Raw genomic sequence first — 144179 nt, forward strand, 5'->3', positions numbered from 1 at the left:
CCAAGGAGTGGCGACCGGTTCAAAGTTTAATCCTTCGGATAGCACGCACGTTGTCGCCGAATCCAGTTCGTTGCTGGTCAGGTTGACAATGGTCTTCGAATCCGCGTTGTCGGCCTCATGCAGTTGTGCCCCTGGTAGTCATTGGAACTTGTTTTGTTGTTTCATGGTGGCCTTCTGCTTGCACAGTTCACTGGAGGCGGAGGCATTGCCATCTACCCACTCCCATGTGAAAGGCTTGCGACTACGATGTGACGCGTATGTGCTCCCTCACCAGTGCCGAGCTGGCACGTTGCAGTATGCGTTTGTTTCTTGCCGTATCGATAGGACGTTGCAGGTGTCCCCTCCACATTAAGAATTCCACGGAGTTTGTAAAGACTCTCAAGGAGTGGCGTCTCGATAACAATGATATTATGGTCAACTTCGATATTACATACCTCTTCACGAGGGTACCGCTAGAGGACTCTTTGAAACCAGTAGAGAATCAATTCGACGAAGACACAGTGGAATTATTCCGCCATGCGCTCACGACCACTTATTTCCAGTGTGGGGGCAAGTTTTACCAGCAGGTGGATGGAGTCGCTATGGGATCCCCACTGGCACCATGTATCGCCCATCTGTACATGGAATACTTCCAGGATATCGCCTTGGAAACAGCACACCTGAAACCCAAGGTCTTTCATCGGTACGTAGACGATACTTTCGCGGTCTGGCCGCACGACGAGGACACACTAATGGAATTTCTCAACCATCTTAACAACATACACGAGAACATCAAGTTCACAATGGAACTGGAAGAAGATGGGTGCCAACCCTTCCTCGATATCCTAATAAAGAAGAAAACGGACGGCACACTGGGACATTCGGTCTACCGATAGAAAACACATACAGACCTGTACCTCAACGCTAACAGCTGCCATCACCCAGCATAACGCAAAACCGTGCTCTCTACCCTTGTCCGCAGAGCTCGTGACATATGTGACAACGACAGTTTATCTACTGAGATTCAGCACCTAGAGAAAACCTTCCAGAAGAATGGCTACACCAAAATACAGATTAGACGCGCTTTCAAGATGAGCAAGAAGAAGAAGAAGAAGGACCTTCAAGAAGAAGATAACAACAAAGGTCTGGCGTTCCTCCCGTACGCAGGGTCGCCCAAGGCCAAGATTGCCAGGATACTGGAGAAGAACAAGATAAAAACCATCTTCCGTCCTCCAGCAAAGATCAGGAATATGCTGGGCTCAATAAAGAACAACGTGGGTCTAAGAACACCTGGTGTCTGCGGCATTTCGTACGAATGTGGAAGACAATATATTGGACAGACGCAGCGTTGCATCACACAACGTATCTCTCAACAAGTGAGATGCGTTCGCCTCGGCCAAAATGAAAAATCCGCTGAAGCGGAGCACAGCGTCAGTGAAGAACACACGTTTCAATTTGAAGAAACCAAGAGACTGTGTAGAGCGAAAGGTTTCTGGGACTCTGTTATTAAAGAGGCAGTGGAGATACGGGTCAGCCGGCCGCTGGTGGCCGAGCGGTTCTAGGCGCTTCAGTCTGGAACCACGCGACCGCTACGGTCGCAGGTTCGAATCCTGCCTCGGGCATGGATGTGTGTGATGTGCTTAGGTTAGTTAGGTTTAAGTAGTTCTAAGTTCTAGGGGACTGATGACCTGGATGTTAAGTCCCATAGTGCTCAGAGACATTTAGATACGGGTCAGTGATAACCTGGTCAACCGGGATAGTGACTTCCAACTCAGCACCGCGTGGAACACAAAATTATCAATAATAACGCGAGAGCGCACCGATGGAGGCAGGTTGGTGGCGGCGGATGGAATCAACAGGCCGCACCGAGACGAGACGCCAGGACTCGGCGTCCGTGGCTCCCTCCCCCCCCCCCCCCCCACCCCCCTCGTCAACCATTCACCGCCACGCCGATTCCGCTCGCGCCAGATTGGCCCGACCGGCGCCGAGGACGCAGAGAAGCCCTGACGCTGAAAAAGACGAGCCTATCCTTGGCTCGAGGTGGTGCAGTTTAGACAAAATTTGTCATTCCTGCGGTTCCTGTAAAAGAAAGAAAGATGTAATACCACTCTTGTTGATTGGTCCTAGCTGGTGTAACCTGGAATAGAGAAAGACACACTCTGGTGGGGGATTAGTAAAACTTAATCCCTCAGCAGGTCAGGCCAACGCGTGGTTGGCCTGTGATGAGGTTGTTCGCCCAGTCCACGGATGAGCCGGTTGCGGGAGCGTCCCGTCTTCTCGTAGAACTTCTGGCGATGGCGCGAAACCTGTCTCGGAACAGAGAATCCCGTGGTCCAGCGGCTATAAATATACGGACGAGACGTGAACCCGACACCTCTCACAAGCCACAGGACCACACAAAAAGTCATGACCATTACCCCTCCACTCCAAAAGGCAGAAGTAAATGTCGCAAAGACAAAACACTTCACCAATCAGCCTTCAAGTATGGCTTATAATAAGAGAGAGAGAACCCGAGACTTTGCCTGAAGATGGCACGTAATAAACTTGCTGAAACGTTGCCAGAGAACAACGCATTGACTCGGCTGTCAACCCGAGGAGAAAAAGTGAGATCCTACCTAGTAGGTTTAGCGGGCTAGTGTCCGAATCGCACTCAAAAACACAATTTCGAACTGTCCCAATCATAGTTCGTACATACTCCAGCACAAGTCAGCCCACCTTTTCTTGCTACAAACACTGATTAATTACGCAGTATTTGTAAAACAGTAACGGACCGCCTCGGCTTCGCTAGGCTAACGCCAAGTATCTACAGCTGAACGACTTATCAGGCGTAGCGGTAATAAATTATGTACACAAACCTTCGTCATGCATCAGTCTATTTATTATCAAAATCCCTACAGTAGTTTCTCACCTTTGCGTTCACGTACAGAAAAAAAATAAAAATAAAAATAAAAAACGTGGTACGTTTTTAACTAATCGTAGTTCATCCAATTTTCACGATATATTTATAAATTATATACACACATCCTCCTCGTGAATTAGTCTGTGCATTCTTCATTTATTTCGTAATTACTCTTTTTTGTTGTTATTGTGGTCCTCAGTCCTGAGACTGGTTTGATGCAGCTCTCCGTGCTACTCTATCCTGTGCAAGCTTCTTCATCTCCCAGTACCTACTGCAACCTACATCCTTCTGTATCTGCTTAACCTATCCATTTCCCTTTTTAAATTTTCTAACCTACCTGCCTTCCCGATTAAGGGATCTGACATTCGACAGTCCGATCCGTAGAACGCCAGTTTTTTTTTTTTCTCCTGATAACGACGTCCTCTTGAGTAGTCCCCGCCCGGAGATCCGAATGGGGGATTATTTTACCTCCGGGATATTTTACCCAAGAGAACGCCATCATCATTTAGCCGTACAGTAAAGCTGCATGTCCTTGGGAAAAATTACGGCTGTAGTTTCCCCTTGCTTTCAGCCGTTCGCAGTACCATCACAGCAAGGCCGTTTTGGTTAGTGTTAAAAGGCCAGATCAGTCAATCATCCAGACTGTTGCTCCTGCAACTACTGAAAAGGCTGCTGCCCCTCTTCAGGAAACAGACGTTTGTCTGGCCTCTCAACAGATACCCCTCCGTTGTGGTTGCACCTATGGTACGGTACGGCTATCGCTGAGGCACGCAAGCCTACCCACCACCGGCAAGGTCCATGGTTCATGGGGGGTGGGGGGGGGGCTACTCTATTAGTAGCGTTAATATTGTAATTATCGACTACTGACCAGCCCTGTCTTCGCATGGGTACAACTGGGTATTAGTTGGTGCATAGTTCTTAGCGTTTTTATTTTGCACGCTACTATTCCGGTTGCTAAGGGTTTATTTATAGAATGTCATATTTTACATGTAGTTCACTGTTGCTGTTTACATATTTTCTTTAGGAGATAATGAGTGGAGCTATGGATGATAGAAAATTGAGTATCAAGAGGAGAAATCAGAACATTTCCGCCATATTTGTATGCAATGGCGAATGTTGAAAAATCAGGTACCGCATGCTCTAACCCAAAATCACAAAAATCAACGGCTGGCCATATGTGCATCTCTGCTTTCTCATCAGTTAGCTCGTGAACAACAGCGACCATTCCTATCCTGCATCATTGCTGGTGACGAGAAATAGTGTCTTAATGCTTTCAGACAGTCGTTCTTCCCGCGAACCATACGCGACTGGAACAGAAAAGGCAGGTAATGACAGTGGCACGTAAAGTGCCCTCCGCCACACACCGTTGGGTGGCTTGCGGAGTATAAATGTAGATGTAGATGTAGAATGCTAACATAAGAAAAATAAAAGAATGGTTAATCCCAAACAGCAACTCCCCATACAACGACCTGCGGGCATCCGCTAAAGATAATGTCACGCATCTGGGGAAACAGCGACGGTATGGTGTAGTACAAAATGCTCCGCCGAGGTGTAACCATCACTGTCGAAATTTATGGTCGACAACTGAGACGCCTTGCAGACGCAGTCCGAGAACAATGACCAGGAAGACTACGCGAAGTGCTGTTACTCCACGATACGCCATCCCGCATTCTGCTGGTCTGACAAAAAACACTATACAGGTGTTAGATCTGGAAGTCATTCCGCACTCACCTTGTTCACCTGATTTTTACCTTTTCCAGTCTCTATCGAACAATTTTCGAGAAAAGTCCTTTGCGGATAAAAATTCACTCTTCGCCTCAAAACCACCTGATTTCTACATTTTCAGAATCCAAAAGTTACCCAGAGTCGACAGACTGTTGAAACTACTGAAGAACAATACACTACTGGCCATTGAAATTGCAACACCACGAAGATGACGTGCTACAGACACGAAATTTAACCGACAGGAAGAAGATGCTGTGATAGGCAAATGATTAGCTTTTCAGAGCATTTACACAAGGCTGACGCCGGTGGCGACATCTACAACGTGCTTACATGAGGAAAGTCTCCAACCGATTTCTCACACACAAACAGCAGTTGACCGGCGTTGCCTTGTGAAATGTTGTTGTGATGCCCCCTGTAAGGAGGAGAAATGCTAACCATCACGTTTTCGACTCTGATAAAGGTCGGATTGTAGCCTATCGCGATTGCGGTTTCTCGTTTCGCGACATTGCTGCTCGCATTGGTCGAGATCCAACGACTGTTAGCAGAATATGGAATCGATGGGTTCAGGAGGGTGATATGGAACGCCGTGCTGGATCACAATGGCCTCGTATCATTAGCAGTCGAGATGACAGGCATCTTATCCGCATGGCTGTAACGGATCGCGCAACCACGTCTCGATCCCTGAGTCAGAAGATGGTGACGTTTGCAAGACAACAACCATCTGCACGAACAGGTCGATGACGTTTGCAGCAGCATGGACTATCAGCTCGGAGACCATGGCTGCGGTTACCCTTGACGCTGCATCACAGACAGGAGCGCCTGCGATGGTGTACTCAACGACGAACCTGGGTGCACGAATGGCAAAACGTCATTTTTTCGGATGAATCCAGGTTCTGTTTACAGCATCATGATGGTCGCATCCATGTTTGGCGACAACGCGGTGAACGCACATTGGAAGCGTGTATTCGTCATCGCCATAGTGGCGTATCACCCGGCGTGATGGTATGGGGTGCCACTGGTTACACGTCTCGGTCACCTGTTGTTCGCATTGAAGGCACTTTGAACAGTCGACGTTATATTTCAGATGCGTTACGACCCGTGGCTCTACCCTTCATTCGATCCCTGCGAAACCCTATGTTTCAGCAGGACAATGCACGACCGCATGTTGCAGGTCCTGTACGGGCCTTTCTGGATAGAGAACATGTTCGACTGCTGTCCTGGCCAGCACATTCTCCAGATCTCTCACCAATTGAAAACGTCTGGTCAATGGTGGCCGAGCAACTGGCTCGCCAAAATACGCCAGACACTACTCTCGATGAACTGTGGTATCGTGTTGAATCTACCTGTACACGCCATCCAAGCTCTGTTTGTCTCAATGGCGAGGCGCATCAAAGCTGTTATTACAGCCAGAGGTGGTTGTTCTGGGTACTGATTTCTCAGGATCTATGCACCCAAATTGCGTGAAAACGTAATGACATGTCAGTTCTAGTATAATATATTTGCCCAATGAATTCCCGTTTATTATCTGCATTTCTTCTTGGTGTAGCAGTTTTAATGGCCAGTAGTGTACTTAAGTGATTACGAAATCGAGTCAAACTTACAAAGAACCTGTAAGTATGAGCCTACTCATCAGTATCACGTTGCACTCCATCTGGGCTGGATGCTTGTACAACTTCGGTTGGCGAAGATGTCATAAACTGTATCTTCTCCTGAGGCAAGGTGGCCTGCAACTGGTGTCTCTTGCGCTTCATATACTGGATACTGGCACTGGGACGGAATTATGTCCTAGTTGGTCCCACACATGTTCAATCGGGGACAGATCTGGGCATGTTTCTGGACACAAGAGTACCTCAACATCAGGCATACAGTTTAGAGAGACACGTGCCATGTACGGGCGAGCGTTATCCTGTTGAACAATCGCACCACGATACTGTTCAAATGGTTCAAATGGCTCTGAGCACTATGGGACTCAACTGCTGTGGTCATAAGTCCCCTAGAACTTAGAACTACTTAAACCTAACTAACCTAAGGATAGCACACAACACCCAGCCATCACGAGGCAGAGAAAATCCCTGACCCCGCCGGGAATCGAACCCGGGAACCCGGGCGTGGGAAGCCAGAACGCTACCACACGACCTCGAGATGCGGACACGATACTGTTACGTAAGAGATAACACACGAGGACGCAAGATGTGAGTGAAATACCGTTGTGCCGTCAGAGTTCCCTCAATCACTACCAGGAGTGATATAAAGCAACACTCAATGTTCCCCCACCATGATGCCAGGAGTAACACCGATGTGCCTCTCCAAAACATTGGAAGAATGGGACCTCTCCTCAGATCGCAGGCATACTCGTCAACGATGGTCATCTGTAGTAGAGCAGAAGAGCAATCCGTCACTGAAGACGATGCAACAGCCCATGCTTCCCTGTCACGCTACCACTCCAGACGTAGCCGTCTGTGTTATGGTATTAGCGGCAGCCTACCTGTGGGACAGTATTTCTCTAGTCGGACTGATGCTAATATCCAACCCACGGAGTGGATAAAACAGGATGTTGCAACGAGTACATTACTTGTTCACCGATGGAAGGCGCTAATGTGAAGAGGTTATGGGGTGGTCGATGCACAACAGAGCGATCGTTCTTTGTGATAGGGACGCGTCGTCGACTACAACCTTGTTGACGAGTATACCTGTCCTCACGTTCTCAAGCGGTCCAATATCGTTAACTGTCACGTCCGAATGACCTACAAATATGGATACTGATCGATTATACCAGCTGGTCAAATGTAGACCAAAAATGAGGTCACTCTCAAGCTCTATCAGGTGCTGATAACGCTGTCTCATATGGCGCGGCGTATCCGTGACCTTCACAGTGTTCACTCAACCGCTGGCGCCCTTCAAGCCCCTTATGTACCTGTCTAGACTTGGTAACAACACTAAACACGAGCATCACTAACGCACTCTGGTAACCATTCTACCTGTCGCAGAGAATGGCAAGTCTAGTCTGCAATAATATTTTTGGTATCTTTATACACTGAAGAGCCAAAGAAACTGGTACACTTACCTAATATCGTGCAGGGCCCCCGCGAGCACACAGAAGTGCCGCAACACGACGTGGCATGGACTCGACTAATGTCTGAAATAGTGCTGGAGGGAACTGACACCATGAATCCTGCAGAGCTGTCCATAAATCCCTAAGAGTACTAGAGGGTGGAAATTTCTTCTGAACAGCACGTTGCACGGCATCCCAAATATGCTCAACAATGTTCACGTCTGGGAAGTTTGGTGACCAGCGGAAGTGTTTAAACTCGAGAGTGTTCCTGGAGCTACACTGTAGCAATTCAGGACGTGTGAGATATCGCCTTGTACTGCTGGAATTGCCCAAGTCCGTCGGAATGCAAAATGGACATGAATGGATGCAGGTGATCAGACAGACGTACGTGTCACCTGTCAGAGTCGTATCTAGACGTATCACGGGTCCCATATCACTCTAACTGTTCACGCCCCACACTATTACAGAGCCTCCACCAGCTTGAGCAGTCCCCTGCTGACATGCAGGGTCCATGGGTTCATGAGGTTGTCTTTATACCCATTCACGTCATTCTGCTTGATACAATTTGAAACGAGATCGTCCGACCAGGCAACATTTTTCCAATCATCAACAGTCCGATGTCGGTGTTCACGGGCCCAGGCGAGGCGTTATGCTTTGTGTCGTGCAGTCATCAAGGTTACACGAGTGGATTTTGGCTCCGAAAGCCCATATCGATGATGTTTCGTTGATTTATTCGCATTTGTTGATGGCTCAGCATTAAAATCTGCAGCAATTGGCGGAAGGGTTGCACTTCTGTCTTCAGTCGTCGTTGGTCCCGTTCTTGCAGGATCTTGTTCCGGCCGCAGCGATGTCGGAGATTTGATGTTTTACCGGATTCCTGATATTCACGGTACACTCGTGAAATGGCCGCACGGGAAAATCCCCACCTCACCGTTACCTCGGAGATGCCGTGTCCCATGGCTCGTGCGCCGACTATAACACTACGTTCAAACTTACTTAAATCATTACAACCTACCATTGTAGCAGCAGTAACCGATCTAATAACTGCGCCAGACACTTGTTCTATATAGGCGTTGCCGACCGCAGCGCCATATTTTGCCTGTTTACACTTCTCTGTATATGAATATGGATGCGTATACCAATTCCTTTAGCGCTTTAGTGTAGAAGTTAATATTTTAGAGTGCCTAATTATTTTTACACTGAACCTGTGAACTAACAACATTCAAACGCTTCATGTGATTTCAACAAACGATATCTCATATGTCAGCACTGCGCTGTAGCTACAATCCCTGAAAATTGCATATGTGCCTGTACCTATTATTTTTTGATTTATTACGTTATTTACATCTTTTAATTGCGTAAATGTCCGTGAGAACATCGCATCCTCCACAGTAACACAGAAAATGAAAGTATCTAGGTTTTGTTTGTCCATCCTTTTGACTGGAGGTCTTGTGGACCGCGGCCATTCACTATTGTGAGAAAATGAAACGCCTACAACTGTCCTTGTGATCTTATTTAATGTGTAGCTACCAGTTCTGGTGCTTCAGTGCGCCATCTTCAGGCCTTAGTTGATGCTGAAGGGGTCATCACAATCCATATATACGCTGCTTCAGTGGACAACATAACTGTTTTACGCACACCATCTGTAAATGTGATATAAGCTATCCAACCATCAACTGCCAACTGACTGGAGAGACATTCAAAAACAGATTACAGGTGGTATGCATAAACCAGTTATGTTGGCGAGTGATGCAGCATGTATACAAGATGGTCCATTGATCGTGACCGGGCCAAATATCTCACGAAATAAGCGTCAAACGAAAAAACTACAAAGAACGAAACTTGTCTAGCTTGAAGGGGGAAACCAGATGGCGCTATGGTTGGCCCGCTAGATGGCGCTGCCATAGGTCAAACGGATATCAACTGCGTTTTTTTTAAATAGGAACCCCCATATTTTATTACGTATTCGTGCAGTACGTAAAGAAATATGAATGTTTAAGTCGGACCACTTTTTTCGCTTTGTGATAGATGGCGCTGTAATAGTCATAAACATATGGCTCACAATTTTAGACGAACAGTTGGTTCAAGAATGGTTCAAATGGCTTTGAGCACTATAGGGCTTAACATATGAGGTCAATAGTCCCCTAGAACTGAGAACTACTTAAACCTAACTAACCTAAGGACATCATACACATCCATGCCCGAGGCAGGATTCGAACCTGCGACCGTAGCGGTCGCGCGGCTCCAGGCTGAAGCGCCTAGAACCGCTCGGCCACAACGGCTGGCGAACAGTTGGTAACAGGTAGGTTTTTTAAATTGAAATACAGAACGTAGGTACGTTTCAAAATTTTATTTCGGTTGTTCCAATGTGATACATGTACCTTTGTGAACTTATCATTTCTGAGAACGCATGCTGTTACAGCGTCAGTACCTGTAAATACCACATTAATGCAATAAATGCTCAAAATGATGTCCGTCAATCTCAAGGCATTTGGCAATACGTGTAACGACGTTCCTCTCAACAGCGAATAGTTCGCCTTCCCTAATGTTCGCACATGCGTTGACAATGCGCTGACGCATGTTATCAGGCGTTGTCGGTGGATCGCGATAGCAAATATCCTCCAACGTTCCCCACAGATAGAAATCCGGGGACGTCAGATCCGGTGAACCTGTCATGAAATATGCTACTCAATACCGCTTCAACCGCATGCGAGATATGTGCCGGACATCCATCAAGTTGGAAGTACATCGCCATTCTGTCATGCAGTGAAACATCTTGTAGTAACATCGATAGAACATTACGTAGGAAATCAGCATACATTGTACCATTGAGATTGCCATCGATAAAATGGGGGCCAATTTCCCTTCCTCCCATAATGCCGCACCATACATTAACCCGCCAAGGTCGCTGATGTTCCACTTGTCGCAGGCGCCGTGGATTTTTCGTTGTCCAATAGTGCATATTATGCCGGTTTACGTTACAGCTGTTGGTGACTGACGCTTCGTCGCTAAATAGAACTCGTGCAAAAAATCTGTCATCGTCCCGTAATTTCTCTTGTGCCCAGTGGCAGAACTGAACACGACGTTCAAAGTCGTCGCCATGCAATTCCTGTTGCATAGTGGTACGCGTGCAGTCGATGTTGATGTAGAATTCTCAACACCGACGTTTTTGAGATTCCCGATTCTCGCGCAATTTGTCTGCTACTAATGTGCGGATTAGCCGCGACAGCAGCTAAAACACCTACTTGGGCATCATCATTTGTTGCAGGTCGTGGTTGACGTTTCACGTGTGGCTGAACACTTCCTGTTTCGAAATAAAATGTTCAAAGGTACCTACGTTCTGTATTTTAATTTAAAAAACGTACCTGTTTCCAACTGTTCGTCGAAAATTGTGAGCCATATGTTTGTGGCTATTACAGCGCCATCTGTCACAAAGCGAAAAAAGTGGTCCGACTAAAACATTCATATTTCTTGACGTACTACACGAATATGTAATAAAAAATGAGGATTCCTATTTTAAAAAACGCAGTTGACATCCGTTTGACCTATGGCAGCGCCATCTAGCGGGCCAACCATAGCGCCATCTGGTTTCCCCCTTCAAGCTGGGCGAGTTTCGTTCTTTGTAGATTTTTCGTTTGACGCTTATTTCGTGAGATATTTGGCCCGGTCGATATCAATGACCACCCTGTATAGGTCGTGATAACCCCTTCAGCTTCAACTAATGCCTGAAGATGGCGCATTCAAGCGCTGAAACTGGTAGCTACACATTAAATATGATCTTACGGACGGCTATAGGCGTTTCATTTGCTTACAAAAATAAATATATCTTGTTATACTTGTGTATTTACTTAATGAATATGTTACTACTCTTTCCAGATATTTATTTAAGTGTTGATTACACTGCTAATACGAAACCATGGTATGAAGTGGTCAATCGCATGTGTTAGCACACACCACTATTTCAAGTAAGCCTAAATAATTGTTTAAACGAAAATTAACGATAATCTATTGTCATTTAATGTGAGCACACTTGTGCAAGAATATTGGCTTATTTATTTAGAAACAAACCTTTATTTATATTTATTGTGCATGGTCAGAGTGTGAACGACTGTTCATAACATTGCTTTATTTAAATACTGTTGTAATGTGTTAGTTCAGTCCAGGAAGTGGTCAGGTTGATTCAGATCGTACCTGTAAAACTTAAGAACGATGTGCTATTGTTTGGAATGACCTTCAGCCAATGGAAAAGCAGGCAGTGGTGAACAACCACTGGAGTCAAATGGAATCAGACACTTTTCGAGTCAAGAACTCAAGGGAGTGATTCTGGACACTTTACATCGAGTCTTAGAAGAAGGCAGAACTGCATGAGCTATCATACGGTACTTGATGGTGTAGGTGATTGATTTTGGGTGGTGAATGGCTGCTATACTTTAAATTGTTCCGATTGCATTACATAATTAAGAATAGAAAGAGTATGAGTTTCTATTCATTATCTCGTGTGTGTTAATTTGTAAATCATTATGTTGAACCCTGAACTATTTTGAACAGGTAAATATTTCGTGTGTCGTGGTCACGGAATGGACTTAGTTTGTCGCTCGTCTTGGATGACTATTCAGTTTGATGATTTTGCTACCATTCTCGCAACGCTCTCGACATAGCAGTATTTGAGAATATTATTTTCTGTCTGTATTTTAACTGTGCATTGTAGGACCACTTTCCTTTTGGTTGAGATAAACTTCCATTAATAAATATTATTCAACATACAGGGTGAAAAGTATTTAAACCGACAAACTCTGAGAGGTTGTAGGGGACATCAAAACAAATATTTTTCCCTAATATCATTTTTTCCTATTAGGAGTATTTGAACCGGTAGAGGAAGATTTCTCTGGCGACAAATTAATTAAACCATCAAAAAAGTCCAGAGGGGACATATCTGGGGATCGAGCAGGCCATGGTACCACCTCAATCGACGCACACGTCGACTGAAATGTGCCGGCGCCCCGTCATGTTGGAACCACATGCGTTGTCTTGTAGGGAGCGGGACGCTTTTCCAGCAATTCTGCCAACGCTCTGGTGAGAAAATTGTAATAGTGCCTGCCATTTAATGGCCTAGGTAGCAGATACGGTCCAGTTAAACAGTCCCCAACAACACCGACACACACATTAACGAAGAACCGCACTTGATGAGCGCTAGTAACTGTGGCATGTGGGTTATCCTCACTCAAAACATGCGAATTGTGCATGTAGAAGACTCCATCACGCCCAAACGTTGCTTCATCGGTAAACAACACAGAGGATGGAAATGTAGGATACATTTCACAGTGTCCCAGGTACCAGTGCGAAAACTGTACTCCGAGTGGATAATCAACTGGTTCCAGGTTGTGGACACGCTGTAAGTGAAATGGACGTAACAACTGCTCTCGAAGGACTGTTCTTACATTCGTCTGATTCGTCCCAATGTTACGTGCAATTGCACGAGTGCTGATTGAAGGATCCCGCTCCACATGCTGCAAGACAGCTTCCTCAAATTGCAGCGTTCTTACCGTGCGACGGCGTCCCTGTCCAGGTAATCTTCTAAATGACCCGGTCTCACGCAGACGTTGGTACACAGCAACAAAGGTCGCATGATGCGGGATATGGCGATTAGGATATTGTTGTTGATAAACCCGCTGTGCAGCTCGTCCGTTGTGGTGCACTACGCAGTACGCACGAAGCACGCCAGTGTACTCGCTCCAGGTGTTCAAATGACTCTGAGCACTATGGGACTTAACATCTGAGGTCATCAGTCCCCTAGAACTTAGAACTACTTAAACCTAACTAACCTAAGGACATCACACACACCCATGCCCGAGGCAGGATTCGAACCGGCGATCGTAGCGGTCGGGCGGTTCCAGACTGAAGCGCCTAGAACCGCATGGCCACACCGGCCGGCCACTCCGGGTGTATCGCTGCATTAGTAAACAGAGACAATGCACTACTACACTGGTGGACAGCAGTAGCCTACAACTGAAGAGCGTAATACACCCTCTAACAACTGAAGATCGTAATACGGCCTCTAACAACTGAAGAGCGTAATACGGCCTCCACCGGTTTAAATACCCCTCATAGGAAAAAATTACATTAGGGAAAAATATTTGTTTTTATGTCCCCTACAGCCTCCCAGAGTTTGTCGGTTTAAATACTTTTCACCCTGTAATTCTCTGTCGGCTTCATCAGTTATAGACGTTAGAACAGAACCCTTTCTATCACATTATTCATTTATCTTTTATTTTATATTTTTTTGTATTTTATTATTTCGTAATTCTAGGCGATTCATAGACTGTTTGACTGCAAGATCGCAGCTTCAGACTATTATTTGCAGCGAGTTAACTGCTGAGTATCAAAACAGACTATGCGATCCGACCCTGTGTCCACTGCGATATATTCCTTTTAAACAGAGCCGTGTATAGCTCAGTTACTAAGATGCGAGCAACATCTTTTAAAGATACAACTGGTTTGCTCGTGTGGGATGCTGTTTAGAGTAGCGACTACTCAGCAGAAAACGGCCAGTGCAAACAACTAAAGTAGATTTGTGTTTCATGAGAACAAAGTAATGTGCTTGAGGGAAAGATGTAAACCATACGTTATTAACGACTAACGAATGACGAAGCATTACAATGTGCTGGGCTCTTTACCCGTTGGTGTGGTTTTAGCGAGCACTAACCGCCTGGTTATTGCAGTTTGGCGTGGCCCTTTCAGGGTTACTTTACCGGTTAATGTCGTAGCTCTTTCAAACGAGCAAACAATAGTTAATCGTGGACACTTTTCTCTGTGGGCCGGACAGCCAATAAAACACGCCATTGTTGGCTACATTTTAGCACTGTGTGCGGATAATGGCAGTACGAATTAACACCTTCGCTTACGCATGCCTGTGATGTCTGGTATTATCAGATACCCTTTCGCGTTACTATCATTAAAGGAACAATAGCCAGTGTCACAAAGTAACTAAATAGCTAGCCCATTATTCCGCAGGCACTCTGAAGGTTTTATTCTCTGTGACTGAACGCAGTTCCGGGACAATAGCTACAATTGCCTGCTGTGCACCTGTAAGCGTTTACACTATAGAGATGCCGCTGTTCACAAATGCAGTAATTACGCTAGCCCCGCAGAACGGTCATTACCGTTGTATTTAGCGCTCACTGCCCTTGTGTCGCCTCATATAGTTCGAACAAACACACTTTTGCTTTTACTGTTCTCTGTTGCTGCGTTTAAATCTGCTTAATAGATGCACGTATATATGTAACACGTTTCTGTGTGTGCAAAGAAAATCACAGAACAGAATGAAAAGAAAATTTCTCGGCCTGGCACTGAAAGACTCCGATTTTCAGGGTAAAAAACTCTTATTTTTAGACGTGGTCCACTTTTCTGTCAGCGAGCGAGGTGGCACAGTGGTCAGGTCACTGAACTCGCGTGCGAAAGGACGGTGGTTCAAATCCGCGTCCGGTCATGCACATTTAGGTTTTCCATGATTTCCCTAACTCGCCCCAGTCAAATGCCGGGATGGTTTCTTTGAAACGGCACAGCTGATTTCCTTCCACAACCTTTAAACAATCCGAGCTTGTGCTCCATTTCTAATTCCCTCGACGTCGATGGGACGTTAAACCCTGATCTTCCTTCCTTTTATGTCCATCGTTTTTCCACTGATTAGAAGGTCTGAGAAAATATTACGAAGGCATTACATCTTCGTTGGATTAAAATATACGTGAATAGGTGGAAGTCAGAGGGTGCAAAATTCGACGATTAGAGTGGATAGCCCAACAATATGTGCCTTAGATTCCTTAATTCTCACACAGTTGTATCATTTATGTGGAAAAGCGATTTTTTTTTTTTCCTGTAGCAGTCCAAATCCAATATTGTCACATCTTGTTTCCCTGCAACCGATTCAGAGCATTACTCAGTATTCGCAATTCTTTTTTTTTTTTGCTATTTAAAAGGTAACTACTAAAAGAAGCCCTTTGACATTTCAGAACACTCTGGTAATAGCATTATGACACATACAGAGGCTTCGCTTGGTTTGTGTAGTGCCAACAACTTCCACTCTCTGCTTTTCTGACATGAAGTAGATTGATCTACGTCTCATCCGCAGTTACATATCGACTCATAACATCGACTGAATTTCGTTTAAATTTTGGAATTAGCTTTTCTTCAGAATTCAACAAATGCTGCATTCACACTACATAAAGCTTTCTCGTTGTTCAGTGTTCACCAAAGGTACCCATTCTTCTGATACTTCTATGGTGTCACTATTTCTTAGAGTTTTAATTGCCGATCGTCCATTGTCATATTCTGAACTTCCTTTATTCTTTCATCGTTGGTGGTTGCTGTTTTGTGGAGTATTACACGTAGACCTTATTAAAAAGAATTTTGGCCATGTTTAAATTCAGCAACCTGTTTCTTAACTGTCTAAAGGGAAGTAGCAGACTTCAAAACCTTTATATACGAGGAGACTTCAAAAACTACGTTAAATTTTGTTGTGGCCTGCCATCTAACTTTTATTGAACGCTGCACTACATTTCAAAGTGACACAGATATATGACACGATGACTGGGTGTTGTGTGCTGTCCTTAGGTTAGTTAGGTTTAAGTAATTCTAAGTTCTAGGGGACTGATGACCATAGATGTTAAGTCTCATAGTGCTCAGAGCCATTTGAGCCATTTAGATATATGACACCATTTTTAAACGTAGTCACAAAGTCTTTGTAAACAACGGTCGTAACGTTTTAAAATGGTTCAAATAGCTCTAAGCACTATGGGACTTAACATCTGAGGTCATTAGTCCCCTACACTTAGAACTACTTAAACATAACTAACTTAAGAACATTACACACATCCATGCCCGAGGCAGGATTCGAACCTGCGGCCGTAGCAGCAACGCGGTTCCCGTCTGACGCGTCTAGAACCGCTCGGCCACAACGGCCGGCATAACGTTTTACCAAGCGTTTAATTCCTAAAAGATAGAAATCCGATCCGTGGTCACACAGCAATTCGAGAATTGCTGTGTGAACTTTCTAGTATTAGGAAAATCTCTTTTCCCGAGATTTGTTTCTCGACTACCTGAACATTTTCCTCTGTAGTCGATATCGATAGTCTTCCTTCCCACGTCTGTGCAGCCTTGGTCAAATCGTTTCATTACGACTGGATACGATTTCGCATTTAGTCCATATGCCACAAGAATTTCACGGTTGAATCTGTGTGCGTTTTAGAAGTTTAGAAGTTTTAGAGTTTAGAGGGTTTTGGAAGAGAACTAAAAGGGTTTCAGTCTCAGAGGGCGGAGTTCAGACGACGAGGGTAGACCTAGAAAGCATAGGTATTATAGCAGTTAGTTGTCGTAGCTATGTTGGGAAAGACCAGAGCTCCAGGTGCTAATGGAAAGCACTGAAGCACAAATTGCTATAGGTACTGAAATTTGATTAAAGCCGTAGATAAGATCATCCGAAATTTTTGCGAAGGACGTAACAGTGTTCAGAAAGGATAGATTAAATACAGTTAGTGTGCGCGTGTTTGTTACTGGTAGAAGTAGTATATCTCAAAGCGAAATTGAAGTAGATAGTTACTGTAAGTTAGTGTGGGTAGAGGCTATACTTTAAAACAGTAATAAATTAATATTTGGTTATTTTTACCATCCTCCCGACTCATATGAGACAGTTGCTAAGCAGTTCAAAGAAGACTTGCGTCTCATTCAACTAACTCATTCAGTTATATTTTGTGGTCACTTTAATCTAATTTCCATAAAATATCGTCCGAAATCGTACTAAATGCTTTCTCCGAAAATTATTTTAAACAGTTAGTTCAGGAGCCCACTTCAAGTGTAAGTGGTTGCCAAAACATTCTCTACTTCCTAGCAACAAATAATCCCGAGCAAATAGGGATCATTATGACGTATACAGTAATTATTGATTAATGGGTCGTTGTAGCCAGTCAGAATACCGTAACATCCAAACCCACCAGTAATGAACGCAAAATACAACTATTTAAAAAACGCAGGTAAAAATTCGCTTGATGCCTTCCTGAGAGACAGCCACCATTCTTTCTGGCCTAGCTATGCAGGCGTAGACCAGATATGGCTTAAGTTCAAAGAAATAGTAAAGACAGCGATGGAGAGCTTTATACCAAATAAATTAATAAGAGACGAAACTGATTCCCCATGGTATTCAAAACAGGTCAGAACACTCTTGCAGAAGCAACGAAGAAAAGCATACCAAATTTAAAAGAACGCAAGATAACCGAGATAGGTGCAGCTCTACAGAAGCTCGAAACATAGCCTGCAATTCAATGCGAGATGCTTTTGATAACTTCCACAACGAAAATCTATCTCTCAAACTAGTAGAGATTCTGGTCGTATGTGAAGTACCAGCAACAAGTCACAATCAATACCTTCACTGCGGGGTAGCAATGGTAATGTTACCGAAGACGAACTAAATATTCCAAAGTTCGAATTAAGGACTTCCATACTCAATAAACGAAGTCGGAGTTATCCTTTGAATTACAAACCCATATCACTGACGTCGACCTGTAGTACGATTTTGGAAGATATGCTATGTCCAACATCATCAATTACCTCGAAGAAAGGCCGGCCAGGGTGGCCGGGCGGTTATAGGCGCTCAGTCTGGAACCGCGAGACCGCTGCGGTCGCAGGTTCGAATCCTGCCTCGGGCATGGATGTGTGTGATGTCCTTAGGTTAGTTAGGTTTAATTAGTTCTAAGTTCTATGGGACTGATGACCTTAGAAGTTAAGTCCCATAGTGCTCAGAGCCATTTGAACCTCGAAGAATACCAATTACTATGGCACGAGACGGCGTTAGGGCATGAGATATGAGGAGCAGTACACCCTGTAGGAGGAAACCATGCATACTGTAAGTGTGGCTGCGTGGTACATCGCGTATTAGGCCCCAGTCTCACAGTATGATTGAATAAATGGTCTCTAGCATGAAAACCATGCATTTCCTGACACAAGTTCATTAAACCTTTTTTATTCCGTATCCTCTCATCGATCAATCCATAGAGTTTGTACACGGTGAAAAAAATCAACCTGTTTATTAGGAAGAGCAGAGGGGAACGCCAGATACCACTTCTGTTTTACTCGATGACTTCGCACCAATTACTGTGATCTTTCTGACAGGAAATCACTAATCCCCTTGCACAACTGAGACGATACTCCATAGGAACGCCATTTTATTGGAAGCTGCTTGTGAAAAACGGTAAAAAATCTCGTTCTTGCGAAACACAACTGCCTCTTTATTCTCAGGAAGTGATGAGTGCTACGGACAGGGGATGTCAATTCGATCCCATATTCCTAGATTTACAGAAGGTTTTTGATACCGTTTTTCACAAGCAGCTTCCAATAAAATGGCGTGCCTATGGAGTATCGTCTCAGTTGTGCAAGGGGATTAGTGATTTCCTGTCAGAAAGATCACAGTAATTGGTGCGAAGTCATCGAGTAAAACAGAAGTGGTATCTGGCGTTCCCCTCTGCTCTTCCTAATAAACAGGTTGATTTTTTTCACCGTGTACAAACTCTAGGGATTGATCGATGAGAGGATACGGAATAAAAAAGGTTTAATGAACTTATGTCAGGAAATGCATGGTTTTCATGTTAGAGACCATTTATTCAATCATACTGTGAGACTGTGGCCTAATACGCGATGTACCACGCAGCCGGCCGCCGTGGTCTAGCGGTTCTAGGCGCTCAGTCCGGAACCGCGGGACTGCTACGGTCGCAGGTTCGAATCCTGCCTCGGGCATGGATGTGTGTGATGTCCTTAGGTTAGTTAGGTTTAAGTAGTTCTAAGTTCTAGGGGACTGATGACCACAGAAGTTAAGTTCCATAGTGCTCAGAGCCATTTGAACCATTTTTTGTACCACGCAGCCACAGTTACAGTATGCACGGTTTCCTCCTAGAGGGTGTACTGTTCCTCATACGTCATGCCCTAGCGCAGTCTCCTGCCGTAGTAATTGGTAATGTGTCCGATTCACTTCTCTTGCTGACTCACCTTCTAGTGGATGTGATAGAGCGTAGTACACAGTGATCCCGTATTCGAATCGAGAGCTTGCCGACATGGTGTTTACTTACGGAAAGGAAAACGGCAACTGGCTGCGGGCAGCAAGGTTCTATCAGGAGATCTAACCCCGCCGACAACAACCACAGCATTCAATGTTTGCAACAATGTCTCGCCGTTTGTCTGCGACAGGGTCGTTTCAGGAAGCAAGACATCATGAAAGACGTACCCGATGTGTTCGGACAACAGACTTGGAGGAAAATGTGGAAGGCGACCGCCGTGTCAGTATCAGGCAGTTGGCCCGCCAGTACAGCGTAAGCCAGACGATGACCGCGTGGAGTATTCTGCCTGACAATTGTTACTACCATTATCACTTACAGCATGTGCAGGACTTACTAGCGACCGACTTTCCACATCGGGAGCAGTTTTGTCACTGGTTTCTTCACCAGGCAACCACGATCCCGGGATTTGTGTCATCCATCCGCTTCACAGACGAGACCACCTTCACGCGGAGTGGTAGCTTCGACTTTCATAACAGACATCTGTGAGCAAGTATGCAGAACCCCCATGGTATGATGACACCTAATCATTAGCATCGGTGTGGCCGGATTTTGTGGCCCGGTATTATTGGCGAACGTATTTTTGGACCCGTCTTCCTTCCACGTCGCCTAGCAGGCCGGAACTGTTGGCGTTTCTTGCTGGTAACTTTGCCTCACCTGCTGGAAGAAGTGTCATTGATGATTCGAAGGGTAACGTGGCTGTTACATGATGGTGCTCCAGCCCACTTCGCCATTAACGTCCGGACGCATCTCAATCGTGTCTTCCCTGGTCGGCGGACCGGGCGGGGGGATCCAGTTGCATGGCGTGTTCGTTCGCGGATCTCAATGCGTCCGATTTCTGGTTATGGGGCCGTCTCAAAAGTGTTGTGTATGCAGAGCCTATTCCAGATATGGAGACACTGGAGCAGCGCATTCACGCTGCCTTTGACACTGTTTGGATACAGCCGGCCGATATGAACGTTGTAAACAGAACCTGGATTCATCCGAAAAAATGACGTTTTGCCATTCGTGCACCCAGGTTCGTCGTTGAGTACCCCATCGCAGGCGCTCCTGTTTGTAATGCAGCGTCAAGGGTAAACGCAGCCACGGTCTCCGAGCTGATAGTCCATGCTGCTGCAAACGTCGTCGAACTGTTCGTGCAGGTGGTTGTTGTCTTGCAAACGTCCCCATGTGTTGACTCAGGGATCGAGACGTGGCTGCACGATCCGTTACAGCCATGTGGATAAGGTGGCTGTCATCTCGACTGCTAGTGATACGAGGCCGTTGGGATCCAGCACGGCGTTCTGTATGACCCTCTGAACCCACTGCTCCCACATTCTGCTAACGGTCATTGGATCTCGACTAACTCGAGCAGCAACGTTGCGATACGATAAACTGCAATCGCGATTGGTTACAATCCGACCTTTATCAAAGTCGGAAACGTGATGGTACACATTTCTCCTCCTTACACGAGGCATCACAACAACGTTTCACCAGGCTACGACGGTCAACTGCTGTTTGTGTATGAGAAATCGGTTGGGAACTTTCCTCATGTCAGCACGTTGTAGGTGTCGCCACCGGCGCCAACCTTGTGTGAATGCTCTGAAAAGCTAATCATTTGCATATCACAGCATCTTCTTCCTGTCGGTTAAATTTCGCGTCTGTAGCATGTTATCTTCGTGGTGTAGCAATTGTAATGTTCAGTAGCGTAAATGTTTAACAAGCCACCAGGGACGACAGGTCTCTTATGCCAAAATACTAAGAAAAAATCCCCAAAAAGTTTCGGTTTGTCGGTTTAGGGTGTGTAAGTGAAATGGTCATCGGTGTAGAAAACTTGCGAGGAGTAGGTACCTATGTTAAGGGTATCGATACGAAAAGAAAGTGTGTGCTCCCACCTGGCGGCCAGTGCTGGACGCGCAGCACGCACGACGAGAAGAAGCGGGCCTGCACAGCGGCGGCGACGGCGGCCAGCGTGTCCACGCGCAGCGGCGGAACGGCTGCGTCTGCCGGCGCGGGCCACGCCCACCACCACGCCCACGCCAGCACGCCCCAGGCCCGCATCTGCAACACACCATATACTCGTCTTTTCTGGCAGCTCGCCAGCTCTCTCTGACGGACCAGCGTAGCAGACCGCAATCTTGTGAGTATGAGCACGGCTGGATACATCGACATCCTTTACGCCAGCCGCCGGTCTGTGTTTCTCCACAACATGCGTCCGGAGGAATTCTGCCGTCGTCAGACAGGGTGATTCTCGCGGTAGGGTTCTGGCTTGCGGGCTGATCGGTCGAGCCGGCCGGTGTGGCTGAGCGGTTCTAGGCGCTTCAGTCTGGAGCCGAGCGACCGTTACGGTCGCAGGTTCAAATCCAGCCTCGGGCATGCATGTGGGTGATGTACTTAGGTTAGTTAGGTTTAAGTAGTTCTAAGTTCCAGGGGGCTGATGACCTCCGATGTTAAGTTCCATAGTGCTCAGAGTCATTTGAACCATTTTTTTGACCGGTCGATACCGTTTATCGGAAACAAACGGATTCGTCAGTTCGGTTGGAAATCTGAAAACATATCATCAATCATCCATGGGGAAAAAAGGCCAGAAATCATTTCAGTTTGCGACTACTCCGAGTAAGATGCCTCCTACTACCTCCAGGCAGTGCAATATACAGCGCGAGACCTAACTGCAGCAACAAAATTTTAGAGGTTGTTGAGGAATGTTTTCTGAGTGTGTTACATGGTCCAGTTACATTAATGTAGCCACAGCCAATGTTCGACGTCAACGTGCGATAACCACTCACAGATAGAAGGTGGTAGCATTAGCAGTGGAGGATATACAGGGTGGTCCATTGATAGTGACCGGGCCAAGTATGTCACGAAATAAGCATCAAACGAAAAAACTACGAAGAACGAAACTCGTCTAGCTTGAAGGTGGAAAACAGATGGCGCTATGGTTGGCCCACAGGATGGCGCTGCCATAGATCGAACGGATATCAACTGCGTTTTTTTAAAATACGAACCCCCATTTTTATTAAATATTCGTGTAGTACGTAAAGAAATATGAATGTTTTAGTTGGACCACTTTTTTCGCTTTGTGATAGACGGTGCTGTAATAGTCACAAACGTATAAGTGGTATCACGCAACATTCCGCCAGTGCGGACGGTATTTGCTTCGTGATACATTACCCGTGTTAAAATGGACCGTTTACCAACTGCGGTTCAAATGGTTTAAATGGCTCTGAGGACTATGGGACTTAACATCGGAGGTCATAAGTCCCATAGAACTTAGAACTACTTAAACCTAACTAACCTAAGGACATCACACACATCCATCTTCGAGGCAGGAATCGAACCTGCGACCGCAGCAGTCGCGCTGTTCCGGACTGAAGCGCCTAGAACTGCTCGGCCAACGCGGCCGGCACCAATTACGGAGAAGATCGATATCGTGTTGATGTATGGCTATTGTGATCAAAATGCCCAACGGGCGTGTGCTATGTATGCTGCTCGGTATCCTGGACGACATCATCCAAGTGTCCGGACCGTTCGCGGGGATAGTTAAGTTTTTTAAAGAAACAGGAAGTGTTCAGCCACATGTGAAATGTCATCCACGACCTGCAACAAATGATGATGCCCAAGTAGGTGTTTTAGCTGCTGTAGCGGCTAATCTGCATATCAATATCAGACAAATTGCGCGAGAATCGGGAATCTCAAAAACGTCGGTGTTCAGAATGCTACATCAATATCGATTGCACCCGTACCATATTTCCATGAACCAGGGATTGCATGGCGACAACTTTGAACGTCGTGTACAGTTCTGCCACTGGGCACAAGAGAAATTACCGGACGATCACAGATTTTTTGCACGCGTTCTATTTCGCGACGAAGCGTCATTCACCAACAGCGGTAACGTAAACCGGCATAATATGCACTATTGGGCAACGAAAATCCACGATGGGTGCGACAAGTGGAACATCAGCGACCTTGGCGGGTTAATGTATGGTGCGGCATTGTGCGAGGAAGGATAATTGGCCCCCATTTTATCAATGGCAATCTAAATGGTTCAATGTATGCTGATTTCCTACGTAATGTTCTACGAATGTTATTACAAGATGTTTCACTGTATGACAGAATGGCGATGTACTTCCAACACGATGGATGTCCGGCACATAGCTCGCGTGCGGTTGAAGCGGTATTGAACAGCATATTTCATTACAGGTGGATTGGTCGTCAAAGCACCATACCATGGCCCGCACGTTCATCAGATCTGACGTCCCCGAATTTCTTTCTGTGGGGAAAGTTGAAGGATATTTGCTATCGTGATCCACCGACATCGCCTGACAACATGCGTGAGCGCATTGTCAATGCACGTGCAAACATTACTGAAGGCGAACTACTCGCTGTTGAGAGGAATGTCGTTACACGTATTGCCAAATGCACTGAGGTTGACGGACATCATTTTGAGCATTTATTGCATTAATGTGGTATTTACAGGTAATGACGCTGTAACAGCATGCGTTCTCAGAAATGATAAGTTCACAAAGGTACATGTATCACACAGGAAGTACCGAAATAAAATATTCAAACGTACCCACGTTCTGTATTTTAATTTAAAACACCTACCTGTTACCAACTGTTCGTCTAAAATTGTGAGCCATATATTTGTGGCTATTAGAGTGGCATCTATCACAAAGCGAAAAAAGTGGTCCAACTAAAACATTCATATTTCTTTACGTACTACACGAATATGTAATAAAAATTGGGGTTCCTATTTAGAAAAACGCAGTTGATATCCGTTTGACCTAATGCAGCGGCATCTAGCGGTCCAACCATAGCGCCATCTGGTTTCCCCTTTCAAGCTAGACATGTTTCGTTCTTTGTAGTTTTTTCGTTTGACGCTTATTTCGTTAGATATTGGTCCCGGCGACGATCAGTGGATCCCCCTGTATAAAGCGTTTTATGCTACATCGGACAGATTATCGTTGGCTCGTACGGCGTGAAACGTCTGCAAGCAAACACCCTGCAACACTCGTCAGTAGGTTCCAGGCGAACAGGGAGCCTTATTGGCTTGAGAATGCTTTCGTAGCATTTCCTGTATGATCTTGTCGTCGTTTAACGTACAATGGATCAACAAAAGTGTGCACACATCCTTGGGGACCATGTCCACCTCTACATGCATTTCGCTTTTCCTCGTCACGATTGCATCTACCAGCACAACAATGCAACGTGTCACATAGGTCGCAGTGGACGTGCAGTGTTCGAAGAGCACCAGGATGAGGTTACCGTACTCCCCTGGCCACCAAAATCCTCGGATTTAAATTCAGTCGAGAATGTAATGGACCAACTCGATCGGGCTGGCCATGGATCATCACCGCGGACGGCCGCAGCACAGGAGTCAGCATGGCTGCACACCTCTGTCGGTACATCCAAGAACCTCACTGACTGTCTTCCTGCAAGCCTTGCAGCGGTCCGTGGTGAGAAGGTGGTTATTCGGGCTTTTGCTGAAAGGTCATATTAAAGTGACTGTACAGTGTAGTATAAGAGACCTGTTGATGCTAGTGGCTCTTTACAGGGCAGTTGCATTTCGTTTCACTTCTTTCCCAGGTTCACGTTTCTATGTGTATTTCAGTGAAATTACCTGCGCAACACTGCAAGTGTCGACGATACGCACTGTGTGACTTAAGTGGAAATAAACGGTCTATTGACACACAGTCGGCATGGGTTTAGAAAAAATCGTTCCTGTGAAACACAACTATCTCTTTATTCACGTGAAGTGCTGAGTGCTATTGACAACGGTTTTCAGATAGATTCCGTATTTCTGGATTTCCGGAAGGCTTTTGACACTGTACCACACAAGCGGCTCGTAGCGAAATTGCGTACTTATTGAATATCGTCTCAGTTATGTAACTAGATCTGTGATTTCCTGTCAGAGAGGTCACAGTTCGTAGTAATAGACGGAAAGTCATCGAGTGAAACAGAAGTGATTTCTGGTGTTCCCCAAGGTAGTGTTATAGGTCCTTCGCTGTTCCTTATCTATATAAACGATTTGGGAGACAATCTGAGCAGCCGTCTTCGGTTGTTTGCAGATGACGCTATCGTTTACCGACTAATAAAGTCATCAGAAGATCAAAACAAACTGCAAAGCGATTTACAAGAAATATCGGAATGGTGCGAAAAGTGGCAGTTGACCTTAAATAACGAAAAGTGTGAGGTTATCCACATGAATGCTAAAAGGAACGCGTTAAAATTCGGTTACACGATAAATCAGTCAAATCTAAAAGCCGTAAATTCAACTAAATACCTAGGTATTACAATTACGAACAATTTAAATTGGAAGGAACACATGGAAAATGTTGTGGGGAAGGCTAACCAAAGACTGCGTTTTATTGGCAGGACACTTAGAAAATGTAGCAGACCTACTAAGGAGACTGCCTATACCACGCTTGTCCGTCCTCTTTTAGAATACTGCTGCGCCGTTAGGGATCCTTACCAGATAGGACGGACGGAGTACATCGAACAAGTTCAAAGAAAGGCAGCACGTTTTGTATTATCGCGAAATATGGGAGAGAGTGTCATAGAAATGATACAGGATTTGGGATGGACATCATTACAAGAAAGGCGTTTTTCGTTGCGACTGAATCTTCTCACGCAATTCCAATCACCAACTTTCTCCTCCGAATGCGAAAATATTTTGTTGACACCTACTTACATAGGGAGAAACGATCACCAAGATAAAATACGGGAAATCAGAGCTCGTACGGAAAGATATAGGTGTCCATTCTTTCCGCGCGCTATACGAGATTGGAATAATAGAGAATTGCCAAGGTGGTTCGATGAACCCTCTGCCAGGCACTTAAATGTGATTTGTAGAGTATCCATGTAGATGTAGAAATTTGTTCAATTCACTCACAGTACTTGGTGTTCGCAACAGTGATGCCCATTTAGCACTTCGCCCCCAAGCTTGCGTTCACTACTGCTCACTTCTGTTACGGATTTGTTTCTCTGGCAGTATTAGTTGCACGTTAGCAACACAGCTCTGTCGATAGCTTTACTGATGAAGGGTTGACCAACATGCACCTCGTGAGTGGGTTCGCTGAAAGCAATCTGAGGGTTCTTGCATTTCTCCTTGTTGTGGGTTGTACGTTCTGTCGATCGCATACTACAAGCTTTTTCATTGTCGTGATGGTACATTCTAAGGCAAAAAAAGAAAAAAAAAAGGACAACGAAGGAATTGCCCGAATGGAACGGAAATCGGTAGACGTGATGTACATGTATAGACAAACAAATGATTACAGTTTCAGAAAAATTGGATGAAGAAAGAGAAAGAACTTCTCAAACTGAGTAATTCAACGATTCGTTGGTCCACATCTGGCCCTTATGCAAGCGGTTATTCACCTTGCCATTGATCTGCGGAATTGTTGGATGTCCTCCTGTCCAATTGGCGCATTAGATCGAAAAAATCCCAATTTGGTTGGAGGTCCCTGCCTATAATTCTCTAAACCTTCTCAATTGGGCATAGATCCGGTGACCTTGCTGGACTAGGTAGGAATTGGCAAGCACGAAGACAAGAAGCAGAAAGCCTAGGATGGATTGCCATGAAGGGCACCAAAACTGGGCGTGGAGTGTTGTCGAGGTACTGATGTGCAGCTAGGGCGCCTCGGATGACAACCAAACGGGTCCTGCTATGAAATCGAATGGCACCCCAGACCATCTCTCATGGTTGTCAGGCCATATGGCGTGCAACATACAGGTTGGTATCCCACTGCTCTCCGGGACGTTAGCAGCCACACCTTCGGCCTGAAATCGTATTGACTGGAGCAGAATTATCTCCATTGATGAGTCTCGCTTTGAACAGAGCCCCAATGACGAGCGAAGACGGGTCTGGAGACATCCGGATAGCGGTTGGATACTAACCTGTCGCTCGCCATAGAGCCCGACACCCAGGAGTGATGGTTTGGGGTGCCATTTCATTTCATAGCAGGACCCCTATGGTTGTCATCCACGGCACCCTTACAGCACAGCAGTACGTTGATTGTATTCTACGCCCCGTTTTGTTGTCCGCGGCACCTTTACAGCACAGCGGTATGTCGATGGTATTCTATGCCCCGTTTTGTTGTCCACGGCACCCTTACAGCACAGCAGTACGTCAATGGTATTCTACGCCTCGTTCTGTTGTCTGCAGCACCCTTACAGCACAGCAGTACGTCGATGGTATTCTATGCCCCGTTTTGTTGTCCACGGCACCCTTACAGCACAGCAGTACGTCAATGGTATTCTACGCCCCGTTCTGTTGTCTGCAGCACCCTTACAGCACAGCAGTACGTCGATGGTATTCTACGCCCCGTTTTGTTGCCTTTCTATGGCGTGATCTTCTATTACTCGTCTTTGTGCTTGCAAAACCTTATCTTGGCCAGCAAAGTCGACGGATCTCTACCAAATTGACAACGTTTGGAGCATTATAGGCAGGGCCCTCCCACAGGCTCGGGATTTTTATAATCCAGCGCGCAAGTTGGACAGAATTTGGCACGATATCGCTCAGACGGACATCCAACAACTTTGTCAATCAGTAGCAAGGCGAATAACTGCTTGTATAAGCGCTAAAGGTGGACCAACCCGTTATTGACTTGCTCAGTTTTTGAGGGTCTTTCGCTTGGATAAATCATACAATTTTTCTAAAATTCTAATCATTTGTTTGTCTGTACATGTACTTTTTTAGAGTGTATTTCCACATATTCAAAGACAACTGGGGTAACAAACCTAATAAATAATAATTAAGTTATTGCTCTGTAGATAGCCATCGGAGACCATGTGTCCCTTATACCAAGAAAATATTCTTATAATGAGAAAATATTCATGACACAATCTCCAAAATTGTTTCGGTGGATGTTCGGTAAACTCTCTATCACTGAGGCTGAGCACCCTCGAAAGTCCCACAGGTCTGACTTTTCACGACACAGTGTGTCAAGGCTCAGTCGCAGGTATCTCGATTTGCATTAAGCTGCAGCAGCCAGGGCCAATAACAGGCATCATAATTTGATATTTTACACGTCATTTCGTCTTTGTATAAGAACAACGCTTGAACACCTGAACCATCGAGAATCATCACGTCTTAGACTGGAATTTTCAAATAGTTAATGTTTATCATTATCATAGTGCACTGAGATGGCTACTGGGTGCAACAGACGATTTCTGCTTGGAGCCTGATACTGACTGCCAAAACTGCAGCAAAGTGAAAACATCTTGGTCTGCGAGAGTCATGAAATTGCTACAAATGATTTTTTTAAAAGTTGGTAAATCATGCATATTGTCTTCCCCATCAGTAGAATGTTTGGTTTTCATGGCTTTTTAAATTTGTCGTTCTGTGTGTATTACGTACAAATGGATGAACATAAACGATCACCATGTAATGTTGGAACCGTTTTAAAAAGAATTCAGCTAATCTGCTGTCCCGATTTTATACTGAGGATGAGAAGTTGTTTTCTCACTTTATACCATAAACGAAGCAGCAAAGTTTTGGATTGAAGCTAGTGATATAGCAAGAAAGATTTCGTATGCCTGAGTGGTTATGGCCAGTTTTCTTCTGTGACATAGAAAATATTCTTCTTATTGCTTACTTTCTAAAGATTAAAAGGACAGCTGACAAATAATTCAAAAGTCTTCCAGACAACTTGATGAGAAAATACACGAAAATATGCCGGGACTGAAACAAAAAAATATTGTGTTCCAGCAGTAAGAGAAGAACGGGACTTGTAGTAAGTATTGTTCGAACTTTCACATTATTCAACATTTTTGACGCCGTCTTCCTTCGATTCCTGCAACTAAGCAGATTCGTGAGTATAAAATGTTTTGAGTCCAATAAAGAAGTTACATTAACTGTAGATGGGAATTAAACAGAAGTTTCAGAATCTCGTATCAAAGATGGAATGTACTTACTGAAAATAATTTTGGACCCCGTAATTTGATTTAAAGCGGTACTACATTGAGAACGAAGTGAATCTTAGGGACTTTATTTCAGAATTAGAACAGAAACTTTATACCGGCTCTTTGTACAAAGCAGGCAGATAAACGCAAAGATAAACTAGCTATTGAAAAGTATAAAAGAAGTTTGTGCACCTCCTTATCAGAGATTTCTCTAGAGCCTATATTACAGGGTGGCGACTATATTCACCCTCTTCTGACGATGTTAACGTTGAGATTAGTTCATTGTCAGCCGGAAGTGCTACAAAGTACTTATCATGCTATTACGGCCAAAGAGGTAAGCGAAAAATCTGTTACATAGTTGACCATATTGCCTTCTTTGTTGACCAGAAAGCTGCCAAATTCCATTAAATATTAAATGAAGAAGGCTCTCCTTGGCGAACTCCAAACAGTTGAATATCGTGTAAGCGGATTTTAAATTTGAGTAGCCCGAACAGATTATCCATAAACGATCGGAGAAGCGAGGACGGGAAGTTCTACGCATTTCTTTGTATTCCTAATGCTCTGCTGTTACGTCTTTCAAATAACTTCATCTATTCAGCAACACACTCATTGTTATTTTTTTATGAACGAGAGATTATCCATTCAGTGCTTTGGTCCTACCTTGTACCACATACAAGCAATAAAAATATTAATGGAGCTCTGTGCTGGGTGTGTTTCTAGACGTAAGCCGGCCGCAGTGGCCGCGCGGTTCTAGGTGCTTCAGTCTGGAGCCGCGCGACCGCTACGGTCACAGGTTTGACTCCTGCCTCGGGCATGGGTGTGTGTGATGTCCTTAGGTTAGTTAGGTTTAAGTAGTTCTAAGTTATAGGGGACTGATGACCTCAGCTGTTAAGTCCCATTATGCTCAGAGCTATTTGAACCATTTTTCTAGACGTAAATTGCACATCAGATATAATTACTGACTGTTCGTTTTGTGATTATAAAATCCTAGTCCCAGACTCAGAACTATTCTTAGAAACCTAAGAAGATGTAATTCATATATGGGAGAGATCGACGAGTTGTTGAACATTGTTCGACTGTTTGGGAGGGAAACCAATTTAGAGTAACGAAAGATATAGGAAAGATTAAAGTAAGAGCTACAGAATCAGTGTCGGATTCGTTTGTTCAGCGTGAGAATTTCACAGAAACACTCATCAAGCTGCACGAAGATACACCACATAAAGGGTGTTGTGCGTCTCTGACTGCTTTACTCATAAAGGAGTGATAGTGTGACTAGTCAAAACATTATGACCATCTAGTTAACAGAGGTTTTGTTCACATTCGTAATGCAATACTGCAGCGATTATTCGTGGCATGGCCCCGACATATCCCCGGTAACTTTCCGGAAGTGTGTCGCACTAGATGTATACGAACAGGTAGCGCAGCACCCGAAAATTTCGGGTCAGTGGTTCGTGGGGTTGATCTGGCGCCCGACAGGGTTCCAGATGTATTCCATCGGGCTCAGCTCAGGCGATTTTGGTGCCCAAGAATTCAACTTGAGTTCGCTATCGAGCCCCTCAAACCCCAGTATGACGATTCACGCTTGGACCGTTATCCTGCTGGAAGATGTCAATGTTGTCGAAGAGGACATCAAGCATGGAGGGCTGCAGGAGGTCTGTAATAGTGTCCACATAGCCCACAGCTATTGTGGTGCATTCGGTTACTACCACAGGTCCTATGGAAGCCCAAGTAAATGCCTCCTACAGCAGAAGAATAGGAAATTGTTTTCTGGAAATTGTCTTAAATGATTAATTATATAATTTTATGTTCCTAACATACATTTTTCCCTTAAATTTTCGTATTCTTCTATAAAAACGGAAATGAAATTCAAATAATTTGAAAGCTAAAGCGCTCCATTCGAGTCATGTGATGCCTATGACGTCACTGGCTAGCTCGCTGCTCCTACTGACGCAATGCTGATTTATAGTGGTGATCTGTTTTGGAATTTACGTCTCGGAAAATGGGTTAATAAAGGCGTGTAGTACCACACTGCGCAAATGTATCTATAAAAACTCCTGAAAAGTTATTTTTGAGTGTTCCAGAGAATGAGAAGATGCACAATCTGGTACCGCGCACCACGGAATTTGAATCCCCACCAGACGTCATGGACGTCGAAGACCCATAGAGGTCTCTGCACCATCGCGCCGTAAGCTGTGGCCCGCTTTTAGTGTGAGGGCGCCACAGCGGAGCACGTGGTTCCAGCGGTCAATAGCGGCGTCCCCGATAGAGTACTTACGCGCCTACCTCTCACTCAGCCAGCCCCCTCCCATCCACTTTTTTCCCCACCTACCCTCTCTCTGCCCCCCTACTCTTCCCCAAGTCCTTTTGCATTTCCCTTCTCTGCCTTTTCCCATTCCCTCTCGCGTCTGCTCTGCCCCTCCCCCCTCTTATGAGTCCTCTCCCTCCTTTGGTTCCCCCCCCCCCCCCTATCGTTTTTCCTCTCCTCCCTCCTTGTTTTCCCCCTCATCTGTCCAGGTCCAGCCCCCCATCTGACCTAGGCTATGGTGTGTCCTCTTTGTGCTGACATTTTAGTGCAGTGTTTACAGTGAGTGTTCAGTGTTGTGTGTCTTTTCCGGCGTGTTGCGAACGGACATCGTACTGTCCCTGGGTGTGATTTTAGATCTCTTGTGAACAGAAACCAGACTGTCGCCATGTTTTTTAATTGTCTGTCTACTATGTTACCTGTCTGCATCCTGTGTATTTTTATTCGCTTTGCCAACCCTTTGCTTTATGTTTTAACTTTCCCCAATTTTCCGCCGTTTTACAATTTAAGTCCCCGTTTTATCGCCTGCTTTTATTGCTTCTTCACTTCTCCTTACATTTTGAAAAATCTGTAGGCTGCAGAGCAGCGTAATAAGTTGCTGCCAGCCCACCCCCTTCGGGGGGAATTGAAATTCAATGAAGGAAAAAAAAGAAAACTCAGCCAGCCAGTCTAATCTCGCGTACGTCTGTGTACACATCGCCTCGCGTTACTTACTTTCTTGTTCTGTGTATAAGTGGACGTGTTTGTTAGGTTTCCTTGTGACTCTGTTGTTCGCTTGTTGTTGTTCGTTCTGTCCTTTGTTGGTCGTGTCCGTCCTTTCCCGTTGTGTTGTTGTTCGCGGGCCTCTGCGCGGGTCCCGGTTGCAGTTACAACACATAAAATATGGTTGCACTGTACCGGCAAGTTGCCAGAAAGTTGACACACAAGTTCACTAACTTAATTAAAAACGTATTGCACTGTGAAGTTAACACCTCCGACGCACGCTCTCCCACTGTTACAAAGGAGGATAGTGTCATTCAACGAAATTAAACTCATAGTAAAAATGTTGTTTTACTCCACTGCACATCAGTTGTTCGGTAGCTCAGTTATTAGAACGGGAGAGCATCGAATTTTACGAGTTATGTCCATAGATCGCTGGTTTGAATCTAACCCAAAAGAACATTTAAACTTATTTGTAAAACGACTCGACAGGTCCCTCTCAAATGATAACCAAATCACAGTCACAAAACTTCACCACACCGAACAGAAACAGAATATTACTCTGTTTTCCTTGCTGTTTACATGCACTAACATTTGCAAACGCTGTTCACAAACTGTACATTCAAAAACATTTTCTAGTTAATGTGACCACACACATTTACTTTATGAGAAACAATGTTTTTATCTTCTTACTGTCCAGCCAGGACCCTTTTTGTTTAACCTTTTGCAGTTTCATAATCTTACACAAAGATTAAGTAAGTCTGCTTCACATGCCAATGTCGGTTTACACTCACAAACATCGCATCCCTTACGTTTGTGTCACCTACATGTTGTACACACTTTACGTCTCTCCGTATATCTTCAGCGTCTTAGACCTCGTTGTAGTGTGGACGTATGGTGATACCTTCACTACTAGCAATGCTTTCCAAAAAAAGTGAATTGTTTGCTCGCAAAGTAAATGCGTTTATTCCCTGTTCTCCATTTCTCAGTCTAAGACTAATGTGAAGTTTTATACAGGGTGAAGCAAAATTCGCGCACTCGGGCTTTGCAGCGCGACTCCTCACATGCCAGCGATAAAAAAATGTCTGTCACAAAATTTCGTTCGGCGAGTACATCCAGCAGAAAAAGAACGTTAAAGAGAGGCAATTAGGCAACACTGTAACCACATGTTTGGTAACTGTCTCTGTCAGCACATTTTACTTGGGTTCTACAGTTGGTGTAGTGGATAGAGTGTAGGTAAGCATGCAGTAGGTCAACGGTTCGATCCAGAGTTGAGGCGTATGTTCTTTATTCGGTAAATGTAGTCCAGATGGTACGGTATACGGCATCTTAATCGTCAACAGCGATTGCAGCGGGTCCTCTAGAAAACATTTGCACTTACACAGTACAATCGTAGAAATGGAAGAGTGGTCAGCTTTGAAAGAAGCCCTTTTCACACCCCACCTCATCTACTAGATGCGAAACCTGTTTCCTTTTGTACCCTCCTCCAATGGTCCCATAGATTAGCATCAAATTTAAATTCTTGCCTCGTCAGGTCCATTACATTTCGTTAGGGCCTTACGTTACCAATAGGACTAGCAACGTGCTTTGCGAATAATGTCCAAATTTGGTTACTACACCACAGGCCATTAAAATTGCTACACCAAGAACAAATGCAGATGATAAACGGGTATTCATTGGACAAATATATTATACTAGAACTGACATGTGATTACATCTTCACGCAATTTGGGTGAATAGATCCTGAGAAATCAGTACCCAGAACAACCACCTCTGGCCGTAATAACGGCCTTGATACGCCTGGGCATTGAGTCAAACAGAGCTTGGATGGCGTGTACAGGTACAGCTGCGCATGCAGCTTCAACACGATACCACAATTCATCAAGCGTAGTGAATGGCATATTGTGACGAGCCAGTTGCTCGGCCACCATTGACCAGACGTTTTCAATTGGTGAGAGGTCTAGAGAATGTGCTGGCCAGGTCAGCAGTCGAACATTTTCTGTATCCAGAAAGGCCCGTATAGGACCTGCAACATGAGGTCGTGCATTATCTTGCTGAAATGTAGGGTTTCGCAGGGATCGAATGAAGGGTAGAGCCACAGTTCGTAACACATCTGAAATGTAACGTCCACTGTTCAAAGTGGAGTCAATGCGAACAAGAGGTGACCGAGACGTGTAACCAATGGCACCCCATACTATCACGCCGGGTGATACTCCAGTATGGCGATGACGAATGCACGCTTCCAATGTGCGTCCACCGCGATGTCGCCAAACACGGATGCGACCATCATGATGCTGTAAACAGAACCTGGATTCATCCGAAAAAAAAAGACGTTTTGCCATTCGTGCACCCAGGTTCGTCGTTGAGTACACCATCGCAGGCGCTCCTGTCTGTGATGCAGCGTCAAGGGTAACCGCAGCCATGGTCTTCGAGCTGATAGTCCATGCTGCTGCAAACGTCGTCGAACTGTTCGTGCAGATGGTTGTTGCCTTGCAAACGTCCCCATCTGTTGACTCAGGGATCGAGACGTGGCTGCCCGATCCGTTACAGCCATGCGGATATAATGCCTGTCATCTCGACTGCTAGTGATACGCAGCCGTTGGGATCCAGCACGGCGTTCAGTTTTACTCTCCTGAACCCACCGATTCCTTATTCTACTAACAGTCATTGGATCTCGACCAACGCGAGCAGCAATGTGGCGATACGATAAACCGCAATCGCGATAGGCTACAATCCGACCTTTATCAAAGTCGGAAACGTGATGGTACGCATTTATCCTCCTTACACGAGACATCACAACAACGTTTCACCAGGCAACGCCGGTCAACTGCTGTTTGTGTATGAGAAATCGGTTGGAAACTTTGCTAATGTCACCACGTTGTAGGTTTCGCCACCGGCGCCAACCTTGTGTGTATGCTCTGAAAAGCTAATCATTTGCACATCACAGCATCTTCTTCCTGTCGATTAAATTTCGCGTCTGTAGCACGTCATCTTCGTGGTGTAGCAATTTTAACGGTCAGTAGTGTATTTGAATGTGTTACTACCATTGTCCCACTAATTATGTCTTTCAACACTGAGTCTGGTAACTTCATGCTGTTTAGAACATACCTCAACGCATTATTATTATTATTATTATTATTCTATCAATGGGACTGTGGAAACATCACAATTAGCAATGTCGGGATTAATCATGCAGAACAACATCTGTCAGGGGGGGTAATGCGCGTTAGTTGGAGCAGCGCGCTGGACTGACGGCGGGTTTATACTGTATGCACTGTCCAGCGGACAGAGACTAGTTGCGAGCAGAGTAACGCGCCCATGGCAGACTCCAGTGCACATGCTTACATGTATCGAATTTTCTCATTGTAAACCACTACACCAGTGTGGCAGACTTACGGCATACGCAAATGATGAATATGTGGATATGCTTCTGGTTCTTGGTGCATCTGATAACCGGGCTGTTGTTGCCGCTCGTGAATAAGCTTCTAGGTATCCTCGAGGACGCCATCCAGATAAAAACGTGTTTCGTCATCTGAAGCTACGCCTTCGGAGACACGTTCACTCCTTCCACCATCGCGTGACACAGTTCGTTCACGGACTCGCCATACTCCAGCTACAGAGGAAATTATTCTGGAGGTCATACACCAAGAACCTCAGCGAAGTACACGTAGTGTAGCAGAGCAGGTGAGTGTCTCTCAACGCAGGGTCGTTAACGTGCTGCGCAAGCATGGGCTACACCCTTATTATTATGCTTTCACGCAACACCAGCATCCTGCAGATCGCCATCAGCGGGTGTAATTCTGTGAACGGTTCCAACAACAACAGGAAGCCAACGATGACTTCGTGAACTCTGTAATATGGTCGGATGAAGCAGCATTCACTCGTGAGGGTGTCTTCAGTATGCACAATGCCCACCATTGGTGTGATGTTAACCTGCACGTAACCCGCGACCGTGGAGATCAAGTTCACTTTGGTATCAATGTCTGGTCCGGAATATTGGGCGGCAGGTGTTTGGGCCCCTACATGCTGCCTGACAGGTTGACTGCACGAAGGTATCATGCATTCCTCTCAAACTATCTGTCAGATGCGCTGGAAGATGTTCCAGTAGATGTTCGGCAGAGTATATCGTTCCAACATGATGGTGCACCTCCACACTCTGGAATTAGTGTGCGATAGTATTTGGACAGAACATTTCCAGGGAAATGTGGAGGTCCGGTTGTATGGCCACCGCGTTCACCTGACCTATATCCCCTGGATTTCTTCCTGTAAGGACACCTGAAGGAGCGCGTGTACTCTACTCCGCCGACGAATGTGGAAGAATTGTAGTGCGAGCTCATGCTACTCTTGTTATTGCGAAAGGTCCAGAGCTGTATGATCCGGTGGGTTGCGCAGTGTTTGGACGTTCGAGGTGGTTGCTGCGAGCATCTGTTGCTCTGAGGACAACGTATTCTGTTGTGGAGGTCTTGCGGTAATTAATATGGACATTATTATTGTCACTGGTTGCTAATGTGTGACATATGTGCGCTCATATTACATGTAGTATAAATGACAAGTAGATTTTGTGTTATTGTACTGTGCTATCATCTTTAGCATCTCGAAATTTATATTTTTTTCTAGTTATTCTGTCCTATGACAGGTCATTTGTTTCAATTGTCTATTTCTTATTTGTCTAACCACGTATTTATTATGTTCAGCAATACAAAATCTCGTAAATTTAGGATACATGTGACCTAAGAAACGGTGTATATTACAGTATGAAATGTCAGAATGAAATTAGCAAATAAAAAAAAAGTGCACACCAACCAAAGATCGAAACCTTGACCTCCTGCATGCTAACTCAAAACTATCCACTGCACCAGCTGTACAGCCCATGTAATATACATGCTGACAGAGGTAGTTATCTACATGTGTTTACAGGGTCGCCAGATTACCAATCTTTAACGTCCTTTTTCTGCCGGATGTACTCGCCGAACGAAATTTTGTGACAGACTTTTTTTTATCACTGGCATGTGAGAAGTCTCACTGCGAAGCCCGAGTGCGCGAATTTCGCTTCACTCTGTATAAAACTTCACATTAGTCTTAGACTGAGAAATGGAGAACAGGGAATAAACGCATTTACTTTGCGAGCAAACAATTCACTTTTTTTGGAAAGCATTGCTAGTAGTGAAGGTATCACCATACGTCCACACTACAACGAGGTCTAAGACGCTGAAGATATACGGAGAGACGTAAAGTGTGTACAACATGTAGGTGACACAAACGTAAGGGATGCGATGTTTGTGAGTGTAAACCGACATTGGCATGTGAAGCAGACTTACTTAATCTTTGTGTATGATTATGAAACTGCAAAAGGTTAAACAAAAAGGGTCCTGGCTGGACAGTAAGAAGATAAAAACATTGTTTCTCATAAAGTAAATGTGTGTGGTCACATTAACTAGAAAATGTTTTTGAATGTACAGTTTGTGAACAGCGTTTGCAAATGTTAGTGCATGTAAACAGCAAGGAAAACAGAGTAATATTCTGTTTCTGTTCGGTGTGGTGAAGTTTTGTGACTGTGATTTGGTTATCATTTGAGAGGGACCTGTCGATCCCACAATCGAAACAACTGCTACAGTTCTTTCTTACGCTATTTTCGTATTTCGCGTAACACTTTTAAAAATATATGATTCTTCCGTTATTCGAACATATGATTCCTTTTCCTCTAGTCGCATGCGCTATATGTTGTGCCAACAAACGCCTGAAAGCGATACCTTAAAGGCAATAGTTTCAGATTCCATTTTTGAAGATTTGGTAAGTTCAATGCTAGAAAATGTCAATCTAATGTTTTCAAGCAAGGGAAAAATTGCCAATATACAGGGTGTAAATTTTAAGTTGACAAGCCAGAATAGCTCGAAAAAATAAGCTTCACACGAAAAAATGTGGAGAATCCAAAGTTGATTATTTTCGAGGGGGACATCTGCTGGTCCTAAAATTAGCCCACCACCCCAGCCCCCTAGGGGTGGGGCGGGAGGCAACTTTAGTATTTCAAATGGGAACCCCCATTTTTTATTGCAGAATCAGATTCTACATGAAAATCTACGTACGTTTTGTCTTAAACATTTGTTTTGATTCTTGGTAGTTGGCGCTGTAATTCAAGAAAACCTACGATCTCATTTCTGCGTGGAAAATTGTTACGGATAAATAAAAAATTTTGATTCGCTAAAACTAAAACTCTCCCTCTCTCCCCATAGGGTGGGGTTTGAGAGAGAGGAATTAGAGTTTTCAAATGTTGACACAAGCATTAATTTTTTCCGCAGATTCTGATAAGATGGTCCAAATATCAGGGACAAAGTTGCAAAGAGTTGAATATAGAAATGAAATTGGGGTTAAGGATAGATAGTTTGCAGAAATATTATATAACATAATAATTCAGAAATGTAATGGGGATACCACCTACCAACTCTGATCCTCACCTCTCCCTCCCTTCCTCCATCCTTTTCCTGGGCTCCCTCTCCCCCCCCCCCCCCCATCCTATCCTGTTTTTTCCCTCTTCCCCACCTACACTCTCTCTGTCTCCCTTCTCTCCGCAGAGTCCTTTTGCATTACCCTCCTCTGCCTTTCCCCACTCACTCTCGCATCTGCGCTGCCCCCTTATGAGTCCTCTCCCTCCGTTGGCTCCCCCCCCCCCCCACTTCGTCTTTCCTCTCATCCCCCCCTTTTTGTCCTCTCATCTGTCCAGGTCCTCCCTACCCCCCCCCCCCCCCACCATGCCATTGGCTGTGGTGTGTCATCTTCATGCCAACTTTTTAGTGCAGTGTTTTAAGTGAGTGTTAAGTGTTGTGCATCTTTTCCGAAGTGTTGCGAACAGAAATCATACTGTCGCTTGGTGTGATTTGAACAGAAGCCAAACTGTCGCTGTGTTTTTTAATTGTCAGTCTACTATTTTACCTGTCTGCTTCCTGTGTATTTTATTAGCATCGCCAACCCTTTGTTTTACGTTTTAACTTCCACAATTTTCCGCCAATTTACAATTTAAGTCACCATTCTCATCGCCTGCTTTAATTTTTATTGTCTTCTTCTTATGTTTTGAAAATTCTGTAGGCTGAAGAGCGGCGTACTAAGCTGCTGCCAGCCCGCCCCCTTTGGGTGGGGGGAATCCGAAACTCAATAAAGGAAACAAAAAAAAATGGCGATAACACAGAAATATATGATGTTACTCTGGATAGATATACGGATTCTGAAGGGTGGGAATAACCTGAATCTGAAGGTGGCTGCTGAAGCAGTACACGACGTACGTCTTCAGAGCAACAGGAACAGTCCAGTCAAAGTGAGTACGAACTATCTCCACCTAAACCGTCGTAGAAGATATTAATGACAGAGTACTAGAGACCATTTATGAAGACTTTTACAACCGTGGTTTCAGTTCCAACAGCAAACTAATGAAGTGCAGTAAGTACATTAAAAGTAAGTCAAATTGTAGATTAATTATAAATTATGTGTCTAGCAAAAAGCAGGAGCTCGTCTCAGAGAAAACAGGCTGTCGCAATTACAAACTATAAAATAGCATGTAATATCGCAATTTGGTGCAGCAAGATTGTATGGATATACACTTCACTATTGTCATCTGTAAAAGTCAGGACTAGAAGCGTCTAAAGTGCTTGGCTTGGACAATTTCAAAGCTTCTATTTCTTAATGCTGAATATGGCATTTCATCCAGGCATATTAGTACAGTTTTCAACGTATGGACATAAAAGACGATAACATTATGCGTCAGAAGGCACAACAATTTGTAGAGGAAGTGGACATGTTTATGACGGAGCATGGCGTAGAGAAAGAAAATGTTTGGAACAGTGACCACAGTCAATTCCAGTACGAAATGTCTTCACCATCAACACTGTCTCACAGAGGAGAGAAAACTACAGCTCGATGAATATACGAGATAGTATCTGTTCTTACGGACATGTCCAAAAGAACACACACAATCTTCATATAGATAAGACTTACTGGCCAATGATCTTTTTCAGTGCGGATGCACTCACTTTGCCCGACCTCTTACGGGAATCGGTAGATTGATTGCCAGGAGTGTCGAGTATAGTGGGCAGGGGCACTACAAATGTAGTGCGTGGACAGTAAGTTGGAAGTGTGGGTCTCACGGGGAGCGTGTCAGAGATAAGTCCCTGCAGTCGCACATCGTCTGTGTCCGCGATGGCTCAGTCGCACAGAGCCTCTGCCATGTAAGCAGGAGATCCCTGGTTAGAGTCTCGCTAGGGGCACACTTTTTCAGCTGTCCCCATTGATATTAATCAACGCCTGTAAGCAGCTAATGGTCTGGATTTCATTGTATTTTCAAACTACAGCTAGTGTGTTGCAATTTGTACGTAGCTCTACCCACTGCTACACAATACATGTGACTTCATCAATGACAAGCAGAATAGCTCTTTTCAAGAGGCACAAGGCTCTTTCGGCTCACGTATTCCAAAGAAACGTGAAACAACCTGCCCATGAAACATTTATGTGGAGGCAAGCAAAAGTGGGAAGATGGCTAAAGAAGTATGAAACTGTAGGACTACGCTGGACTTGCGGTACAATTTGAAAGGCTACAGGCGACTAAGCGTTTACGCCCTGACAGCAATCACTTTGACTAGTAAGCCTTCTACTTGACCACCTGGCCTATATGTCTGCTAAATTGATTTTCTCTATGACTATGGCTGTTGTTACTAGATTGCATTAGACGTTATCACATTTATCACAAATTAAATGAACTTGAGTGTGCTGAAATACTTTTAATGAAATGGTTGCCCTGTCATTATTGTAGCCAATTGCTGATGAGTGATTAATATCTCAACACGGGATTGATCTTTTACAAAAGTTATGGCTCAAGTTTATTGATGATGAAATAGGACCAACAATACAAGTTAAGCGTGATGACAAATAAATCATGAACTGTTGGCAACACAAACAGACGCAACAAATACTTAACACTCGCCTGGGTGGTGATTGGTTGACAAAGACTAACGTTTGTCTGATTGAGTTATTTATTCCAGCTCAAAACATGGGTAACGCAATCTGAAATTATCTAACGCTGAATAGACCTTGATGGATTTATTCTCACAGAAGTTATACTACGTTGGTGCGGCTGAGAACAAGTGGTGTGAGTCTGTTCGCCCCAATAGGCTGGAGCAGCAATACTACATCCCTTTGTCAACGTGTAGCGCTGTGTCAGATAACAGTCGTGGTTCAAGCGTCTGCAGCGCAGCGACGTGCAGTTCCCGTAATTGGTTATCACAAGCACGATATGCAAAGTCGCTACTGGCGCTCTGTTAATAGTATCGCAGTTACTCTCTAATGGAGCGCTGAAATCTCGGCAGATTCCTGCAAGTGACACTCCTCATCATTCTTTCTTTCTTTTGCTACCGCCTTTATCCCGTATTGGGCGCAGGGTCGGCAGGGTTAAGAACGGAATTGGCATGGTTAATTGTGAGGGGTGGCCAGATGCCCTTCCTGCTGCTACCCCATATCCCCCGGGACGGAAGTAGTGTACCCCAGCTGTCTGCGTCTAGTGGAAATCGTGAAATGCGTGAATGTGTTTCAAATGTCTCCGAGTCGTGTAACTGAGGCGGGACGTGGGGACCAGCACAGTATTCACCTAGTAGGATGTGGAAAACCGCCTAAAAACCACATCCAGGCTGGCTGGCACACCGGCCGTCGTCGTTAATCCGCCGGGCGGATTCGATCTGGTGCCGGCGTGCCTACCCGAGTCCAGGAAGCAGCGCGTTAGCGCTCTCGGCTACCCTGGCGGGTTGACACTTCTCATCATACAATGGACTAATTTGACTCATTTTTGTGGCAGAGCGCACAAGGAGATCAAACGTCAAGGCGGCAGACCCGACACGAATAAGATTGCCCTCAGCACAGTGAGTTGTCTAAGATGACTGAGGTCTCAACTTCCCACACAGCTGAGTCTTCACCACAGGCTCTCCAGTCAAGACTAATGCTAGTGTGAAATCATGATCAGGACAAGTGTCCCAAGTGTAACCCATTCATCACAAGAGTCAAGACCAGAATAGTCTCCAGACCCGAGTCTGAATCTGAAGACCAGAATCCTGTCCAGACCAGAGTCTGAATCGGAAAACCAAGTTCCTCCTCTCCTCCCTTCCCATCAAACGTTGGTAATCTCCACAAAAGCACTCACGCAACCATCCTTACAAGGGTTTTGTGCCAATCACAAGACTCCACAAGCTCCACGTCTCCCCTCTAACTTGTCTGCTCTACCCAGCGGCCAATCATAATCAAAGTTAACAATATTCTTCTCTTTTCTGGAGAAGGACCCAATCCCTGGCTCACAAATTCCCATGCAGAAAAGAGAAGATGTTGTGCTCCCTACTTGTTTTTTTTTTCCCACAGCCTCTTTAGGCAGAGTGTTTTGAGTTTCTATTTAGCCTTAGAGTGAATAACACATTTATCACAGAGATCATTATCTGGACTGCCCAAACATTAGAGCGTGTCCGACCAGGGGCCTTGGCTAAACTAAGAGAAGCGCTTTTGTGTCTCAACAGAGACCATTTCAAAGCTGCCATAAATATTGCATTCCATTCCAAAATTGTTTTGAAGGTCTAAGGCTTCCCAAAAACTCGGTAGGCAGAGGAACGACACGACCTGAAGCCTCTCTCGATTACGTACAGTCCATGGTGAACATGGAAACTTGCAAATTTTTTATGGCCGCCATCGCTGTTCACAAATGGCGTTTACGACACTGTCGAGATGCCTTGGCTGTGCGACCTAAATTTCTCTAGCGCCCCTGCCTTGCCATGGCTAGAGGTGCCAACTAGATACATCAAGGTAGGCAGTTTTTCCATAACTTTGGCCGAAAGCATTGTCTGCACACTGGTAGGAGGAAGCATTCTGTCCTTGGTAAGCACTTGGAGATGTTCCTTCCCCTAATAGCTGCACATGGTTTCCAAGCCCCATATGTCCACTTTAAGATTTACTGTTAAACGACCAAACTGCCCCGCTATTCTCAACTCCAGGAAACAGTATACGAACGAGAGACACCATAAAGATCCTGCACACATTAACAATGTAAGTGCTCCCATCAATTGCCTGCTCGTGTGGATAGCTTACAATCGTCTCACAAAAATGATGTCTTGGGTGTAAAATCAACATTGAAGTGTAGCCTTGAATATGAAAAATAGTGAGAGAGTTACTCATCACCTCTCAAAAGTTTTCTATCGTCAGTCCTTGGCGAACATGTAACAACTGAAAAGAGTCCATTACTGTGCGATTCCTGGTCAGATCATACACACTGCGCCCATCTAGATGCAAGTTTACAAACAAAAATGTTATACTGAAGATATTCCAACCGAAAACAACAAAATATTTCCAATTCCTCGATGTTTGCTTCTTTCGGCAATATAAGCTATATATCAGAAGGACTGCTGATTTTGTAAGACTATAATGTGCTAAACCACAAACGAAGCTACATAATCGTTATTTCATCATCAGACTCCACTCTGTGATTTACAATCAACATTATGCACCAGTCTATACACCTACGTTGCAATATGCTTAGCAAAAGACAGGTTATGACATTCACTTACCCAAGCCATCATTTGAAAGTGTAATTAGATTGGCTCTTGATACTGGACTATTTGAATGAGAAAGTAATTTTGAATGTAAAAATGTGGCTTTAGTGTGTTGTTCACATTGATCTCTTCCACTTGGTTTTAACTGCTTCCTCAAAATCCCAAATCTGCACTATGATGACTAATATAGGGACTGTCAAGAGTGTACGATATGTGTGATTTGCGCTCTTATAATTACACTACTGGCCATTAAAATTGCTATGCTAAGAAGAAATAAAGATGATAAACGGGTATTCATTGGACAAAAATATTATACTAGAACTGACATGTCATTACATTTTCACGCAATTTGGGTGCATAGATCCTGAGAAATCAGTACCCAGAACAACCACCTCTGGCCGTAATAACGGCCTTCATACGCCTGGGCATTGAGTCAAACAGAGCTTGGATGGCGTGTACAGGTACAGCTGCCCATGCAGCTTCAATACAATACCATAGTTCATCAAGAGTAGTGACTGGCGTATTGTGACGAGCCAGTTGCTCGGCCACCATTGACCAGACGTTTTCAGTTGGTGAGAGATCTGGAGAATGTGCTGGCCAGGGCAGTAGTCAAACATTTTCTGTATCCAGAAAGGCCCGTACAGGACCTGCAACATGTGGTCGTGCACTATCCTGCTGAAATGTAGGGTTTCGCAGGGATCGAATGAAGGGTAGAGCCACGGGTCGTAACTCATCTGAAATGTAACGTCCACTGTTCAAAGTGCCGTCAATGCGAACAAGAGGTGACTGAGACGTGTAACCAATGGCACCCCATACCATCACGCCGGGTGATACGCCAGTACGGCGATCACGAATATACGCTTCCAATGTGCGTTCACGGCGATGGCGCCAGACACGGATGCGACCATCATAGTGCTGTAAACAGAACCTCGATTCATCCAAAAAATGACTTTTTGCCATTCGTGCACCCATGTCCGTCGTTGAGTACACCATCGCAGGCGTTCCTGTCTGTGATGCAGCGTCAAGGGTAACCGCAGCCATGGTCTTCGAGCTGATAGTCCACGCTGCTGCAAACGTCGTCGAACTGTTCGTGTAGATGGTTGTTGACTTGCAAACGTCCCCATCTGTTGACTCAGGGATCGAGACGTGGCTGCACGATCCGATACAGCCAAGCGGATAAGATGCCTGTCATCTCGACTGCTAGCGATACGAGGCTGTTGGAATCCAGCACGGCGTTCCGTATTACCCTCCTGAACCCATTGATTTCATATACTGCTAACAGTGATTGGATCTCGACCACCGCGAGCAGCAATGTCTCGATACGATAAACCGCAATTGCGATAGGCTACAATCCGACCTTTATCAAAGTCGGAAACGTGATGGTGCGCATTTATTCTCCTTACACGAGGCATCACAACAACGTTTCACCAGGCAACGCCGGTCAACTGCTGTTTGTGTATGAGAAATCGGTTGGAAACTTTCCTCATGTCAACACGTTGTAGGTGTTGCCACCGGCGCCAACCTTGTGTGAATGCTCTGAAAAGCTAATCATTTGCATATCACAGCATCTTCTTCCTGTCTGTTAAATTTCGCGTCTGTAGCACGTCATCTTCGTGGTGTAGCAATTTTAATGGCCAGTAGTGTAATAGAGCGCCGTCCCACCTGCTACCCAAGTCTTTCACGATACCAGAGTATTATGTTTGGCGGTGTCGTGGTGGCCAGAGGCAAACGTGATCGTAATCCTGCTCCAAGCAGACGATTCCCTGTTGTTCCTGATGACACGGCAGCAGCAACATGTGGCCGGGTTTTCTTCCTGGATGATTTTCGGCCGCGCGGGATTAGCCGAACAGTATTAGGCGCTGCAGTCATGGACGGTGCGGCTGGTTCCGGCGGAGGTTCGAGTTCTCCCTCGGGCATGGATGTGTGTGTGTTTGTCCTTAGGATAATTTAGGTTAAGTAGTGTGTAAGCTTAGGGACTGATGAGCTTAGCAGTTAAGTCCCATAAGATTTCACAGACATTTGAAAATTTTTGATGGTTTTCGGTCGACAACCGCTACCCTCACTGTGCGTCGATCTTGTCCTGCGATTGTGCTACGCGGACGCCTCGAACCTGTTCTCCAGGTTTGGGAAAGTTCCACAGACCACTCTTAAAAGCACCGACGTACCACCGATACATTGTGTCCAACATGTGCAGCAATTCAGCTTCCTGCAGGCCGACAATGCGACACCGATCATATAGGTGAAGCTACTGAACAGGAGTACGCACTGGTCAGCGGGGCATAATTGCACCCAAGATGAACGTTGCAAACACTGTTCATCTCTAAACTCATCCCAGTTACTGCCTGCAGAGTCAAAACATAGGGTGCACAGACATGCCGCTGAGCGCCATCTGATCTCCGATGACCGTGACACATGAGTCACTAGCACTAAAACCCCTAAGTATGCACCTGTTATATCCTGATGCCACTGAACATACATACTCCGCAATCCACCATACGGTGCGTGGCGGAGGGTACCTCGTACCACAACTAGCATCTTCTGCCCCTGTTCCACTCCCAAACAGAACGAGGGAAAAATGACTGCTTATATGCCTCTGTACGAGCCCTAATCTCTCTTATCTTTGTGCTCTTTCCGCGAAATATAAGTTGGCGGCAGTAAAATTGTTGTGCAGTCAGCCTCAAATGCTGGTTCTCTAAATTTCCTCAGTAGCGATTCACGAAAAGAACGCCTCCTTTCCTCCACAGACTCCCACCCGAGTTCCTGAAGCATTTCCGTAACACTCGCGTGATGATCAACTCTATTAGTAACAAATCTAGCAGCCCGCCTCTGAATTACTTCTATGTCCTCCCTCAGTCCGACCTGTTAGGGATCCCAAACGCTCGAGCAGTACTCAAGAATAGGTCGTATTAGTGCTTTATAAGCGGTCTCCTTTACAGATGAACCACATCTTCCCAAAATTCTACCAATGAACCGAAGATGACTATCCGCCTTCCCCACAACTGCCATTACATGCTTGTCCCACTTCATATCGCTCTGCAATGTTACGTCCAAATATTTAATCGACGCTACTGCGTCAAGCGCTACACTACTAATGGAGTATTCAAACATTACGGGATTCTTTTTCCTATTCATCTGCAATAATTTACATTTATCTATATTTAGAGTTATCTGCCATTCTCTACACCAATCACAAATCCTGTCCAAGTCATCTTGTATCCTCCTACAGTCACTCAACGACGACATCTTCCCGTACACCACAGCATCATCAGCAAACAGCCGCACATTGCTATCCACCCTATCCAAAAGATCATTTATGTAGATCGAAAACAACAGCGGACCTACCACATTTCCCTGGGGCACTCCAGATGATACCCTCACCTCCGATGAACACTCACCATCGAGTTCAACGTACTGGGTTCTATTACTTGAGAAGTCTTCGAGCCACTCACATATTTGGGAACCAATCCCATATGCTCGTACCTGACTTAGGAGCCTTCAGTGAGGCACCAAGTCAAACGCTTTCCGGAAGTCAAGGAATATGGCATCCGTCTGATACCCTTCATCCAGGGTTCGCAAGTTATCATGTGATAAAAGGGCGAGTTGCGTTTCAGAGGAGCGATGCTTTCTAAAGCCGTGCTCATGCATGGACAGCAACTTCTCTGTCTCAAGGAAATTCATTACATTCGAACTGAGAATATGTTCGAGAATCCTGCTACAAACCGATGTTAAGGTTATTGGTCTGTAATTTTGAGGATCCGTCCTTCTACCCTTCTTATATAGAGGCGTCACCTGCGCTTTTTTCCAGTCGCTCGGAACTTTACGTTGGGCAAGAGATTCGCGATAAATGCAAGCTAAGTAAGGAGCCAATGCAGTAGAGTACTCTCTGTAAAACATAGTCCTCGAGGATGTTGTATTATTTTTACGCCAGTGTAATAACTGCAGCATGTGCGTCTCATTAGGACATATTACTACGCCGACACTCTAATTTGCTTTCAGGGGTCGCCAGTCGCTATACATTACTGAGAACTATAGCTATAGGCTGAGTACAGTGCGGCTGTTGCACACAATGAGTAGCTCAGAGTCTCAAGCTATGAAATAACACCATCGCAAAACATCAAACGTTTAGAAGCACGTTCCGCTGATTTTTTCTGAGCAGTTTAATATCTAAAGTGGTATAGGTGCGGCGGGAGCTTGGGTACACAGCACAAGAAGTAAGATTATAGGACAAGTTAATTTGCGTCGTAAGTCGTTTCAAGATTTGTGAAATATTACAGCGATATGAACATGTAACGAAGGGTTCATGTTGACAGGAAAATAATAGGTCCATAGTTTTGTGAGAATAATAGCATATCAGGTAACGCAGATTGCAGTGGCCGTTACAGGAGGTAGGGAATTACCAGACAGGTAGTTACACACGTGTCAAGGCTAGCTATCGGAGTAATCTACAGTTGTCATGGACAGTATATGAAGTTTATTCTGTAATAACCGTCGTAAATCTCTGGCTGTGTAATGGCACATTGCAGGCTTTTAGAATGGAAGCAAATAAACAGAAATACGTTAAGAGGTGTGCCTTCACATGAGAATGAAGAGAGAAACGTAGCTAGCAGGTATGCAGATGCATAGTCCATAAGCACCTGTGTGTAACCGTCAATAACAAGCGGCTTGGCATACGGCGGTTCTCGTCATGAAAATAGCTGGTGCTCTATTCTTGACGCCCCGAGTGTTATTATTATAAGCAGCCTTTAAACAGTAATCAGTACCCAAAAATCATTTGTAGTTAGGAGCATTCAGGTAATGAGGGGGCAACGGACTGGCTTTGACAACAGCTAGGCCAGTCGATTGTTTTTTCCTTCAGTCGGCCTTTTCAGTCAAGTGAAACAGTCGAATGAAACAAAAAAAAGGGAAAGGAAGATTTGCATTTACCGTCTGTCGACGTCGAATGGAACTGGTCTCCGTGAACGAGTCAGCTGTATGATTTTTTTTCACTCACTTTCCAGGTTTGAGTGGTTTCACGCGGTGTGAGACAACCGACTGAAACAAGTCTCTGACAGTTACGGCAGTTATTTGAATGTTTTGACTCAGTCTCCGGATTTGAGTGATTTCGCTTATATACGTTTTCATCCCCTTCGGTTATACATGAACTTTGACTAGGTTCACCAACTTTTTTAGAGGCAAATCATGTACCTTATTTCAAGAAGAGGTGACCAAAAATTATATTACTGAAAGTGATGTACTTTCAGAATTTACATATCTGTTTCTCTGAATACGATTTTTTTCGTACTTCTGGCATTAAATATGGATTTTTGGTTCCTTTCGGAAGATTAATAACTGGTGCTACATAATAATTCCTTTCTTATTTAATACGACTGAAGCGCTTTCTTTCTGTTCTCACTGGTTAGCACCCATCACTGATAATTCTCTTTGGGGAAGTGCTGTGGTGACATGAATATAAGGCACTTAAGATATATCTTTTATTTATTTGGAGAGTCAAACACTTGCTTTTCAAGCATATACTGTCACTTGCTGGAAGTAATTTTTTCGCGAGAGATATTTGTCATCATTTGCTAATTTTCTTTGAATTTCTTTAATTAATATGTTATAGTTTGAGAATATAAGTCATCGTCGCAGGTATGGTATAGCGCTTGAGGATCATTTTTAATCCAGTCATATAATTTTTTCCCTTCCTATGCCATGGAACGTTCCGGCATTTTCATCTATACACAAAGTTTACTTGTAAGTAAACGCTTATTTATAAGCATGGATGAAAAACTGAACTAAAAACTACTTATTTGGTCCTTAATAAAAATAGTGTCGGATTGGCAATAACCGTGACGACAGGATATAACAAAGTGGAGTCAACAATAATAATTTAACAACGCCAAAACTATCGAATGTTTCCGCTCAGAACGGAATGCGCCGAGGATCAAGCAATTTCAGTTGTCTCTCCCAACGGACCCCGGGGAGCGGAATGTGGTTGCAGAAGACTTACACTTATGGCTATAGAAAGGTTTAACTATATAATTTCAGTAAGAATGTATGAGTGTGAATAGTACTTTTTCATGCCCGTGAAATACCTGCTACTCTTAAAAGGCTGTAAAATGTGAACAGGTTTGTGTGCATGGGTATGGTGTATACGTATGAGGCCGGTAACGAAATTTTCTTCAGAATATGTTTACCTTTCAAATAAATAAATGGCTGAATAAGTTTCTAAGTGCTAGATTCAAACGACTTTCAATTAATGGACTTTTATTCTCAAATTTGTAACCCTAACGACACATCACGTTAATTCGTTGCATCTTAATAGCAACTGTATGAACCTAAACCGCAGAAATACATTAAAAAATTTTAAGTGGTGAAAAGACTGGTTTCTCTCAAAGGAATGAGTGGATAACTCAGCCAAATAAAACACTAGAGAGTAGTTTCAGTTGAAACAACGAATACGTGGTTACCCGACAGAAAAAGTACAGACTGGTTTCGCTTTAAAAGAAAGAATGAATAATTCTGTGCAAAACTATAACGCACGGAATTAACTGTTTTCATTCGGTTGCTCCTATAGCCTGCTTTCACTCGGAAGAAAAAAATGAATAATAATCCATCCGATACGTAAAACTTCAACAGGCTGAATCGATAGTTTTCATTCGGTTGCATCCATGGACTGGTTTCATTCTAAAGGAGGAATTAATAGTCCAATTGCTATGTAAAAGCACAACCGACTGAATCGACTGTCGCCTGCCTCGTGGTCTCGCGGTTCTAGGCGCTCAGTCCGGAGCCGCGCGACTGCTACGGTCGCAAGTTCGAATCCTGCCTCGGGCATGGATGTGTGTGATGTCCTTAGGTTAGTTAGGTTTAAGTATTTCTAAGTTCTAGGGGACTGATGACCACAGATGTTAAGTCCCATAGTGCTCAGAGCCATTTTGAGTCGACTGTCGTCCAACATCCGAATGAATTGATTGTTTTGTTTTGGTTGTTCCCATCACTGCATCTATTTCACATGATCTCAGATGTTGAATACTTTAAAAATAAAATACAACAATTAGGGTCGAAAGTACTGTCATTGGCAACTGACAATTTCTTTTAAAAACGGCAAACGAGACGTTCAATGTTGAAAACTTAAAAATAAAATGAAACGAATATGGCGTAAAGAACTAACGGTGGTATCAAAACAGTTCTTTGGAAAAGAGCTGAAGAAGACATTCAACATTGAAAACCTTAAAATTAAAACTTTAGAGTGATGTTGTGAAATTCTGACCATGTAAAGAACTGAAATCGCCCAAAACTTTCGCAAATTGTTGTTTATCAATAGACGCAAGCGAAAGAAGGACGACAGTAGAGTTACTGCATGAGTTTCCTCATTTTGTCCCTAAATCACTTTAGACGAATGCGGGAATAGTTTCCTTGAGGAGGCGATTCGAGCTTCTTAACTGTCCATAATAACCTCGACGTGACGTTAGACCCTAATCGTCCTTGCTTCTTCCTTCTACCGACATTAACCACAAACACCCTGGAAATCTTGAACTTCTACTGGTATAAAACGCACATTTATCCTACCAGGTAGCCTTGGTCGGAGTGCGGATTGCAAGTTTGTATCTTTGTTACTGCTGATGGGGAATTTGTTATACAAAATACGAACATATGTTGTACCAGACCAGCTTTGTGAATGTATCAAACAGATCCTAGTAAACGGAATACAGCACGTCATTCTTAATGGAGAGAAACTGTCAGATGTGAAAGTAACTTCAAGCGTACCCCTAAGAGATACCGAGTGTCCCTCCTAAGAGTCATCAGGTGCATTTTCTCTGCTGTTTCGGCAGATATTTGCAATTCCGTTTCGGCAATGTGTAGCTGGAGTCAGCCCAAAGAAGTATTGATAATGACGATTCTCATGTGACGTCCAGTGCCTACAGAAAGCGACGATTTGTTTACAGTTTCAAAGAAAAATTATTTTTATAGCGGGATTTTAAGTGCCCATTCGATAGAGCGATCCCCAGTTAGTCTATCGCGATACTCGTTTTATCGATATGTATTAATAGGGATCGTAAAATACGAAGAGTAAGGCCGTGTCCTACGTGAGCGACAGCGAGCAACGTCTGGATATGCGACACTCCAGCGACAAGCAGCAGCAACGGGCAACAACCTTGGGTGTCCTCCATACGAGCGACCATGTCGCGCTACAAGATGGATGCGAGCCAACCAGCTGTTTCTATAAAACGGCGTCCTTAACCTGTAGAATGCTGTAGCTGGAGAGTAAGGCTACAGAATTAAGTTTACTTACGAAAACAAAGCGAAAAGGAATCCTGTGCCTGAAATTTACAGAGGGAGGAATCTCCATAGAGAGTTTCGTAAGTATCGTCAACTACGAAAATCACCAGACAAGTTCTTTGAATACACGTGAATGAGCAGAGTAGCATTCAACTATCACATCAATAAATTAAATACAAATGTTTTTTTACGTGATCAAGAACAGCCAATAAATGCAGAGGAATGACTATTACATGACTAACTACGCTAAACACAACCATAAGAATGCAGATTGTGATAATTAACAATAGGTGTCTGTGGTGTAAGGGTAGCATATACACTTAATAATTATGTCTGAGGAAAGGGTTCTAGGTTCGATTGCCCCCCCCCCCCTCCCCCCAATCGTATATTTTTATTGACTCAGTTACGATTCTGTATACTAAATTTTATGTATACTATTTACACTGCACCGCTAAGTACATTTTTTAGGTCTTGCCAAAGAACTTGATCTTCACACCTATCCCAATATATCACACACATTTAATTCCTAATAAATTACAGTGAACCATGAAATTTTACAGATATTTGATGTTGCGAAGGTAATTCATTTATCATTTAAGGATATCAAGCCATAGGTTGCGGAAGGTCAAATTTTTTCACCGAATAGTTTTCTTAAAATCGGATGTTAAGTAATTCATAGCTACCGTCGCGTCCGCTCCACTGCTTTGCCAAGAAGACACGTGGCTGTCGCCCTGTGTCGCGTGTGCTGCAACGACAATATTCGAACACATTTGAATTCAAACCTCGCCAGTTACAGCGGGAGACAGGCAGCGACACTGATGTCGCTCACGCAGGACACTTCCGTAACTTCATCTGCGGTTGCGTTTTGTCGCCTGAAGCTGTCGCTCGCTTCTGTCGCTCACGTAGGACGCGGCCTAACCAGTACTGCAGCAGCAACTGAGCAGCCCTGTTGTTGGATGGCGGCATTTAGAGCAGGCCAGGGCGGCACTGTCACTGCTGGAGTACTGGTTCTTTATCGTGTTTTATTGATCCTGCTAATACATTTCGATAAAATGAATATCGCAATAGATTAATTTGAGACCTCTCTATCGAATGGGCACGTAAAAATCCGCTTTAAATTTTTTTAATGGGAAAACTAACTTACATGGGCGTTGTATGAAAGACGCTATGAGCGGTATTTGATTGTGCTGACTCCAGTTACACATTGCAAAACCGAAACTGCAAATATTCGCTGAAACACCACAGAAAATGTGCCTAACAACCCTTACAACGGACGCCCTATACAGGGTGGTCCATTGATTGTGACCGGGCAAAATATCTAACGACATAAGCGTCAAACGAAAAAACTACAAAGAACGAAACTTGTCTAGCTTGAAGGGGAAAACCAGATGGCGCTATGGTTGGCTCGCTAGATGGCGCTGCCATAGGTCAAACGGATATCAACTGCGTTTTTTTAAAATAGGAACACCCATTTTTATTACATATTCGTGTAGTACGTAAAGAAATATGAATGTTTTAGTTGGACCACTTTTTTCGCTTTGTGACACATGGCGTTGTAATAGTAACAAACATATGGTTCACAATTTTAGACGAACATTTGGTAACAAGTAGGTTTATTAAATTAAAATACAGAACGTAGGTACCTTTGAACACTTCATTTCGGTTGTTCCAATGCGATACATGTACCTTTGTGAACTTATCATCTCTGAGAACGCATGCTGTTACAGCAAGATTACCTGTAATTACCATATTAATATTCACGCCTTTTTAGGCAGATATCATGAACATACTAAAGCAGAAAGAGGGATCAAAAAGTCTATTTCAGGGCCTTGTTCCAACGTACACTACTGACCATTAAAATTGCTACACCAAGAATAAATGCTGATGATAAACGGGTATTCATTGGACAAATACATTATACTATAACTGATATGTGATTGCATTTTCACTCAATTTGGATGCATAGAGCCTGAGAAATCAGTACCCAGAAAAACCACCTCTGGCCGTAATAACGGCCATGATACACCTGGGCATTGAGACGCCAAACACGGATTCGACCGTCATGATGCTCTAAACGGAACATGGATTCATCCGAAAAAATGACGTTTGGCCATTCGTGCACCCAGGTTCGTCGTCGAGTACACCATCGCAGGCGCTCCAGTCTGTGATGCAGCGTTAAGGGTAACCGCAGCCATGGTCTCCGAGCTGATAGTCTTGCAAACGTCCCCATCTGTTGACTCAGGGATCGAGACGTGGCTGCACGATCCGTTTCAGCCATGCGTATAAGGTGCCTGTCATCTCGACTGCCAGTGATACGAGGCCGTTGGGATCCAGCACGGCGTTCCGTATTAGCCTCCCGAACCCACCGATTCTATGTTCTGCTAACAGTCATTGGATCTCGACCAACTTGATCAGCAATGTCGCGATACGATAAACCGCAATCGCGATAGGCTACAGTCCGACCTTTATCAGAGTCGGAAACGTCATGGTACGCATTTCTCCTCCTAACACGAGGCATCACAACAACGTTTCAGCAGGCAACGCCGGCCAACTGCTGTTTGTGTGTAAGAAATCGGTTGGAAACTTTTCTCATGTCAGCACGTTGTAGGTGTCACCACCGGCGCCAACCTTGTGTGAATGCTCTGAAAAGCTAATCATTTGCACATCACAGCATCTTCTCCCTGTCTGTTAAATTTCGCGTCTGTAGCACGTCATCTTCGTGGTGTAGCAATTTTAATGGCCAGTAGTGTATATGCAATGTAGCAAAACTGCGACATGTAGGCAAGGGATTAGCGTGTTTCTTAGGACGTGCGTGCGGTAAATATGGAAACATGAACTATGGTGATGTTATTACCAAATGCGTCCAAACAGGAACAACGTACTGTTGTTCATTTCTTGGCTGCCGAAGGACAAACACCGATAAACTCCCATCAGAGAATGAAGAATGTGGGACAGCAGTTAAGGCGAAACACCCGGGAAAGCTACGTCAAAGGGTTCTGCTGCTTCATGATAATCCACGTCCCAGTATCGCAAATGTTGCAACGCAGAAGTTACTCGAACTCAAGTGAGAGACGTTTGAGCATCTACCCTATAGTCCTGATCCCTCTCCATGCGATTATCACACCTTCAGGCCCTTCAAGATGGCACTGAAGGGTGGACGATTCCTGTCGGACAAGAATGCGCAGCAGCCAGTTACAGATTTCTTCATGCTTCAGGACACGGTGTTTTACAAAACCATATCTTCAACCTGCTGCGTCGGTGGGATCACTGCCTCAATGTTCAGGGCGATTTTGCCCAATTGGTATACCGGTTCAAAACTGTACGGGCTTAGAACGGAGACTTTTTTTGATCACCCCTTATATTTAGTGCTATGCGTTGCTGATGGAAAGCTCAGAAACTTATTTAGTGACACTGACAGATGGTCGACCATATAGTGTACGATAGGGCATAATTATTACAAATACGAAGAGTATGGAGTGGGCGTGCTAACGAATACGCTGCTGCACAATGAAATTGCATAGCTTTTCTAGATTATTGGTAAATTCGTTAAATGTAAGTCACAGATTACCAAGTACTATACAAATAAATAGTTAACGTTCCAGACTACAAAAATGTATGTTATTTTCTATAAAGGGGAATTTTCTAACGCTATCGTGAACAGTAGTTAGAGCTGGTTTGCATCGAAGTACCAAATCAGAGGAGGAGAGGGATGAGTGCGAAGTTTAGGTGTTGTCTTGTAGATGTCGGGGTCATTAGAGTTGCAGTACTGGCTCGGATTCGACAAGGATGTCAGAGGTACTGCTGGTGACCTTGTTGGTTGATTGGTTTGTTTTGGGGGAAGGGACCAAACACCGAGGTCATCGGTCTCATCGGGTTAGGAAAGGAAGTCGGCCGTGCCCTTTCAAAGGAACCATCCCAGCATTTGCCTGGAGTGATTTAGGGAAATCAAGGAAAACCTAAATCAGGATGGCCGGACGCGGGATTGAACCGTCGTCTTCCCGAATGCGAGTCCAGTGTGCTACCACTGCGCCACCTCGCTCGGTCCTTGTTGGTTGATTTTAGGCTTAGGGAGCTCAACATGAAGTTGTTAGCAATCATAGAAAATCTTGAAACTTCCTGGCAGATTAAAACCTAGGTTCGCAGGAGAGCTTCTGTGAAGTTTGGAAGGTAGGAGACGAGGTACTGGCAGATGTAAAGCTGTGAGGACGGGGCGTGAGTCGTGCTTGGGTAGCTCAGATGGTGCTGGCACGGTAGCTCAGCGTGTTCTGTCAGAGGGTTAGCTGCCCTCTGTAATAAAAAAAAAAACTGAGTTAATCGATCAACAACGAACTTAAACGGATGTCTTACGACGTCAGCCCCGAGCACATGCAACGAAGAAAAGCGGAAGGCTCCGAAACGCCCATATTCCCGGTTATGGCTTTATAAACTCGTTTTATTATACGACCACTTTCTCGTTTACGACACATAGGAACATAGGAACGTAGGAACATGTAGGGGCTGACGCGAAAAGCGTTCTTCGACCCACTCCTGACGGTAAATACTAACATGTAAACATCTGAACGAATGGGGTATGTGGTGTCACCGCCAGACACCACACTTGCTAGGTGGTAGCTTAAATCGGCCGCGGTCCATTTAGTACATGTCGGACCCGCGTGTCGCCACTGTGTGATCGCAGACCGAGCGCCACCACAAGGCAGGTCTCGAGATACGGACTAGCACTCGCCCCAGTTGTACGACGACTTTGCTAGCGACTACACTGACGAAGCCTTTCTCTCATTTGCCGAGAGACAGTTAGAATAGCCTTCAGCTAAGTCCATGGCCACGACCTAGCAAGGCGCCATTAGCCTTACATAGTTTGATAGTTATCGTATGAAATGTCTCATCCAGAATGCTGTACTCACATGAAGGAATTAAAAGATAAGTATTCGAGGAGCTGCATACTTTTCTTATTAGAATTCACTACTTATCCTGTTCCAGAATTCACGCCCGTCTGCGTTAGATAGCGTGCATTTCGGCCTCCTCTATCTACAAGGTGTTGGCACATTTGCCAACACATCAGGGTATAACATATCCAGTCCTGTTACAATAGAAAGGAAATACAAGTGTTTACATTGCCTTACCAGTTTTGGCACATTTTTCTCTACACATGAATTTTTTGTGGTCACGACACCAATGGCCCATCAGTATCATTCAGAAATTACTAATTATCAATTGTGAACATAGATCGAAGCAACCATGAGCCACATACCTCAATTACCCATCTGTTTACCCATCTGTCATTTCTCTGAGTCACTTTTTTTCAGCCATTACAGTCTTGTTACCCCTTATGCTCATGTAGAAGCACCGCATGTGCCGTTGAGCACATAACTCGATCACTGTGACATATATAAAGGCGAAACGATTCATCAGTGCGTGCGCCCTGGAGTGACTAATTTGTTTGTCAGGTGAACAAACACATTATGTGACAAAAATGTTACAGGTGCTCAAAATGGAAATTTGTGGTAAGGTCTTATGGGACCAAACTGATAAGGTCATCGGTCCCTGCCGCCCGGGATTAGCCGAGCGTTCTGAGGCGCTGCAGTCATGGACTGTGCGGCTGGTCCCGGTAGAGGTTCGTCTCCTCCCTCGGGCATGGGTGTGTGTGTTTGTCCTTAGGATAATTTAGGTTAAGTGGTGTGTACGCTTAGGGACTGATGACCTTAGCAGTTAATTCCCATAAAATTTCACACACATTTTTATTCATCGGTCCCAAAGCCTACACACTACTTAACCTAACTCAAACTAGCTTATTCTATGGACAACAGAAACACCCATGCCCGAGGGTGGACTCGAACCTCCGACGGACGGAGCCGTACGGACCTGACAAGGCGCCCTAAACCGCGCGGCTACCCCGCGCGGCCACAGGTGTTCAATTTCTCCGATAGATGTCCATGAAGTTCTCAACTCCAGAGATGTTCAGGGATGGTATTCCAACTGCCGTGTGAGGAATATTGTTCTGAAGATGTTGACCTATGGATTTCTTTTACCTGCGTCTGAAGTGCGAGACACCGTGAAACACAGCAAAGAACTGGTTGCCCGTTTGGCTGGAACTGCAGCCATTGTTCGTAAAGCACCTGGTTGTTATGAGAGGGTTAGACAATCATTAGCACTCAGATGCCAGTTGTCCACTAATGTAAATGGACGACATTTTCAGCAACATTTCTAAAACAGCAATTCATCATATGGCGGTTTGAACATCGTTTCTAAACGTCACTAGCGTAAAAATCTTCATTGAACACTAGGGAGGAAAGCGTGCACCTGTGACATGTTTGCCATTTAAAAAGTGTTTCTTTTTGTCTCCACTAAACAATCTAAAATTTTGTAAACATAGTTTTCTTTTGCGAGCCGTATATTGTTCGCTTCTCAGACTGTCAACAATTCGACAACTGAGCGAACGATGGTTATAAGAACTACTTCTTTCGAATTCAAGCTGTGATTTTTGCAAAGGATCATGGTCTTACGTAAGACTTGGCTACTACAAAATTCCTGTGGTCGATCTGTTTCATATTAGATCGAATGGTAAACTCACTAAATCTGAAGCATCTACCACTGCATTACAACACTTTCTTCTCCAATGTCCACAGTGACTCTGTTTTCCAAATCAATGGAAATCGTCCACAGTTAACACTCTGCTAAAACCAGTTACACCTGTGCACTACTTGTCGTCCTTCTCCTTCAACTGTTTTGGATAGATCTTTGAGAACAGAGTATTAAGGCTATTACAAGGCTTCCTTAAGGCAAAAATCTTAGTATTAAGGCAATTTGAATTTCGAGTGGATAGTAATTGACGAATTATTTACATCTAATTTTCACGGATGTCATCGGAAAGTAAGATAGTGCGTCGACAAATACACAAGTCTCTCTCTTACTAATTGACCTGGAGGTACAATGGATAGGACACCATATTCGTGGTCTGGAGGAGTGTGACTTCAATCCATCATCCATTAGTATACAAGTCTTGTCGGTTTCAATCAATTAATTCAAGCATATGTTAGGGCATTTATTCAGCGATACCACTATCGATTCCTTCCTCCATCCTAGTCGAAATGTGATAGTTGTCCGCCTCCAATGATCTTAATGCTAAGGGGTCACTGACCACTAAAGGAAAGTTATTGTCTTATACCTAATGCTAAGATAAAGTTCACATCTCTTTTTAGATTAAGTGATGAAGGAATCAAACATTCACTTACTGATAATTCCCTTTGGGAAACGCGTTTCCACTATGTTAATCTTCAGTGTATGATAATGCTTCTTTTGTACATATTGATAAGGGGAACGTGGAATTTCGTCCCCGCATGCGCCAAAACATTATGACCACTGATACTGAATACCGCCCAATGGTGTTTTGGACACGTGGCACAGCAACTAAACTACTAGGGCGTACTGAAAAATAAGGGCTCCTAATTTTTGTTTCCGTTCTCAGTATCGGCTGAGGCATTAAATGTCATGCATATTACTCGCGCCGGCCACTGTGGCCGAGCGGTTCTAGGCGCTTCAGTCCGGAACCGCGCTGCTGCTACGGTCGCAGGTTCGAATCCTGCCTCGGGCATGGATGTGTGTAATGTCCTTAGGTTAGTTAGGTTTAAGTAGTTCTAAGTTCTAGGGGACTGATGACCACAGATGTTAAGTCCCATAGTGCTCAGAGCCATTTGAACCATTTGAACCATGGTGCTCAGAGCCATTTGAACCGTATCACTCGGCTGACTTTCCCCATTCACTGACGGAAGTTGTATCCGTCTGCCGCTAGAGGGCTACGAATCGTTGGGTGGTTGGTTGGTTTGGGGAGGGAACCAAACAGCGAGGTCATTGGACCCATCGGAAGAGGGAAGGAAGTCGGCCGTGCCACTCCAAAGGAACCATCCCGGCGTTTGTCTGAAGCGATTTAGAGAAATCACGGAAAACCTAAATGAGGATGACCGGACGCAGGTTTGAATAGTTGTCCTCCCGAATGCGAGTTCAGAGTGCGCCACCTCCAAAAAAAATGGTTCAAATGGCTCTGAGCGCTATGGGACTCAACTGCTGAGATCATTAGTCCCCTAGAACTTAGAACTAGTTAAACCTAACTAACCTAAGGACATCACAAACATCCATGCCCGAGGCAGGATTCGAACCTGCGACCGTAGCGGTCTTGCAGTTCCAGACTGCAGCGCCTTTAACCGCACGGCCACTTCGGCCGGCTGCGCCACTTCCCTCGGTGCTCCGAATTGTAGCGTCTACCACGGCGATGTGTAACGTAAGTATGTCGGTGCGTGAGAAACAGTGTGCTGTGATCGAGTTTCTAACCTGAGGAAACGTGCCTCCAACTGAAGTACATTGAATAATGAAACCTGGGTACATTGATGATGGTATCGACATCAGTAATATGCGACGTTGAATTTGTCGTGCTCGTAATGAAGGAAACTGTGGTGCTAACCTCAATGTGCGTGACAGAGCTCGGAGTGGGTGACCCCGCACAGTAGCTACCCGACGACACTCCTCGGAAGCGGACTGATGAACTCAGAGAAAATCAAGTCACCCACTAGGCACACAGTTTTCTGTACCGCAGTTCTGCAGTGATGCATGCAATCATCTAGATGATGTTGGAAAAGCAAACCAAACACTGCAATTTATTATCAGAACACTTAAAAATGTAACATGTCTCCTAAAGAGACTGTTTACACTACGCTTGTCCGCCATCTTCTGGAGTATTGCTGTGTGGCGTGGTACCCGCATCAGACAGGGTTGACGGAGGACATGGAAAAAGTTCGAAGAAGGGCAGCCCGTTTTGCATTATTGAGAAATAGGGGAGAGAGTGCCACGAATGTGATACACGAATTGGGGTGTCAGTCATTAAAAAAAAAGGAGTTTTTCTCAAGAAATTTCAATGACCGACTGTCTCTTTGGAGTGAGAAACTATTTTGTTGGCGCTCACCTACATAGGGAGAAATGATCGTCATAATAAAATAAGACAAATCAGGGCTCGAACGGAAAGATGTAAGTGTTCGTTTTTCCCGCGTGCTGTTGGAGAATGGAACGGTAGAGAAGTAGCTCAAAAATGGTTCTATGAACCCTCAGCCAGACACTTAATTGCCAATTGCAGAGTAATCATGTAACTGTAGAGGTAGATAGCCTGTACACGCTCTCGTAATATGTCACACCTACCTGAGAGCTGCCTCTGTATAATACGACGATTTTCTCTGATGAGTTCATCAACCCGATTCCAATGAGTATCGTCAGTTGCCGTACGCAGTCGTCCACTTCTAGCTCTGTTACGCACGTTGAGGTTAGCACCACCGTTTCCTTCAATACGGGCACGAACAACCCAACGCCGCACATTACTGATATCGATACAATTATCACCGTACACAGCTTTCATTCTTCTACTGATTTCATTTGGAGGCAAGTTTTCTGCGGTCGGAGATTCGATTACAGCAAGCTGTTACATGCGCAACGACATACACTGAAGCCGCAAGGAAACTGGTATCGGCATGCGTATTCAAATCTAGAGATATGTAAACTGACAGAATATGGCGCTGCGGTTGGTAACACCTATATAAGACAACAAGTGACTCGTTAAGTTGTTAGATCGGTTACTGCCGCTACAATGACAGGTTATCAAGATTTAAGTGAGTTTAAACGTGGTGTTATAGTCGGCACACGAGCGATGGGACGCAGCATCTCCGAGGTAGCGATAAAGTGGGGATTTTCCCGCACGACCATTTCACGAATGTACCATGAATATCAGGAACCCGGTAAAACATCAAATCTCTGACATCGCTACGCCCGGAAAAAGATCCTAAAGAACGGGACCATCGACGACTGAAGAGAATCGTTCAGTGTGACAGAAGTGCAACACTTCCGCAAATCGCTGCAGATTTCAGTGCTGTGCTATCAACTAGTGTCAGCGTGCGAATCATTCAATGAAACATCATCGGTATGAGGTTTCGGAGCCGAAGGCCCACTCGTATACGCTTGATGACTGCACGATACAAAGCTTTATGCCTCGGCTGGGCCCGTCAACGCCGACATAGGACTGTTGGTGAATGGAAACATGTTACTTGGTCGGAAGAGTTTCGTTTCAAATTGCATCGAGCGGATGGACGTGTATGGGTATGGAGACAACCTCATGAATCCATGGACCCTGCACGTTAGCAGATTACTGTTCAAGATGGTGGAGGCTCTGTAATGGCGTGGGGTGTGTGCAGTTGGAGTGATATGGGACCCCTGATACGTCTAGATACGACTTCACAGGTGACACATACGTAAGCATCCTGTCTGATCACCTGCATCCATTCATGTCCATTATGTATTCCGACGGACTTGGGCAATTCTAGCAGGACAATGCGACATCCAACACATCTAGAACTGCTACAGAGTGTCTCCAGGAACACTCTTCTGAGTTTAAGCCCTTCCGCTGGCCACCAAACTCCCCAGACATGAACATTGTTGAGACTATCTGGGACGCCTTGCAACGTGCTGTTCAGAAGAGATCTTCACCCCCTCGTACTCTTGCGGATATATGGACAGCCCTGCCGGATTCATGGTGTCAGTTCCCTCCAGCACTACTTCACAACCGATGGCCGTAGCAGTCTGGTCCCTTCAATCCCACCACCGCTACTTCACACATAAGTCAAGTCCATGCCACGTCGTGTTGCGACACTCCTGCGTACTCGCGGGGGTTTATACGATATTAGGCAGGTGTACCAGTTTCTTTGGCTCTTCAGTGCATCTTCAAGCAAGATAAATGTGCATGTCACAAGGCCACATTCGTGTTACAGAGATTTGAAGAGCATGAAAGTTAACTCCCGGTGATGTCATGACCACCAAATTCACCTGATTTAAATCCGATGGAACATATCTGGGACGCTATTGGGAGCCAGCAATGCGTCCACAAACAATCAACCTGTAATTTACTAGAATTAGTTACATTTTTAGTAGACATATGGTGTCACATATCTACAGAAAGCTACCAAGAACTTGTCCAATCCATTCTACACAAAATGCGTTCCAAAGATGGAACAATACGCTATTAAGCAGGTGGTTACAGTGTTTTGTTTTTCTCATCAATGCAAGTGATTTTCAATGTTACTCTTCTTCTAATAGAGTTTTATTTCGTGCTGCTCAAATGTAAATGATATTTGCCATTCTGGGTTCGGATATCTCCAAGAGGTTCAGCCACCTAAATACGTAGAAAAGGCTGTCTCTATTCCTTTCTATTTTGCACCTTACCTTTGGAAGCATGAGTGTTTTTCTGGAGTTCGGCTGTTTAGTGTAAGTGAATATGATGAGTGGCTATGACGTGTAGTGTTCTGTTTGATGAAGGACTGTACCGACAAACTGTCTACAACATGAGGCGCGGCCTGTTTAATGCCCCTATCAATCAGACGGATTAGCACATCACTGTTACTTGCCTCAGTCCATCAGTCATTGCGGAGAGATTCTGAATCCGTTCTAGAATACTGTTCCAAAGTTTGTTGATTAAGAAGATAGTGCCAAAATCTCAACTGCCCATGGCGAACGAATACCGAAGGTGAAAATTTCTTCTACCATCAGGATTCGAACCAACTACCTCGATTCAAATAAAACCAGAGGCGCTTTTAGCGCCTTCTGTTAGGTAGATGTATGTACTGGGTCGTTTATATGACAAGTTAATGAAGTCTGCCAGATCGGAAGTCGAACTCTGATTCCTACCTTTAAAGGGCAGTTCACTGCTATTTGAGCCACTGGAGCGACCTGCGTGGACAGACTCAGGGCCTTAACACCAGCGTCTCTCTATCTTCAAAAAATTTCCGGCGAAACTCTCCCACGTTGTTGTGGGACTCACAACTGCAGAACGCTGGGGACACAGGATAGTCTAATTTACACACACTGTCAGGATTGTAACTGTGAATTACATTTCAGTCAAACTGTTAACTGTACATAATCGCCCGCAGGTGGTAGTTCCACTGTATCTAAATGAAACACTGTATAATAAGGAGGAAAGGAGGGAATCCTGTGAAATGCAAACGTAGTGATCGGTCCATTAGGAGTTCTCATGAAATTAAGTAAGAAAAGCACTGCAGATATACTAATTCGGTTTAAGGTGTGACGCAAATTTCTAACACTTTCAATGGAACGTAAATTCAGTGTAGTGATATTTTTCTCTGATTCAGTCACTACACGCTACAGGAAACTACTGCTGCTTACCTTTTCGAAGAGAAAGATGAAAATTTGACAACCTGGTACAGACACGAAGTAGTTAGCAATGAAAATTTGTTTTTGTTATGTTGATGCATGACGGACAATAGCACAAACCAGGTGCCAGTTTGATCTGAAGACTATGTTAATTCAAACGTTTTCGAAATAGGAATGTGTGCGTATCGTTCCAATGGATAAAGTAGAAAACAATGGCATAATAAAATTCTTTGCCTTGAAAAGTTTATCATCAAGTGACAGTCAAGTAGGTGAGGAATCGGCTCGTTGCTTTTAAACAGTTAAGAAATAAAAACTTGGATACAAAGTGGAGTAGAGTTAACGCAAAAATGTATCACGTGAAGGGCGTCTAAGGACTGGTACCATCACAGCAGAAAATATCGAAAAGGTGCACTGTGTGGTACTGGAAATTTGTCAGTTAAAGCTGAATGGAAGAACTGATGCCACACGCAAATCAGGAGACAGCGTACAGTTTATCTTGCACGAAGAACTGACTGTGGTAAAAATTGTGCAAGATGAGCGCCCCATTTTATGATAACTGATAAAACTCAAATAAGGCACAAGTTTCTCCGAAAATTTATAGGGTTTCAAAATAATTCATCCTTAGTGTGCTAGTTTGATTCGTGAAATGGACGTGGGCCATGCACAACACGCAAGCGACGATGTCTGTTTCATCTGTCGGTAAGGTTTTGGATAATATTTTCTGGTGTACGAAAAGTTTTCTTCTTCTTGATTACCCTGAAAAGGACAAAATAATAATTGGGTTACTTCCCAAGCCTTCCGGGCCAGATGGTTTAAAAAATGGCTTCAGATGATACAGGAATCAGAAATTTAAAAAATAGCGTCTTCCTTCAGGAGAATGCGGCTTCTCACAAGCAGGGTTTAGCAATGGGACACGTTATGCCTATAAATTACGAATTGTTGGAATATCCATCAAATTTAGTACCCTATGACGTCGACCTATACCCATATCTGAAGACATTTGTGACTATTAGACCGTTTTAGTCCAAGGAGGAGGCTATACCAGCCGTAGATAAGTGTTTTGCAGAGCTTCCAGAACCGAGGATCACTGGTGGAACCTACTCTCGGTTGAAAACATTGGGCAAATACATGGTTTCCAAAAATAGTGGGTACACTCTTTGAAACGATAATCTCTCTTTAATTAAGACAGAGAAATATTACATTTTGTGAGTAATAATTTAGGAGGCAGTGAAAAACTTAGTAACGCTTCCATTATTTGCAGGACTGGAAAGGTACGTGACGTTATCGTTTGAAAAAGGGACGTGGATGCTAAACTATTACTGGAAAACAAAGAACGTGACTGACGTTCGACGAAGTTATAGTGTTGAATTTGGTTCACCACTAAATTCACGGTTAACAGTTGCAAGTATCTCCGAGACAAGTGTGAAGACGATGGGATGGCGCATGATGTGAAGAAGGGACGAAGGGGAAGAAAGAGGCGATCAACGCACAACGGAAGTTATGATGCAGTGATTCCGGCGTACACACAATTACCTAAAATGTTTGTGAGGCAATTGGGATCAGAAAAACCAGAGTTCACTGAATTTTGCAGTGTCAGAGATAGAAGACTTACATCTCGACACTTCTCCATGCGCTGAACCAGGATAATCCCGATAGGTGAACTGAATTTTGTGAGTGGTTCATAAACATGTGTGAAGATAAACGTTTCCAGGATCTGATTCTTTGGTCGGATGAAGCGACTTTTAAACTTAATCACCATTATTGTGTGTACTGGCCTAACGAAAATCCACACGTAACTGAAGAGGGCACGTTACTGTGCCAATAGTGTCAGTCTGGTATGTTCTGCCGTCTAGAGGCTCAATCAGGTCAAACTTCTTTGACGAAACTATCATAAGTGACTCTTACCCAGAAGTATTGCACGTGGTATCTCCAGGTCTTAACGACGTTTATTATAATGAAGATTATTACTTTCAACGCAATGGGGAGTCACTTCCCTTTCAACTTGATGTGAGGAAATTCCTCAACCGCGAATTTTCAAGATGGATAGGAGGGAAAAAATGTGCTACTGAGTACCCAGAGCGTTCATCAGATTTAACTCCTTTCGACTTCTACCTTTGGGATGCTGTTAAGGACATGTCCGTCGCAAAGCCACAAACGCTGGATCATCAGAGAAGAAACTGAGCAACGCTGCGACGCTATTTCGCTAGAAACAGTATAGTTGGTATGTCGCTTTGCTCTAAGACGTTGTCGGAGCTCCATTGCGGTCAAAGATGATCATTTTGAACGTATACAACCTTAAGTTATACACTACTGGCCATTAAAATTGCTACATCAAGAAGAAATAGAGATGATAAACGGGTATTCATTGGACAAATATATAATACTAGAACTGACATGTGATTACGTTTTCACGAAATCTGGGTGCATACATCCTGAGAAATCAGTACCCATAACAACCACCTCTGCCGTAATAACGGACTTGATGCGCCTGGGCATTGAGTCAAACAGAGCTTGGATGGCGTGTACATGTACAGCTGCCCATGCAGCTTCAACACGATACCACAGTTCATCAAGAGTAGTGACTGTCGTATTGTGACGAGGCAGTTGTTCGGCCACCATTGACCAGACTTTTCAGTTGGTGAGAGATCTGGAGAATGTGCTGGCCAGGGCAGCAGTCGAACATTTTCTGTATCCAGAAAGGCCCGTGCAGGACCTGCAACATGCGGTCGAGCATTATCCTGCTGAAATGTAGGGTTTCGCAGGGATCGAATGAAAGGTAGAGCTACGGGTCGTAACACATCTGAAATGTAACGTCCACTGTTCAAAGTGCCGTCAATGCGAACAAGAGGTGACCGAGACGTGTAACCAATGGCACCCCATACCATCACGCCAGGTGATACGCCAGTATGGCGATGACGAATACACGCTTCCAATGAGCGTTCACCGCGATGTCACCAAACACGAATGCGACCATCACGATGCTGTAAACAGAACCTGGATTTATCCGAAAAAATGACGTTTTGCTATACGTGCACCCAGGTTCGTCGTTGAGTACACCATCGCAGGCCCTCCTGTCTGTGATGCAGCGTCAAAGGTAACCGCAGCCGAGGTCTCCGAGCTGATAGTCCATGCTGCTGCAAACGTCGTCGAACTGTTCGTGCCAGATGGTTGTTGTGTTGCAAACGTCCCCATCTGTTGACTCAGGGATCGAGACGTGGCTGCACGATCCGTTACAGCCATGCAGATAAGATGCCTGTCATCTCGACTGCTAGTGATACGAGGCCGTTGGGATCCAGTACGTCGTTCCGTATTGCGCTCCTGAACCCACCTATATCATATTCTGCTAACAGACATTGCATCTCGACCAACGCGAGCAGCAATGTCACGATACGATAAACCGCAACCGCGATAGGCTACAATCCGACCTTTATCAAAGTCGGAAACGTGATGGTACGCATTTCTCCTCCTTACACGAGGCATCACAACAACGTTTCACCAGGCAACACCGGTCAAGTGCTGTTTGTGTATGAGAAATCGGTAGGAAACTTTCCTCATGTGAGCACGTTGTAGGTGTCGCCACCGGCGCCAACCTTGTGTGAATGCTCTGAAAAGCTAATCATTTGCATACCACAGCATCTTCTTCCTATCGGTTAAATTCCGCGTCTGTAGCATGTCATCTTCGTGGTGTAGCAATTTTAATGGCCAGTAATATACATTAATACACACGACACTAAAAACTTTTCATTTCACCCTGCTTTAATTAAATAGACATTCATTTTCAAAAACTGGATACACTACTTTGGGGACCCTTCAGCATTGAACTACAAGTGCATTACTTCGGAAAAAAAAAGCGCACTCTCGATCTATAGGAACGATTTCACTTTTCCGTTGTAAAAGCAGCGCTGTAATTAATATTATTAGAGTTGCGCTCGAAATGTGCTCGCTGAATAAAATGGTCAGTAAGTAACATTTTGCTGTTATTACTGAAGAATCTGAAAAAGAAGAAGTTAGTTGTAAGAGCAAGTACCGGCTGATTAGTACGATAAGGAATCGAGTGTCAGGTACACACCACCAAGCGCTGGTCGCAGACAGGCGTTGCCACGAAGTGTCCATGCAGCCAGGCGTCCGCTTCGCCGGCCAGCTCGCAGCGCACTGACGGCCGAGGTTGTCCGCGCATCGACCACTGCCGCTACCGTTGCCGCTGCCGTCGCGTCGCTTATCGCTGCGCGGCCAAATCTCACCGCTAATTGGGCGAGATTGTTGCCGGCGGCGTTCGATGTGCGCTTCTGGCATCCGGCGTTGTGTGAACGTACCATCCTCCACCTCCCCTTTATAGCCGTTTCACGTACGGGCGTCATTATGGCGTTTATCGGCAAGCAGCTGAATCGGACGAAGACCGTTAACCGATGCAGTCCTACAAGGAAGCGATTTATTTACTATCACGGTCTCACAATTAAAACACGCACGAGTGAAAGGTTGCGTGTGTGTTAACACTGCACTTGCGAAGACAGACATGAAGCGTTCCACCCAGACAAAGAAGAAAGGAAATTTGAGCTAAGTATGTAAACATACTGAAAATGAAGACATGAGGCCGCTAGCATACTCTGGAATTACCTATCGTGGTGTACTGGTATGCAATTTTTTTTTATCTCGAACGGTACTCCAAAACTGTGACGAGGTTCATAATAATCGATCAACTTAGACGCAGTGTTCGAAAAATTAACTACAGAAGCTCGGGATGCTACATATACAGGGTGGTCTATTGATAGTGACCGGGTCAAATATCTCGCGAAATAAGCAAGAAACGAAAAATCTACAAAGAACGAAACTCGTCTATCTTGAAGGGCGAAACCAGATGGCGCTATGGTTGGCCCGCTGGATGGCGCTGACATAGGTCAAACGGATATCAACTGCGTTTTGTAAATAGGAACTCGCATTTTTTATTACATATTCGTGTAGTACGTAAATAAATATGAATGCCATTCACCAACAGCGGTAACGTAAACCGCCATAATATGCACTATTGCACAACGGAAAATTCACGATGGCTGCGACAAGTGGAACATCAGCGACCTTGGCGGGTTAATGTATGGCGCGACATTATGGGAAGAAGGATAATTGGCCCCCATTTTATCGATGGCAATCTAAATGGTGCACTGTATGCTGATTTCCTACGTAATGTTCTACCGATGTTACTACAAGATGATTCACTGCATGACAGAATGGCGATGTTCATCCAACATGATGGATGTCCGGCACATAGCTCGCGTGCGGTTGAAGCGGTATTGAATAGCATACTTCATGACAGGTCGATTGGTCGTCGAAGCACCATACCATGGCCTGCACGTTCACCGAATCTGACGTCCCCGGATTTCTTTCTGTGGGGAAAGTTGAAGGATATTTGCTATCGTGATCCACCGACAACGTCTGACAACATGCGTCAGCGCATTGTCAATGGATGTGCGAACATTACGGAAGGCGAACTACTCGTTGTTGAGAGGAATGTCGTTACATGTACTGCCAAATGCATTAAGGTTGAAGGACATCATTTTGAGCATTTATTGCATTCATGTGGTATTTACAGGTAATCACGCTGTAACAGCATGCGTTCTCAGAAATGATAAGTTCACAAAGGTACATGTATCACATTGGAACAACCGAAATAAAATGTGCAAACTTACCTACGTTCTGTATTTTAATTTAAAAACCTCCCTGTTACCAACTGTTCGTCTAAAATTGTGAGCCATGTGTTTGTGACTATTACAGTGGCACTTGTCACAAAGCGAAAAAAGTGGTCCAACTAAAACATTCATATATCTTTACGTACTACACGAATATGTAATAAAAAATGGGGGTTCCTATTTTTAAAAAATGCAGCTGATATCCGTTTGACCTATGGCAGCGCCATCTAGCGGGCCAATCATAGCGCCATCTGTTTTCCCCCTACAAGTTAGACAAGTTATCTTTGTAGCTTTTTCATTTGACGCTTATTTCGTGAGATATTTGGCCCGATTACGATCAATGGAGCACCCTGCAGTGTGTTCATAAAGCCCCGTACTATTTTCGAAATTCATAATTTTGAAACTATTACACATAGAGCAGTGATTCCCAACCTTTCTAAGACCATTACCTCTGATTGCAATTAGAGATTCGCTAGTATCCCCGCACTCCCCCCCCCCCCCCCCCCCCCCCGGCATCTGCTGTCCCTCTCTCCCCCATATTATGACTAACTTTAGCATCTAACTGAACTGTAAAATGGAAGACTTTTCTTGGAACACATTTATTTTTAAAATGATGCAAGATGTGGATCATGAATTATGTTTAGAGTGTGTTTGTGTGTCCGTGCGGCCTTAGGTGTCTTGTCACGGTGCGTGCGGCTCTCCCCGTCGGAGTTTCGAGTTCTCCCTCGGACATGGGTGTGTGTTGTCCATAGCGTAAGTTAGTTTAAGTAGTTCGTAATCCTAGAGACCGATGGCCTCAGCAGTTTGGTCCAATAATTCTTACCACAAATTTCCAATTTGTGTTTGTGGGTGTGTTTGTGTGTGTGTGTGTGGGGGGGGGGGGGGGGGAGGGTGTTAGAACGAATGATGAAGCGATTTGCAATTCATCGCAAGTGCTGCCTCCTCCAACTCCTTCGCAGTTAAGAAAGCTGCTAACTACTCACAGTGAAGGTAGACACTTGCTGCAAAACGTACTTCCCCTGCATGACTCCTCTCCATTGTGGGCGGCACTTGCTTCACCTGCGCACTGCAACCCAAAAAATGTTCACATGTGTGTGAAATCTTATGGGACTTAACTGCTAATGTCATCAGTCCCTAAGCTTACAAACTCTTAACCTAAATTATCCTAAGGACAAACACATACACCCATGCCCGAGGGAGGACTCGAACCTCCTCCCGGATCAGCCGCACAGTCCATGACTGCAGCGCCTTGGACCGCACGGCTAATCCCGCGCGGCCACTGCAACCTCATTTACAACCAAACAGGTTCATGTGTGTGCACTATACTTACTGTTTGTGAATCACTGCCTTTAACCTCCACCGGGTTAATTGAGAAAAAGTAATTATTGATAACTTACAGAAACAATCATCCCATGTAGGCTTTCACGGCCGGCGTCTTCATCAATAAACACTTCTGGGCTAAGTTGCCGTGGTCGATCTGTAGAACTTCTTCTCCCTGATGTTTCGTTCTCAACTACGGAGAACATCTTCCGAGGTGAGTCGACGACTGGCTGCTAGGAGCTGGGGCCGCCGCTTATATGGAGATCGTAGAGGGCGCCACCGCACGTCACGTGGCGTCGATGTGTAGCTATCTCTGGCTATCGTCTGTTCTCTCGATTGTAGGCAATCGATTGTCACGTTATTGATGCAACGTCGACCGCCATATCTTGTCCAATTTTAATCCTTCTTCTTTACGACTAAAATTGTATTGATGTTTGTGGATTTCAATTGCCTCTCTACACATACGTGTATAATAATGCGACGTCCTCGCTAGCACGCTTGTCTCACCAAATTTTATTTCGTGATCTCCATCCTTAAAAACATGTTCCGCTACTGCCGATTTGTCGATATGTCCCAAGCGACAGTTTCTTTTGTGCTCCGTCAACCGTGTATTGATGCTTCTTTTTGTAGTTCCTATGTAAACCCTGCCACAACTGCACAGAATTTTATATACCCCTGTGGTGGCTAGGGGGTGACGAGCATCTTTTGTTGATCTTAGGCATTCACTAATTTTCTTAGTAGGTCTGAAAATAGTCTCGACCTGAAACTTGGCTAGTACTTTCCCAATGCGATCCGTGATGTTATGGATGAACGGAAGAAACACTTTTCCAGTTGATGGTTGTTGCTGTATCCCATTTTTAGGCATTTTTCTACTTGGGTGAAGTGCTCGGTTAATCTCGTTTTTCGTATAACCGTTTTTCGCAAAAGCCATTCGTAAATGATTTAGTTCTTCTTGTAAGTAGCCTGGTTCACAAATATTATTGGCCCTATACACTAGTGTTTTTATGACCCCCCTCTTTTGCCTAGGGTGGTGGTTTGAGTTCTTATGGAGGTAGCGATCAGTATGTGTACTTTTCCTGTAGACCTTATGGCCTAAGGTCCCATCCGCCCGGTTGATAACTGATACATCCAGTTCTCCGTAGTTGAGAACGAAACGTCAGGGAGAAGAAGTTCTACAGATCGACCACGGCAACTTAGCCCGGAAGTGTTTACTGATGGTTACAGAAACAATATTAGAGTCTTACAAAATTGTAAGAATAATAATGATCTTTTGAAAATAATTTAGTTTCGTGACTGAAACAGAATCGAATAGTTCAGTTTTTATCCGTCAGAAAATTTCAGTTTACCCCTCAATGGGTAATTACCCTCAGGTTGGGAACCACTGATATAGAGCATAGTGGATTGTTATAGAACGTTCAGCTGCTCTCAAAGCTTTTTTCCGTAATGCCACAATTCCAATGTATGTGTCACTCGACGATCATACAGGCCAAGTTCTGCCCATGTACGTGTCAGTATTGCAGCATCAGTAGCTCCGATTGCTACAATGATTTATGCACAAAGGGTAGCAGTGTCATTGGCTGGTGTTGTGCATACTCGATCATTGGTGTAACCCACCAAAGGAAGTCTAACGGCGGAACATCAGAAGAACGCGGAGGCAAGCCATCTCCCTGGAAATATGTAATTCAGCACACCCCAAACAGTCAAATTCCAATATGGGGTGCATCATTTTCCTAGAAGATGGTGGACGGCTGCAGCTCTTCTATTTGTTGTGTCAGGACCTTTTCAACCATGTCCAGGTAAATATTTTCCGCTTTGGATTTCTCTGCATTAGGTCACACCAAACACTAAGCTTCATGTTATTACGGGAGTGTCCACGTATGCTAAGCGGACTTTCGGAGCCCCAAATCGTAATGTTGTAGCGCTTGACATGTTCAGAAATGTGAGACGTTGCTTTAACTGAGAACGGGCGTTTTGGCATCATCTATGGAGGCCAGCATGGAACACGTGAATGTATGCCGAAGACGACGATCGTTTGTTCACATGGATCGACCATTTGCACTTTGTACTCAAAAAGGCGTGACCGCTGACTATCACTTAATGGACAATTGTTCTTGATTTCTACAATTCGAGTGATGAAAGACGAATTGTCTGCTCGGTGCTTCGATGAAACGCAGCTCGCACTCTGTCAACACGTGCTTGAAACACAGCCGGGCGCCCACATCGATGAAAGTCTTTGACAAAGCCTGTCTCTTTGAAGTTTTTTTAACATATCTTTATGCTCATTTTTGTCGGTGGTGCACTCCCATACTAGCGTAGATAATTCGTCAGTCCCGTTGTCACAGTTTTGGATTCTGTATAACTGATGACGCACTGCGCCTTCTCTTCGTCTGTCGCCGTTTTGACGCGCTCCAAGTCAAATCTGCAGCAAAGGAGATCTGTAATTTCGAATGTCTGGAGCGTTACGGGCAGGATCTTCCAACATGTTCGGGATTCTGACGATCTGACGCGTCAGTTGGACAGAATTGGGCGGGATATCTCTCAGGAGGACATTTACCAACCCTTTCAATCAATATCAATCCGAATAACTGCTTGCATGAGGAGCAGAGGTGGACCAACGGGTTTTAACCTGCTCTGTTTGTGACGCTCATTCTCTTAAATAAATCATTCAGTTTTTCTGAAATTGTAATGATTTGTTTGTCTGCACATTTACTATCATACCCAGAAATATCCCAACTACTGTATTTATGCACTGTCATACCCAAAGTGTCCGAACGAACTGAATTGCATTTCGCCTGATTTGCATGCAACACACATAACATAGCTGTCTTGCAGGCCCACTAATCTCTTTGCAATACAGTCGTCTGACCATACAAAATACAGTAGATAACACAAGAGATCACTAGAGAACACTGTTCTTTAAGGTAATAACTCCGGACGTAAACCAAATCCACGATGCTGCTAATACTAGGAAACACGTCATTAGAGATGAGGCAGTCCTTAACGCTTGTAAACTCAGCTTTGTTACAGTAAGTGACATTTAAAAATCACTACTACACTCATTAAAATTTGAATTAATTAACTCTGTCAGATAAGTCATTCCAACAATTTTTCGGCAATATTAAATATTTTTTATGAACAAAGTATTTTGAAACAATATCTGGTTTCCTAAAGTTCTCTGACAATTCAAAGTAATTTTGCTCCTTAAAAGGTTTTCCGATAACTATGAATCCTAGTTTCTGGCACGTGTGGTTTGTCACCTCAAAAATTAAGATCGTATCACTAGTAATTTATCTGTATTCATCATTGAGCAATTAGTTGTCCACATGTCTGAAGTTCAAACGACATGACGAACTTTTTTTTTTTCTTCTGGATCTGCATTGAAACCGAGCACCTACAGTCACTGAAACTAGCCAAAGCTTTCGTGGCTGACCGAGACTCGATCACAGCAGCGTTCGCCATTGGTGACTAGGCATAAAGAGTTGTGAAATTGCGAAGTTTTCGCCGGTATCAATTAGCAAAGGTGAACTTCAAAATTTTTGTGCTCTGCCTGGAATCCTGTCAAGACCCTTATCTCCCTGTTAGCTCACCAAGAATATACGTTTACTATAGCTTCAAGTAACAAAGTTTGCAAGTGTTTAAAACGAACTGCCATGATGTGAAGTTTTGTGACGAGTACTCGAATCCAGCTCGTAATCAGACTGTTAACTAAGTAAAATAAAATGTTTGGTATCGAATGTTTTCATCAGCATCGAGATATTCTGATCTGAAATGTGGATAATTTTTTTTTTTTTTTTTGCCTGACCAACAACGGTACCCGACACCTACCGCCTTTGTTTTCAATCCACGAATTGTTTGCTCACCCGTAGTGAGATATTCGCATGTTTGACAGAAATAATAACACTTATCGTTATTGTTGACAACACATGAAGAGAGATCGTAAATGAAAATCATTTATTACTAGCAGTTCAGTGTGAATCTATGTGCCTTTCGTTGAGACCTATAATTTTCTGTCTGGGGGAAAATATCGAAATAATCGAACTATATTGTTCAGTTTGGATCAGATACCATGACAGAGGAGTTCTGAATTCGAGTTCCAGTCCATCTCCAAATTGATCGTCTCAAGTTCACATAAAATAAGAGTCCTCTGACCTGAAGTGACCGTTGGCTCACTAAAAAAAAGTTTCTGGTGTAAGGAAGATCACTGGTGACAGAGTATATGTTTATCGCACGTCTGCCTGTGTTATGGCCCAACTAACGGGCTCTGCCCCAGTTGGTAGCGATGGGGCATAATGTTTATAAGGCGGATTTTGAACTACGGTACATTCTGACGTTCATTTGCCATTCGTAGAGCTAAAGGAGTTCTTTTCGTGTATATTTAAAAAACAGTCCGATTTTTTGGGCTTCCCATCTTCCCTCACAGCCCTTCCATGCTTTCCCCAAAGGTGGCTTCATCGGAGAGTCTCACTGCTTTAGTTAAATTTAAACGTAGATGTCATGTTCTGACAAACCTCGCAACATAGAAAGTAGGATCAATCCACCAGACCACTGAAGCCCATATAGAAAAAAATTCAGTTCTCCATTAAGTGGTTAATTATCAGCAGAATACTGATACCAAAATTATGCTAGTCTCATATCTGCGGGATGTAAGGACGCTTGTAGTCATTACAGCCTCAATTCGAAGTCATGTTGAAATTTGCACTATTTCAATAAATTTAGATCGAGAAATACCATTCTAGAGTTTGAAGTTACTGAATACTTCGATTATTACTGCCATTGTCACTGTTGACTTCCTCATTCTGCTGCAGCTACAAGTATGCTTGAAGTAAGCATTTAATGCATGTTTGTCATTTTTAAAATCAGTTGCCCAAAAACGGATAAATTAACATGCTCAACTTGCTGCTGCTACACTGGTGCTTTAAGGAAGCATTTAATGGTTCTTGGTAATTCTTAAAAGCAGTAGCTCAAAAAGTATTTAGTTCGCAGCAAATGGTTGAGGCGATGTGTGGCAAGTGCATCGTAACATATAATTATTTAGCACTCTCCAAGTCTAGAGAATACTATTCAAGTTAATATCGGACATCACTATTTATCCGTAGATTACATTACAACTAAATTAACTGATGAAGACGGTGCTTCATAACAGAAATTGCGCTGCATACTTCATTTACTTGTGCTTAGCAACGACGATTACAAAATACTACAACTGGCGGTAAAACCACTTTCAAAGCCAGAGAATGTTAATGTCTTCTCTTAAATGTCATGATCATTCTCTACAGATGAATTGGTCGACGTCACCTAATTCATGTGCCACAATGAAGAAAATATTGCAGAAGACCAACTATTTTCCAATTCAATACTCATTTTACATGACCCAAGTTCATATTCTCGAGGATTTACTCTAACTGTAGCATCCATTTCAACAATGTAGAAAACTATTTCAACTTTTCAAAGCTGGCAGCCGACTGAGAGGCCTTACACTTAGTCACAAACCAGAAATTAGAACTCTGTGGAACATTATTTTCAGTAAACTGATGTGTAACTGGGTAACCTCTTTTGATAGTAGTCAGTTGTTAGGATGAGCATTACCGCAAAGGGCATTTGATTCTAAAGCATTGTGTCAGGGAGAAAAACACTAAATAAATTACTTTTTCTCTCTTAACAACATGTGGGAAGGGTGGGTTCTTCCTTGGCTCGGGTATGAGGTAGAATGAAAGATTTGCCCGCATCTCGTGGTCGTGCGGTAGCGTTCTCGCTTCCCACGCTCGGGTTCCCGGGTTCGATTCCCGGCGGGGTCAGGGATTTTCTCTGCCTCGTGATGGCTGGGTGTTGTGTGCTGTCCTTAGGTTAGTTAGGTTTAAGTAGTTCTAAGTTCTAGGGGACTGATGACCATAGATGTTAAGTCCCATAGTGCTCAGAGCCATTTGAACCAATGAAAGATTTGTACAATGGTTTCCTTACTGGATTGTTCTGGCTGGGAGAGCGGCAGCTGTGTCGTTTGCAGAGCCTTCTGCTGCGTGAGCGGCGGCGTCTGATTACGCCTGGCGGTGTGTATCTCGTGTCGCTGTTTCGCCCGGTTGACGGGAGACGCGCATCGTGAGGTGGCCCATTTAATTATTGAGAAAGAAGTCGTGAATCGGATGGTGATACCTTGATGTGGCGTCCCAGTGTTTCTCTTCTCTATGCGGCCACGTGTGTCAGTGTTGTGCGTCGGCCAGCGGAGCGGTGCGGCGGGGGGAAGGCCAGTGTCCCGGACTCCAACAATGGATCCTCATCACCACCTCACAGGTGACTGCTGATGTGAGGCCGTCTCCTCCCGGTCCTCACGAGTCACCCGAGTGCGTAAAAATCAGCCTTCAAATACCTTCTAACTTCTGTCTTCTGGCGGCGAGGCGGCTGCTTGTTATTCCATTACAGCGGCGGACTTGGTGCTTCTGTGTACGATGTAGTCTCTTCCTGCATGATGGTCTTCAGTACCGACTGAACTGTACTGGAACTGAACTCGAACCGAAACTGAACTGAAAGCTACTGTCGGGCCCACTACGTCTCGTGTATTTATTTACTTCAGTTCACTGGAGGTGAATGACTTCAAAGTCATTGCCTCTTCTGTCACGTTGAAAAGCTTCTCGAAGAATCTTCTTAACGTTGGTCATTGGCTCTTGGAATGTAAGCGAGGGCCTTTGATCACATGTGACAACTGAGAAACATGTGAGTCGGTCGGGCGATGCCCTGATGGCTGAATTGACAGCTTCCGCCTATGTGGGGAGGGCGATGGCTTCTCCTGAACGTGCTGACTTGCAAGTGCCGGCCGTTGCCGCTGCTGCTCTGCCCGCTGTTTGCCAGTGTGTAACTCTTCTAAACTAAACTAAGTTTTTCATTTATATTCTAATTTCTACTTCATTCCACATTGATTTCACTAATTTATTTACCTATCTTAAGTATCACTCAACAGATGTAACGAAGACTGTTTACCATAACGTTTTCTCACTGGAAAATACGCAGTTGACTTATCGAGCTCTTTAATTATACTGCAATAGTAATTTCATGTGCAAGCAATGCATATGAATTACAGAATTTAATATTGCCGTGGCTGCCAGTTCTGTATATTCCTGACGTAACTGGCCCTGCATCATTTCAGACCCCAGATACTGCATTGTCATACTGACACAAATAGTGTGCTCGTGTTGCCATCCGTATTGTTCGTGTCGCTTGATTTTGGAATCACTGAAATAAGTCACATGATCTCCCAACATGAGAAGTTTCATTTCGCTCCTCATTTCCTTCTGTGGGACTAGTTTTCTGGTCAGCAAGCTTTTTTTCTTCTAACCAACGAAATACGGCAAAATGCGACCAGTAATCACTTTGCAGACCACTATACAGTGCTGTTAACAAGACTTTTTTTAACTTAGTCATTGGTGAAAGAAGTCAGTTTAATCTTAAAACACCTTAAATAGCAACGTTCTCAGATTTACCGAACAGGAAAATTCACTTCTTCAGCTTCCAACGTTATCGAATAAGAAAAGTTCATTGTCGAGGCAGAAAAAAGTTTAAAAACAAAATCTGTACAATCTGGGTCAGATCGATCTTCTTATCTCACAGCACTGCATTATAGTTTGCCTAAGAGCTATCACACACTGTGTTCCTGTAGCTGTGGAAATCATTAGGTGAAACCGAGTTTAACATCTGCTAAAAATACAAAACGATTAACAACCGAAGCAGAGGTCATCATCAAACTAAGGTGTATTTATAGTAAACGAACCACGGGAGACTATTTGCCCTTGCCTGGCTCCACCGAGAATTGGAAACCATATATACAAATGTTTACAATAGTAAGAGTACGCTGAACATTACAATTGACGTTGTCCTTCTAAATTAACAATTCTTTGTTTACAACGAATTAAAATTTGTAGAAGCTGCAGAATTCGAACCCTATAACAATAGATTAGAAACTCACCACTTCATGTAACCTCCCACTTCTATGAAGCGCTGTTGCTGACGTCTGTGGAGTAGTATGTGAGGTAACACATTTTACTAAAATACGACAGCCAGAGCAACATAACTGTCCACTGGGGGCCGAATCACACAATAACCCTAGGTTCGGTGTGGGGCGGCGGAGGGGTGAGTGGACTGCTGTAGCCTGTTGTGGGGTTATGTACCACTGAGGCTACGGTGGGGACGAAGCCTCTCCGTCGTTTCTAGGTCCCCAGGTAAATACAAGACTACCAAACCACAGCATTTTTTTCCAGCGAGGTCCGAACGGGCTAGAATATCAATCGACGCATTTGAAAACGAGTGTGTTTCCGCTAAGCCAACCTGACACTGATGTCGCATGCATTTTTTCATTACATTCCTGTTTCCTAATGTAGATTACTCGGAATGTGACACTGTAGAGCAATCGTAGCATAGCTGCCAATCTGGATTGGAACAATGAATTTTACATACTCAGTGTCGCATCTTAAATGGAAGCCATTCAGAATATTTCATCGAGATGACAAGGAAGTAAAGTATTAGACGTAAAATCTGGTCACTGGCCAGCTGCAACAGGACGAAGTCTGAGTCGTTCACTTCTACATCTACATCTACATTTATACTCCGCAAGCCACCCAACGGTGTGTGGCGGAGGGCACTTTACGTGCCACTGTCATTACCTGCCTTTACTGTTCCAGTCCCGTATGGTTCGCGGGAAGAACGACTGTCTGAAAGCCTCCGTGAGCGCTCTAATCTCTCTAATTTTACATTCGTGATCTCCTCGGGAGGTATAAGTAGGGGGAAGCAATATATTCGATGCCTCATCCAGAAACGCACCCTCTCGAAACCTGGCGAGCAAGCTACACCGCGATGCAGAGCGCCTCTCTTGCAGAGTCTGTCACTTGAGTTTGTTAAACATCTCCGTAACGCTATCACGGTTACCAAATAACCCTGTGACGAAACGCGCCGCTCTTCTTTGGATCTTCTCGATCTCCTCCGTCAACCCGATCTGGTACGGATCCCACACTGATGAGCAATACTCAAGTATAGGTCGAACGAGTGTTTTGTAAGCCACCTCCTTTGTTGATGGACTACATTTTCTAAGGACTCTCCCAATGAATCTCAACCTGGTACCCGCCTTACCAACAATTAATTTTATATGATCATTCCACTTCAAATCGTTCCGCACGCATACTCCCAGATATTTTACAGAAGTAACTGCTACCAGTGTTTGTTCCGCTATCATATAATCATACAATAAAGGATCCAGGTGGCCAATATTCCTGACCGAGCCTCTGAATTCTAAGTCCAGCCATATGCACGATCTGGCAACGCTGTAAATGTGGCAGTGTGTGTAGGAAGCTCTGTCAGTCTTCTCGAGCTCTTATGAAGAGATATCTGCTCGTGGTCGGGTGGTAAGCCTTGTGCTTTGTAAACATGACGTGACACGCTATTTCCTGGTTTCTTAAACCGCATATCAGAACTCTACTTACGTTATCAGCCTGATGGAACCTCAAACATAATTCGGTTCATTTTCTAATCCACCTGTAATAGAAACATTTCCGCCAATCAGCTCGTGGCTGCATTAATATTTTATATTTATTTATTTTCTGCTGCCATTTACAAATGGCATGCCACGTAATTACTAAAACAGGTCATATTTTCACAGTATGAAATTGTTCATGTATAGAATGTGAACTTAGTCAATATTTCTTGTTTGTAATAAGCGTTGCTAATATTGCAGCTTTAAACACATATACACTTAAGAGTAGTTAAAAATGAAAATCTTAAAATTATCGGTTTATGAACAGAAATGAAAGATAGAAATTTAGCAAGATGGAAAGATGTTATGATATATTATCAATATATGACATATTATAAATGCGGAAAAATTTTCTGAAATAAGGAGAATCTTGCATTTAAGAGGGAGAAATAAAAGATGATAGAAAAGTACATAGATTTATATTAGAGTTCCCACCATCTGGCTATCTGCTGCTTGTCACAACGCTTAGGTGTACGTCCAAGGCCCCTGCAGTTCAAACATTTTGTACAGCTTCATATACTTCAATGATCAGTACTTAAAACTGTATGTAGACTGTGTCTTTGGAGTAGGGGTAGGAGAAACCTGGGGATATCTCAATTATGTTATTAACTGTACCTTCCCCTTTGGTCCTGCTTTGGATTTTATTGGTACTTTTTTGTTAAATTTTTCCTTTGAGGTATGCTCACTCAAGCTTATCTCGTTAAGTTCTTCTAGGGCGTCTTTACTGTTAGTGTAGGGGTTACCTAATAAACGGCCAGAGGTGGTCTAAGTTTTCTGGGTTCCTCACATCTAATGTTTAGCTGTGCAGTTTTCTCTATGATTCTTCTTTTATCTCTGTGTTGTCTCCGCTTCCACACCACTGTATTTGCTGTCGAACTGATGGCCTTGATTTTGATCTTATCTTGGCGGTCTTCTTTAGGGTTTCTCTTACAATCTTTGTGTGGTGTCACCGCCAGACACCACACTTGCTAGGTGGTAGCCTTTAAATCGGCCGCGGTCCGTTAGTATACGTCGAACCCACGTGTCGCCATTATCAGTGATTGCAGACCGAGCGCCGCCACGCGGCAGGTCTAGAGAGACTTCCTAGCACTCGCCCCAGTTGTACAACCGACTTTGCTAGCGATAGTTCACTGACAAAATACGCTCTCATTTGCCGAGGCGATAGTTAGCATAGCCTTTAGCTACGTCATTTGCTACGACCTAGCAAGGCGCCATTACCAGTTACTATTGAGATTAAGAATAATGTACCGTCAAGAGCGACGTTCACCATTTATGGATTAAAGCTAAGTATTCCACCAGCTACGTCAGTTTTTTCTACAGTCTAATTTCCTGGTCCTGTTCCAGACCTCACGCCAGCCTGCGTGAGCTAAAACGCGTGCCTTTCGGCTTCCTGTCATACCGGTGATGGCTCTCCTGCCAACCCACAACACTTTGCGTCTTGATTATCTGGTGATCTGAAGTAAAGAACGCTTGTTGTTTGGCTTTAGCTTGTTCAATGAATTTTTCAACCTTACCTTTTGGGTTAAATGTCACGCCGACTGCATTGACAGCCGCAAAGGACAGTGGAATGGGCTTGGTTTCCGTTCTAGGTCTTTGGTTTTCTTCTTTAAGGTCTGTTATTTATGCCTCCAATCGCCGGATTCGCGCGACTGGGGCATTAGCAACGGCCAGTGCTTTCTGCAGTCTGTGAGTCTGTTTACAAAGTTATTCGTTCTGTTCTTCTAGTTTACATTGTGTAACAGCAAGTGCGCATATTTTATTTCGAAGATTGGATGAGATTGCAATGGATATCCACTTCTGTCTTGATTCGCTTACAAATTCGCGCCAAGATGTCATCAGTCACAACGATCTTCCCTGCATTTCTACATCTACATCTACATCTACATCTACATCTACATCTACATCTACATCTACATCCATACTCCGCAAGCCACCTGACGGTGTGTGACGGAGGGTACCTTGAGTACCTCTATCGGTTCTCCCTTCTATTCCAGTCTCGTATTGTTCGTGGAAAGAAAGATCGTCGGTATGCCTCTGTGTGGGCTCTAATCTCTCTGATTTTATCCACATGGTCTCTTCGCGAGATATACGTAGGAGGGAGCAATATACTGCTTGACTCTTCGGTGAAGGTATGTTCTCGAAACTTTAACAAAAGCCCGTACCGAGCTACTGAGCGTCTCTCCTGCAGAGTCTTCCACTGGAGTTTATCTATCATCTCCGTAACGCTTTCGCAATTACTAAATGATCCTGTAACAAAGCGCGCTGCTCTCCGTTGGATCTTCTCTATATCTTCTATCAACCCTATCTGGTACGGATCCAACACTGCTGAGCAGTATTCAAGCAGTGGGCGAACAAGCGTACTGTAACCTACTTCCTTTGTTTTCGGATTGCATTTCCTTAGGATTCTTCCAATGAATCTCAGTCTGGCATCTGCTTTACCCACTATTAATTTTATATGGTCATTCCATTTTAAATCACTCCTAATGCCTAATCCCAGATAATTTATGGAATTAACTGCTTCCAGTTGCTGACCTGCTATATTGTAGCTAAATGATAAAGGATCTATCTTTCTGTGTATTCGCAGCACATTACACTTGTCTACATTGAGATTCAACTGCGATTCCCTGCACCATGTGTCAAATCGCTGCAGATCCTCCTGCATTTCAGTACAATTTTCCATTGTTACAACCTCTCGATACACCACAGCATCATCTGCAAAAAGCCTCAGTGAACTTCCGATGTTATCCACCGGGTAATTTATGTATATTGTGAAAAGCAACGGTCCTATGACACTCCCCTGCGGCACACCTGAAATCACTCTTACTTCGGAAGACTTCTCTCCATTGAGAATGACATGCTGCGTCCTGTTATCTAGGAACTCCTCAATCCAATCACACAATTGGTCTGATAGTCTACATGCTCTTACTTTGTTCATTAAACGACTGGAGGGAACTGTATCGAACGCCTCGCGGAAGTCAAGAAACACCGCATCTACCTGGGAACCCGTGTCTATGGCCCTCTGAGTCTCGTGGAGGAATAGCGCGAGCTGGGTTTCACATGACCGTCTTTTTCGAAACCCATGCTGATTCCTACAGAGTAGATTTCAAGTCTCCAGAAAAGTCATTATACTCTAACACAATACGTGTTCCAAAATTCTACAACTGATCGACGTTAGAGATACAGGTCTATAGTTCTGCACATCTGTTCGACGTCCCTTCTTGAAAACGGGGATGACCTATGCCCTTTTCCAATCCTTTGGGACGCTACGCTCTTCTAGAGACCTACGGTACACCGCTGCAAGAAGGGGGGCAAGTTCCTTCATGTACTCTGTGTAATATCGAAATGGTATCCCATCAGGTCCAGAGGCCTTTCCTCTTCTTGACGCATCTGTCTAACTGGTGTTGCAGAATAACGTCTTCTCACTGCACCAGTATTACGAGTGTCACTTTCACCCCCTGAATGTGTGGTGCTGCCACTGCTGGGACTCGTTGTGGCTGCCGCCAGCCCGGACCAAGTACACTACTGGCCATTAAATTTGCTACAGACGCGAAATTTAACCGACACGAAGAAGATTCTTTCATATGCAAATGATTAGCTTTTCAGAGCATTCACACGAGGTTGGCGCCTGTGGCGACACCTACAATGTGCTCACATGAGGAAAGTTTTCTACCGATTTCTCATACACAAATAGCAGTTGACCGCCGCTGCCAAGTGAAACGTTGTTGTGATGTCTCGTGTAAGGGGGAGAAATGCGTACCATCACGTTTCCGGCTTTGATAATGGTCGGATTGTAACCTATCGTGGTTGCGGTTTATCGTATCGCGACATTGCTGCTCGCTTTGCTCGAGATCTAATGACTGTTAGCAGAATATGGAATCGATTGTTTCAGGAGGGTAATACGGAACGCCGTGCTGGATGCCAACGGCCTCGTATCACTGGCAGTCGAGATGACAGGCATCTTATCTTCATGGCTGTAACGGATCGTGCAGCCAAGTCTCGATCCCTGAGTCAACAGATGGGGACGTTTGCAAGACAACAACCATCTGCACGAACAGTTCGACGACGTTTGGAGCAGCATGGACTATCAGCTTGGAGGCCATGACTGCGGTTACCCTTGACGCTGCATCACAGACAGGAGCATCTGCGATAGTGTGCTCAACGACGAACCTGGGTGCACGAATGGCAAAACTTCATTTTTTCGGATGAATCCAGGTTGTGTTTACAGCATCCGTGTTTGGCGACATCGCGGAGAACGCACATTAGAAGCGTGTATTCGTGATCGCGATACTGGCGTATCACCTGGCGTGATGGTATGGGGTGCCATTGGTTACATGTCTCGGTCAGCTCTTGTTAGCATTGACGGCACTTTGAACAGTGGATGTTACATTTCAGATGTGTTACGACCCGTGGCACTACCCTTCGTTCGATCCCTGCGAAACCCTACATTTCAGCATGATAATGCACGAGCGCATGTTGCAGGTCCTGTACTGGCCTTTCTGCATACAGAAAATGTTCGACTGCTGCCCTGGCCAGCACATTCTCCAGACCTCTCACCAATTGCAAACGCCTGGTCAATGGTGGCCGAGCAACTGGCTCGTCAGAATACGCCAGTTACTACTCTTGATGAACTGTGGTATGGTGCTGAAGCTGTATGGGTACACGCCATTCAAGTTCTGTTTGACTCAATGCTCAGGCGTATGAAGGCCGTTATTACGGCCAGAGGTGGTTGTTCTGGGTACAGATTTCTCAGATCTATGCACCCAAATTGCGTGAAAATGTAATCATATGTCAGTTCTAGCATAATATATTTGTCCAATGAATACACGTTTATCATCTGCATTTCTTCTTGGTGTAGCAATTTTAATGGCCAGTAGTGTAGTTTTCTCCAGTGTCTACGATTAAACATGCTGACGGAGAAGACAAAGCCATAGATACGCGACACATACCGGATGTACATAAAGTCGTCATACATACTACATTTTGAAGAGAAACTCTGAAAGTGTATTTGACAAATATTCGATATGCGGACCATGAGTGACCTGGCAGACGTCAATACATTAATCGAATTCTTGCCCTACCTGTCCCAGCACGGCATTGGCGACTGTGGCAGTCACTCTCCGTATTCTGTCCCGCAGCTCTACTACGTCATGTGGTAGAGATGGTACATACACCATTTCATGAAACGGCTGGCCCCTTCTTTAGCACGGCACCTCCATTCGCCATGTTTGCGACTAGCGCTGGCTATCGGCTAATTATCAAACCACGCTGTGGCTGTATACACGAAAAAAAAATCTTTCAGGGTTTCTCTTCAAAATGACGTATGTATGATATCTGTACAATGTTTGGGTCTTGTGCAGTTAATAATGGAAAGTGTTTCTGGACTTCAGGTACACCCCATATTTCTTAATGGGGAACGACAGGGTCGCGAACGAAAGTATTGCTCAAATTCGGGATATTTTTTCTTCGTACTGGAATGTAGTAGACAAATGGGGTGTGCTGCAATGAATAAAGCATACATTGAAGCTTTTTATATTTTTTATGGAAAAATATTAATATCATAACTATGTAATTTCCGCATTGGATACACCAGTTCCCGTGAGATCACCGAACTTAAGCGCTGTCAGCATAGTCGGCACTTGGATGGGTGACCGTCCAGGATGCCATGTGCTGTTGCCATTTTTCAGGTTGCATTCAGCCTCATGATGCCAGTTGAGGAGCTACTCGACCGAATAGTAGCGGCTTCGGTCAAGAATACCATCACAACGACAGGGAGAGCGGTGTGCTGACCCCACGCCCCTCCTATCCACATCCTCCACTGAGGATGACACGGCGGTCGAATGGTCCCGGTAGGCCACCTGTGGTCTGAAGACGGAGTGCTAACTATGTAATTGGGATTTTCCTGAGGCAGTTCTGAAAGGAGGTAGATCGAGAATTGGCGCTGGAACTCCGGTTGTGGTCATGTGGAACATGAAATTAACATGTTAGTTCATCGTAAGGATTTGCAAAAGAAAAGGTGGAAGTATAGATATTTGAAAAAAAGACCATTTGGGACCCCTCTTTTTTGGCCGAAAAAGTACCGAATATCAACATTAAAAAAATCATCTACAATGAACTGAAGAGAATTCAGTTTGCTTCAAGCAGGACCAAAAGGCATTAAAATCGTATTAAAATTGTAGCGTTGGTGACGACAACCATGTTGAAAATCATGGTTTTGATAAAAACGCGTTTAATGTTCGAAAAGTGTTTATCATATAAAAAAGGGACAAAGCTTGAAACTTACGGAATATCATCAATGCCCAGACCATAATAACGATTGCCTCGGCCAGTGGATGGCTGCTTTCTGATACTTTGACCTGATAAGCCATCATTTTTGTCCTCAAAGCCCTTTTCGTTGCTGAACGCATAGCTGCTCGTCTCTCTATCTTCACAGAATTGGTGCATTTTATCACCGATTTTGATTCGAAGGGCATTTGCCATGTGCATTAATGCAGTATGACCTACATTCAACAGTCATACAGACAAATTTGAAGCAATGTTAAAAATTTCACTTTCAAAATGGTTCAAATGGCTCTGAACACTATGGGACTAACATCTAAGGTCATCAGTCCCCTAGAACTTAGAACTACTTAAACCTAACTAACCTAAGGACATCCCACACATCCATGCTGGAGGTAGGATTCGAACCTGCGACCGTAGTGGTCGTGCAGTTCCAGACTGAAGCGCCTAGAATCGCTCGGCCACACTGGCCGGAGCAAAATTTTGCTTTGGCTGGATGTTATTTTTGGAGTGTATCTCCAAATGAGGCTTTTGAAACTTTCATTCACATTTATAGTAAAACAGCCCAATACAACACTCCAGGAAATCGTATTTTCTCAAATCGGTATAAATAGGGAACAAGAGTGTGGAACTGGTTCTCTAATGCTGAGGCGTGCTGAGGACACTTGGCTTCAAACACTCACAGAATTGTTACTTTCTGGAGTTCGCACATAATAATTCTTCAATTGTATACATTCGAATTCAGTAATAAAAAAATCGAGTATTTTCGACCGCTACCCGGTTGTTCCTCCTTAAATTCTACACTGTAGGAAGTATTTAGAGTTTGTGTCGGCTCAGTGTTGATATAAGTCTTCTATAAGTTAGCTCAAGCAGGCTTTTAAAGTCCACTCGCCTCCCCCAAGACTGTCCATTAGCAACAGCAGCAGTCGTAGGAAGGTGCGCTTGTTGCGAAGCAGTCTTCAGTTCCATTCGCTGAGGCAGCCACCTAGATGTGGTCAGCGACCATGTAGAACAGCGGGTGGCTGCTAACGCGTCGATTGCCGTTGTGGATGACTAAAGGCCGGTTCCCACTAGGGCCGCCGCGCGTCAAAACCGCGCGGCAGAAGAGTGGTCGCCATAGAAACACCGCCAGCGGCGTGGCATAGCGGCCTCTGCGTCGCCGTTTGCACATGTCGAATCGCTGCCGCGTGCCGCGCTCCAGGTCCGCGCCGCCTATCACAGAACGCGCTGAACGTCACGTTAGGTACGGAACCCTGGGCCAAACGAACTTTTGCCGAACCACTGGCGCGGTCGCGGCGGCAGCTATGAAATACTTATCATCCGATTTCAAGGAAACTATTCTGTAGAAAAATTTGTTTCTTGAGCATGTTACAGCCTAAATATCGCAGCGCTGCGAGGCGAGGCGCGGCGCGGCGTGCTGACGCGAGCGAAACGACGCGACGGGATCACGCGGGAGACCGACATGCGCCGGGTAGGCGGGAGGGCAGCGAACAGAGTCCGGTCGCGCGGCGCACAAGCACCGACGAAGTAATCACTACAAAACTTTATTCACTCTTCCTACGTAAATTACAATATCTAACGAGTAAGCGATAAACGCACTGTGTGAAGAAACACTCCCGGCACATGCGAACGAAAATACCAACTATTCTTCTTCAAGTTTAGCCTAAGAAAACGCGGAGCCACAACACGGCATAGCCACAGCTCAGCATTAAGGTGAGAATAGTTTATGCTCGAAGGCTTCCTCAACCCACAGAGCTATCGACTACACGCTTTCTGTCGCTATTGTCAAAGGCCTCCGGCCAGGTGAACGTGGAACTACACGGTGGTCCATTGATAAATGGTTCAAATGGCCCTGAGGACTATGGGACTTAACATCTGAGGTCATCAGTCCCCTAGAACTTAGAACTACTTAAACCTAACTAACCTAAGGACATCACATACATCCATGTCTGAGGCAGGATTCGAACCTGCGACCGTAGCGTTCTTGCGGGGTCCATTGATAGTGACCGGGCCAAATATCTCAAGAAATAAGCATGAAACGAAAAAAAACTACAAAGTACGAAACTCCAGGAATCGCATGGCGACGACTTTGAACATCGTGTTCAGTTCTGCCACTGGGCACAAGAGAAATTACGGGACGATGCCAGATTTTTTGCACGCGTTCTATTTAGCGACGAAGCGTCATTCACCAACAGCGGTAACGTAAACCGCCATAATATGCACTATTGGGCAACGGAAAATCCACGATGGCTGCGACAAGTGGAACGTCAGCGACCTTGGCGGGTTAATGTATGGTGCGGCATTATGGGAGGAAGGATAATTGGCACCCCTTTTATCGATGGCAATATAAATGGTGCAATGTATGCTGATTTCCTACGTAATGTTCTACCGATGCTACTACAAGATGTTTCACTGCATGACAGAATGGCGATGTATTTCCAACATGATGGATGTCTGGCACATAGCTCGCATGCGGTTGAAGCGGTATTGAATAGCATATTTCATGTCACATGGATTGGTCGTCAAAGCACCATACCATGGCCCAAACGTTCATCGGATCTGACGTCCCCGGATTTCTTTCTGTGGGGAAAGTTGAAAGATATTTGCTATCGTCATCCACCGACAACGCCTGACAACATGAGTCAGCGCATTATCAATACATGTGCGAACATTACGGAAGTCGAACTACTCGCTGTTGAGAGGAATGTCGTTACACATATTGCCAAATACATTGAGGTTGACTGACATCATTTTGAGCATTTATTGCATTAATGTGGTATTTACAGGTAATCACGCTGTAAGAGCATGCGTTCTCAGAAATGATAAGTTGACATAGGTACATGTATCACATTGGAACAACGGAAATAAAATGTTCAAACGTACCTACATTCTGTATTTTAATTTCCAAAACTACCTGTTACCAACCGTTCGTCTAAAATTGTAAGCCATATGTTTGTGACTATTACAGCACCATCTGTCACAAAGCGAAAAAAGGGGTCCAACTAAAACATTCATATTTCTTTACGTACTACACGAATATGTATTAAAAATGGTAGTTCCTAACTAAAAAAACGCAGTTGATATCCATTTGACCTATGGCAGCGCCATCCAGTGGGCCAACCATAGCGCCATCTGGCTTCCCCCTTCAAGCTAGACAAGTTTCGTTCTTTGTAATTTTTTCGTTTGACACTTATTTCGTGAGATATTTGGTCCGGTCACGATTAATGGACCACCTTGTATATTTATCAACGGTCATTTTCTTCTTTGAAGTTCTCGTGTTCATCTCTCAGTTATGATTTGAGTTTATCATGCACGAAACTTATCAACGTTGTTCAAATGCGATAAAATTTAGCCGCAATTGGAAAAAAGTCTAACATTTGCGACGTTTTGTTCCCTTTAGGTCTAGTAGACGGGTGAAGACAGCAGAGGCAGCTCTGAGCCTTTGCATTGTGTGTGGTGTGAGTTCTTTGGGCAAATCACGTCTGAAAAAGATTTTCAGCTTCAAGTATCGTTCTGGTATGAACTATTTTACACATTCACAGAGCCTTGATAACAGACATCTGTGATGATATACGACCATTTAAGCGTCTTGTGATATTTGCATTCAATAGGCAAAGCTCAGAAGTAGAGATGAGTAGTATTGCATGCTCTAATTTAGAACAACAATAAAGAAAGGGGTGACTATTAATGCATTTCTGCTTGATTGTCATCAGTTGGCTTATTGAGAAGTCCAATGGAATATTCCTATTGGTAACTAAATTCAATGTCTTTACATTAACGTCTTAAGAAGAATTAATGGATGAGCCCTAACAAATGGCATATACTTGAGCAAAGGGCAGTATGAACATAATACTTTGCCTCAGGTGGCTCAAAAAGGATGCTGTGCATTGTGAAAGCTTCGCCAGGGAAGAGTTTACCACAGCTAGCATTTTTTGCCAACAACTAAGACACGTATCGGTCGCAGTATAAGAAAAACGACCTATGAAACTTATCATGTGTTGATGCTACACGATAATGCACTCTGCAGATTTTACTAAGAAAACTATTTAGGACACTGAAAAGTCATTTCCCAAGCACTTACTCTTCTGCTCTTAACCCATCAAGTGTTTACCTTTCAAGTTCCTTGTCGAAAAGCAGTCAATAAAATTCCTCTCTGGACGAAAATGCACTGTAAACCTCGTTTGACGACGTCTTTAATTCAGATCCAGTAGGCGTGGAATCGGTAAACTATCTTATCTTTATCAGACTGTTTCAGATAATGCGGGAGAATATACTGTTGATGATTAATTTCTCTATGATGTTAACTGTTGTGTTCAATAAAGTAATGTACAACGCTATTAAATATGTACTGTACTAATTCAAATAAATTCAAGTTACCAAGATATCCTTACGAAGAAAGTGTATTTTAATAAAGCATGCCGTATGTGTAACAGAAGCGTGCCTGTATCAACATGAATTAGTAAGATATTACTTATTTTGGACTTCCAAACGGTCTGAGTTTATTTGCTGTCCTGTGTCACAATGAAGTAATATGGACATGTAGCATTTCATCAATAAAATAAACAAAATTCCCTTCTTGATTTACGGTCTGCTGCTGGTAGCTCTGTCACGAAACGGCTAGAAATGTATCCATCAACGAAGCTGGAACCGGGAAGCAAGGCAGTCCTCATTTACAGGCGAACACGTAACCTCGCAGGTAGCAGAAAAATGCTGGGTTGTGCTCCCTATTTCTCCAATGCAGGTAGAACATAATAATCTCTCTACGTAAAAGACGAGATTAAGCGCAATTTCCACGCTGAATGACTTTCCTGTACTCAGAACCGTAAATTGATAACTTTATTTCACACCTTATGCTAAAATCACTCAGATCATTTAATGGAAATGATACGAACATATAGAGTGAATTTTGTAGGCTAATTCTGTGTCATCCAGGAAGTAACTCGTCGGTTACAGGGTTACCAAACATGTCCTGCGTCGCTGCCAACCTTCAGTTATCACTAACCTTGAGAGGCCGAGCACCGAAATACCCAAAGTATATCTCAATGATTCTTATTTACGTTTCTGTAACGGGGTTTAGGGTCTAGAGCGTAGTCACTAATCATATTCATATGCGCCGACTGCAAACTAATCAACACAAATCATTATCTGTCACAGTTATTTGTGTTTTTCTGTCTTAAGCGTACTGAAACTAAAAAGCTCATTGGCAGCCGTGTTTCACATTTTTAGAACATCTCCAGTAGTTAAACTGTAAACGTTATGAGTAGGAACACATCTATTGTTTAATAATAGACTTGGAAAATATTTTCTTGAGAGCGATATCAATGGCACTATCCATGAAAGACACACACATGAGACAACACAGCATCGATTGCAATGCGCAACATCCACAGAAAGACTTCGTAAGCTACGAATAATACGAATTTCCAAATCAAGAAGGGCTACTGTGCAGGAAACTATGGGAAATGACAGAAAATGCAGGCATAAAATTCCGTTGAAAATTAAACTAGCGAATATATGTAGCGCAACTTCGATTCCAGCTTCTGCTAACGCGAAAGAATAAGCAGTTTTTATCAGAAAGTGGAACAAAGAACAAAAAATGCTGACGGTAATATCTAGAATAAACTACCCTCGAGTAAAACTATCATTCGGTCCATAAATACTAAAAGATAGATACATATCACGTATTCGCTACGATTAAAATGTGTCGTCTGCTGATGCTTTGTCAATAAAAGCGAAAACAGCCTATGTTGAAGAGCTTTTCAAAGTGCAATATGCTTAAGACAAAGGGAACACGAAACAACAGCTGGTTCACCAAGTTCAGAACAGATAGTGTTATTATACAGGGTGTTACAAAAAGGTACGGACAAAACTTTCAGGAAACATTCCTCACACACAAAGAAAGAAAATATGTTATGTGGACATGTGTCCGGAAACGCTTTCTTTCCATGTTAGAGCCCATTTTATTACTTCTCTTCAAATCACATTAATCATGGAATGGAAACACACAGCAACAGAACGTACCAGCGTGACTTCAAACACTTTGTTACAGGAAATGTTCAAAATGTCCTCCGTTAGCGAGGATACATGCATCCACCCTCCGTCGCATGGAATCCCTGATGCGTTGATGCAGCCCTGGAGAATGGCGTATTGTATCACAACTGTCCACAATACGAACACGAAGAGTCTCTACATTTGGTACCGGGGTTGCGTAGACAAGAGCTTTCAAGTGCCCCCATAAATGAAAGCCAAGAGGGTTAAGGTCAGGAGAGCGTGGAGGCCACGCAATTGGTCCGCCTCTACCAACCCATCGGTCACAGAATCTGTTGTTGAGAAGCGTACGAAGACTTCGACTGAAATGTGCATGAACCACATGTTGTGTCGTACTTGTAAAGACACATGTTCTAGCAGCACAGGTAGAGTATCCCGTATGAAATCATGATAACGTGCTCCACTGAGCGTAGGTGGAAGAACATGGGGCCCAATCAAGACATCACCAACAATGCCTGCCCAAACATTCACAGAAAATCTGTGTTGATGACGTGATTGCACAATTGCGTGCGGATTCTCGTCAGCCCACACATATTGATTGTGAAAATTTACAATTTGATCACGTTGGAATGAAGCCTCATCCGTAAAGAGAACAGTTGCACTGAAATGAGGATTGACACATTGTTTGATGAACCATTCACAGAAGTGTACCCGTGGAGGCCAATCAGCTGATGATAGTGGCTGCACAAGCTGTACATGGTACGGAAACAACTGGTTCTCCCGTAGCACTCTCCATACAGTGACGTGGTCAACGTTACCTTGTACAGCAGCAACTTCTCTGACGCTGACATTAGGGTTATCGTCAACTGCACGAAGAATTGCCTCGACCATTGCAGGTGTCCTCGTCGTTCTAGATCTTCCCCGGTCGCGAGTCATAGGCTGGAATGTTCCGTGCTCCCTAAGACGCCGATCAATTGCTTCGAACGTCTTCCTGTCAGGACACCTTCGTTCTGGAAATCTGTCTCGATACAAGCGTACCGCGCCACGGCTATAGCCCCGTGCTAATCCATACATCAAATGGGCATCTGCCAACTCCGCATTTGTAAACACTGCACTGACTGCAAAACCACGTTCGTGATGAACACTAACCTGTTGATGCTACGAACTGATGTGCTTGATGCTAGTAATGTAGAGCAATGAGTCGCATGTCGACACAAGCACCGAAGTCAACATTACTTTCCCTCAATTGGGCCAACTGGCGGTGAATCGAGGAAGTACAGTACATACTGACGAAACTAAAATGAGCTCTAACATGGAAATTAAGTGTTTCCGGACATATGTCCATATAACAACTTTTCTTTATTTGTGTGTGAGGAATGTGTCCTGAAAGTTTGGCCGTACCTTTTTGTAACACTTTGTATTTAGCCCCTAACGCTTTAATATTACTGACGCCTCTAGGCTACCACAATAGTCATATGAGAGTTATTGACTTCTATTGCGGCGGCACAGATGGGCAGATGGTTCTAGAATTTGCAGAGACTACCCATGCTTCTGAATCATAAAGGAAAGAACCACTCTAAAATAGCTAAATAGTATCAAACCACTAATCGCTCACCTCACACACAACACAGTCCCAGTACAGAAGCCAAAGTGAAACATCATTCGCATATGTAACGGAGCAAGTGGAACCAGAATCGTCTCATTAGTCATCAGAAAATTAACTCTCTTTTGACACCAAGAGAAAAGACACTGCTCACAAAGTAAGATGAGATGATACCGAAATTTGCGCAATACACAAAAATAGCTGTGGAGCTTTTCTTCACTTGATAGAAGTACTAAAGGAAATATTTTTTCTGAGAAGAATATAATTAATTTCTTCCTCTCACATCATATCACTTGTTTTAATATTGCGAAAATAAACATTTTAGGATTCTGAATTGTAATCTGACACCAGATCCTTATCATAGTCCAGCTCTGAAGTGCAACAAAAATCAACGGTATTTGACCTTTCATGCATTACTACCGCTCAGAGATTCCTACTGACGGACTTTGGGAACACGAAGTTGCATTCACCACTGACTGACAGCTGCCATAACCCTCTACAAAATTGACGCGGGCGAGGAAAGCCATTATTAGAGTATTCCAGACAACGTTCAGTAAATCGCCAGGAGATGGACTGGAGTTCAGATTAAGGTTGCCTTCCGAGTCAAATTCAACCCATGATGGAGTATTAGTTAAGGTAGTCGCATGTTCCAACAGCCGGCCGTGGTGGACGAGCGGTTCTACGGGCTACCGTCTGGAACCGCGTGACCGCTACGGTCGTAGGTTAGAATCCTGCCTCGGGCATGGCTGTGTGTGATGTCGTTAGGTTAGTTACGTTTAACTAGTTCTAAGTTCTAGGGGACAGATGACCTCATAAGTCAAGTCTCATAGTGCTCAGAGCCATTTGAACCATTGTTCCAGCAGTTACACTTTGTATAAGTCACATCCGAATGTTATGACGGCTGCAAGGGCCAGTTAGTGTGTAAATTAATTAAGATCAAAGTGCAAGAGCTCGAAGTGTACTGCTGACCGAAATTCTCTTTCAAAAGATGCTTATAATTTTTCTTGGCAAAGTATCAACAAAAATTATATTGTAATCATCACGAGTAGATGCAGTAACAACTGCATGATCAGAATGGTATCGGCGCTCGGAGAATGTGGTGGTGGTAAGTGATCCAATTGTTCTGCACGACATTATTGGTTGTGCATTTAATCTAACGCTGCCTACCTAAGTAAAGACGATGTGATAGCGTTATCGCTTCTTATGACTAACAACTCTGATTAAGCTCCCCCATATCATCCTGCTCTGCAAGCTAGCATAAACTATTCACTGATGTTTGAATATGGACATCTGCCATGATATGCTGCCTTATGTTATCCTCAAGAACATGCAGTTGATGGAACGAAAAATCCTAACATTAGAAGGGAAACACCCGTCAACAAGTCTTATGTAGTACATGTGCACTACTGGCCAATAAAATTGCCACACCAAGAAGAAATGCAGATGACAAACGGGTATTCATTGGACAAATATATTATACTAGAACTGACATGTGATTACATTTTCACACAATTTGGGTACATAGATCCTTAGAAATCAGTACCCAGAACAACCACCTCTGGCCGTAATAACGGCCTTGATACGCCTGGGCATTGAGTCAAACAGAGCTTGGATGGCGTGTACAGGTACAGCTGCCCATGCAGCTTCAACACGATACCACAGTCCATCAAAAGTAGTGACTGTCGTATTGTGACGAGCCAGTTGCTCGGCCACCATTGACCAGACGTTTTCAGTTGGTGAGAGATCTGGAGAATGTGCTGGCGAGGGCAGCAGTCGGACATTTCCTGTATCCAGAAAGGCCAGTACAGGACCTGCAACATGTGGTCGTGCATTATCCTGCTGACATGTAGGGTTTCGCAGGGATCGAATGAAGGGTAGAGCCACGGGCCGTAACAAATGGTTCAAATGGCTCTGAGCACTATGCGCCTTAACTTCTGAGGTCATCAGTCGCCTAGAACCTAGAACTAATTAAACCTAACTAACCTAAGGACATCACACACATCCATGCCCGAGGCAGGATTTGAACCTGCGACCGTAGCGGTCACGCGGTTCCAGACTGAAGCGCCTTTAACCGCACGGCCACACCGGCCGGCGGACCGTAACACATCTGAAATGTAACGTCCACTGTTCGAAGTGTCGTCAATGCGAACAAGTGGTGACCGAGACGTGTAACCAATGGCACCCCATACTACCACGCCAGGTGATACGCCAGTATCGCGATGACGAATACACGCTACCAATGGGGGTTCACCGCGACATCGTCAAACACGGATACGACCCTCATGATGCTGTAAACAGAACCTGGATTCATCCGAAAAATGACGTTTTGCCATTCGTGCACCCAGGTTCGTCGTTGAGTACACGATCGCAGACGTTCCTGTCTGTGATGTAGCGTCAAGTGTAACCGCAGCCATGGTCTCCGAGCTGATAGTCCATGCTGCCTCAAACGTCGTCGAACTGTTCGTGCAGATGATTGTTGTCCTGTAAACGTCCCCATATGTTGACTCAGGGATGGAGACGTGGCTGCACGATCCGTTACAGCCATGTGGATAAGATGCCTGTCATCTCGACTGCTAGTGATACGAGGCCGTTGGGATCCAGCTAGGCGTTCCGTATTACCCTCCTGAACTCACAGTTAAATTTTGCGTCTGTAGCACGTCATCTTCGTGGTGTCGCAATTTTAATGGCCAGTAGTGTATTTATTCACAATAGTGGGACGATCAGGCCATCTTACGTCTAACTAGGCATTGTACATTAGACCACAGGATAAATGTTGGTCACCTCTAGAGAAATCATGACAAGTACGATTTAATACCGTGTAATTGCACTCATGAACTTGATGACTGCCTGCATTCGAGCCGCGCAGGATAGCCGCGCAGTTTGAGGCACCTTGCCACGGTTCGCATGGCTCGCCCCGTCGAAGTTTCGAGTCCTCCCTCGGGCGTGGGTGTGTGTGTTGTCCTTAGCCTAAGTTAGTTTAACTTAGATTAAGTAGTGTGTAAGCCTAGGGTCCGATGACCTCAGCAGTTTGATTCCATAGGAACTTACCACCATCACCTGCGTTCGGTTAGGAGCTGAGTCCTCGAGGTTGTGCAGGTACGTCGCATGCAAGTTAAGCCAATCGCTGAGGATATGTCGCGCAGTTCTATCAAATTACGGGGATGCTGTGTCGACTTTTACCCGCTGTTCCAACATGTCCTGCGATGTTACATGGGGCTCAAGTGGGGTGATTTTGCAGACCAATCGAGATGTAATGGGGTGGGGGAGTGATCAGAAATCCAATCACATGTTCTTCCAGCCCAATGAATGCTGCTGTCATGTCATTCTCAATGGAGAGAAGTCTTCCGCAGTAAGAGTGATTTCAGGTGTGCCGCAGGGGAGTGTCGTCGGACCGTTGCTGTTCACAATCTACATAAATGACCTTGTGGATAAAATCGGAAGTTCACTGAGGCTTTTTGCGGATGATTCTGTGGTATATCGAGACGTTGTAACAATGAAAAATTGTACTGAAATGCCGGAGGATCTACAACGAATTGACGCATGGTGCACGGATTGGCAATTGAATCTCAATGTAGACAAGTATAATGTGCTGCGAATACATAAAAAGAAAGATCCTTTATCATTTAGCTACAATATAGCTGGTCAGCAACAAGAAGCAGTTAATTCCATAAATTATCTGCGATTAGGTATTAGGAGTGATTTAAAATGGAATGACCATATAAAATTAATCGTCGGTAAAGCAAATACCAGACTGAGATTCACTGAAAGAATCCTAAGGAAATGCAATCCGAAAACAAAGGAAGTAGGTTAGAGAACACTTGTTCGTCCACTGCTTGAATACTGCTCACCGCTGTGGGATTCGTACCAGATAGGGTTGATAGAAGAGATAGAGAAGATCCAACGGAGAGCAGCGCGCTTCGTTACAGGATCATTTAGTAATCGCGAAAGCGTTACGGAGATGATAGATAAATTCCAGTGGAAGACTCTGCAAGAGAGACTCTCAGTAGCTCGGTACGGGCTTTTGTTGAAGTTTCGAGAACATACCTTCACCGAGGAGTCAAGCAGTATATTGCTCCCTCCTAAGTATATCTTGGGAAGAGACCATGAGGATAAAATCAGAGAGATTAGAGCCTACACAGAGGCATACCGACAATCTTTCTTTCCACGAACAATACGAGACTGGAATAGAAGGGAGAACCGATAGAGGTACTCAAAGTACCCTCCGCCACACGCCGTCAGGTGGCTTGCGGAGTATGGATGTAGATGTAGATGTTACCGGCTTGAAAAATAGGGGCACCAATGGCCTCTTGCGAGATAATCGATTTGAAATGTTCATTGCATGCAGTTCCCTTCGCAATGTTCTCTCGGTAACAGGTTGGGATGGACCGTCGTTCAGTACCTGCAGCAATTCCTGTCGGTTGGTGAAGCGATTTTTTTTTCACAAGCCGTGAAACGCGACTCGAGTCTTTCTCAGTCAGGATCTTTTCCCGACCACAAATCTGATGTATTTCGTAGTCACGTGTGTTACAACATTGTTTGTAGACGCGTTGAACAGTCCGCCGCGAAACACCAACACGTCCAGGAACTTCACACCTTGTATGGCAATGGGCACGCCAAACAGGATTGGTCCTTTCTGCCACTCGGTCACGTTCTTACATTTAAACATATTTACGCACAGTGTCCACTTGAAACACGAATGTTCACTGGAAACATAAATGTCCACTTGAAACATAAATGTCTATCAGATAGCTACTGCCTTATGCTCACGTAGAGGCTGTGCGCGCTTTTGAGCATGTGACTTGATAGCTACGCCATCTGTCAAGGCTTAACGATTAGTCTGTGCGTGCACACTAGTCTGACTAGTTTTCGTCTGGAGAGCTATTTTGCGTTACTTTCATTATGATGAGCATGAGCTGCCTCAATTGTACAGTGTTGTAAGACATATAGTAATTACCATAGCACAGAAAGAGAAAAAATTGGGATAGCTTACATTCGTAGATGAGCAAAACAATGGAGATAAGCTACAGGGAGTTTTAAACTATTAGGGCTGGAAGAAATGGACATGAGAGAAATGGTGGATGTGAGCGGAACTGAGGAAGGTGATAAAACATAGCACTACGAAGTTAGGGGTAAAGAAAGTGACTTGACGCACTGAGAAATTAAAGAGCAAGAAGCGTCGATAGGAGAAGATGGGAGCATTTGTTTTACTATTCGACAAGAGGAAAACTAGCCTAATGCTTAATTTTTGGGGAATAGTTAAGAGGGTGACAATAGAAGTTGTTTCAGCCCCTTGTTACAAGCAACAAGGGACTGAACTGCGTGCACAGTGCACGATAGCTTGTTCCAGAGGGGGTCGGCGGCAAAAGGGATGGAATTTGCGAATATTCACCCGTTTGATCGACTACAGCACCTCGCTGGCTATCCCTACCTTCGGTAAGACGATGCAGCACACCATCGCTTCCGCATTGTGTCGCAATACTTCGAGGAACATTACACAGACGTGTGGGTGATTTTGAAGGCCCCACTGACGTCAGTACAAGTGGGAATTCCTAACGTTGTTGAGCCTGTAAGTTTTCCAAGTGGTTTATAAATATGACAATGACTTTATACGCAGCTATATCGAATTTATTCCTTCATGTAAATATATTGTACTCTTTCTTCCGACATGACTGTTGAGAATTTCCTCTTTTGAAGTCTATCTCTTCATACTGACTTTGATATAATAGCGATCATTATAGAAAGAATGAGTTGCCTAACTGATATCATGTGATAAAATCGCGTGGAATACCTCAAGTTTTTGGAACTCCCTCAAAAATTTTTCCTTCTCCCCACTGCTTGAATTGCGTGGCAAAAATTAGGAGCTTTTTTTATTGAATATCAGATGAGCCATTTGTATACTGCAGGACTACCACGACATAGACTCAGCTACCTTTAAAAATAAGTTCCTTATTCACGGTCAAATGCGTTGGTGAGAACACAAAACGTGTGACTTGTGTGTTTCTGCGAATGAATGAATCGAGTATTCTGTTGAGTATCATTTCTGAAATTTTTACTGTGCATTTTTAAATGCATTGCTTTTGCTGATTCAAAAACCTGCTCTTCAATACATTTCTTTCACATTAGGCTTCTGATGAAAGCCAGAATGAAATTTCTCTTATAAAGGAGCTTGTCAGTGCAGTACTCTAAATCCTTCGTTTTCTAATTTACTCCTCAAAGACTTTTCTTATGAGATGGACCAACTTTTCGTTATTTCACCGGATATTACCTAGACTGAAGTTTTGAAATAATATCCAGTTTATTGTACTTACTGTCCAGTGTACTGTACTTTTCTCTACTCATTTGAACAACAACAACAACAAAAAAATGTTCACAACTACGTCTAAGAACTGATCATTAGGAATCCTTTCAGTCTATGCACTACTGGTGATGATATTTTAAACGGTTTAATACTGACTTCTATTCCTGCCATGGTAGGTTGTCCAGTCTAGCAGCATTATATTACAGACAAGCTTAATTCTAATCTGGAAATAGTAATTTTTGAAAATCCTAGACCTACAACAGCGTTGTTTAAAATGTTCCATTTAACAATGGATTTTAACTGCTTTGCTAATTCATGACTTAAGGTAACGCTATCAAATAATTATTTATGAACACCTCTTTAAAATATTATGTTAGCATTGTATTCCTTAATAAATTATTTGTAAACTCTGTCAGTTTCTCAAACTCATATTAAAAGATTATTTTCTTGCGGATGTAATTAACCCTCATATATTTTATGTGTTTTGTGTCATGATCTTTAGAGTAACTCAGATAGTACTTTAGAATCAGAGCTACAGTCTGGAACAGCGCGACCGCTACGGTCGCAAGTTCGAATCCTGCCTCGGGCATGGATGTGTGTGATGTCCTTAGGTTAGTTAGGTTTAAGTAGTTCTAAGTTCTAGGGGACTGATGACCTCAGCAGTTTAAGTCCCATAGTGCTCAGAGCCATTTGAACCAAATTTTTAGAGTCAGAATAAATGTTATTTGTTCACTCTGAGCATGATTTAAGAAAACATTGTTAATGAGTATCCCTCGGTGTTGCTTTACAAGGAAAATATTTTATTGGTATCAGTTTATAAGAGACTGATTTATTTGTAGAAATATTACACAAAAAAATGGAAGCGATAGCTAGGTTGGATCATGAAGTTTATCAACTGTCTGTCATGATTATTGAACCTAAAGAGTTGCGTTCATAGTGAAATATTTCTTCCAGTTATTTAGAAAACTTCGTGCATAGATTATAGTGACTAAAGGCACCTTGTAACATTTGTGTAAATGTTACTTTTATTTGTCTCATGCTGGAATACGTGTCATGGATTTAGCTCGGATAACAGTAAATGGGGTACAAACGGTGCTTTTGAATGCACATGTTATTATCATCAGCTGATCAGGTGACGGACGGAGCTGGAAATAACGTGTGCTTTTGGTGTTTGTTAGGGTCATCTTAATTTTAGGATAGCCATATGGGTGGTGCGAAAGACACTTCATAATGTTCTTAGCTTTCTTATAATTTTTCTTGCTGACGTTACATAACGCAATGGCTTCTTTCATCAAACATCTTACATTCAAATTGTTTACTATTTGTAGTACTGTCTCATCCTTACAGTAAAACAGACACCAACAACCGATGCTAACTCTTCTGTAGACGCTCAACATCCTCATTCACCCATCTGCTAGAAATTACACAGGTTTAGAATTATACTGGTGTGACTGACAGAATAATTTTTATGTAGTTTTCGTACATGAGATGCAGTTCCTCAGTTTCCACAGGTTCAAATGGTTCAAATGACTCTGAGCACTATGGGACGTAACGTCTGAGGTCATCAGTCCCCTAGAACTTAGAACTACTTAAACCTAACTAACCCAAGGACAGCACACACATCGATGCCCGAGGCAGGATTCGAACCTGCGACTGCAGCGGTCGCGCGGTTCCAGATTGAAGCGCCTAGAACCGCTCGGCCACATCGGCTGACAGTTTCCACAGGAACCTGGCCACATTTATGTTACGTACTACTTGTAGTTCTGTACACTACATTTAGGGACCGTCACACAACACGTTGCCGATCTATGCCATAAGTTGGTTATTTTTAGAATCTTCATTGGGGGAAGGAGAAAAGTCTACATCGAAAGACTGAAACTTTTAAAATTTTTGCCATTTCTCCTTACAAGCAGCATAAAGTAAAAATGAAAATATATTCGATCACGCCCATACGTTTTAGGCGGCCTGTGGGCGATCAAAATGTCCACGATATGCGCTATCGTATTAAATCAGAGAACAAAAACCACGATATTTTACAGGCAGGCAATAAGAACGTCACATTTTATACTACCTGCGCTAGTTACACGCATCCTCTACATGCCAAAGCAAAATTCGACAAATCTTTAAATGTGAGAAATATAAAAAATTACAATTAAATATTTTTAAAACTTTAGTTAGACTCTGTTCTACTGAGGTTGCATTTATAATTGAATTATTCCTTTTAATCTTTAAATAAGTTACGATACGTATTTACTGAAACTCATAAGGCCATCTCTGTTTCTGTGAACTTAGCTACTCCTGGACCCTTACATGCTGTAACTGGTTCTACTTTGGGTCACATAACTGAAATTTATCGCATTTTGAAGCATAGCAAAATGCGTTGATCCAGTTTTTTGAGAATTTTCAGAAGATAAGTCTTTGCGAAATGTCGCCCAAGTTTCATACACACACTGGTTCTGCATTGCTGCGAATTATGGACAAGATGGGTTAGATCAATTTGTCAACAAGCACGCGCATTTTACAAGTGTATACACTCATATTTCTCTTCAACAATTCGACGTTTTGAGCTGATAATCCTAATGGGAATTTAATGAGTGTTGACATTTTACGTGCTGCGGTTCACCACGTTTGACAAATTCACATCAACACTTGACACAAAATGGAAGTAATTTTGGATAACACCGTCAATTCAGCTCGTTCGATAAACCGTGGTAACTGAACACAGAACCGTGGTGCTTACGAGGCTCCGGCCATCGCTGCTTCTAATCGATAAATGTTCTCCACGTTTACGTTGCGTGCACAGCCGTGTATGACAGCGTCTTACATCTTTAATGAGCACAGCACTCGTCGCTGCTACAGGTACTGGCCCCAAGACGGTTATTTCAGTTCGTCCATAGAATGGCAGTGGTCTGTCTAATTTAATTTTATTCTTGTTGACATTCGATAGTCAGGGAGACTCGTATCAGTACTATACAGGGCAAGCCGTCAAATCTATTAACCACCGGAACCGTTAAGCTATCATAATTGTGTCTTTAGCCAGATGAATTTTAAGAAATTTATCGCTGGATGACACATAATCTCTTGTCGTGGCAATATTATGTTCGAGTATAATGACTTTTCAGGAAACTAGAAATCTATTCTGCAGGAATCAGCATGAGTTTCGAAAAAGACGATCGTGTGAAACCCAGCTCGCGCTATTCATCCACAAGACTCAGAGGGCCATAGACATGGGTTCCCAGGTAGATGCCGTGTTTCTTGACTTCCGCAAGGTGTTCGATACAGTTCCCCACAGTCGTTTAATGAACAAAGTAAGAGCATATGGACTATCAGACCAATTGTGTGATTGGATTGAAGAGTTCCTAGATAACAGAACGCAGCATGTCATTCTCAATGGAGAGAAGTCTTCCGAACTAAGAGTGATTTCAGCTGTGCCGCAGGGAAGTGTCATAGGAACGTTGCTATTCACAATATATATAAATAACCTCGTGGATAAAATCGGAAGTTCACTGAGGCTTTTTGCCATTTTCTCATATCCACTACTCGTGTGCGAATACACAGAAAGAAAGATCCTTCATCATTTAGCTACAATATAGCAGGTCAGCAACTGGAAACAGTTAATTCCATAAATTATCTGGGATTAGGCATTAGGAGTGATTTAAAATGGAATGACCATATAAAATTAATAGTCGGTAAAGCAGATGCCAGACTGAGATTCATTGGAAGAATCCAAAGGAAATGCAGTCCGAAAAAAAAAGGAGGTAGGTTACAGTACACTTGTTCGCCCACTGCTTGAATACTGCTCACCGGTGTGGGATTCGTACCAGATAGGGTTGATAGAAGAGATAGAGAAGATCCAACGAAGAGCAGCGCGCTTCGTTACAGGATCATTTAGTAATCACGAAAGCGTTACGGAGATGATAGATAAACTCCAGTGGAAGACTCTGCAAGAGAGAAGCTCAGTAGCTCGGTACGGGCTTTTGTCGAAGTTTCGAGAACATACCTTCACATAGGAGTCAAGCAGTATATTGCTCCCTCCTACGTATATCTCGCGAAGAGACCATGAGGATAAAATCAGAGAGATTAGAGCCCACACAGAGGCATACCGACAATATTTCTTTCCACGAACAATACGAGACTGGAATAGAAGGGAGAACCGATAGAGGTACTCAAAGTACCCTCTGCCACACACCGTCGGGTGGCTTGCGGAGTATGGATGTAGATGTAGATTAATTTCAGAGATATTGGTATCAACTCAGTTTCTTCGTATGAACAAGAAATTCTGCTTCTGTGAAATTAGTCTGAATTAGCTGTATCTAGCGGGCACGACCGATCAGTCGGGTGTGACACTGCCGTACGATATCGCGAACTTCTACAAAGCCAGCAGTCTGTTTGATGTTCCAACAAAGAAATACTAAGTTCTAAATACTATCATTTTTTCGAAAGTACTGGAACTGCAGTTACGTTCTTGTCTATCCGATCTACGATACTATACTCGTGTGTAAAACTCAAGGGATAAAATAACGTTCACATGATGTGTCACTGCCGAGTAACACAGCTCGATGAAATTTGGACTATATATAGAGAGAACTGCTGTACCCGCCGGGGTAGCCGAGAGCGCTAACGCGCTGCTTCCAGGACTCGGGTAGGCGCGCCGGCCTCGGATCGAATCGCCCGGCGGATTAACGATGAGCGCCTGTGTGCCGGCCAGCCTGGATGTGGTTTTTAGGCGGTTTTCCACATCTTGCTATGTGAATACCAGGCTGGTCCCCATGTTCCGCCTCAGTTACACGCATCGAAGACATTTGAAACACGTCTGCACTATTTCACGATTGACACTGGACGCAGACAGTTGGGGTACACTGATTCCGTCCTGGGGGCATGGGGTGGCGGCAGGAAGGGCATCCGGCCATCCATAATACTAACACTGCCAAATCCATTGTAACCATGCCGACCCTGCGATCGCCGAGGGGACTATGGCCTAAGCGAAAGAAGAACAGAGAACTGCTGCAGTCTAGTACAGAAGGTAAGTGAAACAAATGCGCAATGAGACGAACAGAAACGACACTTTCGTTCAACGACAATAAATACACTAAAGTCACCGTGATGTATGATGCTCCCCCTGATTTTACAAAAAGTAGGAAATGGTTATTAACAGGGTGTGTGATAACGTATCACAACGTACGCTCTGCAACGTGCTTTCATACTGGACACCAGGTTTTTAAACAGTTCTTGCGGTAGGACCTTCCATCCCTCCATCAGCGCGATGACCGAGCGGTTCTAGGCGCTTCAGTCCGGATCCGCGTGACTACTACGGTCGCAGATTCGAATCCTGCCTCGGGCATGAATGTGTGTGATGTCCTTAGGTTAGTTAGGTTTAAGTAGTACTAAGTTCTAGGGGACTGGTGACCTCAGATGTTAAGTCCCATAGTGCTCAGAACCATTTGAAACATTCTGAACCAAAACTCAACCAAAAAAGTCAAAACACAACAAAAGTTCGGGGAAACGAGCAGGCCAGTCCTTTTGCCGAATATCCTCTCGTTACAAGAGATCCTCCACCCACGTAGTTCCAGGCGGTCGCGCATTGTTATCCATATAAATAAAGTAAGGGTCGATGCACTCCTGAAAAGACGTACATGGGAAAGGAGTATAGTGACACAATAACGATGACCGCTAATTCTGCTATTTTCAAAGAGCTGGAGGTCAGTACGCCCTCCCCACACCATAACACCTGGACCACCAAAACGATCCTGTTCGACAATGTTCCTCGGTGCATGACGCTGTAAGGTTTTCTTATGTTTTCTGCCACTGCAAATATTTCACCTTTACTGTACTGGGACAAAGACTGCACGAGTAGTGGAGAAGAGCCTTGACTCTGTGTTTAATGTAATCTGTGGCGCACGTGGTCCCGGAGCGAGCAGTTGAGTTCTAGAGAAAGATAAACTATGTGGTGAAAAGTAGCTGGACACCTCCAAAAACATACGTTTTTCATATAGGTGCATTGTGCTGTCACCTACTGCCAGGTATAGGTACTACATATCAGCGACCTCAGTAGTCATTAGACATCGTGAGAGATCAGAATGGGGCGCTCCGCGTAACTCACGGACTTCGAAAGTGTTCAGGTGATTGTGTGTCACTTGTGTCATACGTCTGTACGTGAGATTTCCGCAATCCTAAAGTCCCTAGGTCCACTGTTACCGATATGATTGTGAAGTGGAAACGTGAAGGGACACGTACAGCACAGGCCGACCTCCTCAGTTGACTGACAGAGACCGCCGACAGTTGAAGAGGGTCGTAAAGTGTAATAGGCAGATATCCTTGCAGACCATCACACAAGAATTCCAAACTGCATCAGGATTCACTGCAAGTCTATGACTGTTAGGTGGGAGGTGAGAAAACTTGGATTTCGTGGTCGAGTGGCTGCTCATAAGCAACACATTACGCTGGTAAATGCCAAACGACGCCTCGATTGGTGCAAGGACCGTAAACATTGGACGATTGAACAGTGGAAAAACGTTGTGTGGAGTGACTAATCACGGTACACAATGTGTTGACCTGATAGCAGCGTGTGAGTATGGCGACTGCCCGGTGAACGTCATCTGCCAGCGTGTGCAGTGCCAACAGTAAAATTTGGAGGCGGTGGTGTTATGGTGCATACGTGTTTTTCATGGAGGGGGCTTGCACCCCTTGTTGTTTTACTTGGCACTATCATAGCACAGGCCTACATTGATGTTTTAAGCACCTTCTTGCTTCTCACTGTTGAAGAGTCCGCCCATGGTAGCTGAGTGGTCAGCGCGACAGCACGTCATACCTAACGACCTGGGTTAGATTCCCGGCTGGGTCAGAGATTTTCTCCGCTCAGGACCTGGGTATTGTGTTGTCCTTATCATAATCATTTCATCCCCATCGACATGCAACTCGCTGAAGTGGCGTCAACTCGAAAAACTTGTCCCAGGCGAACGGTCTACCAGACGGGAGGCCCTAGCCACACTGCATTTTCATTTCCACTGTTTAAGAGCAATTCGGGGATGGCGACTGCATCTTTCAAAACGATCGAGCACCTAATCCTAATGCACTGCCTGTGGTGGAGTGGTTGCACGGCAATAAAATCCCTGTAATGGACTGGCCTGCACAGAGTCCTCACATGAATCCTACCTATAGTACACCTATGGGATGTTGTGGAGTGCCGACTTCGTGCCAGGCCTCACCGACCGACTTCGAAAACTTTCCTCAGTGCAGCACTCCGTGAAGAATGGACTGCCATTTCCCAAGAAACCTTCCAGCACCCGATTGAACGTATGCCTTCGAGAGTGGAAGCTGTCATCATGGCTAAGTGTGGGCCAATTCCATATTGAATTCCAGCATTACCGATGGAGGGCGCCACGAACTTTTAAGTCATTTTCAGCCAGGTATCCGGATACTTTTGATCACATAGTGTTCCTAATACTTGTGAATCTTTGTGATATTATCTGGAGTACTTTATTAGGAAGACGAAAACGTGTTCGTAAAGATATTTACTTGATTGTATGGATGGAGAAAATTTGTGGAAGAATATTTCAAGGTAACCAGTGCACACGCAAGAGTGAAATGCTTGTCTGTCAGAACTGTTAACTGAAGGAAGTCTTCGTTTGTTAGGTTGGTTGGTTGGTTGGTTTAAAGGCGGGAGAAGGGTCCAAACTACGACGTCATCGGTCCCTTGTTCCTAATAAAACAATGCCACAAGTGTGAGAATAAAACGAACGAAACATATGACACAAAACGGTAAGAAAGGAAAAGCCACAAGAACGAAGGGAAGGCAGCGAACACTAAGAGGAACGAAAGAGGACAAGAAAACAACAGAGAGGCGCTAGAAATGGACGAGGGTAAAACATAAAAGCAGGTTACAGTGGCTGGCCAACCACGAGAATAAAAAAGGAAAGCCAGCCACTCTGCAACACATTAAAACCTCCTCCCTAAAAGCACTAGGGTGGAGTACACAGAGGGACAAAGGACATGCGCTAAAACCTACATAGAAGTATAAAACCCACTCTCACGGATAAAACGTAAAACCAAAGCTGCTGTAGAGGCATTGTCGCCCAACACCGAAGGCACGGTGCTCGGAAAGTTAAAAGTCTGCCGCAGAGCGGCTAAAAGTGGGCAGTCCAGCAAGAGGTGGACGCCTGTCATTTGGGAGCTACAGCGACACTGAGATTGGTCCACACGACGGAGTAGGTAACCATGCGTTACCCATGTATGGCCAATGCGGAGCCAGCAGAGGACAACTGATTCCCTGCGAGAGGCCTGCATGGAAGACTTCCACACATTCATAGTCTCCTTAATGACACGCAGTTTGTTATGCGTGCTGTTATGCTATTCCGTCTCCCAAAGCCGCAAAACCCTGCGGTGTAAGACAGAATGCAGGTCAGCTTCGGAGATGCCTACCTCCACAAGCGGTTTCCGCGTCGCCTGTTTGGCCAGCCTGTCGGCAAGTTCGTTGCCGGGGATTACGACGTGTCGTGGTTGTTCACACAAACACCAGGGTATAGATGGACTCCTGAATGGACGCTACCAGAGGGTGGCGAGGGTAGCACTGGTCGATAGCTTGTAGGCTGCTCAGTGAGTCAATACTCAGGAGAAATGACTCGCCAGGGCATGAGCGGATGTACTCAAGAGCACGAGATATGGCCGCCAGCCTTGCAGTGAAAACACTGCGGCCAACTGGCAAGGAGTGCTGCTCAATATGTCATCCATGACGTATGTGAAGCTTACGTGACCATCAGCCATTGAGCCGTAGAGGTAAACCGCCTCAAAGCCCCGGAACACGTCAAGAATCGAGAGGAAGTGACAGTGGAGACCGGCGGGGCTAACGGGGTCCGTAGGGCCATGCAAGAGGTCCAGACGAAGCTGCGCCCGAGGCGTGCACCATGTAGATGTACGTGAACGGCCGCAATTAGAGGTGGTAAAGGGAAGGACTCCAGTTCGGAGAGAAGGGACTGCACGCGAACCGCAATCGTTAGTCTCGATCTGGGCCGCCGATGCGGGAGATGGATTGCCGCGGGTGGGAAAAGGAGACGGCGATTCGGATGCTCAGGGAAACTATGAATGTGTGCTGCGTAACTGGCGAGCAGTTACGCACGTCTGATCTGCAGTGGAGGGACACCAGCTTCCACCAGTACGCTAGTCACCGGACTCGTCCTAAAAGCTCCTGTCGCTAATTGAACCCCACAGTGGTGCATAGCGTCGAGTAAATGCAATGCTGATGGCGCTGCCGAACCATAAACCATACTCCCATAGTCAATTCGGGATTGGACAAGGGAGCCAAGTCAATCGAGTGTCGAAAACCAGTCCTAGGAATTGATATGTCTCCACTACAGTGAGTAGATCGTCATTAAGATAAAGTGCGGGTTCTGGATGAGCGGTACGACGCTCACAGAAGTGCATGACACACGACTTTGCAGCTGAAAACTGGAAGCCGTGGGCTAGAGCCCATGACTACACTTCCGGCATCCTAAAGAGCGAGGGATCGCGTTTTCTGCCGCGTAAACAATTGTGCTAGTCACCTGCTCAACCATCACATCGATGTTACCGTGTGGGGGAGATTCAGCGGTGACAGCAGAGGTGAAAGTTCCCCAGTCCACCTTGTTCAAAGCCGATCTGGGCAGGCGACTGTGTGCTTGACGCTGGGGGCAGTGACAGGGAGATGGGGAGGTGGTCACTACCACACAGGTCATCATGTGCTCTCCAGTGGATAGATGAGAGGAGTCCTGGTCTGCAAACTGATAAATCAATGGCCGAGTAACTATCATGAGCCACACTGAAATGTGTGGCAGTCCCAATGTTTAAGAGGCACAGGTCGTATTTCGACAGTAAAGTTTCGACATCTCTGCCTCGGCTAGTAAGCATGGTACCACCCCACAAGGGGTAATGGGCATTAAAATTTCCCAGAAGTAGGAAAGGTTTAGGGAGTTGACCAATCAGTGCAGTTAATACATTCAGGGGTGCTGCACCATCTGGAAGAACATATACATTGCAGACAGCTATTTCCTGTGTCGTCCTTATTCTGACAGCCATAGCTTCAAGAGGGTTTTGAAGGGGCACATGCTCACTACAGACCGAGTTTAGGGCATAAACGCAAACTACACCTGACACTCGATTATAGTCGCTACAGTTCCTGTAATATCCCTTTTAGCTGCGGAGGGCAGGGGTCCACGTTGTTGGGAACCAGGTTTCTTGGAGGGCAATGCAGATAGCAGGTGTAAAGCTTAACAGGTGCCGTAGCTCAGCCACGCGGTGGAAAAAGCCGCCGCAGTTCCACTCGAGGATGACATCGTGAGACTGGGAAGTCATGGAACGAACATTCAATGAGGCAGTTTACGCCTCAGAGTCACCTGCTGCCTCCGATATATTGCCTGAGGATTATTTATCCATTGTGTCTGAGAGTCTGGCGAGATCTAGGACCTCCATGGACGCCAAAATCTCCACCCATCCTCAGCCACAGAGCTTGTAGGTAGCGGTGGTGTGGGTGCCACTGCAAGTTCCTTGGTCTTAGGGGTTTTCCTTTTGGATTTCTCTCACTGCACCTTGGGTTTCCTGGCTGGGAGGAATTCACTGGCTCAGTCTCAGGGACTGAGGATGAGCGTGAAGCTCTACGACCAGCTGCTTTTGGGCTCTTCGGCCAATGGCGTTTGTCGTCTATCCCACTAGAAGGAACCTGGGAAGGGAGTGACCCAAGGGACTCCTTCCTAGAGAGAGAAGCCAAAGAAGACTTATGCTTCTACAGCTTAGAAGCGGTGTCAGACGTCCCCGATGGTTGGGAGGGTGTTGCTCTTGAAGAAGGTGGTGCAGGAGCAACAGGGAGGGAAATGCCCCCCACCATCAAGGGGGCAGGTCTAGCATTCCAGATCTGAGAGGTGACCTGGGTTGGTGGAGCTGATGGTGCCAGAACAGTTGTGGTTCAAATGGCTCTGAGCACTATGCGACTTAACTTCTGAGGTCATTAGTCACCTAGAACTTAGAACTAATTAAACCTAACTAACCTAAGGACATCACACACATCAATGCCAGAGGCAGGATTCGAACCTGCGACCTTAGCGGTCGCACGGCTCCATACTGTAGCGTCTAGAACCGCATGGCCACTCCGGCCGGCAGAACAGTTGTAGTGGTGGTGTAAGACGATGTCATATGCGCAGGATGCAGGTGTTCAAATTTTCTCTTAGCGTCTGTGTAGGTCAGTCTGTTCAGGGACTGTACTCAATGATTTTCCTTTCTTTCTGGAGAATGCTGCAGTCAGGCGAGAAAGGCGAATGGTACTCTCTGCAGTTGACACAGATGGGAGGCGGGGCACATGGAGTATTGGGATGTGATGGGCGTCTGCAATCTCGGCATGTGACGCTGGAAGTACACCAGGAAGACATATGGCCGAACTTCCAGCACTTAAAGCACCGCATCGGGGGCAGATATAGGGCCTTACATCACACTGGTAGACCATCGCTTTTACCTTCTCGGGCAATGTATCACCCTTAAAGGCCAAGATGAAGGCACTGGTGGCAACCTGATTATCCTTCGGAACCCGGTGGACACGCCATACGAAATGTTCACCTCGCCGCTCTAGATTGGCGGGCAGCTGATCGTCGGACTGCAAAAGGTCTCTGTGAAATATGATACCATGGACCATATTTAAGCTCTTATGGGCGTGATGGTTACAGAAACATCCCCCAACTTGTCACAAGCGAGTAACTCCCGTGACTGAGCAGAGGATGCTGTTTTGATCAAGAATGACCCAGATCTCATTTCGGACAAGCACTCCACCTCCCCGAACCTGTCCTCTAAATGCTCAACAAAAAGCTGAAGCTTCATCGTCATGAAAGATTCCCTATCAGCTCTCGAACATACTAGGTACTGGGGCGAATAAGATCCACTGCCATCCTTAGCCTGTCATTTCTCCCATGGTGTGGCCAGGGAGGGGCTGTGCGTTGAATTAAGCTCGTGATCACTTAGAGTCTGCTCGTGTTTCACTACCACCAGCAAGAGATGATGGACTACGCTTCATCGCGTGTCATCCACCCTGATGCCACCCACTTCGACCAGGGGCCCTTCTCATGGGCGCTATCCAGCCGCAGCAAAGGCCATCTTGCAGGATGGCCATTGTAGGGAGTCCCGATGCCCCACGGGGGATGGGCATCTACCCCTTGGCATACGTGGGGAGTTAACGGCGCAGGCATCAGCAGAGCGATCGCTGTGTGGTCAAGGGGCTACAACCAACAGGGTACATGGCGGCCTCACCACAACGGACTGGCTACTGTGCTGAATATCAGGTGCAAAGAAGTCCATGGTCATCGTCGATGCAGAAACCGGCTCTGCATAGTGCATGGTGGAAAGAGCACTCAGGAAGGTGTCCTCGCCCAAGAGATGGAGAATGGGCAGTACTGCAATACGACGACGAGAAAGTGGGCTAAAGATCTCAATGCACGATGTACACGATGCACCTTGTACGGCACCCTTCCCCAGTTGGCTCGCTCTTCGGGAAAATTTTGAAGAATGGATGTCAGACCCTACAGGGGACCATCACATAAAGGCTGAAACGTATGAAACTCGATTTAGTCGCCTCGTACGACACGCAGGACTACCTCGGGCCTGTTCTAACCCCTGGACCCGCAATGGGTCGTTTCTTAGGTAAACAATGCACGTGAAAGAGTGATATGTTTGTTGATCGAAACTATTAACTGAAGGAAATCTTTGTTCCTTATATAACTGATACTATTCATGAGTATTGTTAATTTGATCTCTTTCTTTTCACTATATCACAAATAACGCAATTGGTTTAAATGTCTATAATTTTTGTAATGAGCGAATTTCGTAATTATTAGTCTTCCTTTGGAGTAGTCTTTTTGGAAAATAACCAGTGTTTGATTTTTCAAGAACAATTTTCTTTAAAGTAACACTCTTCTCCTTCACTCTTAATAAAGTTTTCAGTATTTTGTCGTGTGTGCATTGCACAATAAGCTAGCCACAGATTGTTTCTGTCAAGCAAAGAAAAATTTAACAGTGAGTAGATTTTTTTTTATTGCTGCATTTGCTGATTTCAATTTCGTTTTGAGAACGTCAGTACGCCAAACAAAAAATAGCATGCTGTGCAAGAGGTAAGTTAGTTTTCTTTCAGGGCAGACCTCACTTTGCATTCTTGTGAGCAAACTGTATGTTGTCAGAGTTTTCAGGTGTTCTGCTAACTAAGCAGATTAATTTACAGTGAATAGTGAAGGTACTCTTAAACAGTTATTTTCTTCCGAGTTGAGCAGTATTTTATTTCGTGGATATTTCAAGTCAGACACTGCTCTTTATCATACGTAACTTCCACAACTTACTTCAGTATCGAGTTTCAATTACATAGTTTTCATTGAATACACAATTAGTTTCTTTTGGGATTCAATTAGATTCATTTTCATTATTTCAAATTCAGCATTTCACTAAAATTAAAGTTTTGTTTCACGACACTGTTCACGAGCGGAATGCAAGGGCAACCAACAGTCAGTATTGCTCAGCAGTTGAATACTGTATCTTATGGACACGTTAGAAGAGGACAAAGATTTTGAAAAATAATATTCATTTCTTCATACATAGATAAACTGCATAGAAAGCCTAAACGTATTTCCACCTATCGCCATATGGAGGTACATCCAGCGAGGAGGGTGCGAAGCTTCCCCTCCGAGTACACATTTCCAGTGGCCACAAATGTGACTATAATACAGTACGCAAAAAATGAATTGATAGCGCATATCGATCTGTGACGGTGATGTCACAATAATTGATAGTTGTCCTAGCGCCCTCGATCTATCTCCAGCTTCTGATACAATTTAGTGAAATATGCAGTTATTTCTGTTGATACCGTTCTGATCGGTTATTTCTGTTTCGCGCTCTTTTACTAGATAGTGCAATGAAATTCTCTCACCATTATTCTTCATCATTATTATTAATCTTTCCTGTCAAGTTCCGACTTGTTATTTTTAGTTTCAATCTCTTCACTATTAAAGTTGTTTGGCAAGTTCATGGAAATTTTAAGACTTGTGAAATAGTACTGGTATGTTAATTTAGTATCTTTGTCTTTTTCCCTCACGTATTGTGTTAATGATCTTTTCCATTTCAGATTTGGCTCATCCCAATGTATTCGGCTCTACAGGGCGGCCCACGGGAAATAGTACGTTTACAATTGGCCACCCTGCTACGATGTAGATGTGCTTGCCTCGTTTGCTGCATCTATTGTTTGTTTTGTTTTGTTTTAGGGCGCAAAAATCAACTGAGGTCATACGTGCCCAAGCCGAAACTATAGAACACAAACACAGAGACAAGGGAAACGACCATATGGCAGTCCCAATGGAAGGAATAGGAGACATCTAAACAAGGCACATGGAAAAAGTGCTAAAAAAGACACCATTAAAAAATGAAGATCCAAAACTAAAAATTAAATGACCTTCACCTTATTGCTTCGGCAGATAAAAAGTAAAACACGGGCTACAGCCCGTGCGTCATTGGCCAAAACAGCTGATAAATCAGATGGAAAACCCAAGATGGAACTAAGTTATTAAAAAAAGTGCATTCCAGCAGGTAGTGGTGGACAGTTAAAATTTGGGCGCAATGCGTACAAAGTGGTGGGGCAGCGCCATTGAGCAAATGACGTTGGCTAAAAAGGCAGTGCCCAATACGCAGCCGAGTTAAAATAATCTCCTCCCAACGGGAAGGACGAGAGGAGGTCGTCCAAGGCGCCGTGGGAGCTTAATAAGCTGAAGCTTATTCCCGTGGAGGGAGGACAATTGGCGGTGCCAAAGGGACACCACCTCCTGACAGATGGCAACGCAGAGATCATCAGAGGGAATAGAGGTACTCGAGGGCTGAGGTAAGAGGACTGCAGCCTTGGCAGCAGCGTCAGCAGCCTCGTTTCCTGGCAGACCGAAATGACCAGGGACCCAGAGAAACATGACATCGGCTCCACCAAGAGTGAGCAAGTGACAGTTTTCTGGACCTGCTGCACTAAGGGATGAGCAGCGTACAGAGACTTTGGAGGGCGCTGAGTGAGTCTGAGCAGAGGACACAATTGGGAAGGCTGTGTCGCCGGATGTACTCCGCGCCCTGATACAAGGCGAAAAGCTCGGCTGTAAATACTGAGGGGCGGGCCGGAAGCCAATATCGAAAGACACGGTTGCCAATGACAAATGCACACCCGACCCTACGGTCAGCCCGAGAGCCATCAATGTATACGAAGGTGCTATCGCTAAGTACCACGCGGTCGTGAAACTGGAGGCGATAGACCGAGGCTTGTGTAGTGTCCTTAGGAAGCGAATGAAGGCCAAGGCTAACATGGGCCGCTTCACGAAGCCAAGGTGGTGAAGGGAAGTTGCAGGTAGCGTGAAGTTAAGCCGCTGCAGCAAGTGGCGAAAGCGGATGCCAGGAGGTAACAGGGAAGAGGGACGAGCCCCATACTGACGATCTAAGGAATCATCAAAGAAGGATGCATACGAAGGGTGGCCACGCATGGCAGACAAACGGCATGCACACCTGCTAAGGAGGAAATCACGGTGGTAGGACAGTAGTAGTTCAGCAGCTTCAGCATACAAACTCTCCACCTGGCTGGTGTAAAAGGCACCCACGGCCAAACTGATGCCACGATGATGGATAGTGTTGAGACGGTGTAAAAGGGATGGGTGTTCGGATACATAAACAAAGAACCCATAGTCGAGTTTCGAATGGACAAAGGACCAGTACAAACGGAGGAGGGTTGTTCGATCAGCACCCCAAGAAGCACCATTGAGGACATGTAGGACACTGAGAGACTGTGTACAGCGGGATGCGAGGTAAGAGACATGAGAGGACCAAGAGGGTTTCCTATCGAGCATGAGACCCAGGAATTTCGTAGTGTCAACGAATGGAAGAGCAACAGGCTCAAGACGTAGAGATGGTGGGAGAAACCATTTGCGCCGCCAGAAATTCATACAGGCGGTTTTGTCATTGGAAAAGCGAAAGCCATTGGCGATGCTCCAGGAGTGAAGATGATCAAAACAGCGCTGAAGACGCCGCTCAGTGAGACAGGTCCGTGGATTTCTGCAGTAGATGGCAAAATCATCGACAAAAAGGGAACCGGAACGCCCGACGGAAGATAGGCCATGATAGGGTTAATAGCGATAGCAAAGAGGATGACGCTCAGGACGGAACCGTGAAGCACACCATAAAGGTGTCCGACAAAGCAGAACCCACACGCACCTTGAAAACTCGGTCTTGTAAAAATGACCGAAGAAAACAGGGCAGGCGCCCACGGAAGCCCCACGTGTAAAGAGTACAAAGGATACCAGTTCTCCAGCAGGTGTTGTAGGCCTTCTCCAAATCGAAAAACACGGCCACAGTCTGGGATTTCCACAGAAAACTATTCGAGACATGGGTGGACAAAGTAACGAGATGGTCAACTACTGCGCTCGAAATCTACACTGTGCATTCGTGAGTAAATGGCGAGATTCGAGCCTCCACACCAGCCAGGCATGAATCATACGTTCCATCTCCTTGAAAACGCAGCTGGTAAGGGAGATGGGGCGGTAGCTAGAAGGCAGGTTTTTGTCCTTACCGGGCTTATGTATGGGTATGACTGTGGCTTCACGCCAGCGTTCAGGAAATGTGCCCTCAGCCCAGATGCGGTTGTATGTGTTAAGCAGAAAGTGCTTGCCTGCAAGAGAGGTGCTGCAACATTTGAATGCGGATAGTGTCTGGCCCTGGGGCGGAGGACCGGGATGAACTGAGAGCATGATCTAGCTCCCTCATAGTGAAGGTGGCATTGTAGCACACACGATTTGGAGAAGAGAAGGGTATTTCCCGAGTCTCCTTCATTCGTTTCCTATGGATAAAGGCAGAGTGATAGTGAGAAGTGCTCGAAAGTTCTCCAAAATGGCGGCCCAAGGTGTTGGAGATAGCAACAGGATCCAAGATGACATCGGCACCTACTGTCAGGCCGGAGATGGGGGTATGGATCTTGGTTCCAGAGAGCCGTTGGAGGTTGATCCACACAACAGAGGGAGATGTGGAACTGCTAAAAGAACTAGTGAACGAAATTGAACTAGCTCTTATGCTATCTCGAAGAACTCGACGACATTTGGCACGCATCTGTTTATAATGAACGCAGTTTTCCACTGTAGGGTGGCAGTTAAAAACGCGGAGAGCACGTCTCCATGCGTGAGTTGCGTCAAGGCATGTCTCAGTCCACCAAGGGACTAGGACATGACATGATAAAGAGGAAGTGTGAGGAATGGAATGTTCTGCAGCAGTAAGGATAACGTTTGTGAAATAGTCCACCTGGTCATCACAACTGAGGAAATCTGGTTCTGCGAAGGTCGCCAGGGAGGAGTATAGCTGCCACTCAGCCTTAGTAAGCTGCCATTTGGGTATGCATGGGGATGGGGTAGGAGTCAGCAGATGTAGAGCTCACAGAAAATGGTCGCTTGAGTAGGTGTAAGACAGAATGGACCACTCGAGACGATGGGCAAGCTGGGCAGTGCAAAGGGATAGGTCCAAATGGGAATAGGTGTGCGAGTCAGAAAGGAAAGTGGATGCACCAGTGTTAAGGCAGAAGAGGTTGAGTTGGTTAAGAATGTTGGCCAAGAGGGGACCTATTTGCCAGGTCCTGGGAGAACCCCAAAAGGGATGATGCCCATTTAAGTCACCAAGTAGCAAAGTGGGTGTAGGTAGCTGCCCAGTAAGCTGAAGGAAGTCAGCCCTGGTGACATCGAAGGACAGAGATACATAAATGGTACTGAGGGAGAAAGTCAGTTGGAGAAGGAAGAGGCAAACGGCAACAGCTTGAAGATGGCTGGTGAGGGAGATGGGTTGACTATAAAGGTCATCCCGTACAAGCAGCATGACGCCCCCATGAGATGGGATGCCGACCTCAGGGGGTAGGTCAAAACGATTCAGTGGAAGCTCAAAGCGGTCTTGAGGGCGCAATTTCATTTCCTGAAGGCAAAGTAGAAGGGGATGCTGCGATGATAGAAGCAGCTGTAAATCCTCTTTGTGGGACCAAAGGTCGCCAACTTTCCATTGGAGGACAGTCATGAGGAGGAAGAGGTGTAGGGGTGTCAACTCAGTGTCCACCGAGTTGGAGAATCGCTACTACAGGGCACAGAAGCAGGAGGATCCTGCTCCATGGGAGTCCAATGCCGAAAAACGGTTGGAGGTGCGCACTGGCGAGACAGAGGCCGGCCAGCCTAAGCGACCGTGTGGCGACACCATCGAGCAGGATCTTCAAGTTGGTGAAGGGGAGGACCATTTGTCTTAAGCGGACTTCTTTGAGCTGTTCTGCTTAGAGGAAGACTTGGGCATTGTTTGGCTGGAGGGACAGAGGAAGCCTTCTCCGGAATACTCCTTCAGGCCTTTTCATATTGGCGTGCTTGTGCGGTCAGTCAGAGTCCAACTCCGAAAAACGGTTGGAGGTGCACACCAGCGAGACAGAGGCCGGCCGGGCTAAGCGACCATGTGGCGACACTGTCGAGCAGGATCTCCGAGTTGGTGAAGGGGAGGACCATTTGTCTTTAGTGGACTTCTTTGAGCTGTTCTGCTTAGAGGAAGACTTGGGCGTTGTTTGGCTGGAGGGACGGAGGAAATCTTCTCGGGAGTATTCCTTCTGGCCTTTTCTGCCTGCTGGTTGTGTAGTGGGTAACTTCGCCCCTTGAGGCTAGAGTTTGACAGTTTGTTGCACAGCGGGATGGGGTATGGGAGGACGGTGATGCTATCTTGAGACTGGGCGACGTCACGACCTCAGAGCCAAATTTGGGGTCGCATGTCTGTGTCGCCATGTTCTTCATGGAGTGAGGGGTAACAAGAACTGAACTACAAGTGCCAGACGGAAGAACACAGAGTTTACTATTAGGCAGTAACTTGCGAGCTACTGGGCAAGGCACTTTTTCCTTTACCCAAATCTCTTGAACAGCTTGATCATCTAGATACATGGACCATCCTGGGACAAGGTGGCATGGCCTCCATTGCAGTTGATACAGCGAGGAGAAGGAGGCAGAGATTTAACCTTGTGTGCATCCCTGCCACAGGTTACTCATTTGATGGGGTGTCGAAAAGACGTTCTAGTTTGATTGAACTGATGACACTGGTAACAGCGCATCGGATTCGGAATGTACAGCCGGACTGTGATGATTTCGTAGCCTGCTTTAATCTTGGACGGCAGCACCACCCTATCAAAGGTGAGGAAAAGAGTGCGGGTAGTCACCAAGCAGGAAGCGACCTTTTTCATGACACGATGAACGGCAATGACACCTTGATCGGAGAGGTAAGATTGTATTTCAGCTTCGGTTAGACCATCAAGCAGCCTGATGTAAATTACACCACGGGAAGAATTCAAATTTCTATGTGCCTCGACATGAACAGGGTAGCCGTGGAGAAGCAAGGCAGCAAGTAGTTGTTGTGCTTGAGCATCAGAAGCCATCTCCAAAAGCAAAGTGGCATTCTGTAAACGAGAGTAGGATTTCACAGGGCCAGCAATGGCATCAACACCTTTCTGAATAATAAACGGATTGCTGTGGTGAAGGTCTGACCATCTTCAGTACGTGATATGACAAGAAATCGTGGTGTAGTGGGAAGGGTCTTCAAATCAGTAGCCTCATTACGTTTTTGTTTCATCGACGTCGATGGAGAGGATGAGTGACTGATCATGAGGAAATCCCCCACGGTTGCCAGTATCACTGATGGCATGCTCCTTCCAATTGGGGTCCACCTACACAAGGGGGTGCACCTGCCTTAGGTGATTATTCACACCTCAGGTCACACCTCCTGAACACCTGGTGGAGGGACCAATGGGCAATATGGGAAGATTACAGATCAGGCAGTCACCCCTCCCTAGGCCTGGCCTGTACCAGGGGGTACGGGTGAACCCCACCTGTCGACCCGGGGCTGGGAATTACGCGTTACCCAGTCACCTTTTACGCGTCAGACGAGTGGGCCGGCCATCGGAACGTACAGGGAGGAAGACGAAAAAAGAGGATCCTCAATCGCTGAAGCGGAGGAAAGAGAGGAGAAGGGAAACAAAGAAAGGGAAAAGGAGCCAAGAAGAAAGTTGAGATTGTTTATAGGTCAGTAACAGAATGCAGAACATTCCCAATAGTACCGAGACATGTTCCCCAAGGGTGGGGAAAAGAATAGCAATAAGATAGACATGCAGCACAGAAGGGAAAAAGTGCTGCAAATGCTGGGGCCTCGTGGTAACCAAGCACGAACTCGCCAAAGAGGGGGTGAGCACCCTGGGGGGTCTGCTGCATCTAATTGGCCCCCATAGTATGCCATTCAGGGCAGCATGGGACGATAGCCAGTACACTGAGTATTGAGGCAGAGAAGTCCTATCGTGAACAGAGCGTTGCAGCTGTCCAAACGCGCAATGCGCTCTGGAAGAGCTCGTCGTCTCTGTGGTCCAGACAAAAGGACAATACTCACTTGGATAAAACGATAGCGTGGGAAGGGTTCTATAGCTATCGTGAATCAAAAGCTATGCGCAGTGATAATTCGAATCCCGGAAAATACCCGACGAATTCGTGCAGCTCTGCAACGAAGCTCGCAGCAATCTGTCGTCGTCATTCCAGAACAATACAAATCCTTCCTACATCAATGCAGAGGACTGTGAAAGAGGATTTGAAGTTTCATCCTTATAAGCTGCAAGTGTGTCAACAATTTCGACCGCGAGATAAAGTGAATAGTCTCAGCGAAGAGCGCAGATGGAGGAACTCTTGGAGCGAGAGGATAATCAGCGAATGCACTGGCCTGCCTGTTCCACCGATTTAAATCATCTTTGGAATGCGTTGGGAAGACATAGTTCAGCATTTCCTCATAAACCAGAGACCATTCACAGTTGTCAACTGTGATGTTGGAGGAATGGAACGCACTGCCACAAAACCTCGTTGTCAACCTTGTGGCCAGCATGAAAACATGTAACAGAGCATTTATTGCCGACTGCGATGATCACTCACGCTATTAAGAACAATGTCCCACCTTTTGTAACGTGCGAAGGGCCATCATGAATCGCAGCGACTTCAGTATAATCTACATCTAACTCATACTCCGCAGACCACCTAACGGTGTGTGTGTGGCGGAGGGTATTTCCGGCATCACTAACTGATCTCACCCCCTCCCCTCCCCGTCCTTTTTCCCTGTTCTCTGTTCTTCTCGCGAATGGCGCATGGGAAGAATGACTGTATTAGCTGTAAGTTATCGAATTTTCTTGCCATGGTCATTTCGCGAAATGTATGTCAGAGGAAGGAATACGTTGTCCGACTGATCCTGGAAAGTACTCTCTCGAAATTTCAGTAGTAAATCTGTGATACCCAACGCCTCTCTTGTAACGACTGCCATTGGAATTTGCTGAGCTTCTCTGTAACGCTCTAGTGCGTGATAATTAATCGATCCCATGACGAAACGCAACGCTTTTCGTTGGATCTTCTCTCTCTCTTCTATCAGTCCTACGTGGTGAGGATCCCAGACTGATGAACAGTACTCAGGAATCGGTCTAACAAGCGCCTCGTAAGATATTTCCTTCGTGGCTGTGCTACATTTCGTTTTTTTTTTCTTTTTGTGGCCATTCCACTTAAGGCTGCTATGTATAGTTACTCCTAGTTATTTTGCGGTAGATTATGTTTCCGGAAATTTGTCATCAATAGTGTATCCAGAATGAGATTTTCACTCTGCAGCGGAGTGTGCGCTGATATGAAACTTCCTGGCAGATTAAAACTGTGTGCCGGACCGAGACTCGAACCTGGGACCTTTTCCTTTCACGGGCAAGTGCTGTACAAACTGAGCTACCTAAGCACGACTCACGCCCCGTCCTCACAGCTTTACTTCTGCCATTACCTCGTCTCCTACCTTCCAAACTTTACAGAAGTTCTCCTGTGAACCTTGATGAACTGGCACTCCTGAACGAAAGGATACTGCGGAGACATGGCTTAGCCACACTCCAGCGCAGAGTGAAAATCTCATTCTGGAAATATCCCCCAGGCTGTGGCTAAGCCATGTCTCCGCAATATCCTTTCTTTCAGGCGTGCTAGTTCTGCAAGGTTCGCTGGAGAGCTTCTGTAAATTTTGGAAAGTAGGAGACGAGGTACTGGCAGAAGTAAAACTGTGAGGACGTGTCATGAGTCGTGCTTGGGTAGTTCAGTTGGTAGAACACTTGCCCGCGAAAGGTGAAGGTCCCGAATTCCAGTCTCGGTCCGGCACACAGTTTTAATCTGCCAGGAAGTTTCATATCAATAGTGTAGTTGTAAGGTAGTGAATTTCTTTTCCTATGTACGCTTAGTGTGTTACATTTATTTACGTTCATGATCAACTGCCAGAGGCTTACCATTCATCAATCCTCTACTGGTCATTCTGCAAATCGATACTGTCTTCTGGCGTTGCTACATTCCGAAATACAACCGTATCATCTTTCAACGGTCTTAAGGAGCTTCGAATGCGTTATACTAGATTATTTACATACATTTTAAACAGGAGCGGTCGTATCACAAAAGAAAAAAATGGCTCTGAGCACTATGGGACTTAACTGATGAGGTCATCAGTCCCCTAGAACTTAGAACTACTTAAACCTGACTAACCTAAGGACGTCACACACATCCATGCCCGAGGCAGGATTCGAACCTGCGACCGTAGCGGTCGCGCGTTTCCAGACTGTAGCGCCTAGAACCGCTCGGCCACCCCTGCCGGCGGTCGTATCACACTTCCTCGGGGTACTCCGGAAACTACGTTTACATCTGTCGATTCTGCTCCGTTAAGGGCGACGAGTTGAGTTCTGTCTATAAGGAAGCCTTGAATCAATCGCAAATCTGCTCCGATACTCGGTAAGCTTGTATTTGTTTGAATAAAAGTATCATTTCCGTTCGTGCCATTGCGTATTTCTTTCAGTTACCTGCTGTACTATATTCTAGCTGTTCTTCCTGTGTATGGTCCAAGTTTCATCGAACTATGATAAGCGGCAGCGACAAACATATTATGCGAAAGTTAAGTTTTGTACACTAATGAATTTCTTACGAAATCGCGTCAAGGTTCGCTGAATGAACGTAACCTTTCAAGGGTAGTAGATATGCATATATAGGAGATTTTGTGGAGGACCGTCTTTAACCTTATCACAGAGATATGTTAGCTACTTTGAATTCACTGAAATGAGCTGAAAGGAATCACCGTGTTCAGAAGTAATAGAAGCAAGCACGTACCTATTAATGCTCCTGTTCGCACATACGTTATGCGTGAACCTCTGAGTATAATGGTCGGTAGTAACAATCGGAAACACCACTTTTCCCAGGAGTTTCTGAACCTCACCTTTGAGCACAGTGATTCCATTCATTTTATTTTATATTAATGAATCAATCAATTTGTTTTCACGGTGTTGTACCACACTACCTCGTTGGAGAAACGCATTTCGTATCTGACTGATGTGTCGCTTACACAGGGTGACACAGTTGCCCCTACCGACATCGTTTTTTGAAGCCCGCAATATTATATCTGGCCTTCAAAAACCACTCGCGAGATTTTCATATTCTCTCACTTGCTACGCGGAAACTGTTAGTCCGACAGAAAAAATGAACAAGACCTTCTTGTAGGAGATTTAATGTAGTTAAATTTTGTACTGGGATACGTTTTCGTTGGAGGGTAGGGTTTTCGAGTTCTTCAAGAAAACGGACAAAAGTGACCTTTAAAAGTATCTCCTCTCCCAAACTCATCCATCACCAGTCACGATTTTTAATATGTTATTCGTGGTACTCCATCCTAACATTGTACAGTAATTTGGGACCAAGTGAACAAAAATGGTTCAAATGGCTCTGAGCACTATGCGACTTAACTTCTGAGGTCAGCAGTCGCCTAGAAGTTAGAACTAATTAAACCTAACTAACCTAAGGACATCACACACATCCATGCCCCAGGCAGGATTCGAACCTGCGACCATAGCGGTCGCTCGGCTCCAGACTGTAGCGCCTAGAACCGCACGACCACTCCAGCCGGCCCAAGCGAACAATTCCCGGTATTCGACCTTTTTTGGTCTCTAGTAACTGGGTAATTACGCCACCAGTATAGTCGGCTATTCCGCTATCGTTATTAATTTAAATGTGCTGTTGTTGTTGTTGTTGTCTTCAGTCCTGAGAATGGTTTGATGCAGCTCTCCATGCTACTCTATCCTGTGCAAGCTTTTTCATCTCCCAGTACTTACTGCAACCTACATCCTTCTGAATCTGCTTAGTGTATTCATGTCTTGGTCTCCCTCTACGATTTTTACCCTCCACGCTGCCCTCCAATGCTAAATTTGTGATCCCTTGATGCCTAAGAACATGTCCTACAAACTGGTCCCTTCTTCTTGTCAAGTTGTGTCACAAACTCCTCTTCTCCCCAATTCTATTCAATAGCTCCTCATTAGTTAAGTGATCTACCCATCTAATCTTCAGCATTTTTCTGTAGCACCACATTTCGAAAGCTTCTATTCTCTTCTTGTCCAAACTATTTATCGTCCATGTTTCACTGCCATACATGGCTACACTCCATACAAATACTTTCAGAAACGACTTCCTGACACCTAAATCTATACTCGATGTTAACAAATTTCTCTTCTTCAGAAACGCTTTCCTTGCCATTGCCCGTCTACATTTTATATCCTCTCTACTTCGACCATCATCAGTTATTTTGCTCCCCAAATAGCAAAACTCCTTTACTACTTTAAGTGTCTCATTTTCTAATCTAATTCCCTCAGCATCACCCGACTTAATTCGACTACATTCCATTACCCTTGTTTTGCTTTTGTTGATGTTCATCTTATATCCTCCTTTCAAGACACTGTCCAATCCGTTCAATTGCTGTTCCAAGTCCTTTGCTGTCTCTGACAAAATTACAATGTCATCAGCGAACCTTAAAGTTTTTATTTCTTCTCCATGGATTTCAATACCTACTCCGAATTTTTCTTTTGTTTCCTTCACTGCTTGCTCAATATACAGACTGAATAACATCGGGGAGAGGCTACAACCCTGTCTCACTCCCTTCCCAACCGCTGCTTCCCTTTCATGTCCCTCGACTCTTATAACTGCCATCTAGTTTCTGTACAAATTGTAAATAGCCTTTCGTTCCCTGTATTTTACCCTTGCCACCTTTAGAATTTGAAAGAGAGCATTCCAGTCAATATTGTCAAAAGCTTTCTCTAAGTCTACAAATGCTAGAAATGTAGGTTTGCCTTTCCTTAATCTATTTTCTAAGATAAGTCGTAGGGTCAGTATTGCCTCACGTGTTCCAACATTTCTGCGGAATCCAAACTGATCTTCGCCGAGGTCGGCTTCTACCAGTTTTTCCATTCGTCTGTAAAGAATTCGCGTTAGTATTTTACAGCTGTGACTTATTAAACTGATGGTTCGGTAATTTTCGCATCTGTCAACACCTGCTTTCTTTGGGATTGGAATTATTATATTCTTCTTGAAGACTGAGGGTATTTCGCGTGTTTCATACATCTTGCTCACCAGATGGTAGAATTTTGTCTGGACTGGCACTCCCAAGGCCGTCAGTAATTCCAATGGAATGTTTTCTACTCCCGGGGCCTTCTTTCGACTCAGGTCTTTCAGTGCTCTGTCAAACTCTTCACGCAGTATCGTATCTCCCATTTCATCTTCATCTACATCCTCTTCCATTTCCATAATATTGTCCTCAAGTACATCGCCCTTGTATAGACCCTCTATATACTCCTTCCACCTTTCTGCTTTCCCTTCTTTGCTTAGAACTGGGTTCCCATCTGAGCTCTTGATATTCATACAAGTGGCTCTCTTTTCTCCAAAGGTCTCTTTAATTTTCCTGTAGGCAGTATCTATCTTACCCCTAGTGAGATAAGTCTCTACATCCTTACATTTGTCCTCTAGCCATCCCTGCTTAGCCATTTTGCACTTCCTGTCGATCTCATTTTTGAGACGTTTGTATTCCCTTTTGCCTGCTTCATTTACTGCGTTTTTATATTTTCTCCTTTCATCAATTAAATTCAATATTTCTTCTGTTACCCAAGGATTTCTACTAGCCCTCGTCTTTTTACCTACTTGATCCTCTGCTGCCGTCACTACTTCATCCCTCAAAGATACCCATTCTTCTCCTACAGTATTTCTTTCCCCCATTCCTGTCAATTGTTCCCTTATGCTCTCCCTGAAACTCTGTACAACCTCAGGTTTAGTCCGTTTATCCAGGTCCCATCTCATTAAATTCCCACCTTTTTGCAGTTTCTTCAGTTTTAATCTACAGTTCATAACCAATAGATTGTGGTCAGAGTCCACATCTGCCCCTGGAAATGTCTTACAATTTAAAACCTGGTTCCTAAATCTCTGTCTTACATTATATACTCTATCTGATACCTTCTAGTATCTCCAGGATTCTTCCATGTATACAACCTTCTTTTATGACTCATGAACCAAGTGTTAGCTATGATTAACTTATGCTCTGTGCAAAATTCTACCAGACGGCTTCCTCTTTCGTTTCTCTCTCCCAATCCATATTCACCCACTATGTTTCCTTCTCTCCCTTTCCCTACTCTCGAATTCCAGTCACCCATGACTATTAAATTTTCGTTTCCCTTCACTACCTGAATAATTTCTTTTATCTCATCATACATTTCATCTATTTCTTCATCATCTGCAGAGCTAGTTCAAATGGTTCAAATGGCTCTGAGCACTATGGGACTTAACATCTATGGTCATCAGTCCCCTAGAACTTAGAAATACTTAAACCTAACTACCCTAAGGACATCACACACATCCATGCCCGAGGCAGGATTCGAACCTGCGACCGTAGCAGTCGCGCGGCTCCGGACTGAGCGCCTAGAACCGCTAGACCACCGCGGCCGGCGCAGAGCTAGTTGGCATATAAACTTTTACTACTGTGGTAGGCATGGGCTTCGTGTCTATCTTGGCCACAATAACGCGTTCACTATGCTGTTGGTAGTAGGTTACCCGTACTCCAATTTTTTTATTCATTATTAAACCTACTCCTACATTACCTCTATTTGATTTTGTATTTATAACCCTGTATTCACCTTACCAAAAGTCTTGTTCCTCCTGCCACCGAACTTCACTAATTCCCACTATATCTAACTTCATCCTATCCATTTCCCTTTTTAAATTTTCTAACCTACCTGCCCGATTAAGTGATCTGACATTCCACGCTCCGATCCGTAGAACGCCAGTTTTCTTTCTCCTGATAACGACGTCCTCTTGAGTAGTCCCCGCCCGGAGACCCGTATGGGGGACTATTTTACCTCCGGAATATTATACCCAAGAGGACGCCATCATCATTTAACCGTACAGTAAAGCTGCATGCCCTCGGGAAAAATTACGGCTGTAGTTTCCCCTTGCATTCAGCCGTTCGCAGTACCAGCACACCAAGGCCGTTTTGGTTAGTGTTGCAAGGCCAGATCAGTCAGTCACCCAGACTGTTGCCCCTGCAACTACTGAAAAGGCTGCTGCCCCTCTTCAGGAACCACACGTTTGTCTGGCCTCTCAACAGATACTCCTCCGTTGTGGTTGCACCTACGGTACGGCCATCTGTATCGCTGAGGCATGCAAGCCTCCCCACCAACGGCAAGGTCCATGGTTCATGGGGGTAGGTTAAATGTGCTAGTGAGCGTAATAAAAGGAAATTTCTGGAAATTTGTGGTTAGGTCGTATGGGATCAAAGTGCTGAGGTCATCGGTCCCTAAGCCTACACACTACTTAATCTAACTTAATCTAACTTAAACTAACTTGCGCTATGGACAACACACACACCCATGGGCGAGGGAGGACTCGAACCTCCGACGGGGGGCAGCAGCACGGACCGTGACGAGGCGCCACAGACAGAGCGGCTATCCCGCGCGGCATAACAAATGGAAAACGACTTTCGCAAACGTTACGCTAAATCTAATTACGTTAACGATTCGATCAAAACTTAACCTTTACAACCACAGTGGTTTCGTAGTCAGAAGGCCGGATGCATACAGCGACGTAATTTTTCGCTTTACGCTGTTAAAATTCACAAAATTGTTAGGTAAAATTTACACAAACGCCAGTTTTACAGTTTCAAATGCTCGACTAAGCCGGTGGCGTAATATGGCCGATCTATGACGAATGTGGGAAACAATTCGTGCAATTGCAACTTTTTGTACAGTGGTAGGAGAGAGAGCGCCATGGACAACATAACTAGAAATCGTGACCGGTAGGGGCTGAGAGTGTGAGTGGGGTGCCTTTGAAGGTCACTTTTGTGCATTTTTATTGGATAATTCGAAAATTGCGGACTCTAGTGAAAACGTAACTCAGTACAAAATTTAACTACACTAAATTTTCTACAAAAAAGTCCTATTCATTTTGCGCGCATGACTAATAATTTAGGCGTATCGAGCGAGAAAATATGAAAATCTCCCACGTAATTTTTCAAGGCCAGGTACAACACTGCGGGTTTCGTAGAACTAAATCTGCAAGGGTACCTTTATCACCTTACATACGGGTATATCTCTGATGGTAATTGAACAATTTTTTGTATTAAAACATTTTTAATATTTTGTCGTTATTAGTATTAAAGTCGGTCGCATGTGCGATCACACAGAACCGATCACTGGATTCGCGCCTGGTTTAAACTGTACTGGCTACTAACTGACTCAAATGGAATTTCTATGCCCTACATTGTATGCTTATTACACTTATATGGTTATTATACTTCCACCGAGAAGGGAAAGAGCACTATGACAATATATAGCGACCAGGAAAGCAGGGCAGTTGCGGAGGTGGCTTGCCGGAAGCTACTGCCCGTCCTCCATCTGTTGTGGATCAATACTACCAACTCCCCACCTGGCGTCATCAGCAGCTGCGACCACGCCACCTCCAGCACACTGCTGTTTCCCTATTCACAACCTAGTTTCACATATAGCAGCGTAAGAAAAATAAATAGATAAAAAATAATGAAAAAGGACCTGGCTTAACGTAAGAGTGGTGGCAAAACAAACACAAACGTCAAAACTTACGTAATTACAGTGTGAAACGTCTCTGTGAAGTCGTTTCATAAGACGCTTGTCGAATTCGTTACAACTTATTCACTTTATTACCTGATTTTAGCTCAATTCATAAACTTTTCCAGAAAGACTGAGCACTCAAATAAGGCCTATTGAATATCATATGTGTGTTTTAATGTGGGGTTTCGGTTTTGTTTTGTGGGAAACGCTGAGTTGGTCATCGTCTGCTGGGAGCAGACGATGTTGCTTCTCGTTCGAAGGAGAGCACAGGATGACCAACTTAGGTTTCCAATACCTGAACAGAGAGGTTTACCCATCTTAGTCGAAGGCTGTGTCGAAGGCTGCTTTTGTGTGTGAGGTTGGTGACGGAGGGCTACCACTCTCGTAGCTTCCGCTGCACGGGGAGATAGGTAATCTCGAAAGAGATCTTCGGTGAACGCTTGGTGAGTACGGATCGTAGCTCTTAAGTGGGGTTTCAGGTGATAGGAAGCAGATTGAGTTAGGACTACGTTACGTTTAACTGTTGAAATAATTAAGAACTTCAGCTTAACTGAAGCATGTGAAGCGAGATATTTTTCCGAATGTGCCATAATTATATTGCTTTAAATAGGGGATTTTTTGGGTGTTTGAGTTAAAAGTATGGAAGTTACTTTGTTCATTTTGAACAACGATGAAGTAGAATTTCAAACGGTAAAGCTGATTAGGAAAAGCTGGTTAGGATCACCTCAACCGTACGTGAGTAATACTGTGGCGAAGCGAGTATGATTTTTAATGATTTTAATCTTTTATTTTGTGGAAGTTGCTTTTGTCCTTGTGTGTCGATTTTGTGCCACGTGTTTGGTAATCAATGACCCTTTTGGTCCACCACGGCACCGCAATAGGCTTTATTTTAACAGTTTGCTTGCTTAATGAGCTACAATTCCTGGAAGAATATCTGTTCTTTCGTGCGCTTTCTACAAAGCAACACAACAGTTGGATTCGGAATGCACCACGTGCTCTTGTTCGGCCGTTTGCAAGCAGCAAACGCAGTTAGTATGTTGAATAATAATAATGAATAATTATCGCACAACCTCGTGCATTGGTTAAACCTCTGTCCAGAATAGTGCATGCGTAGAATCGTAATGCGAATCTCACTGAGATATTTTTATGGTATGAATGCAAAGGAGATGATAGTATCATTGTCTCCCACCCCCGTTTCCTGTGTTTCTTCTTGCTATAGTTAAAATTGTGCTCTGTTACATTCTCACGTAATTCTTACTTAAATATTTCTAGTCAGGCACCAGTTATGTGTAGTTAGGATGTGCAACCAAATACTTAGATACAATAAATAATCTACGTGAAAGATAAATTCTGTGGTGTTGATCTTACCCACTTACCCCGATTTCCAATCCTGAATTAATCAAGTTGCTTCATGCACGACATGGAGTGCTATTTATCTGGCTACTTAAAGAAATTTGCGTACTTGTAATTAAATTATTAAAGTAATTAAACTAATAATTTTCAACCTCTGTCTTTTTTTTCTAAATGGTTAGGAATGGCTTTGGACTGGTGGCGACCTTGAATTTCTGAATTTTTATCATTATTTGTGTGAGAGAAGCAGCTAGAAATGCGAGATAACGTATATGGCTCGATGAGAAACGTCGTAAACATAGTAGTACGTTACAAGCTATTTCATAATCACAAGTCCAGGCAATTCGTCCCTCCTCCTCCCCCCCCCCCCCCCCACCTGCGGCAACAGCCGGTCACACAGCACGTTCAGCCCGGAGCGCTGATAACCGGTATAGGCTGAAATCAACAAGACTTCGTGTCCTTCACAATTCCCAAACACCAAATTTTTTAAATTGGTACAACTCCATGACATTCGACATGTGTAAGTTAAAGCAACACTCACTACTTAGTGATCAATCAGTCATATTCGTAACCCAACTGCACAGATGCAAGAAACGAGTCTGACAGTGGGGAAGTAGTCGTGGTACTCGAAAACAAAGGCGTTTCATGAGGGCGCATCCGGGCGCTCCACAGTGGCCCAACTCGCTCCAAAACCTGTACGTAACAGAGAAATGGATATAAAATCCTACAAAACGGTGTTCTTTTTATGTTTTTGGGCTCTTCGATTACAAATCCGATGGAATTACAAAATTCGAACTGATGGATCCAGTTTGGAGGACCAAAAATTATAAGTTTAGTTCTTACCAATATTACTTCGGGTATAACGTATTTCGAGGTCGCTGATAACGAATTAGAAGTCGAAATTGCCATATATTACATACAAGGGGGGACCCAAAAATAACCGGAATTTCTTTCTAGAAAGCATATACTTTATTGTTTTCAAACACAACTTTAATCTCCTCCGAAGTACTCTCCATTAGCATTAATATACTTGTCCAAACGTTCATTCCAGTGTTCGAAGCACCTTTTAAATTCATCGTCTTTGATACCTGCTAGCACTTTCACGACATTGCGTTTTACGTCTTCCACACCCACAAAACGCTTCCCTCTCAAGTCTCTTTTCATTCTCGGGAATAGGAAGAAGTCCGAGGATGCTAAATCCGGCGAATAGAGCGCGTGGGTCTAGGTAGTCGTCTTCGTCGAGGCCAAAAACTGGCGAACGGTGAGAGCCGTGTGCGCGGGAGCGTTGTCGTGATGTAGGAACCACACGCCAGAATCCCACAAAGGCGGACGTTTTCGCGGCAAACTTCTGCAAAGCCATATCATAACCTCCAAATAGAATTGTTGGTTTACTGTTTGGTTTTCAAGGACAAATTCAGAATGTACGATTCCTTTGATGTCAAAAAAAAAAAAAAATAAAAATAAAAAAATAAAAAAAAACAGATCAACATCGTTTTCACATTCGATTTCACTTGTCGAGCTTTTTTTGGTCTAGGTGAGCCAGGTGACTTCCATTGTGATTACTGTTGTTTACTTTCTGGGTCGTACCCATAGCACCATGACTCATCACCTGTAATGATTTTGTTGAAAAAATGTGGATCGTCTTTGAACGCGTCCTTCATTTCGAGACAGGCTTGAACGCGACGATCCCTTTTATCTCCAGTAAGAAGCTTCGGCACGAATTTTACTGCCACTCTTCGCATCCCCAAATCGATGGTCACGATGCGCTGAATTGAGCTCCAGGACAACCCGGACAAGTTCTCGAGTTGATCGATTGTCCTGCATCGATCTTCACTGACGAGATCACGGATTTTGTCGATGTTGTCTTCGCTTTGGGCAGTTGAAGGTCGACCGGAGCGGGACTGATCTTCAACCACCATTTCTCCCTTTTGAAACCAAGAAAACATTCGTACACTTGCGTTTTACTAAGAGCGTGGTCTTTGTAGGCTACCTGAATCATCGCAACAGTTTTTGCTGCGTTCTTGCCGAGCAAGAAACAAAACTTCACTGCCGCACGTTGTTCGTAAGAGCTAGCCATTTCCTCGTGTCACGTCTGCACTGTACACACACTCAAAGAACTGCCAAAGAAACTACGCTTCTCACTGTTGGGTGACGCCGCGTGGCGGAATGACTCAGCAGAGCTGCTACTACAATCCTCTGGCGGCGCAACCTGCTACTAAAAGTACACGATGTGCAGCATTACGATTCCGGTTACTTTTGGGTTCCCCCCCGTGTATTCGATATTTTACATTTTTACTTTTTTACATTTTTTTAAATCGAAATTGTAGTTACATTCGCCGCTCGCTTCATTGTCGCTATCACAAGGGTGCTTGTCGAGTTGTCCACTGGGAACTGGTTCGAAAAGCAGATCTTTACCTCAGGTGGCATCTCTTTGTTTACGCCATGCACCGTTTTCTGTCGGGAATATTTGCGCTAAAAGTCTTCTAGGTAACGCCAGATCGCATTCCGAGCTTTCTGCGCATCTTCAAGTAGTCGACCAATCGGCAACGGAGCAACATAGAATACAACATATCCGTGCATCAAAACTATGTGCGCTGATGTCGGCATCGGGTATTATTGCAGGATATCGTGCATTACCGTGAATTATTATTTTAAAAAAGAGAGTTTTCTCTCGTTTGTGTGGCGCTCTTTAGTGGTAATTGAAAAATAAATTTTGATAAGAGGAAATTAACTGTAGTGCCGCTAGTTAAAAGAAGCACCTAAGTAAAAAAAAAGATAGGTTTAAATTATCACACGGTACGGATAAATTTACCACTAAGAGAGAGAAAATTAATAATTCGAGATTTTGTCTGACTTGTTTTGATGCCGCAGAGTGGATTGACCGCGCACATCGTTTATTGGCCGTATGCCGATCATTAATCTTACGCGTTATGCACAGAAGTGCTGCTCGGAAACTGCATTTACAGATCGGCGTTAACAGATCTCATGGCGCACGAGTGGCTGCTACAGATTCGAACATCAAAGATGTCCAGCAGCGGCTATCGAACGATATGTCGAAAGTCTTGCAGTTCTCCTAGCTGGAACAGAGAAAAGTTGACCAGGATGGTTAATGCCTTTGAAATGAAACATTAATAAACATTTACAATTATTCATATATTGACGATACTTGTACATAGATGGATACATTTCACACCTTGAAAATATCTTTGAAGGACAACTGCCTGATACAAAATCTTTCGAGAGAGCGATCATTAAGAGAGAGCGCTCGACGAGAGCAGAGACATCAATAGAGAGCGGGTCTCAGGAGAGAGAGATATACAGGGTGAGTCACTAACTACTGCCACCTAGAATAACTCCAAAAGTATGATAGGAGCTGAAAGGTTTGTGGGACAAGTGTTGCATGGGACAACAGGAGCCATAATATGACGTTGGTTTTTTGTTGCTAGGTGGGGTCGCGTCAGAGATATGGTCAACTTTTTTTTTTAACAGTTTGGTGCTTATTTTGTGATAGCGGCTATCAAGACGAATTCAGTGATGTGTAACAGTAAGGTCGTTGAGGGTCAACGAAAGTCACAAAGGTGGCGTGAACGTCTATTTACAGATGGTGTTCGAAGTGATGACCACTGGTATCAACGCAGTGCTGCAATCTTCTTATCATGGATTCAGTGGTATTCCTTATCACATCGGCACTCATCGAAGAGCATGCTCTGACAATTCTCTCTCACATATCTTCAGGGGTAGTTGGAACGTCTTTATAAACAATGTGTTTTACGAATCCCCACAAGAAAAAATCCAGAGGCGTCAAGTCTGGCGAACGAGCCGGCCACGACACATCTCCTCCGCGACCAATTCAACAATTTGGGAATTGTCCCTGCAACTTATTTCTAGCCATCAGCGAAAAATGTGCTTGACACCCATCGTGTTGATACCACATTCTGTTCCTTGTTCCTAAACGTATTTCTTCGAATAACAGATCTGATTTTTCTTGCAGGAATGTGGTGTACTTACTACCATTAAGATTTCCTTCGATGAAATAGGGGCTATAATTCTGTCCTCCAGTTGCCCAATAATGCATGTTATGCAAATTAACATGTCCATGGTTCGTGAATGTAGCCTCATCAGTAAATAAAATTAAAATTAATAAATGCGTCATCCCTCTGAATCTGAAGTTGAGCCCATCGGCAGAATTCAATGCGATGCATACAATCCGTACCATTTAATTCTTGGTGGAGACTGATATGGTAAGCATGATATTTATGGCGATGCAGAACACGAAGAACATTACTCTGGCTCATGCCAGATTCCCTTGCTATTTGAGGCGAACTAACTCAAGGATGTCGAACCACAGTGGCAAGAGAACCAATTTCCATTTCCTCGTTAGTAACTTTCCTTTGCCGGATATGTTTCCGATGCGTTAAATACCCAGTTGTTCTCAGTTTATCATAAACATATTCAAATGTACGCCGTGTAGGATGAGTATGTTGAGGATATTTTTCAGCGTATAGGTCTCTAGCTCTCACTGAATTTCGTTGGCGTTCTCCGTAAATGAGAAGCATATCGACTTGTTCCTTGAAGGAATGGTGTTTACGTGTCAATGGCACGTTAGATGGATACGCCGTATTCGGTGAATATTTACTATTTGTGAAGTGGACTGACAAGGCAGCCAGTCCACAGTGACGGGTAGCCGAAAGAAAGGCACGCGTACACACACACGCCGACAGGCGTCAAGTACTGGAACAGGCTACGTAATTAATGCTATGAAGAAAAGTACGTAGCTGGATTAATACTTATCTTTAATCAATCATTGTGGTACATCGCTCTTGACTATACACTGGAGACTTTAATTACAATCACTGTAAGGCTAATGGCGCCTTGCTAGTTCGTAGCCATTAGCTTAGCTGAAGGCTATTCTGTCTCTCGGCTAATGAGAGTGAAAGGCTTCGTATATCTAGTCGCTAGCTAGGTCGTCAGTACAACTGGGGCGAGTGCTTGTTCGTATCACGAGACCTGCCTTGTGGTGGCGCTAGGTCTGCGATCACACAGTGGCGACACGCGGGTCCGACATGAACTAAATGGACCGCGGCCGATTTAATCTACCACCTAGCAAGTGTGGTGTCTGGCGGTGACACCACATTCCTCCCCCGCAAATCGGCGAACGGTCGTGAGATAAGGCCTCCGCCCGCCGTGGGGAGGACCCCATGTTGACGTATGCGATGAGGTGGGGAGCCTAACAACAGGCGAGGCTGTGCCACCCGCACCCGGCCATTTGGTCCGAGGGGAGCTAGGAAACGCCTGAAAACCCAGTCCAGGGTGCACGTCAACATGCGGTGTATGCGCCCGTAAGGAGACAGGAGGGGCCTAAGGGTCGACCTCCATTGCGTCGGGGTAGCCGACGCGCGATGACGTCATGTGGTCCGGAGCGGGCAAGAGTTCCATGGCGGAGAACAGCTGGTCACGGGAAGCGATCGGCGGCGCGTGACCCAGGGAGGCGCGTGGCGGCTGCAGCGAAGCGTCGAATGCGGGCGGCGCCGGCTGGAGTACCGGCGGCTGCGGCGGCGGCGGCGGCTGCGGCGGCGCGTCGCCATGGGGCAAAATGGAAGGCATCGTCGGTAACACCTGGGGATGAGGCGAGCCAGTAGATGGGTCCCCAGGGCGCTGACCGGACGGCACCGTCGCTGAAAGCAGACGGGGAGCGGCAGAACCCGTGCGACGACAGAGGCGCAGCTGATTGAGATGCCGACGCACCTCACCAGAGGCCCCCAAAACCAAATACATCGCGCGGCCGAGGCAGCGAAGAATGCGCCCTGCGAGCCAACGCCGTGAACCTCGATAGTTGCGATAGAATACAACGTCGCCTGGAGCAAAAGCAGGAGTCTGCCGCTGCACAGGAACCTGATGTGGTGGATGCAGCAAAGACATCAAGGTGCGACGAGGACGACCGTGGAGCAACTCAGCCGGCGAGCGACCATCTCGGGGCTGAGAGCGATACGAAGACAAAAAGAGCAACAATGCGTCCTCCCGAGAATGCGACTCTTTCAATTTCAACTTCTGTGACTTGAAAGTTCGGACCAATCGTTCAGCGGCACCGTTTGACTGAGGCGAAAACAGCGCGGATGTCAGATGTTGAATACCATTGGCCTGGCAGAATGACGGAAATTCTGCGGACATGAATTGTGGGCCATTGTCGGAAACAATAGTCTGCGGAAGACCTTCAATGCAAAAGATAGCAGACAACGCTTGGATGGTGGCGGAGGACGTCGTGGAAGACATCCGGACAACAAAAGGAAAATTACTGAAGGCATCGACCAGAACCAACCATCGAGCATTCCAGAATGGACCAGCAAAATCAATGTGCAAGCGTTGCCAAGGGGAAGTGGCTTTTGGCCATGCAAAGACTTTCCGCGGCGGTGCGGATTGTTGTTCGGCACACGCCATACAAGAAGAACACATATTCGTAATCGCAGCATCTATTCCGAACCAAGTACAGTGCTGACGAGCAAGTTGTTTCGTTCGCACTATACCCCAATGTCCTTGGTGAAGAAGCCGTAAAACAGAGGACTGTAACGAACGTGGGACCACGACTCTGGACTGATCATTATCAGAACGCAACAACAAAACACCACGTCGAACAAAAAGTCTCTCCCTGTGAGCAAAAAAGCGGCGAACCAACGGATCCGCAATCTGAGACTTTGACAAAGGCCATTGCGTAGCAACAAAACGCAAAACAGTAGCAAGGACAGGGTCAGCAGCTGTGGCTGTAGCTACACGACGAAAATCAATCGGAAACGATTCGACCACTTCATCGGTTTCCGAATCAATGAACATGCAAGCAAGTTCGGAAGAATCGAATGCTTTATCCTCAGCAACAGGCAAACGGGACAACGCATCGGCGTTTCCGTGCTTAGCAGTGGACCGATACAAGATATCGTAGCGGTACTGCGAGAGGAAAATAGACCAGCGAATGAATTTCTGCGCTGTACGTGGAGGTACAGGCTTAGTCGGATGAAAAAGCGATGTCAAAGGTTTGTGGTCTGTGATGATGGTAAAGTGACGACCATACAAGAAATCATGGAACTTAGTAACACCAAACACGAGAGCCAAAGCTTCTTTCTCTATTTGTGAGTAATTTCTTTGCGCAGACGAGTGCAATTTGGACGCAAAGGCAATAGGGCGATCATGGGAGCCAACTTTGTGTGCAAGCACAGCACCGATCCCGAAATCCGATGCATCTACCAACAACAAAAGGGGTTTCTGGGGATCGAATGGCGGAAGGCAAGTATTAGAAAGCAACGCCGATTTCAACTGGTGAACAGCGCGTTCGCATTACGTCGTCCAAACGAACGGAACACCTGTACGGCGTACGGGATGAAGCGGAGCTGAAAGAGAAGAGGCATTGCGCACATTCACTCATACCCTGTGATTCTAAATCGTGGAATGTTCGTGCGACCTCATCACGCAATGCGTGGGGAACATTGCGCGCTCTGAAAAATTTCGGTTGCGCGTTGACCTTCAGTTCCAAATGTGCTTCATAGTTTTTAGCGCAACCTAAGCCCGGTGCAAAAATGTCTGCAAATTCGTCACATAAGCGAGAAACACTGTCTGAAGGCACAGGTTGATTCACTGATAGGACCTGATTTACAATAGACATGTTAAACAACTGAAATAAATCTAAACCAAACAAGTTCACTGCAGTAGAAGAACGAAGAACGTAAAATGACACAAGTTTTGTTTGTCCCCTGTATGTTGCAAGAAGGCTGCACTGTCCTAACACAGGAATTGTCTGTCCGGAATAACTGTTTAACTGAACATTTGCGGCATGCAACGGAGGTGCGCCCAGTTGTTTGTACGTGTCGTGATTGAGCAATGAAACTGCAGCTCCTGTATCGAGCTGGAATGGTATCACTTTGCCGTCAAAGTCTAAGTCCACAAAAAGTTTATTGTCCTGCTGACGACAAGAGCGACTGTTTTGTGCAAGAGGAATAGACACTGGGACAGAATCACTTGCTAATTGACGTGATTTCCGGCGACGTCGACGCACAGTTTTTGTGGGACGAACACAGTCACTGTTAGAGAAAGTGTCACTGGACGAAGTGGAAGTAACGACATGAATGTCCATGGGCGAAGGTCCACGAGCCTGAGTGTCCTTGGTTCGATTCCGGCGCGAAGCAAAGGGCCTGGAATGATTGTGATTGTCTGATCTGAGCTTTTTCTGGCAAACACTTTGAACATGTCCTTTCCTATTGCAGAAAAAGCAAATAGCTTGGCGTGACGGGCAATGTTCACACGAATGTCTAGTAGCACACCGCGGGCATGATTTCACTGCATTTGTGGGCTGGCGCGGCACACGTGGCTTAAAGCGCGGCGGCAGCTGCGTTTGTTTGTGCGATGGCAGTTGACCGGGCCGCGCAGCTCGCCCGGTGGGCCGGTTAATGTTACACACTGCTGGCGAAATTTCAAAAGATTCCTGAGCACAGTCAAGTGTGTCTTGTCTATCTAATATGTCGATCACTTGTTGAAGGGAGGGATTAACTAGTTTCAAAATTTGCTCCCGTATGCGAACATCAGAAACGTTCTGTGCAATTGCATCACGCACCATTGTATCTGAATAAGAAAGACCACAGTCACAGTCAAAGGCACAGTCCCTAGTAAGTCCTTGCAATGTTGCTACCCACTCCCTACTAGTTTGGCCGGCCGTACGTTTTGTACGAAAAAACGTATACCGCTTTGCAACCACATGAACTGTTTCTTTGAAATAGGCATCTAAAGCAGACAAAATTTCCTCGAAGGACAGAGTTGCTACGTCGCGTCGGGGAAACAATTTCACTATCACACGGTATGTGGACACACCGACACAAGAAAGCAAAAACGGCTGCCGCTCATTACCTTGAATTCTGTAGGCGGCGAGGTGGAAGGCAAACTGGCGGGACCACTCTTGCCAGGACTTGTGGTTCGGGTCGTAGTGCCTAAAAGGCGGTGCAACGGCAGGTTGTGGCTGCGGTACTGGTGAAGCGGCGGCGGCCGCATCGGTTTGAATGGCACGTTGACCCTGGACGAGCTGTCCAAGGGCATCCAATAACGCCTGCGTCTGCTGATTCTGCAAGCGATAAAATTCGGACAGTACATCTGGAGAATGCGGAGAAGCCATGACACAAGTAAATGTAAGCAATCAGAAAGAATACTTTAACTCGTCGCCAATGAAGTGGACTGACAAGGCAGCCAGTCCACAGTGACGGGTAGCCGAAAGAAAGGCACGCGTACACACACACGCCGACGGGCGTCAAGTACTGGAACAGGCTACGTAATTAATGCTATGAAGAAAAGTATGTAGCTGCATTAATACTTATCTTTAATCAATCATTGTGGTACATCGCTCTTGACTATACACAGGAGACTTTAATTACAATCACTGTAAGGCTAATGGCGCCTTGCTAGTTCGTAGCCATTAACTTAGCTGAAGGCTATTCTGTCTCTCGGCTAATGAGAGTGAAAGGCTTCGTACATCTAGTCGCTAGCTAGGTCGTCAGTACAACTGGGGCGAGTGCTTGTTCGTATCATGAGACCTGCCTTGTGGTGGCGCTAGGTCTGCGATCACACAGTGGCGACACGCGGGTCCGACATGAACTAAATGGACCGCGGCCGATTTAATCTACCACCTAGCAAGTGTGGTGTCTGGCGGTGACACCACAATTTGCACGATATACGGGAGAGAATTGTCAGAGCATGTGCTTCGATAAGTGCCGATGTGATAAGGAATACCACTCAACCCACGATACGAAGGTTGCAGCACTGCATTGATACCAATGGTCATCACTTCGAACACCTGCTGTAAATGGACGTTCATGCGACCTTTGTGATCTTCGTTGACCTTACTGTTACACATCATTGGATTCACCTCGACAGCCGCTATCAAAAATAAGTACCAAACTGGAGGATCCCTTAAAAAAAAAAAAAAAAGTTTACCTTCATATCCCTGACTTGACCTCCACCTACCAGCAAAAAACCAACGTCATGTTATGGCCCCCTTTGTCCCATGCAACATTTATCCCACAAAAGTTTCAGCTACTATCATACTTTCGGAGTTATTCTAGGTGGCAATATTTAGTGACTAACCCTGTATATATCGAGAGAGAGCGAGCCAGCCGCCGCTCGTATGTATTTACAAATAGACAACTGAAGGCAACTTTACTGTCATTTTTCCTCAGTCTCTTCCTGTTCTGGAAGTCACTTCCGTGGAAAAATGTTCGAGAGACTTCGCTGCGCTCCTTTCCGGCGTGGCTGGTTGCATAAAATTTGATTGTTGACGCCGCTTGTGCTGCGTCTGATGCATTATTTGCCAATTAAAAAATACAGTTGCTCTCTTTCGCTAACTTTTACATCTATCTCTCTCACATTTAAGAATTAATTACAATTTTTTATAAGACAATTTAAAGACAATACACGGAATTAATACGAAAATACAGTGTTTCTTACGTAGATTTACGTAAATTATTTTAATTTCCTGCCTTAAATTTATTTACACGTAAAAAGAAACGTTTCAATTGCTCAAAAATTTTCTGCCTTATGGAACTGTCGCTCGGTGGAAAAATGACCATCCACTATAAACGAGCGCATATTTGCACGCAAATATATCTGAACACGTTGACTATACTGTTGAAGTAGCAGGAGAGACATTTCCTAAAGTAGAGGCAAGGCGGATGAGATTTTGGACTCGACGATTATCGGATAATATTGGCTGAAGTTTAAAGTCGACATAATTTATCACACCGGTTAAAAATGACAAACATACTTTCTGAAATTCTACGTAAACTATTTTATCCCGACAACTGAACAGGATCCCTGTAATATGTTAAAGAGGAGACACAAACAATTTCTGGAAAACTTGTCATTCGGTTCACTGTTTAGTGTTAACCGTTACGACTTGTATCATATCGACTTGTGACTGGAATTCAACTGCAGCATTGGACAAGTGTACTTCAGTGCAGTCTGCACAAGATTTCGTGGGACTAAACCCGGAACGCACAGCTTTTTCTATTTCTATTCTGTCGAGGTTTTGAAACGAGTTGGCCGACCGTGCGACCTTGCAAGAAACTAAGTGTATGTTTCGTGAGTCCTCATCTACTTTGTCCTCATATCTGATGCCCTCAGTTATTAGAGATAGAGAGATTCTCGCTGTGGGCATCCACCGAGTAGCCGTCAGTCTTCGCGATTAAATATTTCAGAACATGAGCACCCACTGCGCCGTTGTTCAACGTTTCTACTTTGGTATTGTATGAGTACTCATGTTGACGGTGTAGCCGTTTTCGGCATCAACCACTTTACTCAGCAAATTTGACTTCGATAACGTGTAACGTTTCAAGCAGTGTGTTCTAGATCGAATGCCCGCGGTGAGCGGCAACTGATAAACAAGAACTTGTGCGCTAAAAAAAATGGTTCAAATGGCTCTGAGCACTATGGGACTCAACTGCTGTCGTCATAAGTCCCCTAGAACTTAGAACTACTTAAACCTAAGTAACCTAGGGACATCACACAACACCCAGCCATCACGAGGCAGAGAAAATCCCTGACCCGCCGGGAATCGAACCCGGGAACCCGGGCGTAGGAAGCGAGAACGCTGCCGCACGACCACGAGATGCGGGCGAAGTTGTGCGCTGCCGGCGCTTTTCAAGAAAGGGTTCACATTGAATTTTTTTTTTTTAAGTGACGAAGTATTCGGTGTCAGATGCCGATCTGCTTTAATATGCATGATATTAGTATCAACTCAGTTTCTTCGTATAAAATAGGAAATTCTGCTTCTAATATTGTACATGTAATACATGTGAAAGTTCATGATTCCCTACCTTCTTCTTCTTCTTCTTCTTCTTCTTCTCAGCGATCACAGGCCCTGTCCCTGTGCAAATTCCTAATGCTGCGATGTCCTTCTCTATGTCATCTTTCCACCTTGTACGGGGTCGGCCCAATGGTCTTGTTGTCTGGAGAGTTCCCTCAAATGCTTTCTTGGTGATTCTGTTGTTTTCCATTCTAGCCACATCTCCAGCCCATTGCTGTCTCCTACTTTATAATTTCTGGATGATAGTGGCTTGCTTCATTAACTGACAAATTTCGTTGTTCTTTCGAATTCTCCATACACCATTCCCCGACACAGATCCCCATATTTTTCTCATTACTTTTCTTTCGAAAACATTCAGTTTTTCTCATTCATTATTTATAAGTGTTCAGCTTTGTGAACCGTACAGTACTACAGGGCAGATGATAGTGTTATATATCTTCATCTTTGTGGTGATTGACAAAGCTTTACTTTTTAGTGGATTGCTTAGTGAGTACAGACATCTTGACCCTGAGGCTATTCTTTCATTTTATATCCATTGTTATGATATTTTTACTGTTGAAACGTGATCCAAGGTATTTAAACTGGAGAACTTTTCTGAATTTAGAATGTTGGTCAATTTCAAAGTAAGGATTTGGGTTTATGACTCGACCTATTTACATATATTCGGTTTTCTCTTGGTTAATCAAAATCCCCATTTTGCTGGCACTGTGC

The sequence above is a fragment of the Schistocerca serialis genome, chromosome 3 (assembly GCF_023864345.2).
Source record: "Schistocerca serialis cubense isolate TAMUIC-IGC-003099 chromosome 3, iqSchSeri2.2, whole genome shotgun sequence".
Taxonomy (NCBI): Eukaryota; Metazoa; Arthropoda; class Insecta; order Orthoptera; family Acrididae; genus Schistocerca; species Schistocerca serialis.